This window comes from Periplaneta americana, chromosome 5 (assembly GCF_040183065.1).
Source record: "Periplaneta americana isolate PAMFEO1 chromosome 5, P.americana_PAMFEO1_priV1, whole genome shotgun sequence".
NCBI lineage: Eukaryota > Metazoa > Arthropoda > Insecta > Blattodea > Blattidae > Periplaneta > Periplaneta americana.
In genome coordinates this window covers 4,864,387-5,008,565 of record NC_091121.1, presented here as the reverse complement: position 1 = coordinate 5,008,565, position 144,179 = coordinate 4,864,387, and the positions used below count along the sequence as shown (strand labels likewise).

Below are 144,179 nucleotides of genomic sequence, written 5' to 3'. Positions count from 1 at the left end.
AATAGTATATTCTTTATCTGTTCTGTTTAGAATATTGTTCACTTCTACTCCAAAATATGTGAGAACTCGCTTTGAATACCTTGCAACGGTACGGAATCAACATCAGGCCTTACTATCCATTCCTCGTCACCGCACCTCTTTCTATTATCCTCTTTCACAGTGGCAATTTGTCGCCTATGGAACTCCTTACCTCGTCATGTCAGGGATTGCCGAACGGTTAATCAATATAAATTAAAAATTAAAAATTACGTACTTTTACATGAAATTGGTTTGTGAGCGTTAGCTGATTTTTATAGGTTATTCTGTGTCTATGTATAAATTGTCATTTAGGCCTGTTATAAAGTAGAATTAGGATATGAACTGTAAATAACTTAATTATGTATCATGTTCAGTTAATATTTCATTATAGCCCGAGTAAGCTTGCTAATGTGTATGAAAATTATTTTTATGCTCGACCATGCCGAAATGTAGTAATTATACACCTGGTAGCAGTCCTTTAATGCATGTCATTAAAGTACACCTACTCATTAAAGATCAGGTCTTTCAGCCAATGACAACTCAGATTACAACTGTTCAGCCAATGACAGGTCAGCTTTCTACCGTTATAAAACCGCAAGTATCGATTATTCTCGGATATGCAATCGAAAGAGAATTAGCGAAAAGTCACGGAGGCTGGAAATCCAATACTGTCGCAGAAGGTTATGTTCTGTTACTATAATAATTAGCGTTAATTGTAAATAATATTCAAATAAATTCAATTTGTCATCTCTTTTTTCAATGTCTAATTTAATTTCAGTGTTATCTCTGTAGGTTCTTATGGCCTAGCAAGGTCAATGTGGACATCTGTTCCTCGGAAAAAATCAATACTTTCGCGTCTGCGCACATCTCACAACATACGGGACATTGCTCCAGGTCAGATACAATAAAATTAATAATATCAAGTTAGAAATATGGTCGAGCATAAAAAGTCGTATGGAACTCGCCTATAATGGTAATTAAGAAGCTCGTATGAAAATTATGAAACTCGCTTGCGCTCGTTTCATAAATATCCATACTCACTTCTTAATTACCTTCATTATAGGCTCGTTGCATAATGTACTATTATATTTACGTATCACTTTTCTATTTTTGTCATTGTTTCAATATGTATTTTACTTCTGGTAGTGTGGAAGAGAAGGCCTTATGGCCTTAACTCTGCCAGAATAAATAAATAAATAAATAAATAAGTAGACAAATAAATAAATGAACAAATAAACAAACAAATAAATAAATAAATCAGTAGACAGATAAATATGTAAATAAATAAATAAATAAAGAATTAAACAAACAAATAAATAAATAAGTAAATAAATAAATAAATAAATAAATAAACAAACAAATAAATAAATAAGTAAATAAATAAAGAAGTAGACAAATAAATAAGTAAATAAATAAATAAAGAATTAAACAAACAAGTAAATAAATAAGTAGACAAATAAATAAATAAGTAAATAAATAAATAAGTAAACAAATAAATAAATAAACAAATAAATAAAGAAGTCAGTAAATAAATAAATAAGTAAATAAGTAAATAAATAAAAAATAGACAAATAAGGAAATAAATAAATAAACAAATAAATCAATAAATATATAAGTAAATAAATACATAAATAAATAAACAAGTAAATAAATAAATAAGTAAATAAAAAATAAACAAACAAATAAATAAGTGAACAAATAAATAAATAAGTAAATAAATAAATAAATAAGTAAATAAATAAGTAGACAAATAAATAAGTAAATAAATAAATAAATAAATAAGTAAATAAATAAGTAGACAGATAAATAAGTAAATAAATAAATAAACAAATAAACAAACAAATAAATAAATAAATAAGTAGACAAATAAATAAATAAGTAAATAAATAAAGAAGTAAACAAATAAATAAATAAACAAATAAATAAAGAAGTCAGTAAATAAATAAATAAGTAAATAAATAAAAAATAGACAAATAAGTAAATAAGTAAATAAATAAATAAACAAATAAATCAATAAATATATAAGTAAATAAATACATAAATAAATAAAGAAGTAAATAAATACATAAATAAATAAAGAAGTAAATAAATAAATAAGTAAATAAAAAATAAACAAACAAATAAATAAATAAGTAAACAAATAAATAAGTAAATAAACAAATAAATAAGTAGACAAATAAATAAGTAAATAAATAAATAAATAAATAAATAAGGAAATAAATAAGTAGACAAATAAATAAGTAAATAAATAAATAAACAAATAAATAAGTAAATAAATAAATAAGTAGACAAATAAATAACTAAGTAAGTAAATAAATAAGTAAACAAATAAATAAATAAAGAAATAAATAAATAAGTCAGTAAATAAATAAATAAGTAAATAAATAAAAAATAGACAAATAAGTAAATAAGTGAATAAATAAATAAACAAATAAATCAATAAATATATAAGTAAATAAATACATAAATAAATAAACAAGTAAATAAATAAATAAGTAAATAAAAATAAACAAACAAATAAATAAATAAGTAACCAAATAAATAAATAAGTGAATTAGTAAATAAACAAAGAAATAAATAAATAAACATATAAATAATTAAGCAAATAAATACATACTACAGGCCTGAGACTACAACGTGACGCAGAAAGAGGACTGTAAAGATAAATTATCGGTCTGGCGTAAAGGACGGACTTGTTTATCAAGTTGTCAAGAGTAATATTAGCACTGTCGGGAATGACACATTGTTGCAAACGCGCTGTCGCAAATGTCGCCGACTTGCACGAACTGCATTGATCAATATTTTCAATAAATGATTACAGTGGAGTCCGATTAATCGGGATAAGAAAACATCCGGATAATACGAAGTGTGAGGGCGGTATGTGGTTTTTGATCCTGTAATCTTAAAGGAACAAAGGTCGGACCCAATAATGTAGAAAGACATTACTCTCTCTCTCTCTCTCTCTCTCTCGTGGCTCAATGCGAAAACGCAAGTAACTATGTCAAGGTGATCAGGGGCTTTTTCATGTGGGTATAAAGTGGTAGCTATTTCAGGTCATTGTGGATTGTTGGCAAGAACAAGACATTTTGGAGTGTATTAGATACCAGTAAATGCTGGACATCGTTAAAACGTTAGCATATGTTCAATCAATGACGTATACTGGGTGTTCAGTTCAAAATGTGTCTTGGCTCGCTGTATGCCGTCATGTGGCTAGCTGATGAGCCTAGAAAATTCAATCTTCCTACACTTCCGCAGCTCAGGTGTATAATCTAAGAGGCAGAGAAGTTGGCTAGCAAGTACGGCGTTCATTCTGAAGAGTACGTGCCGATACGTACGGTAACGCCGGTAGTGGCAGGAATGTGAACTGTTTGGAAATACGTACTGTCGGGATATGGGGAGAGGGTTAAGACGATTACTTACGTATTTGTTGACATTAACTTCGACGGTCAACATGGACACGGAGCATTTGATTTGTGTTGTGGAATGTTACCGTACGCAACCGACGATAACAAATACCCTGCGTACGACTTGCCGGCGCAAAACACAGTTCGAAAGAGGTTATGGTAGCACACAGACCGTACAGACCGCCATTGTTGCTACGACGTTCAAGTTATACCGTACACGTTCTCAAGTTCAGATTGAAGAACGCCTTAAATAATAGGCAACTTCTCTAACATATAAACTGAAACTCGCTTCAAATCGGTGACCCAACAACAGTGACGTCATGACACACTTTGAAATGAACACCCAGTATATTGACCATAAGCTCGTAATGAGTTTTATTGTGACTCGCTGAAGATCAGAGGTGTAAATTATTTATGTATTATCTCACATACTTTCAATAGTAAAGGCTGTTGTGAGAAATCCATTGTTGAGATACTGAAAATAAGGCGAATGCTGTAGCAGAGTTATAGAATCGTATAATATACATCCTAAGTAAAATTATTGATAGAAAATCATTAGCTGTTTCAGCGTTTTATTCATTGCTGGTTGCGGAAAATGAACTATCTCATCATGTCAGCAAGAAATGAAATGGCCTGATATTCTTCGTACAGTAAAATGATGTACTTGGCAGTGATCACGAATCTGATCGATTAAAAAAAAAACGAATATGAACCAATTTTGATGTAGTTTTAAAGACGCAATTAAAATAGAAAGAATGACTAAGTTATTAATAGCCAGGCATACCTCTTCCATTGTACTGCATTACTACCTAGGATAATTAGAGAATCACACATAAATATCTACACCGCACCGTCACTAATATCTGAAAAAGACTTACGACACTTGATCTATAACTATAAAAGTATTTAATTTTTTAATAATAATAGGCCTATGTATGTTTTACGTAAGTTTTGTAGCTTTTAAGGACATACAGTGGATACAAAAAGTAGTTGCACACTCTTGTTTTTTTTAATGTTCAAAGAAATAATAACGATGATTTTCTGAATACAAGTCTAGTAAGTAGCAACATGGAAAGAACAACTTATACAGGGACATCATTTTATTTTTACTAACATTTTTAATATTAACCTGTCTATACCTCTAGAGAACCGGAAACACCGCTTGCTCCCCCCTCCAAGACTGGAGTTCGATGATACTGGCTTAAAACACAAATCACTCTACTAGGTATAGGAAGGAAGAAAAGTAGTTCATCCATTTACGTAAACTAGGAAATATCGCGATTTTGAGTTTGATAATTTTCATTAGGTTTTTCTTTAATCAAAGTACAGTACTGTATTAAGAATAAGTGTTTTTACTCACGAAGTGGGTTATCCATGCGAACGTATTCATTATGCAGTGTATATTATACTGTCTACAGCACATTAGCGTACAATATAGAGAAAGAAGTTAAATTGAAAAATAATCATAATATGAATATTTAAACACAATTTTGAAAATGGTGGCCGTCCATTTCGATACAGGCTTCAGTTCTTTTGTGCATTTTATCGCACTATAGAATATTGCATCTAATTCCAATTGCCAGTTTCGTCCTTCGTACTAGTAACTCATGTTGAAATAATTCTGTACCTACTCTACGATCTGTAAATTCAATCTTCACTTCTGCCCGACCCGAAAATATAAAATTACTCAGACATGCTATCTACTGTCCGTCCAAGTGGTTATGCCGCAGGATTGTAGAAAGGGAGGAAATCACGTGACAGTTAATTACTTAACGAGGCCCTTTTATTTAAGTTAAATTAAACAGCTGTATAATATTACGTAAACTTCCAATTCCTAAGAGAAATTAATGTTTTCAGAAAAGAGCTAAGACAGCCCAGCTATTACAGAGGGGCGAGCAGAAGCAGGTGGGGGAAATCGGGATGCGACATAGGCAAACGGACAGTACCTGTGCGAAAATATGATTCAATATTGAAAGCTCTTTCGTCACTGGAAAACGCGAACATATTTCTGGAACGTACTATACTCAGTAACTCAGTACTGCTTACTATCTGCGGTCTTGGTTCTGTGTGGAGTTGGGACTTCCTTAGTAGAAGGGGTGGGAGTGAAGTACATTCAAAAACTCAGGTACAATAAAAATTGAAGTAAAAATAAAATGATGTCCCTGTATAATCAATAAAAATTGAATATAGTTACAAAATAAAATTACAAACTAAAAACTGCATTTTTAGATGTCAAAAAAAGTATTTGCACAGCCAGTAAATTAAATAATAAACTCAAGCAAACTCGAGAAGTCTCTCCCAGTACTTTGTGTGCAATCCATTGGCTTCAACCACGGCTCCTAGTCCTCGTGGCATGGAGTGCACTAACTTTCTTGTTGTATCGGCAGGAATTTTAGTCCATTCTTCCATAAGAGCATTATGAAGATGTCTTGTTTGATATGCGGTGTTTTCTGATTTCTTTGCCCAATAAGTGCCACAAATTCCCAATTGTATTCAGACCAGGTGATTGAGGTGGGGTCACAAGCCTTCTGGGTGTGCTATACAACAACCACATCTTTGTTATTTGAGCAGTGTGGTTGGGGTCGTTGTCTTGTTGGAAATAATAATTTTCAATTTTTCTGCGCTAAGTAAATTATGACGCAACAGCTCGATATGCATTCTGTAATTCATTATTCCATTAATTATTGCTAAATTTCCCACCCCAGAGGATTCCATGCATCCCCAAACCAAGATATAACCGTCACCGTGTTTTACTGTGACTAAGATTTTTCTTCTTCAGTTCCTGATTAGGTCTCCGCCACACTGACGTTCTTTCATCAGAACCAAATAGATTGTACTTGCCCTCGTCGGAAAAAATAAACTTGTCCCAAAATTCCAGGGGCTTATCTTTGTATTCTTTAGCGAAATCCAACCGTTTCTTCCTATTGGTTTCACTAAAGTCGTTTTTTTTTCTCGGAGTTCGGCCATGGAATTTAATTTAATTTAATAATTTATTTAATCTGACAGGATTAAGGCCATAAGGCCTTCTCTTCCATCCTACCAGATAGCACATATAAATACAAAAAAGAAATACAAACACTGATGAAAATGATACAAATTAAGTTAAAGCCCTATAGAGGATCAACAGAGTAAAAGTACATTATAGAGCTCTCATCGAGCTAATACAACGAAAAGAAAGAAAACAGAGATAGCAATGATGATATTGATAACTGACAATAATAATAATAATAATAATAATAATAATAATAATAATAATAATAATAATAATAATAATTATTATTATTATTATTATTATTATTATTTATTTATTTATTTATTTATTATTAATATTTGTGTCCTGAACAACAGCCAGAGGCCAATATTAGTTCAGCACAATACACAAACAGAAGATACAATGGTGCAAAAACAAATAAATAATATTTTAAATAAACATAAACAAACATAAATAAAATTGATAAAATAATAATAATAATAGCAATAATAATAATAATAATAAATTCATTACATATTAATTTTCAATTCTACAACAGCATAGTTACAATATTTACTATATGTCATGGGTTAAGGTGAAGTTGCGCAACCTGACATGTGTTCAACAAACAATTCCACGAACTAGAATGTGACTTTTTAATTTAAATTTGAAATTTGATATTGTCCGACAGTCTCTGACGTGGTCAGGGAGAGAATTCCAGAGGCGTGGAATAGATATGCTGAAAGATGATGAGTAGAAGGATGTTCTGTGCAGAGGAATAGAGAGAAGGTACATGTTCCGGGTTCGAGGTAGTGAAAGGTAAACAAAACGAGATGCTACGTAAGAGGGTGTGGAGGTGTGGATGATTTTAAATAGTAATAAGAGAGAGTTGAAGAATCTTCTTTCTTTAAGTGGACAGTACATGCAAAACATTCCTGATAGTCTGAAGACTAACCTGTTTGACCGACGTTGTAGAAATGTCAGTAGCTAAGGTTACAGCGCTTCGGAATGGATCTTTGATGACAGTGTGAATTATTTGACGTCTCTCCCTAAGTGTAAGAATTTTTGGTCTTCCTGTTCGCGGTTTATTGATTGTTGTTCCAGTATCCTCGTACTTCTTGCACAAATAACACATAGTAGAAAAAGGCAGGGACAGATCTTTTCCAATTTTACTGCAATTATGGCCTTGCCAAAGTTGAAAAACAGTTCTACCCCGCATGGACTGTGGTAGCTCTTATGCTTTCGGACTCATGTCCTTATTGGTGTTCTGTCCTTCAATACACATACTAATCTCCACTATAACATCAAATATTTCATTTGATGTGATTTAGCCAATAAAATAGGACTTATACATTGAGAGCTTTAATGTGCAAATACTTTTTTTACTACAAGAAATTAAAGTTTTCTGACCCTTATTCCAATTTGTAGCTGTACGCAGTTCTTATCAAGTACATAGCTCTTAATATTACTACTATTACCTGTTACAATTGCATTTATAAAATTTTCCTTGATATGTATTTAAATATTAAGAAAAACAAGGGTGTGCAAATACTTTTTGTATCCACTGTATGTAAAGCCGTTACACAGAAAAGTTTAGAAATGAAGATCAAATGTAAGGTATCTTTACGTTTACTTACATAAACCCAAAAGGTTTCACTTTTGTATCATCAATAATAATATTAATGTGTACCATTAATGACAAAATACACCATTGAATTACCTGTAATATTTCATTTTTAATGGTGATAATTTCAACAAACCTTCTTGAGTTTTTTAGTTTTTAATAACCTATACACAGCTGTACTAACAAGGAAAGGATACAGAAAAGAATTTTACGTTATTTATATTTAGAAAACATCACGTGTCATCTTATGAAAACCAAATTTCATATAATCAGTTACTTTTAGGATTTAATTATAAAACTTTAAAATCTCGACGATTAAGAAATAGTCAAATTTTACTCTATAAGACAGTTAACGGTATATTGAATAACTGTGATTTTCTTAAATTCCTTCAGTTCAATGTAAAAAGAACAGAATTACGTCATAGGCAACCTTTTGTTATTCCAATTCTTAGAACTGTTTTCTTCAAGATCTCTCCGTTGTTTGTTATGTGTAATACTTACAACTTTCTGTCTTTAAACTGTGATTCTCAATTAGATTTCAGTTTAACAGTTGAAAAATTTCATAGAATATTAAAAAGAATTGTATTTTCTTAGATATTTAAATTATGAAGATGTGTATTGTAATGTTTTTACTCTAGTTTTTAAAATAATTTTGCATCATTATCTTGACATTTGGCACTATATTAACTGCAATACTACTGTATATTCTAGCATCTACAGTATTACCGTTATGTATTTTCTTTCTTTCCGTTTGTGTTGTTTGTTTTGTTTTTTTCTTATTATGTATTTTGTATATGTATCCATGTAAGCCACCTGTAATTGGTTGCTTGCTTGCTTATGTTGGTGGTGGATTTAAAAAAAATAATAATAATAAATAAAAAATAAAAAAATTACACAATAGAGAATCATATGTGTAAATTCATGATAATATAACCTTCGTAATAAGTTTCGGAATTCTCAGTAAATTACATAAATGAAGATCGACATGTTGGCAATATGATGTCAGAGAATCTGTTGGCAATCCTGGAGGCATGACCTCCTTGATAATGTTTATTTTATTGTTTTGTTTTATTCTGGAAATTGACGACAGATCGATTTTGGAAAATATGAAAATTATGTAGGATAGTTGACATTTCACTGAAAGCTACTATTTTTCCGCAAATTCAAATTTCAAAATGAGAGGTCATTCATTATAATCAGTTCAGCCATTTTCTCGTAATTTTCATTACCAGTTCAAAATATGTATAAACCTACTCGTCCGAAGGCATGTTTGGTAGAGCACGCATGGGCATAATTCTATGAAGCTACTCACCACTAACATTCCAGGCACCTTCAATTTGATATGCAGATGTAGCCGCCCCGAACATAAACCCCTCAGGAAAAGTGTAGTTTAGATTTTCCTCGCTCTGGTCCCCCAGAACACGCCCAGAACATGTCCCCCAGAACAAAATCATGATGGTGATTAAACCATACAGTGCCATGGTTACGACTTTGGCCCAGCCTGGAGTGAAGTTCAGCTTAAGGCGGGCAAGTATTATGTAGGAAACAAAGTCCGAATGATATTGTGAAGCAGTATGGCTGATGACGTAATTAAAGGAAGATAATATAAATAAGTTATGAGCTTAATAAATTGCTCAGGCTGTCATAAACACTTATGAGGTGGTTATGCACTGTATCGTTAAAAATCTCTTTCTCATATAACCTTGAATACGGGTTACATAATAGTGAGAATGTAAATATAATAATAATTAATAATAATATGTTTATTGTAATTAATGAATGTATCCATGATTTCTTTATTTATATAAAGGGTGTCCACATGAAATCTTCACAAATTCAGATGTAAATAACAAATTATTGAGAGACAATATCTGAATGCGGTTTCTGCGTATTAATCAGAAAACTGTCAAAGTTTCTATGGAAATTTTGTTGGTTTGTTGATAAGCGTTTTGTGGTTGCAGGTGTGAATTTTTGTGAAATCTGAAATCTGACATGGAGATGTGGACACCTCAGGAGATGGAGCAATGTATATCCTGGTTTATCGAGACAGGATCAGATTACACAGGGTGTAATGTAACGTCACATCCGGACCCAATATGGAACAGAACCGCCATCACGGCCAACAATCTGAGAGTGGTATCAAACATTTATGGAGATTGGGAGTGTGTTGCGGTAAAAGCCAGTGGGCATCTAAGCAGAAATATGGAGGACATTGAGCGTGTGCAAGGGCATTTGTCTGAAGGAATCCTTCCTTTACCTCAATTCTAGCCAGCATGTCGACAACAAATGTTGTGCTGCCTGGATGATCATCTGGCTGAAGAGCTTGCACTAACTGAACTTTGTACTCCTACAGCCTCAAATTCTTGCGAAGGACTTTACGAACAGTCGAATGCGACAAGTTCAGTTCTCTGGCGGCACTGCGAATGGACTTACTAGGCCTTCGGACAAATGCGCCTTGCACACGTTCGATGTCCTCCACACTTTTATTTCGCCGCCCACTGTCCTTTTGCCTCAGCACACTCCAAGCCTCAATAAACTTTCGGTGTCATTCCCGGATTTTTGGCTGTAATCGCGGTTCTCTTCCATATTGGGTCCGGACGTGACGTTGCACCTGTATAGTTATTGCGTCATTTATTTTGAATCCATAGAAATGTATGTATAGTTGAGAGTCTTCTACGCAGAGATGGTGTCGACGGTATTTTAAAGGTTCTGATATACCGTTTATATAGATGGAAACCAGTAGCGACCATATACTGACCCTTGTGGAATTCTGCCCTCACGGTCCGCCAAGAGGAACGAAAAATTATTAGCAGATCAATTGTTGCCAGTTTCATCAGGTCTTAGAGTATTAAATATAGGATACTTTATAGGACTATTAACAAACTCTTCTGTATGATTTTTCTTTTTTTTTATATGTATTTATAGTCGCTTTAATTTCTTGACACTATTGTATTGTTCACAGTACTTTTTGCTTTAATTTCTAGACCCTATTGTATTGTTCACAGTACTTTTTGCTTTAATTTCTAGACCCTATTGTATTGTTCACAGTACTTTTTGCTTTAATTTCTAGACCCTATTGTATTGTTCACAGTACTTTTTGCTTTAATTTCTAGACCCTATTGTATTGTTCACAGTACTTTTTGCTTTAATTTCTAGACCCTATTGTATTGTTCACAGTACTTTTTGCTTTAATTGCTAGACACGATTGTATTGTTCACAGTACTTTTTGCTTTAATTTCTAGACCCTATTGTATTGTTCACAGTACTTTTTGCTTTAATTTCTAGACCCTATTGTATTGTTCACAGTACTTTTTGCTTTAATTTCTAGACCCTATTGTATTGGTCACAGTACTTTTTGCTTTAATTTCTAGACTCTATTGTATTGTTCACAGTACTTTTTGCTTTAATTTCTAGACCCTATTATATTGTTCACAGTACTTTTGCTTTAATTTCTAGACCCTATTGTATTGTTCACAGTACTTTTTGCTTTAATTTCTAGACCCTATTGTATTGGTCACAGTACTTTTTGCTTTAATTTCCAGACCCTATTGTATTGTTCACAGTACTTTTTGCTTTAATTTCTAGACCCTATTGTATTGTTAACAGTACTTTTTGCTTTAGTTTCTAGACCCTATTGTAATGTTCACAGTACTTTTTGCTTTAATTTCTAGACCCTATTGTATTGTTCACATTACTTTTTGCTTTAATTTCTAGACCCTATTGTATTGTTCACAGTACTTTTTGCTTTAATTTCTAGACCCTATTGTATTGTTCACAGTACTTCTTGCTTTAATTTCTAGATCCTATTGTATTGTTCACAGTACTTCTTGCTTTAATTTCTAGATCCTATTGTATTGTTCACATTACTTTTTGCTTTAATTTCTAGACCCTATTGTATTGTTCACAGTACTTCTTGCTTTAATTTCTAGATCCTATTGTATTGTTCACAGTACTTTTTGGTTTAATTTCTAGACCCTATTGTATTGTTCACAGTACTTTTTGCTGTAAGTACTAGTAACACTAAACTAGAAACTGTTATTGGTTTGTTTCATCTTCTTTTAAAACCAGAAGAAAAATTCACTTAAGAATTTCGTCATATGTCCATTTCGTCATGAATTGACTTAGTACCTTCCAGCAATTACCGATTCAATTCATACGTCATCTAGTGATGAAGAAAGTATTATTTGGACACCTAGAATAGATTATATTCTTATTGAAGAGACGTGGATAGTGAAACGCTCCGCCTAACTTCTGATAAATCTTGAACAATGAATGCAATCAACTGTTGATTGCTATTGAACCATTTTAGACAGCAATACTTGAAGGAACCGTGCTTTTCATATGGATGTTAATATTCATTGTAATTCCTTCGTGCATTAATTTTAGCAGTCATGAAAGCAGTTGATATTTTGCATTCTTCATCATAGAGTTAGTTTCCAATATCCACATGCTCCTATGGACTATTTTATTAAAATTAACATCGAAATATAACACTACATGTTGTACATTTAATTTCCTATTTGTATCATCTTATGTTGTGTAAATGTTTAGTGCAATATAGCATTCTGTTCTATTGGGATATTTTCATTTCAAATAAATTTCCTGCCTGCGAACCATATGCTATAGCTGACATAACAAAATATACCGAATGATATAAATGAAATGTGCTCGTGTTCTTGCTTGCAGTAACTATTTTCTCTTTTTTTCTTAATTTCCTTGTACGCGCAAATATATATAAATTTAGTAGCATGCATTCTCTGCACTATTGCAATTTGTTTCATGAACATTTTCAGCATTTTCATTCACATTCAATCGGAAAGAAAAATAATACTTGCATACATGCACGTTTATCATTCTTATATATATATATATATATATATATATATATATATATCAATTTGGCGCAAAGTAATGCCAAGTCAAACATTTGTGGAACGAGAGATTCTATCGTTGCTTAGTGCGTCAAACGTGTCTGACTCCGTATGAATAAAAATATGCTTCAAAGAATTTTCGCGCTCTACCCGTATGCAATTCGTTATATTATTGGCTCTGCGATTAGTGACGTCACGGTAGCGTTAACGAATTTCGGACGGATGGCGAGCGAAAACTTTCTATTGAATAACTACTTCAGTATTGCCACTAAATTATTGTTAAAATATGAATTTATACATAGGCTATATAATATACAGGGTGATTCAATAAAAGAATGCAAAAATTAAATAGGAAATATTGGATGCACAACAGAACATTTTGAGATAGGGAACTTGGGGTCTTCGAAGTCAGATTAAGGAGATATGAACTTAAACATGTCTATCGCTATCACTTTACTATTTATATTTATTATAATTATTATTTTTTTATTTATTTTGTTGAGTTATTTTACAACGCTGTATCAACATCTAAGTTATTTAACGTCTGAATGAGATCAAGGTGATAATGCCGGTGAAATGAGTCCGGGGTCCAGCACCGAAAGTTACCCAGCATTTGTTCGTATTGGATTGAGGGAAAACCTCGGAAAAAACCTCAACCAGGTAACTTGCCCCGACCGGGATTCGAACCCGGGCCACCTGGTTTCGCGATCAGACGCGCTGACCATTACTCCACAGGTGTGAACTATTATAATTATAATTTATATCTATTTATACATAATATTTAATTCGTTTATATTTTTTAATTATTTTCGAACAATTTTTACCTCCGAGTTAACAACGCACTATTTTTTTACCTCACATCTGGTGCTCGAAATAAGTGAATTTATAATTATATTTATATTTAAGTGTTTAAATTTAATATTTTTATATTTATTTACACTAAATTAATTATACAAAGCATAAAAAATCATGAACACCCGTATGGGCAAAGCTCCTCTCCGGGTGTAGTTCCATTCTAATACAGAAATACAAAAAATAATGCGCAAAAATATTATATATACAGGTTGAACAATAAGTAATGATATTAATTTCAAGGGGTTATTCTTTGAGATATTTCACACAATTAAATCTAATAAAATTTTGCCCACTCTTGCATCCATTTCGAGAAAAAATGGTTTTATATTAAAGATTATATAGCGTATTTTACGAAAGTTACTGAATTAATTTGCAATATGGTCAGTAAATTTAAGAGAGCAGTGTATTTTAATAATAAGTGATTAAAGAATTTTAGTTTTGTCCTTTAAGTGTGTAGAAATTTGATCTAAACAAATGTAACTTTTCGTTTTGAAAAATAATTTTTAAATTTTACATTTGTTGCGATCAATTTTTATATATTTTTTTTATGCTCGACCATGCCGAAATGTAGTAATTATACACCAGGTAGCAGCCCTTTAATAGACTTCATTAAACTACACCTATTCATTAAAGTTCAGGTGTTCCATCCAATCAGAAAACACCATTGTAGCAATATGAAAGCGCAAGTATCGATTATTCTCGGATATGCAATCAAAAGACAACTAGCGAAACGTCATGGAGGCTGGAAATCCAATACTGTCGTAGAAGGTTATGTTCTGTTACTATAATAATTAGCGTTAATTGTAAATAATATTCAAATAAATTCAATTTGTCATCTCGTTTTTCAAAGTCTAAATCAATTTCAAGGTTATATCAAGGTTAATGTTTATTTTACTGTCTAGATTATACCAAGGTCAATGTCGACATTTATTTCTCTGAAAAAATCAATACTTTCGCGTCTGCGCACATCTCACAATTTACGAGATATTGCACAAGGTCAGTTCCGCTCCCCAGTCAGATAAGAATAACATGAATAGTTATGAATAATTTCAAGTCAAAAATATGGTCGAGCATAAAAAGTCGTATGGAACTTACCTATAATGGTAATTAAGATGCTCGTATGAAAATTATGAAACGAGCGCAAGCGAGTTTCATAAACATACTCGCGTCTTAATTACTACCATTATAGGCTCGTTGCATAATGTACTATTCAGTAATTTTGCTACCATAACCCACTGCTCTTTTAAACTGACTGAACATATTGAGAATTAAATCAATGGCTTTCACAAAACATGCTATGAAATGTTTCATATAAAATAATTTTTATCTTGAAAAGGAAGAAACGAGCAAAATTTTATTAGGGGAGAGTCGGGTAGTATCGGACATCAGGTAATATCGGACAGTGAGCTTCTTTCATCTACCACACGATGATAGTACCTGATTGACATGGGTACGTATCTGTGATGTCGCATAGAGAAACATAACCATGTCATTCAGGTACTACCATATGGTGGTAGATGAAAGAAACGCCCTGTCCGATATTACCCGATGTCCGATACTACCCGACTCTCCCCTAATTTTTTTTTTCATATCTCAAAGAATGACACCCTAAAATTAACGATCTTATTTAAATATATATTTATATAGAAAGAAAGAAAAAAAACATAAAAAACTTTTAAAATATTAGCAATTTAAGAATTGTTGATAAGTATGGGACGTATTCATAGACATTTTTAGCGCGGGTTTCCGGCGGATGATCAGCGTTTTTCGTATTCATAAACCAGTGTTAGCGATAGGATATGATTTGAATTCTGTACTAGTAACCAGTGGATAGCCGGGGCTAGCTTAGTACGCTCGTAGCGCTTGCTGCGAAATGTCTATGAATAGCACCCTAAATGTTTAATTTCTTCTACTGAAATAAAAAAGAGAAAATGTTGACGGTCAGGTTTCCATAACTCACTCTGTACATTAATTCGATAAAGAACCTAGCCTTCCAACTTAGACAAGACAGAACATCGCACAAAATCAATTTGTTTTTGTCCTCGGCGGTATTAGAGTACAGAACCTTGATTTCCACCCGATGGTTAAGTTTCATCTTACGACTTTCATACATTGATGACGACAATAAAGAAAAATAATCCAATTGAAGCTGTTGATATTTTTTACTCTTCAACATACGGAGTGTGTTCCAATGTACACATACTCCTGTGGCCCTGTTAATTAAAATTACTATTCCATGTTGTATGTTTAATTTCCTTTCTGATATCTTATTCATTTTGTGTTAAAATTTAATAATATAGAAAATTCTATTGTTTCGCGAAATTTTCATTTCAAATAAATTTCCTGCTTCAAATATATTGTAGCTTCTGTAACAAATATTGAATAATGTAAATAAAATATACTTCTACTATCGTTTGTTGTAACTACATTCTCTTTCCTTAATTTCCTTTTTATACACATATATAAATGCAATAGTGTGCATTCTCTGTATTATTTGCCATCTGATAAATAAACAATTTTAGCCTTTCCATTTACATTCAATCGAAAGGGAAAATATCTCTTGCATATATATGGCTCTCATTTCAATTGACGAATTCTTTGTAAAGGAATAATTCAAAACATTCTCGCATGGAGTGTCAAACTCTCTGACTTTTTATTGTATGTAAAAAAATAGTCTTCATTGCATAAACTAATATCTTATTATCATTATGTTAATTTACTTACCTTTAAAACGGTCACTTACATAATAATAGGCCTATGTGATCAGTTTCTGTCAGATTCGTTTCCAATTCACTGCGGGCTAAAGCAAGGAGATGCACTGTCACCTTCACTTTTTAACTTTGCTCTAGAGTATGCCTTTAGGAAAGTCCAGGATAACAGAGAGGGTTTGGAATTGAACGGGTTACATCAGCTGCTTGTCTATGCGGATGACGTGAATATGTTAGGAGAAAATGCACAAACGATTAGGGAAAACGCGAGAATTTTACTGGAAGCAAGTAAAGAGATAGGTTTGGAAGTAAATCCCGAAAAGACAAAGTATATGATTATGTCTCGTGATGAGAATATTGTACAAAATGGAAATATAAAAATTGGAAATTTATCTTTTGAAGAGGTGGAGAAGTTCAAATATCTTGGAGCAACAGTAACAAATATAAATGATACTCAGGAGGAAATTAAACACAGAATAAATATGGAAAATGCCTGTTATTATTCGGTTGATAAGCTTTTATCATCCAGTCTGCTGTTGAAAAAAATTAAAGTTAGAATTTATAAAACAGTTATATTACCGGTTGTTCTATATGGTCTCTCACGTTGAGAGAGGAACAGAGATTAAGGGTGTTGAGAATGAAGTGCTTAGGAAAATATTTGGGGCTAAGAGGGATGAAGTTACAGGAGGATGGAGAAAGTTACACAATACAGAACTGCACGCATTGTATTCTTCACCTGACATGATTAGGAACATTAAATCCAGACGTTTGAGATGGGCAGGGCATGTAGCACGTATGGACGAATCCAGAAATGCATATAGAGTGTTAGTTGGGAGGCCGGAGGGAAAAAGACCTTTAGGGAGGCCGAGACGTAGATGGGAAGGTAATATTAAAATGGATTTGAGGGAGGTGGGATATGATGATAGAGAATGGATTAATCTTGCTCAGGATAGGGACCTATGGCGGTCTTATGTGAGGGCGGCAATGAACCTCCGGGTTCCTTAAAAGCCAGTAAGTAAGTACACCGTGTTCCGCTTATAAGTATAATAAAAGAAATAGTTATAATTTCATAACAATGCATGCAAATGGGTTAAGATTGGTACCATTGTAAAGAGGAAATTGGGAAGTTTTAATCCATTGTTGTTACTTATTTTTAGAAGACTCACGCATGCGCAGATCATTAAATAAGAGAATTCGTATCGTATCTTTAGTCAGTCAGCATGTGGACGCCACAGCAGAAAGCCTTTTGTGTGCTGTCATTAGCAGAACATAGATCCATAATTCGTGTACAGCGCTTGTTTCGCCGTCAGTACAATCTTAGACCGAGGGAAGCTGTACCGACGTACGTCTCAATAATGAAATGGGATAGGCAGCTCAGAGAAACAGGAAGTTTGTTGTCTAATGCAGGTAAACATTCCAAGCGTAAAGTGTCTGACGAAAATGTCGAACGCATTCGCGAGGCATTTCAGAGAAGCCCGCGGAAATCCATTCGACAGGCTAGTGTGCAGTTGAACATCCCACCAACAACAGTGCATACAGTGCTCCATAAAAGATTGCGTTTGCGAGCGTACAAGCTGCAACTTCATCAGATGATTACGCCGAATGATAAACTGGAATGAAAACGCTTTGCAGAAACAATGTTGGATAAAGTGGACGATGACGACACATTTCTAACTCGAGTCTGTTTCTCAGATGAGGCAACCTTCCACGTCAGTGGAAAAGTAAACCGACACAATTGTCGCATCTGGGGGTCGGAAAATCCAAGTGTCGTAATTGAACACCAACGGGATTCCCCTAAATGGAATGTTTGGTGTGGGATCATGCGTGACAGAATCATTGGTCCCTATTTCTTTGCTGAAAAGACAGTCACTGCAAACACGTACCTGGATATGTTGCAACTGTATGCTGTGCCACAACTCCCAGATGGAGCAATTTTCCAGCAAGATGGGGCTCCACCACACTTTGCCAACATGGTTCGCACATTCTTAGACGAACAATTCCCTGCAAGATGGATCGGAAGAGGATCACCGTACATCACATGGCCTGCCAGATCACCAGATCTAACACCACCTGATTTTTTCCTGTGGGGGTTTGTTAAGGACCAGGTCTACAGGACGCCAGTACGTGATTTGGCAGACTTACAAGAAAGAATTTATGCTGCTGTCAACAATGTTACAACACAGATGCTTCATAACACTTGGGTCGAGGTTGAATACCGGTTGGATATTTCCCGTGCCACCAATGGAAGCCATGTTGAGGTTTATGGAACATAAAGTAACAAAAATTCCCAGTTTTCATTCTTTGTAGCAGTTGGTTTCAACTATATACTTGTATTAATTCAGAAGTTATAGCTATTTCTTTTGTTATACTTATAAGCGGAACACTCTGTATATAATTTATTTCAAACATAAACAAATATTGCGGTTTCTAGTGCATTAGCAGGAAATTAACATTTACTCTGTGAACTAGTTTAATTTTCTTGTGATACAGTTCACACTAGTGAGCTGGTCGAACATCTAAACTGAGTTCATTTCCTAAGTATAAGTATTCATTCGGAACTTTGTGGGTAGAGATGATTTCCTTCATTAGTTTCGCAGAATCCTTCGGCGTTCGCGGTCTTCTAGGATCGGAGAAGTTCACGGAGTACAAGCCAAATTTCGTTCTGAAAGACAAAATACAAGGCAGAAATTAAATTAGCTGTGTAATATTATGAAACATGTGAATTCACACGTAAACAGTGAGTAGAATTTTTGTTAAATTATTGAATTTATATTTAACGAATTATAATAGAATCCATAATATTGTTAATTCTCATTATCTGAAAAATGTAACAAACCTCCTACATCTATATTAAGTATTAAATTACATAATTCTGATTGTTGTCTCATACAGTGTTAATATCCTATTATTAAAGAGTCCTCTGAAGTTAAGTATTTAGGCATAATTTTCGATAATCATTTCAAATGGAACCAACACATTAATTACCTTTGTAATAAATTACGTAAAATAGTATATTATTTTATTTTATAGAGGAATTACTTGTCAATAAGTTTATTACGCACAATATATTTAACTTTATTTCAGTCGGTAATTATGTTTGGAATTATAGGATGGGGTAGTTAATTTAAATCCAATTTTAATCCACTTTATTTATTACAGAAGAAAATAATAAAAATATGTCTTCATAAACCTATTGATTTTCCATCTCAAAATTTGTTTCTAGACTTTAATGTACTTAACGTAAGACAAATTTATTATATTGTATTAATAAAATTCATACATAGAAATCGAAATAATTTTGAATTGTATTCTCATAGTTATGAAACAAAAAGGTATGAATTCTTTAAAATTGTTTGAACCAAAATGCAACACTGTTACAGTATTTAATCATAGTAGTAATTTAATCCCAAGAATATATAATAAATTTATATTTAAATATCCTAATCTTGTCAATTCTAATAGTTCTAGTATTAAATTAAAAAAGTTATGTATGGATTTTATAAAAATTGAAAAATTGTAAATTTAAATTTATATACTATAATTGCACAGTTGACATAAGACAAATTGTATTGTGTAATTATTAATTTCAATTCAGGAATCCGCCCCTGAGCACGAGTTCTACTCTTTCAGGGGCGAGCTAAAGTTTCTCTGTATATTTTATATTTTATGTTACAATTATTAGCAAAATAATAAATAAATAATATAAAAATAAAATTTGACTGAATGATGTTAGCACAGCTGAAAGACTATTTTCACATACCAGTGGAAGAAAGTTACCACTAAAATATTTTAACTGAACCGATGAACTTTATTATACACAGTCATTGATCGAGCCGCAAGCTCAACAATTTATCAGTATTTTCAGGTTCTCTCGTGGCATTACCAATGATAAATGTTACTATTTCCGACAGGGATCATAGCTACATTAGGCTACCAGTATTTTATACTTACGTGTACCCCTTGTTCCATTCAAAATTATCGATGATGCTCCAAATTGCGTAACCGAAAACTTTGACTCCATCGATATGTATTGCCTTTAAGATCTCAGCCAGATAGGTCTATAAATAATATAACGTGATTTACATATAATATGAGCAAATTTAAACACAGTACATTTAAGACCCTTAAACGTGGCAATGTATTCTTTCAACAGAAACGTATTATTCTCTGATTTCATACAGAAGGAAAATTTACGCTGAAATTTCAAACGATCTGATTACTTCCACTTCAAAGCGGGACATTCCAAAACTAAGTTGACAAAAACAAATTCAAGTAAAGGAATATATGAATGAAAAATTCAGAACTACAGTAAAATAATTTCATCTAATATTTATAGGTATTCTTAACTCGTTGCGACGGATAACAATGTCGCCACGTTCCCTTAACTATTTGAAGAGTCCACTGCAAGAATGATGGATGTCACTTTCTTGTCGAAAATGAACCAAGACTGTCAGTGCATAGCTTAACACATATAGAATGTACATAGAGAGTTATATGGCATTAACACTGATAGTCATTGTCCAGTAATGATCGGAAAATCACAGTTAAGCTTTGAACGCTAAGCATTTCAAACTTTCAATTGCTTCTCCTGCAAAATGTATTCCAAATGACATCCATCATTCTTGCAGTGGACTTTTCATTTCTTATTATCAGCAGAAACACAATATACAATACATATACATATGTAGTCCTGTCGCTCTAATTTCCGGCAGCCAATCGCGTTGCAGGTCGGCTACATTTAAACGTGTGCGTCTTGTGATTCGCTGATGAAGACGTTATTCATTTCTTAAGGCTCGATAAATACTTAATATAATCGCCCGCCATTTTGGCTCTTTCGTTGGCGTTCGCAGAAAGCACACGAAGACGTTATTTGCCGCTGAATTATTTGCTGAATTACGTTGCGTTTGATTTATTATCATAGGAGCTACGACATGATAATGTTTAACGGTGTGGCAAATAGATTCCTCGTATGGTAGCTCGGCAACGAAAGAACAAAAATGACGAACGATACTATCTACCTAGACTTTATAGAGCCTTGACTTCCTAAGACGTAAGCAAAGAGGAGGAGTCACGCCGGGAATAACAGCGTCGCGACTATAATTATGTGAAAGAAAAAAATATATAAAGAAGAGAGTATGAGGAAATGACGGAAGTTGTTTTTCTCTTACACCAATATACAGCTGTCTCATTGGATCGTTTAATCCCCCGGCGTCTGGAAATCCGTTTTCAGTTATCAGTATTTCCCAGTCTCCGAAGTTCTGTTTTATGTAGTTCAACACTCGTCTTATACCTTCAGGAGCAACCTAGAACAAGGGGGAAGATTTTTCTGTTAATAGGCCTAATATGTGACTATAATATTCTTTTACTCCTACAACTAGAGAAGAAAGGTATTTTACAAACAGCTTCAATTTAGTGTAACTCTAACAATATTGAGAATAGGACTCAAGTTTTATATGACTTTCTTTTTCAAAATGTCTTCTGAAACATGCTCTGTAAGTGACGGTAACTCCTCGTGAATCATCCTGTATATTGGTTTCTTATGGTAGGCCAGTGATGTCAAAGCAAGCGCATTTTTCTGACCTTGACGTCGTGCGCGGGCAGCAAGCGCTAATTATAGAAAGAGGAGGGGTTGTGTATATGAATAAGCAGCCTGTTTGATTAAGAAAACAGTGGTGCACAAACTTCAAACGGAACGTGAAATTTTATGTCGTTATTTTTATATGGCTTCTTTCTGTTTAATATTATCTATATTGTCTGTAAAACAAAAGTACTAACACTGATTTCTTAATATTGTACTTGTGTTTTAAATCTTAATAACATAATAGAGAGTTAAGAAGGAATATTCACTTAAATTCCATAGTAGTATAATATTATACTGTATTAAGTGGATGAAACACATCATTCATAAAGAAAGTGATATTCCAAAGAAAGAGATTCAGTATGACATGATAAGTTGGAATTGATATTGATGGTATCTTTAGCCTTACAAAAGTAATCAATAAACTAATCAAAACAATATTACAGTACAAAGCAAAGTTACCTAGGTACTGTATCTGTTTTAAGTGTAAATAATATTACATAACAAAGCTTTTATCGCATTACGCTTTTAAGGTGATATTTGTGAGCAACTTCCTGTCATCAGAATATTAAATTATTTTCTCGAAATCTGCTGAAGCTATAGAGCTGACATTTTTACAACACATGGGCACGTATCTTTTGCTTATGATGTAACAGTAGTTGCTTTGTTAATTCATTTCCTTACAAACAATTTCGATGCGAATATTTTCAAAAATTTCAATACACTATCTTCAGTAATACGTAGGCTATATACTGTATATTAGATTTACGGAAACATTCAGTTAGGCTACTAAATAAATAGGCCTATAAGCTTACCTGAAAATTTCACTTTTCTATACGAAAAGTTGAGAAAATATTTCTTTTGAATAAAAAAATCAAACTTGTGAAATATGAGCATTAAAATTAAAACTTACATTCTTACAATGCACTTATACTTCCCAGGCAAATCTAAAAATTACCATGGATACAGTTTTAATAAGTTCTCTTCCCTTTATCTATTGACTCAGTGCTGGCCATCCATGAATATAGCTCGACCAAGTGGCATATACCACCTCTTTCGTCTGTCTCTTTCCTTTCCGTTGTAAAGCGCTCAGGCTCTCTTGGGCTCTAAAGCGCGCGCTTGCTCCTATGGGCATCAATTGACATGCCTGTGGTAGGCCCTAGTATTAAATTCCTATGTCCATTGTCTAGAACAACACACGGCATCATAATAACAATTATTTAATAATAATAATAATAATAATAATAATAATTATTATTATTATTATTATTATTATTATTGTTATTATTATTATTAGGAACATTAAATCCAGACGTTTGAGATGGGCGGGGCATGTAGCACGTATGGGCGAATCCAGAAATGCATATAGAGTGTTAGTTCGGAGACCGGAGGGAAAAAGACCTTTAGGGAGGCCGAGACGTAGATGGGAGGATAATATTAAAATGGATTTGAGGGAGGTGGGATATGATGATAGAGACTGGATTAATCTTGCGCAGGATAGGGACCAATGGCGGGCTTATGTGAGGGCGGCAATGAACCTTCGGGTTCCTTAAAAGCCATTTGTATGTATGTATTATTATTATTATTATTATTATTATTATTATTATAAAGAAGAATAAATAATATTTGTTTTTTTTTCGTATCCTCTACTATATTCAGGTACTAATTAATATTAATAACGTTGAAGATAATTAATTCATGATAATTATTTTGTTATTTATATTGAAAATTATGCAAAACATATTGCTTAATCCTTGCCTAAAATAGTAACAAATTAACTTTCACTGGTATGAAATGCATTTCAGCCAGTCTTCACATACTAGTCTATAGAACACTGCGGTATTACCTTACCGATATTTCAGGGAATAATGGTTGCGATGGCAACCACCATAATGCGGATGTGTTAGTTCCAATATCACGACTCAGTGACGGGCCGGACCAATCCTTGCATGACGTCACAAGAAATGTCGCATAATGATTGAGTGCAAAAAAGTCTGCGGTCCCTGTGCCAGGATAGAAATATATTTCAGGGATTGTAACATGATTGCGAAAGAAAACATATTATTATAGAAGCATATTTACAGAGAAACTGCAAACAAAACTGAAATTCTTTATTGAAGTATTTATGTTAGCATTAAAACCCTAAATCCGTCAAAACCAGTTTGAACTAGTGAAAACTAGTCTAAGAAAATGTAGAACATTATGAATGAATGAATGAATGTTTGGACTGTATGCTTATTTTTTTTAAATAATTCTAAATTAAACCGTTTGCAATTTTTATTTTAGAACCTTTTTGTTTACCTCTTACAAATTTAATTTCTTCAGGAGTAAAATATTGCAATCTTGAAGAAGGGAAGCCTTCTTTCTTGCTGTTAGCTGCTACCCTGTCCTTCAGAAGTTGAGGATAATCGCCATCTGTACTGTAGACTGGATGAGCGAACCAGCCCAACTGAAATGTAATAATGATAATAATAATAATAATAATAATAATAATAATAATAATAATAATAATAATAATAATAATAATAATAAAATGTAAATCTGTAGACACTGCATTTATATGTAAAATTTAACTTCTTTGTATATTTTAAGAACGTTTGATTCATCTTGTTTCATTGAATTATTGATTGTCTTCAAAACCAAGAAACAAATTTGCCTCAGTTGCAGTTTTGCTTAAAATGCATTTTTGTGTCGAAAACTTGATCAATATAATGATTTTTGTAAGTAATGTGTCGCAATATTCTTCCCTACAGATGCAGTAGACTGATGTTCGATTTCTGACACGGAACTCAACATTCACCTCTTTTCTGTATAAATTGGATGTCTCCTGTTACATTTGTCTCCTCTTGTCTTAAGGGTACTGGGTTGAGCTGTTTGCAGTATTTTTCCTTATAAATATTAATACATAAATTATTTTTTTCTGTTTCTATCAAACACAAACTAATGTTCTTTTTACCATGTGATAAATTATATATATATATATATATTTATTTATTTATTCGATTATTTGTTTATTTATTTGTTTGTTTCTTTCTTTATTTATTTGTTTATTTATTTGTTTGTTTGTTTATTTATTTCTTTGTTTATTTATTTAGTCATTTATTTATTTATTTATTTATTTTTATGTAGTTACTTATGTATTTATTTTTGTACTTATTTATTTATGTATTTATTTATTTATCAGTTATTTATTTATTTAGTCATTTATGTATTTATTTACTTATTTATTATTTATTTATTTATTTAGTTTTATTTATTTAGTTATTTAATTAATTATTTATTTATTTATTTATTTATTTATTTATTTATTTATTTATTTATTTATTTATTTATTTATTTATTTATTTATTTATTTATTTATTTATTTATTTATTTATTCATTCATTCAATCATCTATCCATCCATCCATCCATCTATTTATTTATTTCTTTATTTATTCATTTATTTATTTATTTATTTATTTATTTATTTATTCTGAGAGAGTTAAGGCCATGAGGCCTTCTCCCCCACATAAACGAATTTTACTGAGTTTGAGCTGCCCATAGGAACAAATTATCTTTCATTGTTTTAATATAGGCATGTCAGAAAGAAGAATCTATTGAAAAAATAGTTTTGCGGTTGTCAGCAGTTAGGAATACCTATTACAGAAAGTTTTGATCTCACACTTTTCAAACTTTCCCTCCATGTCAAAAACACATTATTTCAGAAAATGAATGCGAAAAAATAGTACTTTTTCAAATAGACAAGAACAATGTGACAAATCCCTATTCGTTTATTTTGTCTTATAAAAATATGAAATGTCTCTCCACATTTTCACTATTCGAATTAAATGTTTTAAAATAGTAGTACTTTTCTTGAAGAAGAAGAATTCCCTGGGTGTCTAGAGTCTGGAAATTTTCATGAATGTGAGTGTGATTGTTTGTGTGCCGGGTTAATATTAATTAACCAATCATCACAAATTTAAAAATACATCAGGACTGTCGCTGGGCAGTAACCTGAACACACGTTTCAGCGTCACATTGTTGGCAAGTAACTCCATCTGTTAGCACAACCATAAAACATCTAATAGATGCTACAGAGTTACCAAAAACGAAAAAAGAAAAATATTAGTACATTCATTTTGAATGACTGTATATTTTACATTAGCATACAAAATTTCAGCCCTTTATCTTACGTAGTTTCTGAGTAAATGTTTCCTGAATTTAGAACAATATTTTTTTTTCAATCCTCTTTTTTTCTGTCATTCCTATATTAAAAAAATGAAGAGAATTTGTTTCTGTGGCCAGCTGACAACTCACCAACATCTGTTTATCACATTATGCAAGGAATATTTGTCTGTGATTGATAGAAACAAAGTGGCAAAATATTTTATATATTCATATTTATAAATGAAAATATTGCGAACAGCTTTACCCAGCACCCAAAGGGAAGTTTCTCACGCCATGATCGTCACATAACAAAACAGCATCAGTACAATGTAATGATAATATAAATATTCAGTGTTCGCTTAGTGAGATCTGAACCTACAAACCGCCAACCGTATTTGAAGTATGCGATCTGGTGTATTACGCAGACACATCCGACTGTCATTTGAGGGCGAAGGAGCTTCTTTCAATTGTTATTGTTGTTGCAGATAACAGCGAATGATTAAGAAACATGTGATGAACACTAGCGCAAGTTGTGTTCAATAATAAAATCTTGTGAAGTGAAGGAAAAAGTATGACGATATGGATAGCACGTAGTAGAATAAAATGTGTGACGTTGAGGGATATTGATTGTTGTAATCTAATAGTAACTGTTAGGTGAATTATCCATACAATTAATAGTTCTTACATCTATTTGCCTCTGCCTGATTACTGCTTCCTGATCCTCAGTGGATTTCGGGTTTAAAGGCTCGTACCAAAATAAATTTATTATGATAGATATCCGTCCTGGAAGCAGATAGAATATGACATTAATATACAAACATTTGGATTTCGTAATTACAACTATTGTATTATACTTTATTGCATTGTATTGTATTGCACATTAGGTAATGCATTATATTGTTTTGTATTGCTTTGTATTGTATATTATTGTACAGTAGGTATTACATTATATTGTATTGTATTGTATTGCATAGTAGGTATTGCTTTTTATTGTCTTGTATTGCATATTATTGCACAGTAGTAAGCCAGTCGCATTATATTATATTGTACTGTAATAGTGTATTGCATTATATTGCATATTATTGCACATTAGGTATTCCATTATATTGTATTGTATTGCTTTGTATTTTATATTATTGCACATTAGGTACGGTATTCTATTATACTGTATTGCTTTGTATTGTATATTATTGCACAGTAGGTATTGCATTATATTGTATTTTATTATATCGTATTGCATAGTAGGTATTGCCTTTTATTGTCTTGCATTGCATATTATTGCTTAGTAGGTAGGCCTAAGGCATTATATTGTATTGTACTGTAACCGTGTATTGTATTATATTGTATATTATTGCACATTAGGTATTGCATTATATTCTACTGTATTGCTTTGTATTGTATATTATGGCACATTAGGTACGGTATTGCATTATATTGTATTGTATTGCTTTGTATTGTATGTTATTGCACAGTAGGTATTGCATTATATTGTATTGCATAGTACGTATTACTTTTTATTGTCTTGTATTGCATATTATTGCTTAGTAGGTAGGCCTATCGCATTATATTATATTGTACTGTAATAGTGTATTGTATTATATTATATATTATTACACATTAGGTATTGCATTATATTGTACTGTATTGCTTTGTATTATATATTATAGCACGTTAGGTCGGTATTCTATTATATTGTATTGCTTTGTATTGTATATTATTGCACAGTAGGTATTGCATTATATTATAATAATAATAATAATAATAATAATGATTTATTTTAGCTGGCAGAGTTAAGGCCGTAAGGCCTTCTCTTCCACACAACCAGCAAAAAGTGTATATACATATGCATGAACTTACAAAGAATTCAACAATTTGATTTAGATGAGAGTTACATGTATACAAGAGTTATTTACGAATTAAACAACAAAATACTATGAACTATTAATTAAACACTGAAATAAACTGGGTAGCAGAATTAAACTAATATACATAGAATGTTAATATATTTCAAATTATGTTAGATAATAGAAAGAGATTATTATGAGACAATTTTGAAAATGCAGCACAATCAGGATGATGTCTAAAGAAAAAAAGCAACAGTGTAGTCAGTAATATTTTAAATCAGTATGATTGGAGTGAAATGCTAATAAGGTTATCTTTTAAGCTGTTCTTAAAGGTGTTTGTTGTCTTGCAGCCCCTAATACTTTGTGACAAGGAATTCCATTGACGCGAGGTGGATATTGTAAAAGATGAGGAATAACAAGATGTTCTATGAAGAGGTATATTTAGCGTGCCACAGATAAGTGATCTGGTATTTACGTCGTGGTTATAGTATAGATAAGAGAAACGAGACGAAAGGTAATTTGGTGTTGAGGTGTGCAGAATTCGAAAGAGTAAAGACAAAGAGTGTAAAGTTCTGCGTTCTTTAAGTCGGAGCCACGAGAGACTTGCGAAGGACGGTGATATGTGATCATATCGTCGGATGTTGCACACGTATCTGATGCACATATTCTGAGCTCGCTGTAACTTGATTGACAGTTCAGAACTTAGATCACTTAACAAAACGTCACAATAATCGAAGTGCGGCATTACTAGGGTTTGTACTAGGGTAAGTTTTAGTTGCTGGGGCAAGAAGTTTCTCAAGCGACTCAAAGAGTGAAAGGAGGAACAGATTTTCTTTATCGTTTCTTTAACTTGAAAATTCCAACTTAGATTATTATCAAAAAAGAAGCCAAGATTTTTTACGACAGATGAATAAGGGATTAGCGTGTTGTTAAGGGTAACAACTGAAAGATTACTGTTATTAAGGGAGTTAACTACACGCTTATGTCCAATAATTATGGCTTGAGTCTTACTTGGGTTAAGTGCGAGTCCGAAATTGGCCGCCCAAGTGGAGACAGTGGCTAGGTCACAATTTAACTTGTCAATCGATTCATTGATCGTATTGGGTCTGGAATGTATGTAAAGTTGTAGGTCGTCGGCATAGAGGTGATATCGGCAATACTGTAAGTTCTTTGATACGTCATTAATGTAGATAGAGAAAAGTAGTGGTCCTAATACGGAGCCCTGCGGCACTCCCGCCTTTGTGTATCGCCATTGGGAGAATTGATTATCAAGTGAAACACACTGTTGGCGGTCCCGTAGGTAGGAGTCCATCCAGCTCAAGGTATTGTCTGATAGGTGCAAAGTTTTCATCTTTGCAAGAAGCAAGTCGATATCAACAGAACCAAAGGCATTGCTGAAATCGAGAAGAGTTAGTGCCGTTACTTCACCCCTATCCATAGCTTCACGGATGTCCTCGGTCACTTTAAGTAGGGCTGTAGTAGTGCTGTGTCCATGCCTAAAACCCGATTGATAGTCATCGAGGAGTTTGTGTTCGTCGAGATAGTTCGTAAGTTGTCCGTGTACAATATGTTCTAATGCTTTTGAAAGAGTGGGAAGAATTGATATCGGTCTGTATTGGTTTACTGTAGAAGGTGTGTTAGATTTAGGTAAAGGTTTCACTAATGCCATTTTCCAGAGTGAGGGGTAGGACCCAGTCATAATAGATGCATTGAATATATGGGTGACGGTCGGCAGAATCACATCTATTATTTTATACAGGAGAGTGATATTTATATTGTCTACACCTTGGGCTTTAGATTTCATACATCGCAGCGTCTTCATTACGTCAGTCGGGTTAATGTATTTAAAGAAGAATTTATATTGTATTTTATTATATTGTATTGCATAGTGGGTATTGCTTTTTTATTGTCTTGTATTATATATTATTGCTTAGTAGGTAGGCCTATCGCATTATATTATATTGTACTGTAATAGTGTATTGCATAGTGTTGCATAGTGCATATTGCATTATATTGTATTGTATCCCGTTATATTGCATTTTATTGTATTGTATATTATTGCACAGTAGGTATTGCATTATATTGTATTGTATTGTATATTATTGCATAGTAGATATTGCATTATATTGTATTGTGTTGTATCATATTTTATTATGTTGTATTGTATATTATAGCATAGTAGGTATTGCATCATATTGTATATTATTACATAGTAGGCATTGCTTTATATTATATATTATTGCATAGTAGGCATTGGATTGTATTCTATAGTATTGTATTACTAATTTTGTTTCTATCGTGGAGCATTTTTCTGCGTACCACTCCGGATGAATTGTAACAACAATTACAACACTGCCCCTCATGGGAGTTGTATGGATGCCACTAACAAAGCATTCGTTCAAGAATTTGAGCACAAAAAGACATCATATTTTAAAATTACAAAAATTGACCATTTTTGGCCACAGCAAGTTTCAAGCCATAACTTAATGAAAGTGTTACCATTCTGTGAGGGACGGAATTCCTTGTCGTACAGGTGATAGACCTCGGCGTGGGCCAGCAGCATGTTGCGTAGTGCCAGGTAGCATCCGACGCCTGGCGCGGAGAAGTTCAGCACCTTTATGAACTGCGATGCCTCGTATTCCAGGCACTCCATGTTAGGTTCGTTCATAGTGGCCCAGTATTGTACCTGGCGTATATATTTTTTTATTTTATTAGGTTATTTTACGACGCTGTATCAACATCTCAGGTTATTTAGCATCTGAATGAGATGAAGGTGATAATGACGGTGAAATCAGTCCGGGGTCCAACACCAAAAGTTACCCAGCATTTGCTCGTATTGGGTTGAGGGAAAACCCCGGCAAAACCCTCAACCAGGTAACTTGCCCCGACCGGGAATCGAACCCGGGCACCTGGCGTAGAGGGAACAACAATTCAACAGCACTAAATAAGTCCAACTCGCTGGCATAGTGCTTTTCTATGGGACCAAAGCAAGCCTATTAAATACATACCGAGGACAATTCAATTCAATTCAATTTATTAAGCCATTAAACATACAGTGATAGGCTTCGTCACAATACACATATAATTGAAAACAGTAGAATTTAATTAGAATGAAAACACAAAATATTTAAAAACTCTAAAATTAATGAAAACGCTTCACTCTTAATGTAATATTTGTAACTAAATGTAAATAACTTTATTTATTTATTTATTTCGTTGTTGGTAACTCAATAGCATCTATTAGTGCTTTATGGTTGTGCTAACAGATGGAGATACTTATCAACAATGTGACGCTGAAACGTGTGTTCAGGTTACTGTCCAGCGACAGTCCTGATGTATTTTTATATTTGTGATGATTGGTTAATTAATATTAACCCGGCACACTCACAATCACACTCACATTCATACAAATTTCCAGACTCTAGACACCCAGGGAATTTTTCTTCTTCAAGAAAAATTCATCGAGAGCCGAGCCCGGGAATCGAACCCGGGACCTCCTGATCTGGAAGCCAGCATGCTGACCAACAGACTACGGTGGCAATAACTTTATTTATTGAAATAACAATTTCGTATGAATTTATGTTAAGAAACTCATCTACAGAGTAGAAAGGATTAATGGAGCTGTTTGGAAAGTAAAGAGCTGGGAATATTTCCTCATGCCGTCTTCGGACATCATGCCGAATTTTAAAGAAAATTATCGTATTTATCATCATCATCATCATCATCATCATCATCATCATCATCGTCCTTGCAGGTATTAGGCCTAGTGGCCTGTTACGGTCTCCGTCCATCTTTTCAGGGGGCGTCCCAAAGATCGTCTTCCATGTGGTATATAGCGGAGAATTTGTCTTGGGAGTCTGGAATGGTCCATCCTATTGACATGGTTAAGCCATTTTTCTCTATAGTGGTTGAGATGTTCATAAATAGGTGTAATTTTCAATTCTTTTGTAATTAGTTCATTCCTTTTGTGGTCAAGCAAGCTGTAGCCGGCAGTCCTCCTTAGAAATCTCATTTCCGCAGTTGTTAGGGTTGAACATCTGAGTTTCGGACAGTCCAGGCCTCACTACCATACATGAGGACAGGTCTTGCTAGAACTTTATATGCTTTTAACCTGGTATGTTTTTGGGTTTTCGTGGTTGTGAAAACCTGGTTGATGGTTCGTAAGGCTCCATTAAAATGTTGAATATTTTCAGATATATCAGTAACAGGTAAATATATCAAATTATAACCTAAATATTTAAATGAGTTTACCTGGTGTAACGTATGGGTTCCAATGCAAATTTTACTCCTAACTGGCTGTTTACCTTGGAACGCCATAATTTTTGTTTTGTTTGGAGAAATTTCATATTGAAATTTTGTGCTGTTATATTCAGGTGATATATTGAGTATTGCAGCTCGTCTTCATTTGTAGTAAAAAGAACCTGATCGTCTGCATACAATAATGTATCTAGAGTACAATTTCGGAAGAGCTACAAAATATAATAAAATATACTACTACTACTACTACTAATACTACTACAAAGTATAATAAAACTAAAATTATATTACTACTCGTAACAAAGAAATAAGTTAACATAATATTTCAGAATAGAAATATATCAATACTGGAGTTCAAGATTTATCCTGTACGACCGACTCTATTTAATATTTAATAACATTTAAATGCTACACTAGGTCTACTCATGAGGCATTGTCCTAAAAAATTGGACAAAATTAAACATCCTGCTTTTTACAGACTATCAAGTAATCACTGCTAATTCAGAACATAATTATTAACAAGGAGGAATATGTAGGTTAACCCAAGCTGCATTATCCTGAAGAATTTTACATTCCTCTTGAGACACCCTGTATATCTAGGTATAAATCTTATCTCTGAAAATATTACCCCATAATACTTAACTCTGTCTCCGAAATTCTTAAAAAGAATGCGAGCGTATTCTTTGAAAGCTCCGATAATGTATGGGTTGGTCCATCCTCCCAGATTTTGCAGATACTGTGGCATATCGAAATGATACATCTTCACCTGAAAGTTTTGGTAACAGAATTAGATTATATAGGCTAATGTTGAAAAAACACTGTTATTTTCAAAACACTGTTTGTCAGGAAATGTTCAGTTACGTACGGACATGTTTCGAAATCAAAATTTTGGAATTTGTGACGTTTTCACTTACATCTGTGTATATACGTAAGTTCCTATATGTACGTCGACAAGTATTTATCTGTGTATGTGCATAATATGTATTGTAAGGTTAAGTACGAAATGTATTAAGTTATAAAGTACTAAGAATACTTTTGGCATCTGCATTAAAACAATTCTGTTCTTTCATATACTTCAGGTGAATATTTAGAAATTAGGAAGCTATCGAAGTCAATACATGGGATTGGTTATATTTTTATGCGCTTATCAAAGTAAGAATATGAAATTGTGTATCACTTGAATCGTAGAAGATATTTATTTATTTATTTATTTATTTATTTGTTTATATATTTATTTATTTATTTACTTATTTATTTTTTGTTTTTTTTGCTTGTTTGCTTGTTTGCTTGTTTGCTTGTTTGTTTATTTATCTAATAATTGTAACATAAGATACAATATATACAGAAAAAACTTTAGCTCACCCCTGAAAAAGTATAACTCGTGCTCAGGGGCGGATTTCTGAGTTGTTATTAATAAATATATAATACAGTTTGTTTCATGTCTACTACACAATAAGAATAAATTTACAATTTATCAATTTTTATAAAATCCATACATAACTTTTTTAATTTAATACTAGAACTATTAGAATTGACAAGATTAGGATATTTAAACATAAATTTGTTATATATTCTTGGGCCTAAATTACTACTATGATTAAATATTGTAGCAGTGTTGCATTTTGGTTCAAACAATCTTAAAAAATTCATGCCTTTTTTTCATAACTATGAGAATATAATTCAAAGTTATTTCGATTTTTATGTATGAATTTTATTAATGCAATATAATAAACTTGTCTTATGTTAAGAACATTAAAGTCTAAAAACAATTTTTGAAATGGAAAATCAATAGGTTTATGAAGACATATTTTAATTATTTTCTTCTGTCATAAATAAAGTGGATTAAAATTAGATTTAAATAAGCTACCCCATCCTATTATTTCATACATAATTACCGATTTAAATAAAGTTAAGTATATTTTGCGTAATAAACTTATTGACAAGTAATTCCTCAATAAAACAAAATAATAATTCATTCCTGAATATATCTCAGTATTAATGTTGAAATGTATATAAGTCTTCCATTTTACAACATTCTATTTTTTAAACAGGGAATATAATTATATTATTATTATTATTATTATTATTATTATTATTATTATTATTATTATTATCTCAATACGATCACATGGCAAGTGATTTTAGAAACATTCGCTAACATGCATTTATTACTAGTGACGTAATGTATAGTTTAAATTCACTTGAAATGCACGTGACTTCACCGAAAGCCAGTTTTCTTCAGAACTTCAACCAACATATTATATTACCGAAAGATATGCCTCATTCTTCCCTGTCTGATGGAGTTTTTCCACCGCTATGACGCCTTCTTACGCACTGTCACATTGCTCAAAAGGGAATTATAAAAATGTTTAGTGTAAAATATTCAACTTTTAAATTTCACAGATAATGAAACAATTAAATTCGTAAGCGAGGGCCTCAGTTTCTTACTATTGGTGTAATTCCTTTCTCCAAGAGGTCATCTATGACTTTGTTGTAGTGCTCCAATCCCTTGACGTTGATGCTATTGGCAAGTCCAGTCGGCATGATGCGAGTCCAAGAAATGGAAAAGGAGTAGAAATGCATCTAAGAGAAACAAAAGAGAAATGAACTGAAGTTGTGACCATAGGAATAAATATGCACTTTATCTTTTATTTAGCCAGACTTTGCAATCATAATTAAATATGTTAATATTCATTACTATAGATGAAGTAATTTGTCCGCAAATGATGCACATGAGATGTATTCCTGTTTACACAAACCTTATCGGTCCTTTGGCCTATTTGAGAAAATAATACAAATCACGATATAGCCTACTCCATTATTTCAAATATTTATTTTCCGAATTTCTGTTTCTTGTCTAAGTAAAATATTAATTTGAATAAATTATCATCATCTTATTACTTTCGAGAGGAATTGATTACTATTTACTTACCTAATTATAGTTGCCTCCAGTCCAAAATAAATTGTCTATTGGCGTTCCTTTAAAAATTAGTATAACTTCTCTCAATGTACAGAAAGTAGGCCTAATAAATTAAATGCAAAATAAATTTTAAGCCCACATAAGTAAGAAATTGTAAGGAAAAATTCACCCCCATATCTTTGACCAGGTGGCTGTCTTCTTTGAACTTATAGTAGGAAAGGTCAGCGTCATCGGCATTTGAGTGGTCCGCTATCACATCTGGGTACGCGTGAATTGTTGTATCCCAGATGGTCGGTCCTCTTCCTGCAACATCACATCACACAGTGGTATTCAAGCCCTGGTCACATATAACAGATTGACCATCCTAATGGACTATTAAGGCAACCACTTTTATCAATTTCACTATGCTACCATCTAGCCACTGCAAAAGAAATCACGTTATAACCTTTATGGAATTGCATGGAGCAATTACTGCAGTTCAAAAATTCCTTTTCGACGGTGAATACTGTGGTGTTTGTTCTCATTTCATAACACAGATTGGCCGACCTGATATATATGGGATCAGGTATGCAAGGCACAATAGAATAATTATTAATTAGGCGGTACAGTCATTTATACAGGGTGATTCACGAGGATTTATCGTCACGGAGCTTATTTCCAAGACATTCTGAGCAAAAAATGTCACATAAACGTTTGTCCTAATCTCAATTTTTCAGAGGAACACTGATTTTAAATTGTTTGTAAAATATAATATCTTGAGTTTGAAGGGTAAAAGAATATTACAGATAAAGAATAAACTATTCAGGAGTATCATTTCTTTAATTAGCTAGTATTGTCAAGCTAAAAATGTCTTGTGAATTCCATAGTTGTTTCGTACAGAATTTTTTTCCAATTTTTAACTAGAAAATTACATTTTCTTAAGCATTTATCAAACAATTGTTATAAATTATGCCGCTCTTATAAATTCTTCAACACTGTACATTAGGATGCATAATTAAACTGTAAAATCTGTGGGAGAATACCTCACATACAAACAGATGGAAGAACTAGAGCGGGTGAAAGCTAGGTATTTGAAGAGAGCACTAGGACTACCACAGAACGCAAGATCGAGACTAGTGTACGAACTAACCAGAGAGACCTTTTTGATAGAGGAACTAAGGTTCGAAATAATGCTCCCAGCGAACGACGCCTACAAAAGGCTCCTACAAGATCTGCACGAGAAGAAAACCAGCATACCGGAGGAATTCTACGCAACGTGTGCGATGCAAGATAGGACATGGACGGAAGCTAATCATGAAATGAGACACGTGACGACAAGATTGGCTTCCACCACAAGGTGTGCGGCAACAAGACTTACCACGAACCAAATGATAAGTGTGTGTGTGTGTTTTATACTCAGAACTATGTGACAGATATATTATCAAGTGTAAGAAGAGACAGAAATCCATCGCAGCTTATAGTAAAGACAAGTAATGTTTCTTACCCCATGCACGGTGTGTGCGCATTTCAACTTATATTATTAAACTGTAAAGAATCAAATTCCTAAAGTTGTATGATTTGTAATAGTTTTTGTGAAAAGTGCATAAGAATGATGTAATTTTTAGTTAAAAATTGAAAAACAAAATCTGTACAAAGCAATTAACAACACATTTTTAGCTTGAGAACACTACGATGAAAAAGTAATGGAACGGAGAAGAACTCTCTCCGGCGCCGGGATTTTAACCCGGGTTTTCAGCTCTACGTGCTGATGCTTTATCCACTAAGCCACACCGGATACCCACCCCGGCGTCGGACAGAATCGTCTCAGTTTAAGTTCCAACTCTTGGGTTCCCTCTAGTGGCCGCCCTCTGCACTACGTCATAGATGTCTATGAACATAGGACCGAAGTCCACACATGTGCTGAGGTGCACTCGTTATGAGTGACTAGTTGGCCGGGATCCGACGGAATAAGCGCCGTCTGAAATCACGAAGTGATTTACGCATATCATATATATTATTTTAATGTACCGAAGTACATATGATATTTCCATGCAGATATTCTGCGTCATCATACGATGATCATCTTTCATCGTATGATGACGCAGAATATCTGCATGGAAATATCATATGTACTTCGGTACATTAAAATAATATATATTCAGAACACTAGCTAATTAAAGAAGTAGTATTTATGAATAGTTTATTCTCTATTTGTAATATTTTTTACACTTAAATCTAAAGAAAAAAATATATTTTATTAAAAAATTCAAATTGGTGTAACTCTGAAAATATTTAGATTAGGACACATGTTTATATACATTTTTTGCTCAGATTGTCTTCGGAAATAAGATTCGTACGTGACGGTGAATCCTTATGAATCACCCTGTATATTGCGTAATTTTTTATCTTTGGAGCGCGCGGAGCATTCAAACCTCAACATAAAAATTAGAGATTGCTGATTCATTTTTAGAAGAAAATGAAAACACGATTTTTGAATGAAAATGAGCAAAATTTCACCGTCATCCTCTTAATTAAATCGTATTTTTTTTAAATAAGTAGTGTCCAAACCTTTATTTTTTAAGTTAGATTTTTCTAGAAAATTTGATCATTTAACGACTCACCGTCTACATTCCAAGCTCCTTCAGTTTGGTAGGCTGAGGTAGAAGCGCCGAACATGAACCCATCTGGAAATGTATAGCCCAGACCCGTAGCTTGCATGTTCAGGAGCATGAGTAGGGCTGGGAGCATATCACAAGTCATCTCTGAAGATTCGCAATGTCGGTAGATGAGATGCTAAACAAAAGCAAGTGTAGCAATATATTGATACATGCTTGAGCTTTTATAAGTTGTGCAAATTATGTTCATGATTGTAAATTTGCCACTCGTGAGCGGTGTGTCAGCTCACCTGCACGTTTCGTCCATTTATTATGCACGTTGTGAGATGTTTGTGGACTTGGAATGATCTCTCATGTCATACATACGGATTTATGATGAAATCATCTCAGGATTATTCTCGAAAATGTTTAAGGAGGCAGAATTGTAGCTTCACATGAGTGTTCCAGGATGAATGTAAGTTAATCTGCATCGATTTAAATTCATACATTCATGCCCGAATTGCAACGGTTGAGAAGTCATTCATTGGAGAACTTTTAAATGGAGAGAGGCTTTATAGACGTATTTCTACCTTTTAGAACATTGTGATGTGGTTCATTATTGAAAATGCTCCATCTTGTGTTGTTCCAATAAGTTTATTTTGTAATTAAGTACAAATCTGAAAAAGAAAATAAAATAATTACACAAGACAAACTACTAAGTTACTCTTATGGATTTCATGAATTGTAAATTCATATCAGGTATGGGTACCGGAACCGGTTCTCTTTCTGACCTCAATGAAATAATTGGTAACTTATCAGTTTCAGATAACATCCGGTAAATATGGGAAAACACAGCTAGATGAAATCCTTCCATCGGGAAAACGTCATCTGTATTCCTCAACAGCACAATGCATTTATTTATTTATTTATTTATTTATTTATTTATTTATTTATTTATTTATTTATTTATTTATTCACTCATTCATTCACTCACTCACTCACTCACTTACTCACTCACTCACTCACTTACTCACTCATTCACTCACCCACTTACTCACTCACTCACTTACTCACTCACTCACTTACTCACTCACTCACTTACTCACTCACTCACTTACTCTCTCACTTACTCACTCACTCACTCACTTACTTACTCACTTATTTACTTATTTATTTATTTATTTATTCATTCACTCACTCACTTACTCACTCACTCACTTACTCACTCACTCACTCACTTACTCACTCACTTACTCACTTACTCACTCACTCACTCACTTACTCACTTACTCACTCACTCACTCACTTACTCACTCACTTACTCACTCACTCACTTACTCACCCACTCACTTAATCACTCACTCACTCACTCACTCACTCACTCACTCACTCACTTACTCACTCACTCACTTACTCACTCACCCACTTACTCACTCACTCACTCAATCACTTACTTACTCACTTATTTACTTATTTATTTATTTATTTATTTATTTATTTATTTATTTATTTATTTATTTATTTATTTATTTATTTATTTATTTATTTATTTATTTATTTATTTATTTATTTATGTATTTATTTATTTACAGTAAGTTTGAAATGAATACAAGTTAATAAATACAATAAGAGATAAACTAGTCCACTCCTGAATGAGTAAGACTCGTGCTCAGGAGGGGATTCTAATACAGACAAAAATAAAATTAAAATTGAGAGTGAATACAGATTAAATAACAAAAACCATGTCTGCATATTCACTATGCGAATACACGAATTAAATGTCTAGCTAGTTAAGGTGTATTCAATGTGTGTGTTGAGCTGGCATTGTGATGCTCAGATGCTGCCGTGTGCATAAGATCTGGCTTAACATGTCAAGTACTGGGTATTCATTTCAAAGTGTGTCATGACGTCACTGTTGTTGGGTCACCGATTTGAAGCGAGTTTCAGCTTATATGTTAGAGAAGTTGCCTATTATTTAAGGCGTTCTTCAATCTGAACTTGAGAACGTGTACGGTATAACTTGAACGTCGTAGCAACAATGGCGGTCTGTACGGTCTGTGTGCTACCATAACCTCTTTCGAACTGTGTTTTGCGCCGGCAAGTCGTACGCAGGGTATTTGTTATCGTCGGTTGCGTACGGTAACATTCCACAACACAAATCAAATGCTCCGTGTCCATGTTGACCGTCGAAGTTAATGTCAACAAATACGTAAGTAATCGTCTTAACCCTCTCCCCATATCCCGACAGTACGTATTTCCAAACAGTTCACATTCCTGCCACTACCGGCGTTACCGTACGTATCGGCACGTACTCTTCAGAATGAACGCCGTACTTGCTAGGCAGCTTCTCTGCCTCTTAGGTTATACACCTCTGCGGAAGTGTAGGAAGATTGAATTCTCTAGGCTCATCGGCTAGCCACATGACGGCATACAGCGAGCCATGACTCATTTTGAACTGAACACCCAGTATAGTATACGGAAGCGCAAGACGTTCCAGTATTTCTCCCCAACCGTTAGACTTCGGACATAGGTATTTCAGATTAAATCTCCGCGGTTTTGAAAAATGAAGTATTGACTGTTAACCATTTGCGTAGGCTACATTAAAAATACCTTCGGGAAAGTTTGAAAAATAGAATTCCTGCTTTTGATGTCCTCCCTACAAGAAAAGGAGAATGATTATGAATAAAAACTGTATTTATTTTGACTATTACACTTTTATTACGTTATACTACTTTTGACCAATAAAACGGTACGAAAGGACGTCCTTCAACCAATCATGGCTGCTTATCGCACAGTTTTATCGCGTCCCTAGCATTTGTTTAATTTTATCGCTTCCCTAGCATTTGTTTCTTTGTTTGCCAACATTTCAAACTGCACTGGTCTGGACGTCAAAAAACAGAAAATTACAAACCACTCCAGTCGATGCATAGCACTTTCAAATATGACTCGCATTGGCATTCAAGAACGAGATTTAATAAAGATCACTGGTCATAGCTATGCATCTTCCCTGAAATCCTATTTACAAATAAATGAAGAGCACCATTCGGAAATCCTGAATAAGTTGAGGAATACACCGTGTACATCAACGAGTTCCACTTATTTTTCGCACACGTCCAATATAACATCAACTGAACAACCAATCACTAAAACATTCAAATTTGAAAATTGTACTTTCAATAATTGTTCCTTTTAAAATTATTCATGTATATTTTTTATTTCATCATCCCTAATTGAAAATTTTCTAACACTCGTTTATATTATTTAGGTTATGTTATAGCTTCTGCTATATGATATTATGGATAGTCACGTATTAGAGATTGTTTAATACTAAGATTTATTGAAAATCATCTGTCAAGTGACGTTGATTACTGGGATCCGGATAATTGAAGTGGAATGCAACTGTTTTAATAAAAATGAAACTGAATCAACAAAGCCTTCTTGACTAGTAACCGTCCACAGAGTTCAATGAAGATTCCATAGTTGGCACAACTGATAACAAGAAAACAGCTAATCATAACACACTACTGCTATCTAGCGTAATGTTGAGATGGTACAATAATACATTTGAAGGCAGTTAGTTGTATTTTCGTAAGTCAATTAATATTTTATTGTATTGGAGTACTTCGTTACTTCTAATCTTTATATACTTTCTTCTAATCGTGGAATAGTCAATTAAATCCACTCGAGTTTTGATTTTCTGTAGATAAATCAAAACCTCTAGTGAGATTACTGTTGAATAAATTATTTACAAAGCATGGTAAAAATTAGCTTATTTTACATTATTCTACAAAAAAAACGTACTTTTGAACAATATTCTGTAATTTACAAACAAAAAATGCCATTCTTATCAAAACCCGCCCGCAAAAGATCAATATATTGTTAATAAGCTTTTTGTTCTCCATATTTTTAGGAATAATATCTGAGAAGAAATGTAATATGATTTCTTCCAATCTCTACTTAGCAGTTAGTAAAAGATCTCTGTCCCTGAAGGACCTTGAGGTCAAATTTGTCGAACAGTCTTACCAATGTTAAATTCGAGCCAAATAGCCTCCTAAATTTAAAATGTCATTGAATAATACACCATGACTAGTCTACTACTAGTCTTTATTCATTTTTTTTACTTTTAAGGACTTTTCTTGTAAGTTGAAATAAGTAATATCTAATATAAATACTCTGTTTCTGTTTTCATTTTGAATTTCGTGACCTACTTTATCTTTAATAAAACTTTATTAAGCATAATTTAGTTGCTTAAAATTAATTTGTAGAAGTGTAGAAGTCCGCAGTGTACTCATTAGCGTCTGTCCATTATCATTCCCAACTTTATTATTATATTTTTAAGACTTCCGTTACTAATTTGCTGTGCACGTTCCTAGAAGTTAATTTTGCAGTTACGAGCGCCTCAGATACACCGCGTGACTCCCCGGACGTGAGCATTTCCATGCGTGTCCTCCACAACACAAAACTCTTGTCGTTATTATTCTTCTAGTTGATTTGCAGAATACAGAAGACGGAGGCTTCGATGGAACTTAGAGTAACATGCTCAGAAATATCTCAGTCAGCTGACTGCTTGTATTACGAACAGTAGAGTTCTAAGACCACACCGTACACGAGCCTGGCTCTTACGGTAGTGGCTAGAAACATACAACTTTTGTTATCACACATAATAATACTGCTGACTTAGATTTTATGAAGCAAGCTGATTTGCTGAAATAAGAAAGTGGTTTTCAATTAATGGATTTATTGTTAATGATGAAAAAACTCATGTGTTAACTCTAAGTTTGAAACAAACCCAAAATAATGTGATAAATGAATCTGTAAAGATGCTGGGTATGTATTAGGATCCTAAACTAAGGTGGAACATCCATGTCAGTTATGCATGTAAAAGAATTTCTAGAGTAATTTATCTCTTGAGAAGTATCATGTACAACATTCCCAAACATTATTTAAAACAAGTTTACTATGCACTATTTGAAAGTGTTATTAGATATGGATTACTTTTATATGGAAATAGTTCTGACCTTCCGAACATTCTGTTACTGCAGAAAAAGGCAGTTCGTATTTTAACAATGTCACCACTCAGACTATCATGTAGATCTCTTTTCAAAAATGAAAAGATTATGACAGTCTACAATCTATATATTTTTGAACTTTCAATGTATGTAAACAAGAATATTACTAATTATACAAGTGTAGTAGATCTGCATCGCTATGAAACCAGAAATAATGATCAATTAAATGTACCACACGTCAGGTTGCAAAAAACACAATCAAGCTATGTAATTACTGCAATAAAAGTATATTATAAGATACCTACAAATATAAAGGCACTTAATGAAACACAATTTAAATTTCAGATTAAGAGATGGCTACAAAATAATCCCTTTTAAAATATGAATGAATTTTTTAGTTAAATTTTATTATTTTTTACTCTTTTAATTATTATCACATTGACGAGGCCTCTTGTATTCTTGTACCTTCAGGCAAATAAAGAATATGAATATGAATATGAATATGAATATGAATATGAATATGTTTTATGAATTTGATTTGTACTCACTAGCTAGATAAATAAATAATAAATAAATAAATCAATCAATCAATCAATAAATCAATAAGTCAATAAATCAATAAATAAATAAATTCCCTATATATTTCTTGTGTTTTTATGCTATTTATTTCCCCCCCCCCTGTAGTTATATTCCACCATTCTTCATTACAATCAGTTTTTTTTCTTTGTGTCTAAAAACTACTTTTTTTTATTTGTTCTCCACTAATTTTTCATTCATATAAATATGCACTTAGGTTTTTATCGGATGCTGTAGGCAGGCATAAGGTGGAGGTTGCATATGTGAGGTCAATACAGGTTCTTACTTAAAAAAATTCTATGTACCTTGACTGTTTTCAACAATTCTTTAACATAAAAAATTACTAAGTTACTACAATACAGGAAGACAAGGAAAATAGAAATATTTTCAGCTAACAGATTCTCAGGTCTTGCTTTAAAAATGGTATGAACGAACGACAATTGACTACGCTGGCTACCTTTGACTACGTAGAAAGAAATAGTAAGTGTCCCTCTTCTGAGGATAGCGCTGTTCGTAATGGCTGTAGACAAATAGCGCTGTTTATAGTTCCCTTGTTATAAGCAGACATCGAGATTTTGGACCCGATAGAATAAGTTTACTACGTCCATACTATAGGCAGCTTTTTCATTGTGTTAGAGGGGGATGGGAGTCGGCAGAAGAAGAGACATGTATACATGAAACCAAGTTCAGTCTAGTCTGCTGGTGCTGTACAGTGACGTTCTAAAAAAAAAGGCAACTAATGTATCAAACATTAAAATAAAATGATTGTTAGAGGAGAAAAATTCTATAGGATCAAAAAATTAATCTTTACATAGATTAAAATAAAAAACCTATCATGCGAAATTTTCAAAATTAATTAATATGCATTTTCTTTCGGCTTCTGTCATAAGCACAAGTGCAATACTTACTCAACATAATAATTCTACACAATATACACAACTTATGATGTACAATACATGGTACTGTTACAATGTAGCCTACTACAACACACATTCTGAAGGTCTCAAAACTAAACTTTCTTCGGAAGTCGGCAAGACAAAGTTTTTATTGGTAGAAGCTCCGCTCTACATCACATGATGTAATGGATTTATTTTAGTAGGTTATTTTACGACGCTTTATCAACACCTTAGGTGATTAAGCGTGTGAGTGAGATGAAGATGATAATGCCAGTGAAATGAGTCCGGGGTCCAGCACCGAAAGTTATCCAGCATTTGTTCATATTGGGTTGAGGGGAAAAGCCCGGAAAAAACCGCAGCCAGGTAACTTGCCCTGACAGGCAATCGAACCCGGGCCACCTGGTTTCGCGGCCAGACGCGCTAACCGTTACTCCACAGGTGTGGATGATGTAATGAATGCAAAACGAAAAAACACTAAGTCATTGAAATCTATCTTCGCTACCCCAGTAGTGTCCGTAGACTTCTTCCCTGCTAGCATGTCTTTTATGTCACAGAATATCGCATATATTCTTGGACTAATCACATAGATCACCACATGCACAGATCAAAACTAGACTACTAGCTATCTTCTGTCTCTCTTCTGATAAAGTGAACTAGGTGCACGGGACTGTTTTTATTGTCAGAACAGTACCTCCTCTCCCTGCCTTATGCCTATGACTGAGTAAATAAAGCACATGGGACGACAGGTAGGTCGCTACCATCACTGCCCCAACCACTACAGTCCTGCTATCCAACTTGAAATCGCACTGTTTTCATCTATCGGGTCTAAAGTCTCTAAGCCTGTTTATAAGGATCGGCAAGTTTGAAAACATGACAGACACATTGTACCCAATATTTCAGCCCTCACGTAACACATCATCTAAATGTCAAATTCTTAGAACGATGTAGGTTAACACTATAGTCCAAATTCACAGCAGGATTTATTGCATTCCCATACTGTTGTACTGTTGAATAATATTGGACGACTTCAAGCCGACACTCGCACGGCTGCATAGGGACTGTACTGATGAAAAATTGCCAAATTCATGCCACGGCTTATATAACTCTCAGAGTACCTTTGTCTTGTGATTTCACATAATAATTGAATTAATCTACTACAGATAGAGCTGCATTACCGACTGAACTATTGTATAAATGTTAAACAATAGAACAATTAGAATATTAGGCTATTGTAACACTCCCATAGGTTTGTGGTGTTGTTTTGAATGGTAATTGGCGACTTCATTCTGATAGTTCAACCTGGTGCAATAGGGACTCTAGTCTTGCATAATGATTGCTAAATTCATGCCATAACTTATACAACTCTGACATTACTTTCGTTTAGTGATTTTGCATAATAATTGAATTTATATTAATAGTTATAGCGTAGTTATAGGGACTGAAATTGAGGTTAAATATTTTCAAAATTCACAGCAAGATTTATTACATTTCCATGCTTCTTTAGGTATTGTAATGTTCAATAATATTGGACGACTTCTTACTGACATTTTGGGCGACTACAATAGGGAATCTACTGCTGAACAATTTTATTATTGCCAAGTTCATCACAAGACTTATGTACATCCCAGACTATCTCTGTTTTAGCTTTTACATAATTGACTTAATCTACTACAGATCGTAGAACTGCATTACCTACTGATCTGATGCTTAAATGTTTACAAATACAACAATTGAGGGGCTTAGAACAAAAAGCAGGTAAGTGACAGAAACATAGTTTTGAGGAAATTACAGTTAAAGTTCGACATGCAATGGAATATTATACACTAGTTTGGTGAAATGATGCCCATATAGCAGCACTGCACAGTGTGATCTCTTACCTGATTTTATCCCAAAGAAACATCCTTTTGGGCTATCACAACACGCACTTACCTCATTTTTTTTTTAATAATGTCACTTACCTGCTTTTTGTTCTTAGTCCCTCAATTAGATTTGTAGCAATATCATACTTTTTGTGGTCTTGTTGTTGTGAATAGTATTTGACGACTTCATACTGATACTTGTACTGGTGAAATAGGGACTCTATTCTTGCATAATGATTGCTAAATTCATACCAGAATTTGTACAACTCTGACTGGACATTTATTTAGTGCTTTTGCATAATAATTGACATTTCACTAATAGTTGTAGAGCAGTTATAGCGACTGGAATGTTGGTTAAGTATTTTCTTACTGCACAATAAGATTTATTGCATTCCTATGTTTCTTCATGTGTTGTAGTGTTCAGTAATATAGGAGGAGTTCATAGTGACACAGAGACAGCAACAATGGGTAATCTACTGCTGAGTAATTATAGTCAAATTCTTTGCCAGGACTTTTACAACTCTCGGAGTACCTTTGTTTTTCGGTTTTACATAATAATTCACTGAAGTTATAACATATAGAGCTGCATTACCGACTGAGTTCTGCATGAATATTTACAAATTAAAAAAATTAGAGTTGTAGCACACTCATGCTTCTTGAATACTAATTGACGACTTTATACTGATACTTTGACTGATTCAATAGGAATTGTAGTCTTTATAATGATTGCTAAATTCATACCAGAACCTATAGAACTCTAACAGTTCTTTTGTTCAGTACTTTTACATAATAAATTATTTTTCTACTGATACTAATAGAGCTGTAATAACAGCTGAGTTCTTGGATAAATATTTTTCAAATTCATAGCGAGATTTTTTTATATTTATATTCTTCTTGTGGTGTTGTTGGTTTGAATAGTCATTGACGACTTGATTCTGATACTTTGACAACTGCAATAGAGATTCAGTGTTGCATAATGTACGATAAATTCATACCAGGCCTTATACAACTCTCACAGTAGTTTCTTTTAGTGCTTTTACATAATAAATGTCTTTACACTGATGCATATAGAGCAGTAATAGCGTCTGAACTGTTGGATAAATATTTTCTGTCAATTGTGCCGGATCTGCTGCTGAATCCGCTTATCATGCTAAACGACGCAAATATGAATATTTAACATCAAATTACATCTTCGTCGCTTTTGCAGTTGAGACCTTTGGTCCGTGGTGTAGAGACGCTAAAGATCTACTCACCCAAATTGGTACACACCTACTGTCCCGTACCGGCGATCCTAGATGTATCAATTTCCTTCGTCAACGCATTGGAATAGCGGTTCAGCGAGGGAATGCTGCCTCCATCCTGGGATCATTTCCTAACTCTATTTCGTTAGAAGAGATCTTTCTCATTTAATGTGTAGCGTACCTGCTTGAGCACGGGTAGAAAATTCACAAGAACAAAACTTCCACGAAGAAAGGAGAGAGGATGTCCGATCTTTAATGAAGCCATGGTCGAGAATATCCACAAGGCGAGGTGCTCCCCATCGGCAACATGAAGATCAACTCTATGTCTGAGTTACGACGGCTGGCCGGCGTCAAGAGCATGGGCGATGCGGAATGCCCCACGCTGCTGGACATCGAAATCTGCAGCGAGCAGGACGACCCCAGGCAGCGCCCCAACTTCGGCGTCAAGTGCAAGATCTTCGAACTGGACGCTTGCCAAGGCATTGGAAAGGTGTGTCTGGTGTACCTTCACAAGAGCGAGTGCGAATCCGATCTAAAACGAGAGGACCCCAAGATCTGGCTGCTGGACAGAAGTTTCGAGTGGCACTACCTGGCTGCAGACTTCACGCAGTACTTCCGCATGATGCTGGTACACCAGGGTCTCCCCCAGTGGCAGTTCAAATTCACGCCCATGGACCATTATTATGAAATTAGTTTACAATGTTATACTTATCGCATGAGCTAATATATGAAGAAACAGTAAAATAAAAACTGTTAAATAAAAAAAAAAATAGTGGTTAAATAGGGACTTCCGCTTAGAGACAAAATGTATTTTTCGAAATTCATAATAAAGGCTATTTTCCAAATTAATAGCAAGCTTTATTAGATTCCCATGCATCTTTTTGTCTTGTTATGAATAGTAATTAATTACTGTATTTGAAACTTGAACAACTGAGTAGGGACTGTATTCTTGCATAATGATTGCTAAATTCATACCAGGATTTATACAACACTGACTGTACTTTAATTTAGTGCTTTTTCATAATAATTAACATTGCACTAATAATTTTAGAGCAGTTATAGTTACTGAAGCGTTGGTTAAGTATTTTCACAATTCACAGTAAGATTTATTGTATTCCTATGCTTCTTTATGTGTTGTAGTGTTCAATAATGTAGGATAAGTTCATAGTGACATGTAGACAGCAACAATGGGTAATCTACTTTTGAGTAATTATAGGCAAATTCTTTGCCAGGACTTTTACAACCCTCGGAGTACCTTTGTTTTTCGGCTTTACATAATAATTGACTGAAGCTACAACATATAGAGCTGCATTACCGACTGAGCTATCCCTGAACATTTACAAATTAAAAAAAAATTACAGTTGTAGCACACTCATGCTTTTGTGGTGTTGTTGTTTTGAATACTAATTCACGACTTCATAAGGATACGTTGACTGATTAAATAGGAACTGTAGTCTTTATAATGATTGCTAAATTCATGCCAGAACCTATAGAACTCTGACAGTTCTTTTGTTCAGTGCTTTTACATGATAAATGATATTCTACTGATACTAATAGAGCTGTAATAACAGCTGAGTTCTTGGATAAATATTTTTCAAATTCATAGCGAGATTATTGATATTTATATTCTTCTTGTGGTGTTGTTGGTTTGAATAGTCATTGATGACTTGATTCTGATACTTTGACAACTGCAATAGAGATTTAGTCTTGCAGAATGTATGATAGTGTAAAAAAATTGCACAAAATGGTAAAAATTGTAGAAAATTACTAAATTGTAAAATATTGTAAAAATTTGTAAAAATTGTAATTGTAATATTGTAAAATTTTGACTTGTTCCACATTTTAAAGCTTCATTGCTCATGTAAGATCTATGGAATAAAATGAATGAATGAATGAATGAATGAATGAATGAATGAATGAATGAATGAATGAATGAATGAATGAATGGATGAATGAATGAATGAATGAATGAATGAATGAATGAATGAATGAATGAATGAATGAATGAATGAATTCATACCAGGTCTTATACAACTCTCACAGTAGTTTCTTTTAGTGCTTTTACATAATAAATGTCTTTACACTGATACTTATAGAGCAGTAATAGCGTCTGAACTGTTGGATAAATATTTTCCAAATTAATAGAAAGATTTGTTAGATTCCTATGCTTCTTGTTGTCTTGTTATAAATAGTAATTAATTACTGTATTTGAAACTTGAACAACTGAGTAGAGACTCTAGTCTTGCATAATGATTGTTAACTTCATGACAGTATTTTTATTCAGTGATTTTGCACAAAAATAGACATTATGTTAACAGTTCTAGAGCTGTTATAGCTACAGAAGTGTAGGTTAATTATTTTTAAATTCACAGCAAGTCTTATTACAGTCTCATGTTTCTGTATGTGTTGTAGTGTTCAATAATTTTAGCTGACTTCTTTCTGACAGTTGGGTAGCTGCTATAGAGAATCTACTGTTGATTATAGCCAAATTCATACCACGAGTTACATAACTCTCAGAGTACTTTTTTTTGTGAATTTACATGATAGAGAGAGAGAAATAACTCGTCCGGATTTAATTAAGGATGACCACGAAGATCCGGAAATTAATAGCAAACAAATATAATCAATTAAATATGAATATTGTTATAAAAATAAAATGTGATAATTAAGCACCATTGATTATCAATTATAAAATAAAATCTTAGAAGATGACTATAAAATGATACTTATAAATAAAAGATTTTATTTAAAATTAGCATATCCTTAATTAAGGCCTTGTGAGTGGTATAAATGAAACTGTATAATCTGCAGGGAATCTTTAAGAATTTGCGAGATGATTTCTTGAATTTCAAAAGATGATATAGATAATTGTTTTAAAAAATTATATGTAAATTTTGATAAAGAACTCCGAGCACCAAAAAATAAACCTGTCACTGACCAATTGAAGAGAGGGATGTTATACTTGGCACTAAGGTAGGGAATACCAGGTTCATAAATGGCCCTCTTTTCATGATCAACCTGATGAGCTTGGTTTAGATCTCTCTCCATGCGTATAGTTGGATCTATGATAATAGCCTTTTGTTGTTGAATCTACTACAAATAGAGCTGCATTACCGACAGATCTATGCATAAATTTTAACAAATTAAAAAAATTATAATTGTAGCACACACATGGTTTTCGTGGTGTTGTCTTGAATAGTAATTGATGGCTTCATACTGATACATGGACTGGTGCAATAGAGACTCTAGTCTTGTATAATGTTTGTTAAATTCATGGCAGGATTTACACAACACTAACAGTTCTTTTGTTCTGTGCTTTTACATAATAAATCCATTTAAACTGATAATAATTTAGCAATAACGACTGAACTGTTGGATACTGTACTGTAATTATTCTGGTGATGTTGAAGCTTCAGATGATGATAATGATGATGGTGATGATGATCGAGAATATTTTTTAATTCAATCTAATGTAATAAATATAGATTAGTGTGTAAATATCTGCATCTGCCTTTCTATTACAAGGAATATCAATTGCCTCTCTTGTTAATGGTTTATAATTGTTTAATATTAAAAACAATAACTATCAAACACAACTATGCGGTTCCATTGCGTGTAGTTGGCTAATTAAATGTCAGCGTAATGCATTTGTAGACCTTATTAGTTTGGAATGTAAACTGCGGCATGGAAGCAAACCATATAATTGTTCATTACATTGATGACCTTTATAATACCAGGCCGAATTAGTTGTTGGGCTAGACCTCGCTGTTACATTACTACATAAATAGAGCAATGTTAGTATTCCATGTAGAGCAACGTACGAAATGTGAAACCGTTATATTATGATGCTGTTTTGATTATCTAGGAAGAGCTGAAAGTCTATAGCAGTGCTTAAAATTATCCGTTGTAGAAACCGCTTAGAAACGACGAAAATACTCCCGCATTCTTGAGAAAAAAAGGTCCTATCTTTATTTCGAAGAAATTCGATCAATTTGACTCAAATGTAAGAATAAAATAATAGACTGAACTCAGCAGAGGTGGCATTTTGAATAAAATATCCTGTAATATAGCGATATTCAATCCTTTTTAATAGCGTACCCTCAAAATACATTTTTTCTTATCTTCGTAACCCCAAACTGCATTGCAATTATAATAGTTCATTATGCAACGAGCCTATAATGAAGGTAATTAAGAAGTGAGTATGGATATTTATGAAACGAGCGCAAGCGAGTTTCATAATTTTCATACGAGCTTCTTAATTACCTTCATTATAAGCGAGTTTCATACGACTTTTTATGCTCGACCATATTTCTAACTTGATATTATTAATTTTTTAGCAATGTCCCGTATGTTGTGAGATGTGCGCAGACGCGAAAGTATTGATTTTTTCCGAGGAACAGATGTTCACAATGACCTTGCTAGGCCATAAGAACCTACAGAGATAACATTAAAAATAAATTAGACATTGAAAAACGACATGACAAATTGAATTTATTTGAATATTATTTACAATTAACGCTAATTATTATAGTAACAGAACATAACCTTCTGCGACAGTATTGGATTTCCAGCCTCCGTGACTTTTCGCTAATTCTCTTTCGATTGCATATCCGAGAATAATCGATACTTGCGGTTTTATAACGGTAGAAAGCTGACCTGTCATTGGCTGAACAGTTGTAACATGAGTCGTCATTGGCTGAAAAACCTGACCTTTAATGAGTAGGTGTACTTTAATGAGGTCCATTAAAGGTTTGCTACCAGGTGTATAATTACTACATTTCGGCATGGTCGAGCATAAAATAAATATCAAAAGACTATGATTGATATTCCATACAAAATACATTATTATTATTATTATTATTATTATTATTATTATTATTATTATTATTATTACTACTACTACTACTACTACTACTACTACTATTATTTACTTACAAATGGCTTTAACAGAACTCACATAAGCCCGCCATCGGTCCCAATCCTGAGCAAGATTAATCCATCATATCCCACCTCCCTTAAATCCATTTTAATACTATCCTCCCATCTACGTTTCGGCCTCCCTAAAGGTCCTTTCCCTCAGGTCTTCTAACTAACACTCCATACTCTGGATTCACCCATACGTGCTACATGTCCTGCCCATCTCAAACGTATGGATTTAATGTCTCTGTTTATGTCAGGTGAAGAATACAATGCGTGCAGTTCTACATTGTGTAACTTTCTCCATTCTCCTGTAATTTCATCGTTCTTAGCCCTAAATATTTTCCTAAACATCTTATTCTCAAACACCCTTATATTCTGTTCCTCTCTCAAAGTGAGAATCCAAGTTTCACAACCATAAAGAACAATCGGTAATAGAAATCTTTTATAATTTCTTATTTTCAGCTATTTCCTGTATTGACTATCATCATTATTATTATTATTATTATTATTATTATTATTATTATTATTATTATTATTATTTACTTACTTACTGGCTTTTAAGGAACACGAAGGTTCATTGCCGCCCTCACATAAGCCCGCCATTGGTCCCTATCCTGAGCAAGATTAATCCATTCTCTATCATAATATCCCACCTCCCTCAAATCCATTTTAATATTATCCTCCCATCTACGTCTCGGCCTCCCTAAAGGTCTTTTTCCCTCCGGCCTCCCAACTAACACTCCATATGCATTTCTGGATTCGCCCATACGTGCTACATGCCCTATCCATCTCAAACGTCTGGATTTAATGTTCCTAATTATGTCAGGTGAAGAATACAATGCGTGCAGCTCTGCGTTGTGTAACTTTCTCCATTTTCCTGTAACTTCATCTCTCTTAGCTCCAAATATTTTCCTAAGAACCTTATTCTCAAAAACCCTTAGTCTCTGTTCTTCTCTCAAAGTGAGAGTCCAAGTTTCACAGCCATGCATAACAACCGGTAATATAACTGTTTTATAAATTCTAACTTTCAGATTTTTTGACAGCAGACTAGATGACAAAAGCTTCTCAACCGAATAATAACAGGCATTTCCCATATTTATTCTACGTTTAATTTCCTCCCGAGTGTCATTTATATTTGTTACTGTTGCTCCAAGATATTTGAATTTTTCCACCTCTTCGAAGGATAAATCTCCAATTTTTATATTTCCATTTCGTACAATATTCTGGTCACGAGACATAATCATATACTTTGTCTTTCCGGGATTTACTTCCAAACCTATTGCTTTACTTGCTCCCAGTAAAATTCCCGTGTTTTCCCTAATCGTTTGTGTATTTTCTCCTAACATATTCACGTCATCCGCATGGACAAGCAGCTGATGTAACCCGTTCAATTCCAAACCCTCTCTGTTATCCTGGACTTTCCTAATGGCATACTCTAGAGCAAACTTAAAAAGTAAAGGTGATAGTGCATCTCCTTGCTTTAGCCCGCAGTGAATTGGAAAAGCATCAGATAGAAACTGGCCTATACGTACTCTGCTGTATGTTTCACTGAGACACATTTTAATTAATCGAACTAGTTTCTTGGGAATAGCAAATTCAATAAGAATATCATATAGAACTTCTCTCTTAACCGAGTCATATGCCTTTTTGAAATCTATGAATAACTGATGCACTGTACCCTGATACTCCCATTTTTTCTCCATAACTCTCGAATACAAAATATCTGGTCAATAGTTGATCTATTACGCCTAAAACCACACTGATGATCCCCAATAATTTCATCTACATTTGGAGTTAATCTTCTCAAAAGAATATTGGACAAAATTTTGTACGATTTCGAACAATTCTGTGGCATAATATTGATGTGTTGATGAAGAAGCATGAAGTGGAAATGAATAAAAATATCAAAATTGTATTTAAAATCCCAAACAGTATTAGAATATCAACCACACACACAATAGCAATAAGAGGGGGATTTTGTTTTATCTTAAACACCGAATGTTGTCAGATGTTTGACGACAGATGTAGCTTCTTTGTGCCACAATGCGAGTACTGTATTGCTACAAACACTTAACTCTAAGTTCACTCGGAGATTTACGTAGGAAATGACTCCCGCTAAGACATTTCATACAAACGAATAGACTTCACGTGGCGCTTAACGAGCACATGTAGATACAATCAGTACTCGTCACCTGTTACCACATTACCTGTCAGCACGCTGGAGGGAACAAATACTTCACGCAACACACCTCAAGAAAAATTGAAGCGGTAATGCAGGCCATGTCGGACAATAAATCTTCTCCACGTCTAGAGAAAACATGCCAACTTATATCTGGACTACCACTATCGACGATGTTACCACAGTCTACTATATACAGTCACGAAGCTTGAGTTTTGAGGGTGCTAGAAACAATAGATTGTGACGGTACTATTTTGCATTGCCAGTAATGAGGCGATATTAGCGATCCTAGTGGTGAGCAACTGTCTAATGTTTACATATTTACTACGTATTGAGCTTAGCGAGTGTATATACTAGACTGTGACGATATGCTAAAGCGCCCCGATCTTTCACGTCGGTGCACATAGCGCTGATCATGTCGGAGACCATCCTCACGATAGACACGGACAGGACTTTCGTAATCACTCGAGATGGTTGTTTCGTTGGAGAAAATTACATTTCTCCAATCGAAATCCACTCGATTGATAGCGAAGGCAAGACGGTCGACAACTTGTGCTTCCCCCAATATTTCCATTTGCGCAGCCCTGCGGCTCCTAATACCGCGGTTCGTCAACCTGCTGATCACAGTCTGTGAAGAACCGGGAAAGCTAGATGCTGCTCTTATTTCGTTAGCAGTCCGAAAGGATCCAGTCGAACTGTCTCGAATAAGAGAGCATCCTGTTCCAATGAAGAAATCCGGGGACGCCCAGGAATAGGGCAACTTTCGACCTCCTCTGAATTTTGGTAACGATGAACCCACCTCTCGGCTGTACTTCCAGGAACACCGACCAAACGGCCAGCAGATCTAGCCCCATATCCAGCCTCAACTAGAGCTATAACTCGCTGTCTCATATCACATCGTTTCGCTATTAAGATGAGAAAAGAGTGATGATGATAATACTTTAGCGTACACAAAGACTATTTAACGTGATAAAGATCCTACGGTACATAGCACTACCAGCAGCAACTAATGACCACATATCATGTAATCTAAATTCTACATCTGGGAAGAAACGGAGATAATCGTGAAGGAGTGGAAGGGTAATTATGATTGCCAACGCCGAAAAAAGTTACCCAGCAATTCTGCTCGAATTGGATGAAGGAAAACATCGGAAAAATCCCCATCCAGGTAGCTTGTCCAAACAAGAATTTGAATCCGCATCCGCTCGTTCCACGGTCAGAAATGCTAACCGTTAGCCACAACAGTAGTTGTAGTGGTAGTGGTAGTGATAGATTCGTCAAGAAAATGGACGAATTTAAAATATACGGTGCATGAGTATAGTAGCAAATAGAAGGTGCTGCTATCTTTCGTTATATCGCCAAAGCTATGCAATTTACGCTACACTAAACGATTAGTCACCATGGACCAGTGGAACGATGCGCAGCGTGCATTTCAAATCAGGCGTTAAAAATAATAACATTTACGAGGCTGTTAGGAAAGAATTTCGTAGGCATTTCAATCTCGGATCTCATGATTGTGTGCCAAGTGTTCATGCCATCAAAGTGTGGATTACAAACTTTGAGGTCATAGGTTTATCTATGGAAAGAAAGCCATAGCACCGGACAAAGAAAAACTGTTTTTCAATTGATTGCAATATATATTTAAGATTGATGGAGTATTACTATATTTATTCATTAATTCATTCAAAGGCAGATCTTTCACTGCAAACCCAGCATTCTCAAATATTTCACCTTTCCTCTTAATCTCCACATATGATCCATATATCTTAATGTCGTCTATCATCTGATACCTTCTTCTACACCGAACTTTTCTCACGCTCACCATTTCTTCCAGTGAATCCTTCAGTGGACAGTTTCTTCTCAGCTAGTGATCCAGTCAATTCCTTTTTCTCCTGATCAGTTTCAGAATTATTCTTTCTTCACTCACTCTTTCTAGCACACCTTAATATCTTATTCTATTTTCATTTCACGTGCTCCATTCTCCTCCATATCTACATTGTAAGTGGTTCTAGTCGTTTGTTTTCACTTCGTCGTAATGTCCACGTTTCCGTCCAATACAATGCCACACCACAGTCTATGGCGAGTCCTCGGCATCAACCCCTTTGATTTGATTACCTTGTTGGATTTTTCCGAGGTTTTCCCCAACCAAAAGGCAAATGCCGGGTAATCTTTTGGCGAATCCTCGGACCTCACCTCATCTCACTACATCTCGCCAAAATATTGTAAAAAATTGCACAAAATTGTAGAAAATTACTAAATTGTAAAACTGTAAAAATTTGTAAAAATTGTAATTGTAATATTGTAAAATTTTGACTTGTTCCACATTTTAAAGCATCATTGCTCATGTAAGATCTATGGAATAAAATGAATGAATGAATGAATGAATGAATGAATGAATGAATGAATGAATGAATAGTATATACAGTCACGAAGATTGAGTTGTGAGGGTGCTAGGAACAATAGACTGTGCATTGTCTGTAATGAGGCGATAGTAGCGATCCTAGTGGTTAGCAACTATCTATGGATGCATATTTACTACGTATTGAGCTTCGTGACTGTATACTGTATACTAGACTGTGGCCACACTGTACACAAAGCACTTCACTAGTCTCTTCCTTAGTTATTTTCCCAGAGAACAGCAGAAGATGCTCCTTTTTCTATTAAAAGCTTCCTTTGCCATTGCTATCCTCCTTTTGACTTCCTGGCTGCAACTCATATTACTGTTTATAGTACACCCCAAGTATTTGAGGCTGTCCACTTGCTCTACTGCCTCGATTAGAATTCGCAGGTTAACCTTTTTTTCATTTTGTTTCGATAACAATGGTCTTCGTCTTGTTTGCATTTATCTTCATCCCACAGTTATCATTTAACTCCAGTAGCATATCTCTTAATATCATCTCCTCTTCAACGCCATATCATCAGCAAATCTTGTGCACTTTTTTATTTTTCTTCCTATTATAACCCCTCCAATGTTGCTGTATTTTATATTGTATTATTTATATTACTGTATTTTGTGTTACTATTACTGTATTGTGTTTTTTGTCATTTAATTATATTATATATATTTATATTTGTATCGTAATAAACTTATATCAACTTAAAAATATATCCAATATTGTATCGACAAGATATCTCACCAACTTATCGACCCCTCATATTACGAGTCCCACCGGGTGTTCATCTGTTTTAGGTCTACATAAAGAAAAAGTCTAAATATGGATTCATCCTTGCCTGTGAGGCCTTTTATTTTATATTTGTGACACGGTTACAATTCATTAATAGAATAATTTGAATTCGGCACACTGTAGCTATTGTGTTATTTTACTGCATTGTGTTTTGTGTTATCTTTTATTATAATTATATTAGTATTTTTATTTATTTGTATCGTAAATAGTCTTAAATAAACTTTAAAAAATTCTCACCAACTTATGGACAACACATTTCACGAGTCCCACCGAGTGTTCCTCTGCTTTTATGTCAAGAAAAAGCCTAATATGGACCCACAATGAAAACTATTCTAGACTATGAATTCAGGAAAGAAAAGTAATGCACTTTATACCATGCAGTGAAGTCATCTATGCTTACGATTTATGTAATCCCTTAATGGGTCGAGTGTAATATCTTTCGAATATGATCTTTGACATAGCCCTGCAGCGAATGACTCTGTTTAGTCTTTCTGTCACCGCGTGACAGATAACATGGTTACAGTTTTCTTTGCGTTCAAATCGATCAAGCATTTGTTGTATTTGTTTAATAACTTGTGATATTAGTTTAAAACAACTGAAATATCGTGTTTATGGACATTAATATACTTAGTAATTTTATTATGTCTTGGTATAGTTTGTGTTTTGTTGAACAATTACATTTTTTTTTTGTGTTGTGTTTAAAAATCGAACATTGAAGAACAGTGGAATATTTTTTATTATTTCTAAGGATTAAGATTAAGGATGTGGAACACCGCTTTCAAGTAGGTGAATAAATATAACAATTATTATTCTGTAGAATATAATATAAGGTTAAAGGTATATTAATTTATTGAAAGAATATCGGCAGCATCGCGTCCAATATGTCTATCCCTCTTGCGTCAAAACGGATCGCAAACTTTAATAAATTCAGAAACGAATTCACGATAGCCCGTTTTGGTAATATTTTCAGAGCTCCGTATTATTGGTAATAAAACAATTAATATATTCTGAGGTAAATGAATTACTTTCCTATACATAAAACTGCATACCACGTTCTCATGGTATTTATCCCGTGTGTGTGTTATTTAAGAAGACTTTTTATGAAGTAAACTTCACGATATTTATAATCATAGTGTTCTTTTATAGAAGTTAAGAAGATCCAATTTTGTACCTTGCAATTATCCTAAATTAATTACAAATTGAAGTAGTTTTTTTTTATTAATTCACGAACGACGATTTTAAAATTTTTAACTTGAAAATAAAATAAATATAAGGTTAAATCAGAAGTGCAACAATAACTATACCTAAAGAAAACAACTGATTGCTGATAGTAATTAATTATAGATTATGTTTGTCATAAACAGTGAACTTCTTTCGGAAATTAAGATGCCTACATAGCCATATATATATATATATATATATATATATATATAGAGATGAGAGAGAGAGAGAGAGAGAGAGAGAGAGAGAGAGAGAGAGAGAGAGAGAGAGAGAGAGAGGGAGAGAGAGAGAGAGAGAGAGAGAGAGAGAGAAGAGAGAGAGAGAGAGGAGAGAGAGAGAGAGAGAGAGAGAGAGAGAGAGAGAGAGAGAGAAGAGAGAGAGAGAGAGAGAGAGAGAGAGAGAGAGAGAGAGAGAGAGAGAGAGAGAGAGGAGATCGAGAGAAGAGAAGGAGAGAGAGGAACTGAGAGAGAGAGAGAGAGAGAGAGAAGAGAGATGAGAGAGAGAGAGAGAGTGTTTTTTATTGCAAATTAATCTTTGAATGTAATATTTAGTATATGATTTAATCGTAATTGCTTTGTGATATGGTTGAAAAATGAGCAATGTTTACCAGTGATAGATATGTGCTGGTATGTCTTATTTGTCCATATCGTCAGAAGAAACCTCGTCCTTAGCGAAAAGGAGTTTTGCGAACCCAAAATTGATATGTAAGCAAAATTTATACTGGGTGTACTGAACTTTAATCTTATCAGACGTCACAAATAATTATTGGCAACACTGAACATAAGTTTATTAGAATAAAAAATACGCTAATCTGGAGAATTAGCTACGGTAGCTTTCAACCGTGCCGTTAGGGTTACAACCAAATGGAACTAAATACACAATATTCACATGACGTTGGACTGTGGCGTCGTTAGATGGAGACATTTATTTTTTTCTTCTCTGCTACTTTCGTTCTGAACATTGTGAGAGATAACATCACTGTTAGCGACAAGGTCGGGGAGAATTTGATGAGGAGATACATAAATAACTAAATTAGACACACGGACAGTGTTAGGGCTTATTAATATTTTGAAATAGGCCTATACTTCCGTTAGGATTATTTTGTTCTTTAATAGTAATATGCGTTATAGGAGCGGTATGTTGAAGTTTTCATGTCCGAGGAAAAGTTTGAAAAAGCGAGAATTCTGCGAAGATCGTTTATTACATACCTGAAAGAGGAATTTCTAATTAGTTGCATTGAAATCTCCATCTTGGTTTCTGTTCAATGACGGCAATTTTGAAAAACAAAAATATCTATCTTCAATATTGTTGCTTTATAGTACATTATGCAACGAGCCTATAATGATAGTAATTAAGAAGCGAGTATGGATGTTTATGAAACGAGCTCGACCATATTTCTAACTTGAAATTATTCAGATGTATACATTTTATTTGTATCTGACAAGATCGGAAGTGACCTTGTTCTAGGTCGTGAATTGTGAGATGTGCGCAGACGAAAAAGGATTGATTTTTTCCGAGGAACAATAATGTCATTGACCTTTATGTATCCCGTTAAACTTGATATAACCTTGATTATTGAATTCGACATTGAAAAACGAAATGACAAATTGAATTTATTTGAATATTATTTACAATTAACGCTAATTATTATAGTAACAGAACTTAACCTTCTGCGACAGTATTGGATTTCCAGCCTCCGTGACTTTTCGCTAATTCTCTTTCGATTGCATATCCGAGAATAATCGATACTTGCGGTTTTATAACGGTAGAAAGCTGACCTGTCATTGGCTGAACAGTTGTAACATGAGTCGTCATTGGCTGAAAAACCTGACCTTTAATGAGTAGGTGTACTTTAATGACATACATTAAAGGACTGCTACCAGGTGTATAATTACTACATTTCGGCATGGTCGAGCATAAAAATATTTTCTGTGTTTACTGTACTCCAGCAGGCCGTGATATATGTCTGTCTTTTTTTTCCCCCTAGTCTATAAATGCGAACTTGAAACAAACGGCTTCCTTAATGTTACTTGCATCACGAAATGCAGTAACTTTAGTGGAGTCGTAGAGTTTACTTAAATTTTACAAATATTTAAAAACAATAATTAACAGTGCAATTTAGATGAAAGCAGTGGTAAGTTTCCAATTTATAAATGTTACTATTTTGAACGTCTCTAAAAATAATATGTTAAAAGCCTAAAGCAGTAAAATGAATGTCACTTAAGCGGTAAGAAGAGGGAAATTGTTATGTGTGTTCGGTTGGGAATACTGAATGTAGAATTTTAGACTTACCGCAAGCAAATACGCACTATCTCGCACAAAATTATTTTGAAGTATATTCTCATTAGAATTATGTTGTTCGTTATCAGTATTTTCAAATATATTGACGTTAATGTTAGATAGTTATTTTTCTTATTTACAAAGAATCGTGTATTAGACTGTTTTCTCTCCCCGGCGTGTAGATTACGTGGCTTAGATGCTTGGGTAGCTAAATGACATGAGATTGTGGAATGTGTTAGGTTAGTTCAGGGGATAGCCAAGTGAAACTAAAACTTCTGTGCCAAAGCGAGTTAAAGAATAAATTTGAAATTCTCTGTTGTTATATTAATTTCGTCCTTAAGAAATATTTTTAAAAAGTAAATGGTGTTTGGTTTAGTAACAGCGATGACATTTATATTTTGCTTTTAATACACATCTACATTCATTTTTCGATAAAACAAAAGAAGAAAACACCCTGTCAACAACAGACATAGCCTACATCATTTTTCTATGCCTTTAGGTTTAAATTCGCTTCGTCATGATGACCTCATGCATATAAACAAGTGCCGGGAGCTTCTATTGAAAATTGAACACGGTGTAGTGATTTTAAGTATAGTTTTGTAGTTTTTGTCAGGATATTTACACAGAATTCGAAATAGAAGTTATTGCCTGTCTTTCTGAATTGTACGCTTTTCGTCTATTACACCACATTAAGTATCTGTAATATATTTCTTTTTCTGAACTGTTGTAAAAAGGGTTATACAGGGACATCATTTTATTTTTACTTCAATTTTTATTGTATCTGAGTTTTTTAATGTACTTCACTCCCACCCCTTCTACTAATGAAGTTCAACCGTCCTCCATACAGATCCAAGACCGCATATACAGTCATAGTAGCCTTACGGTCATAGTAAACAGTACGTTCCAAAAATATGTTCGCGTTTTCCAGTGACGAAAGAGCTTTCAGTATTGAATCATTTTCGCACAGGTACTGTCGTCCATTTGCCTACGTCATATCCCGGTTTCCCTCACCAGCTTTTATTCGCCAGCTAATGGCTGGGCTGTCTCAGCTCTTTTCTGAGAACATTAATTTCTGTTAGGAATTGGACGTCTACGTAAAATTATAAAACTGTTTAAAATAACTTAAATAAAAGGGCATCGTTAAGTAATTAACTGTCATGTGATTTCCTCCTTTTCTACGATCCTACGACATAACCACTACGACAGTAGATAGCACGTCTGAGTAATTTTATCAGGCAGAAATGAAGATTGAATTTACAGTACGTAAGGCACTCTTTTATAGAGTAGGTACAGCATTATTTCAACATGAGTTACTAGTACGAAGAGCGAAACTGGTAATTGGGATTAGGTACAATAGTCTATAGTGCGATAATATGCACATTAAAACTGAAGTCTGTATCGAAATGAACGGCAATCATTTTAAATAATGTGTTTAAATATCCATATTACGATTATTTTTCAATTTAACTTCATTCTCTATATTGTACGCTAATGTGCTGTAGACAGTATAATATACACTGCATAATGAATACGTCCACATGGAAAGCTCAGTTCGTGAGTAAAAACACTCATTGTTAATACTGTACTGTATTTTGATTAAACGAAAACCTAATGAAAATGATCAAACTCAGAATCGCGATATTTCCTAGTTTACGTAAATTGATGAACTACTTTTCTTCCCTCCTATACCTAGTAAAGTGATTTGTTTGTATATTACGCCATTATCATTGAACTCCAGTCGTGGAAGGGGGTAGCAAACGGCGTTGATCCAGAGGTATAGGCAAGTTAATATTAAAAATGTTAGTAAAAATAAAATTATGTCCCGGTATATAATTTGCAGATTATTCATAAGGCAAAAAAATGTTGCTGACCTTGTTTCTTGACTGGAATAGGGTATGCATTATAAACCGAGGGTAGAATGAGGCTTAGAATAGACAGAGATGAGCTGATGTTGAGGCAGTTCCAGAGCAAAAGGCATGGTCCGTGAAGGAATAAAGCACATTTAACAAAATAAACTGTGGATTGGATATCCGTAATGGTACTTCAAATCTCCACCGATTCCACTATTCCATATTTTTAAACTTCATACTGTTGGATTAATCATAGACCTAATTTTGAAACAAATTTTTCACCCTTCAAAAATAACCATTTAGGCAGAATAAATATAAAACAATGATACAGTAGTAACAAAAAAATGGCATGCATCAAAATTGCCTGTTATTGTTCGATGAGAAATTTTATCATCCAGTCTGCTCTCGAAAAGGCTGAAAGTTAGAATTTATAAAACAGTTATATTACCGGTTGTTTTGTATGGTTGTGAAACTTGGACTCTCACTTTGAGAGAGGAACAGAGGTAAAGGGTGTTCGAGAATAAGTTGCTTAAGAAAATATTTGGGGCTAAGAGGGATGAAGTTCTTGGAGCAATAGTAACAAATATAAATGACACTCGGGAGGAAATTAAATGCAGAATAAATATGGGAAATGCCTGTTATTATTCGATTGAGAATCTTTGTCATCCACTCTGCTCTCAAAAAAGCTGCGAGTTAGAATTTATAAAACAGTTATATTACCGGTTGTTCTTTATGGTTGTGAAACTTGGACTCTTACTTTGAGAGAGGAACAGAGGTTAAGGGTGTTCGAGAATAAGGTGCTTAGAAAAATATTTGTGGCTAACAAGTAAACCTTCAGGTGGGGTAAAAAAAACAAAGACTTACCTTTATTACCATTCGATTAAGCATTAAAAGCAATGCAAAATACGTAAATTTTACAACTCGAACGCAATGAGCACTAGAGATCGCGACCAATCAAGATGAAGTTGACATGGGCTACTTAGATTGCAAACAACTATACCACGCTGCAATGCTAGACGCGAGAGCCAAGACAGTACTGCTGTAGACGCGCTGTCAGCTATATTGTACCTTGCAGTTTATTGTAAGGTATAATTCAAAGAGTTGCGGAACGCATTTTCCAGAGTGACAACATTGTAGTAAAATGGTTTTCGTCGGGAAAAATGACCAAAAAATGTGGATACAATTCTTACGAGAAATATTCGTTCCTAATTCTGCAACTTGCAATCTTTTGCTGTTAGACTCGTATGGTGTCCACTGCGACGAACATACAATTAAGCAACTGTTAGAAGAAGGGGACTATGGTCTTGAAAAACTAGTAGTTAAAATCATACCACCAAATACGACTTATGAGTTGCAATCTTTCGACAGGTACTTTTTTCATATGTATCAGCATATGATTTGACACATTTCTCAAAATGTGGATTTTAGATGATTCATCTGATACATTACAACAACGCAACAATATACTGAAACTACAGTCGCTTGTTTACCAGCAGTTTCCTTCTCCACGATTCCAACAGGCGCATGGGTATGGTTGGGTGTTAGCTGGATTGGGATCCAGAAGGGGACAACGTTTTCAAAACACTACAGAGTACTGCAACCGAAATGTACAAGGAATATGTACGACATGTGCAAAATCAGCCTGTATAAAGTGCGGGTGGTGTACTGACAATTTGTGTTTCCAACATTTTGCATTAGCTATCACTGTTGTGCGACATATGTTTCTGGATAAAAGCAAATCAGATTCTGGAATACAATGCGTTAAGTAACATGATGACCACACCATCGTTTTCCTTCTTATGCATTAATCGCTAGTTGAAGGTGTGTTTTCTTGCTGCTGGAAGCCTCGTGCTCTGCTCTGTGTATCGCACTTGATAATTGCAGTTGAGTTACGAAATTTTAGGATTATTCATATTTTATTACGTTGATTCCAAAAATATAAGTTTCACTTTCATTGTTTTTTACCTCAGGTGAAGGTTTACTTGTAAGAGGGATGAAGTTACAGAAGAATGGAGAAAGTTACGCAAAGCAGAACTTATTGGATTGTATTCACCTTCACCTGAATAATTATAAACATTAAATCCAGACGTTTGAGATGGACAGGGCATGTAGCACGTATGGGCGAGTCCAGAAATGCAAATAGAGTGTTAGTTGAGAGACCGGAGAGGAAAATACCTTTGGAGAGGCCGAAGCATAGATGGGAGGATAATATTAAAATTGATTTGAGGGAGGTGGGATATGATAGGGACTGGATTAAGCTTGCTCAGGATAGGGACAGATGGCGGGCTTATGTGAGGGCGGCAATGAACCTTTGGATTTTTTAGATGCCATTTGTAAGTAAATTATTATCTGAATTATATTTTCTACGTTTTCTGTATGATTGCAAGTAGGATGTACGAAGAAAGTAAGTAAAAGTAAACCTTTTGTACGTTGGTAGTACTGAAAGCTACAGGACATTATGATATCGACTGATACTTAAGTCTGGTACCAACCGAACACATCCTAATTTTACATATTATGTTTCCTGTGTTTGTTGTATCGTACCTAACCAAATCCTCAACATCAGCCCATATAATGGTAAATTTAATTTCGCAAAAACGTATCAAAATGCCACCAAATAATACTCACTGGGAAATGGACGCTAAAATTATATTTGGAATAGGGCATATGCTATAGAATATAGTTACGAAATATGGTTGGTAACTGTCACAAATTAACAGACTTACAAATATCAAATAAAATGACGTATCATCACACGCAGCCTCGTGGTGAAATGCCAGCCCTATCTGTGCGCTTGTATTTTATTTACCCCCCCCCCCGACAAAAATAAATAAGTTACTTTATAAAACAGGTAATAAAAGACAGGTTCAAGATACTATAATGTCGTTATTAAAACACACCCTGAATTTCTTACACTTTCTCTTTTTTATTTGTATAAAGAATTAAACCTACTTCGACAGGCTCATGTCAGTAGATTTACTGGCATGTAAAAGAACTCCTGCGGGACAAAATTCCGGCACATCCGGCGACGCTGATATAACCTCTGCAGTTGCGAGCGCCGTTAAATAAACCATAATTTCATTTCCATTTCATTTTTAAACCTACTTATCAATGTCACTTAAATGGATATTATATGTATAATGTTGTGTGCATTAAATTTAATATTTCTATATTATAATGTAACTAGGCTACACCCGAACACGAGCTTTGCTCATATAGATGTTCCTGGTTTTTTATGTTTTGTATAATTAATTTGTTATAAATTAATAAATATCAAATAAATCTTTGAGGATATTAAAATGCTGAATAAAGCAGAAGGAATATAATGTTACTTCGGGACAAGGAAATTGTTAGGGGGTAACATAAGTAATTTGTAATAAATTGATTCTAAATTTTCTTGGGGGTGTTATTATCGTCAGCCATTACGTGCAAATATCAAAAACAAGTTGGTTCATTTTGTTGAGCAATTAAATATCGTCCAAGAGGGATTTAAGCATTTTAATAAAAGATAAATTCAATAACAAACGATAAATAATACATACATATCTCACAGAATTTATCCGTTTACGTAGTCACTTGTCACTGAGCTATTTTTGACACTAGAATATACATTATATTTATTTAGCCTATACAGAAAGTTAACGTATTGTGCAAGTTCGAAGTAGTAATAGTGAATGTCTTTGTGATTGATCTCTTTGCAACCCTAATACGCTACGTAAAAAATATGTTTGTGAAAAAAAGATAGAACTGTAGTTTAGAGAAGAACTGTGTTGGTTGTTTCAGAGGAGAGGGGGGTTGTAAAACCGGTTCTGTGCTTTCTCCAGTGGGTGAAGTTGTAGTACCATCTCCTGCATTCATATCCATTTTCAGTTTCCGTATCTTTCAGCTGTTTTACACAGTACATGTTTGTTCATGTTATAAAAGCGGACCTCAGTCGTATGCAAGTCACTTAAACTGGCATTAATACCCGCGTTGACTTACTACTGTACTTCTTGGCGATAAACGAGTTAGATTCTTCATGTAAACATTCAGTGGCGTAATATGAAGTATTCTTGAAGTATGAGTAGTTTCATAATTTATCATTAATAACATGAAGTGAATGTTACCCAGCATTTACTGTTAATGAGTTAAGGGAAAAACCTCGGAAAAACTTCAGCGATGTAATTTGTCTCAAACTGGGTGTGTTTACTTATTACAGAATTTCCGGAAGGGAATAATTGTTAAAAAATAGAAATTTAGAAATCTTCTCACTATTCGTGAGCTGCCACAAGGGACAAAGAGTACTTAACCATATAAATGTTTACAAGTTCAGTGAACCATTAATTTTGAATTAGCTGCAAATACATTTTGTGATTGGTGGAAATATACCTAGTTTTAGAGAGGCAAGTGTTACAAAAAAATTAAGGAATGCTAATGAACTTGGTTTCATTTCGAATATAGGTGATGCTTCAGGAGAGCAATTGATCCTTTCAATGCAGCTAAAGTTACAACCGGAATAATAGATGTATGTATTCCAAGCCTCTTAAACACATCTTTCATGAAGAGAGTAGCGGTACCTCTTGCTCCAACCAGAAGTCCGATTACTTTAAGCTCTTCTAGCTGGTACTTTTGGAGGTAATATGGAATGGTAGGATTGTAGATATTCTTTTTTTCATTATCCACTTCTGCTGGCTGTTCCTCATTCGTTTCGAAACGCACAATGGGATCACTTATGAATCCAGATCTTGTAGATTCCTTGAAAGCTATTATATCTATGCGCCGTGTACTGCCAATGACGGAGAGACCAGCGAATAGGGATTATAAAGAATGGACACTGAGCGAATTTTCCTGTGTTTTGTTTCTCTGTGCGCCGGCGTTTAGTTCCACTTTCAAGCGCTAGAGGTTAGTGTAATCGAGCATACGCTAAGATAATAATTGAGAATAGAATTAAGATACAGGATCCAAACATCGCCTACCTTATTGCATAATCCAGTAACCCTTTGCTTCAAATAAATTCAAGTTAACAGCTTTTCCTTATTTCTCAGTAACAAACCAGTTGTAATAATAATATTTTATATTTCAGATATAATAAATTATATTATAAAATAATATAATACATTATAAAATTAAGTACCGAATTCGTTTAATATTTGTATAATAATATAATATAGGTATATGGTTTTACTTCTCATAAGAGTTTTGTTTTTCCATTTTCAGCGCTATCAAATCATTACATATTTTAATTGTTGTTGGGGTCAACGTTTCAACTCTCATTATAAAGGAACTCTAGAGTCTAGACATTGCAGTTAATGAAGGATTTATTATTTTATGGATCCAATTTATTTTATTTGAGTACATAATGTACCTAGATGTATTAATTATATGTGTTATATTTCCGCCGTGTCGACTGCTAGCTGGTGTGATGTCAGCGCCAACTCTAGGGAGAAAGCAGAATCTGACGCTGTAGCTGGCTTGAAGGTCATTGAAATCAGTCCAGCTACATCAAAGGTACCGACGCGAAGTGTCCATTCTTTATAATCCCTATTCGCTGGAGAGACCATGTACTTCTTCAAAGGTTTGTAATCGGCATCTTTAAGGGTCGTATTCATAGACGAGACTTTGAGGATAGTAAACTTCAATTTTGACTTTACTTCGAAGTCGCCGAAAATCTAGACTTTGACTTTGACTTTCGTTCGTGGACAAAACGAAAATTATTGATATTTGGGAAATTGTTGAATTTGCCGAGAATATTGAAGACATCCAGGAGATTATTAAAACTACTCATATTCCTTAGCGTATTGTTATAGATTATAAATTCAAATCAAGGTACAGATTTGATAGACAGATAGTATTAAATATCCTCGTCATGTTTCAACTTTCACTGATGAATAATCAAATAGGATTATCTGTTCCACCAATAAATAATACAACTTACTTCATCGCGATTTTAAGCTATAGGTAAGGATTAATAGCTTAATATTGATTCTTACTATTTAATTCTATAGAGGATAGGTTATACAGTTGGAAACGCAGTTAATTTGTGATCCATACAGTCGTCATAATTGATGTTACCTGCATATTGATTTCAGATAATTTTAAGTAGTTTCTGCAGACATGCAGGGAATAACTCTGCAGGATAATACGTCTCTATCATAGTCTATCATTGGTGGAATCTTATCTTCCATATCTTCACAACAAAATTATTTTACAATGAAATAATTTCAGGGCTTAATGTGAAACTAACGTAACTAGAATAGATGTTTTACTCACAACAAAATTCTTAACAGGCAATACTATTTCAGATAAACTATACCATCATGTTTTTTAGTTATGAATATACAGGGACATCATTTTATTTTTACTAACATTTTTAATATTTACCTGGCTATACCTTTAGAGAACCGGAAACACCGTTCGTTACCTCCTTCCACGACTGGAGTTCGATGATACTGGCGTAAAACACAAACAAATCACTTTACTAGGTATAGGAGGGAAGAAAAATAGTTCATCCATTTACGTCAACTAGGAAATATCGCGATTTTGAGTTCGATAATTTTCATTAGGTTTTTGTTTAATCAAAATGCAGTACTGTATTAAGAATAAGTGTTTTTACTCACGAACTGAGCTATTCATGCGAACGTATTCATTATGCAGTGTATATTATACTGTCTACAGCACATTAGCGTACAATATAGAGAAAGAAGTTAAATTGAAAAATAATCATAATATGGATATTTAAACACATTTTTTAAAATAGTGGCCGTTCATTTCGATACAGGCTTCAGTTCTTTTGTGCATAATATCGCACTATAGACTATTGCATCTAATTCCAATTGCCAGTTTCGTCCTTCGTACTAGTAACTCATGTTGAAATAATTCTGTACCTACTCTATAAAAGAGTACCTTATGTACTGTAAATTCCATCTTCACTTCTGCCCGACCCGCACAGATAAAATTACTCAGACATGCTATCTACTGTCCGTCCAAGTGGTTATGCCGCAGGATCGTAGAAAGGGGGAACTCACGTGACAGTTAATTACTTAACGAGGTCCTTTTATTTAAGTTATTTTAAACTGTTGTATAATATTACGTAAACGTCCAATTCCTAACAGAAATTAATGTTTTCAGAAAAGAGTTAAGACAGCCCTGCTTTTACAGAGGGGCGTGCAGAAGCAGGTGGGGGAAATCGGGATGCGACGTAGGCAAACGGACAGTACCTGTGCGAAAATATGATTCAATATTGAAAGTTCTTTCGTCACTGGAAAACGCGAACATATTTCTGGAACGTACTATACTCAATAACTCAGTGCTGTTTACTATATGCGGCCTTGATTCTGTCTGGAGAACAGTTGAAACTTCATTAGTAGCAGGGGTGGGAGTGAAGTACATTCAAAAACTCAGGTACAATAAAAATTGAAGTAAAAATAAAATGATGTCCCTGTACAAGACTGTTCGAACTGAGTTACGATTTTTTGTGGCCAGGTACAAGAACAAATTTTTATCGATTGGTGTAAAGACCTAAAAAGTCCATTTCTGTACTTACATTAGTTTCACAATAAGCCCTCGGATAATATTATTATGTAAAGCTGCAAGAATGGGAACAATTGCTCAACATGTACCGATGTTCAATTGTTTAATTGATTTGTGACTCAAAAGATGGCTTTGATTGTGGCAATGCCTAGGCTGTTTAAACTATCTATTAATTTAATTCGTTTAGAAGGCAATGATTTTGATTGCCAACATTAGAACAAGATCGTCAAATCTCGACTTACCAAAGTCAAAGTCTCAGAAGTATCGTCTATGAATAGGACTTTTGACAAAGTTAAACTTTACTACGAAAGTCGACTTTGGGAAGTCTTCATCCAAAGTCTCGTTTATGAATACGGCCCTAAGGGCAGTGGCTATAATTGATCGTACTTGGTGGTGTCTAGCGTTTCGCAGACCTTCGCCATGCGGACAGGATCCCAGGACGTAATGACCCAATAAATTGTTCTTAAAATAATTCTAATCGGAAGATAATTATCTCGGATAAAATTCGTTCCGTTTCTGATGAAATAAGAAATATTAATACTTACAAGTTTGCGCAATTATTTTATTTTAAATAACAAATTACATTGCATTACCATAACCTTAATTTAATTGATGCTAGAGATTAGAATCTCATTCTATAATGCTACGTCTTGAATTATTATATTACATTCTTCTATGCGTTAGCATGACGATTACCCATGCCTAAATCCGTAAAATTCAAGAGCTTCACTCTGGACCGAGGGGTCGCTTCAACATCGTCAATGCGACGAGCAATTTTCCCATATTTTTTTGGAATTTGTTTGGTTTTTGTGATATTGGCCATGAAAAATGATGATTTCTTTGGTGTACGCTTCCTTTCAGGGTCGTTGAAATCCACGTGGTACAAACCGAATTTGGACCTGAAAAATCGCATAAAAATAATGTACAGCACATCTACAAGATGTTAAAGAGTGAAAACAATAGGCTTACTTACTTACTTACTTACAAATGGCTTTTAAGGAACCCGAAGGTTCATTGCCGCCCTCACATAAGCCCGCCATCGGTCCCTATCCTGGGCAAGATTAAGCCAGTCTCTATCATCATACCCCACCTCCCTCAAATCCATTTTAATATTATCCTCCCATCTACGTCTCGGCCTCCCTAAAGGTCTTTTTCCCTCCGGTCTCCCAACTAACACTCTATATGCATTTCTGGATTCGCCCATACGTGCTACATGCCCTGCCCATCTCAAACGTCTGGATTTCAAGTTCCTAATTATGTCAGGTGAAGAATACAATGCGTGCAGTTCTGTGTTGTGTAACTTTCTCCATTCTCCTGTAACTTCATCCCTCTTAGCCCCAAATATTTTCCTAAGCACCTTATTCTCAAACACCCTTAACCTATGTTCCTCTCTCAGAGTGAGAGTCCAAGTTTCACAGCCATATAGAAGAACCGGTAATATAACTGTTTTATAAATTCTAACTTTCAGGAAAACAATAGGGTAGCTAATAATTATTATTTATTTATTTATTTATTATTAATATTTGTGTGCTGAACAACAGCCAGAGGCCAATTATAGTTCAGCACAATACACAAACAGAAGATACAAAGGTGCGAAACAAAAATAAATAATATCTTAAATAACAAAAACATACATAAATAAAATTGAGTACAAACAGTAAAAACTAATAATCAAAACAAAACTAAAACTTAAAAGGATCTAAATTGTGCCTATGCAAATTGGCATATTTTATGCATCTACAGACTAGAGAAAGTGATTTTGAATTTCGGTTATAAAAATTTTTTTGAAACAAACCTTTTGTAGGAATACGAAGGCTGATATTGTTTATGATAGACTCACAATCAATATCACCCTTGATCACTTTGCAAAAAAATTGATAATCAAGATTTAGACGTCTAGCATAAAGGCTACAACAGTTAAAATATTTACAGGTAATCTCATAGTTAAAGTCAGTGGAATTGGGTATAAATCGAAAAGCACATAAGGAAATAAATTTTCTTTGAATATTTTCCAATTTAACCGAATCTGTTGAAGTAATGGAATTCCAGGCTACAGATGCATATTCAAGTTTAGAGCGAACCAAAGTAAAGTATAGAATTAATAGTGACTCAGGAGTAGAAAAAGAATACGTTATAGACCTTATTAAACCAAGCATTCTTATTGAATGATAATAATGATAATAATAATAATAATAATAATAATAATAATAATAATAATAATAATTGGTGTAAGACAAGGATGTGGATTATCACCCATTCTCTTTATTATTTATATGAACCGAATAATTAAAGAGTGAAAGCAAACTCGCCATGGATATATACAAATTAACAGACACCTTAAATTGGATTCAATTCTCTTTGCAGACGATTTGTATTATTAGCACTTTCAGAAGACGACCTCCAATATATAATTTGTAGCAAGTAGCAGCCACATACAATACGGAAATTTCAACAGATAAAACAAAAATTATGGCATTCTGTGGGAAATACCCAATACAAAGTAAAATTTTTCTCGATAATAAAATATTAGAAAGATGTAATAGTTTCCCATATTTAGGTTACAATCTTTCCATTTTTGAAGAATTGGACATATCACAGAAAATTAATAAATACACAAGAGCTGTGGGCATTATAAATAGTGTGATGAAACCATCCTTGGTTCAGAAACACACCGCATACGTCTCTACAACACATTGGCACGACCGATGCTCAGCTATGGCAGCGAAGCATGGACACTGAGGAAAGCAGATGAAAGCAGAATAACGGCTTGTGAAATGCGATTCATGCGAAGAACAGCGGGCTATACTAAATAGGATCTGAAAAGAAGTTGTGAAATTTCAAAGGAACTAAAAACTCAACCAGTTTTAGATTACATTGTTCAATATCAGTCTAATTGGAAACATCATTTGGAAAGAATGAGTAATAGTAGACTCCCAAATGCCAAAGATATGTGGGTCGTCCTGCTAAAAGATAGTGTTAAAATTTTATGTGAGACCATAACAGGCCTTGTGGCCTAACACTTGTCAGGCAGAAGAAAAAGAAGATAATAATAATAATAATAATAATAATAATAATAATAATAATAATAATAATAATAATAATAATTGAATATTCTTTCTGCCATAGCAGACCGTCTAAATGACAAAGAATACTATACAAATTTAATTTATTATTATTATTATTATTATTATTATTATTATTATTATTATTATTATTATTATTATTATTTTCAGAGTCATTTTATGCAATATATTATTTGTGTAATTTTGATAGAACACAAGAGTAATATTCATCCAAACGTGTAAACTTTTTCAGCTTAATTTGAAGAACTTTAAAAATCAATAATCTAGTACACTTCGTTGTGCAGGAAATTAGATTCAGAGATCATTCTATTTGCTTGTCCTCATTTACATTGTAATAGTAAGCTATTTAGCAATCCCAGTAAAAAAAAAATGTTCATTTCTTACAATACAAACCTATATGTTTTCTTCAGGTACTTTCTTTTTTATATTTCTTCTTAACCTATCAAATCTTAACACTGTTTTTTTGTAACTTCTGAAATAACTTCATTTTAGGAGTTTACAGTATATTTAATGGGCCTACAGGGTGAAATGTACTGGAAGCAATTAAAAAGATAGGTTTGGAAGTAAATCCCGAAAAGAAAAAGTATATGATTATGTCTCGTGACCAGAATATTGTACGAAATGGAAATATAAAAATTAAAAAATTTATCTTTTGAAGAGGTGGAGAAGTTCAAATATCTTGGAGCAACAGTAACAAATATAAATGATACTCGGGAGGAAATTAAACACAGACTAAATATGGAAATGCCTGTTATTATTCGGTTGAGAAGCTTTTATCATCCAGTCTGCTACCCAAAAATCTGAAATTTATATTTATAAAACAGTTATATTACCTGTTGTTCTTTATGGTTGTGAAACTTGGACTCTCACTTTGAGAGAGGAACATAGGTTAAGGGTGTCTGAGAATAAGGTGCTTAGGAAAATATTTGGGGCTAAAAGAGATGAAGTTACAGGAGAATGGAGAAAGTTACACAACACAGAACTGCACGCATTGTATTCTTCATCTGACATAATTAGGAACATTAAATCCAGACGTTTGAGATGGGCAGGGCATGTAGCACGTATGGGCGAATCCAGAAAGGCATATAGAGTGTTAGTTCGGAGCCCGGGGGAAAAAACCTTTGGGGAGGCCGAGACGTAGGTGGGAAGATAATATTAAAATGGATTTGAGGGAGGTGGGATATGATGGTAGAGAATGGATTAATGTTGCTCAGGATAGGGACCAATGGCGGGCTTATGTGAGGGCGGCAATGAACCTTCGGGTTCCTTAAAAGCCAGTAAGTAATAGGGTGAAATGTATGTAATATCATTAATTTCAAGGGATTATTTTTTTCAGACATTTCAGACACATAAGTTTAACACAATTTTGCTCGTTTTTGTTTTCTCTTCGGGATAAAAATTGTTTTATAGTAATAATTTCATAGCGAGTTTTGGGAAAGCCATTGATTTAATTCCAAATATGATCAGTCAGTTTCAGAGAGCAGTGTATTATGATAATATATCACAGAAAGAATTTTAGTTTTGATCTTCAAAAATACGTAAATCTGATCGGAACCAATGGAACTTTTCATTCTACAACGGAATTTTACATCTTGATTACACAACTTTCAACACTACATATCACTTCGGAATATTTATGTCCTTCTGGTGTTAAATTTTACTGTACCTGGTTTACATGTTTTGGCCTGCTATTGGTCTTCTTCAGAACTGGTTGTTGCTGGTCAAGATGCCAAGACCAGCTACAACCAGTTCTGAAGAAGACCGAAACATGTTAACCAGGGACAGTAAAATTTAAAACAAGAAAAACATATAGGCCTAATACATATTCCAAAGGAATTTTATCATGTTACATTTGTACCGATCAAATTTCTGCATATTTATAGGACAATACTAAGATTCTTTTAATCATTTATTATCATAATACACTGCGCTCTTAAATTTACTGAGCATATAAATTACGTAAAACATTATGTTACTTTGTTATTCTAAGAAATATTTTGTCAATTAACTGTTTACGTGTAATTTATTTAGCATTATTCAATCTATATTTATGTATGGTATTATAGGTTGGGGTGGAACTTATAAATCCAGCCTTTATCCGTTAATTTTACTACAGAAAAGAGTATTAACAATTTGTTAAAAAAAAAACAGAAATATTACCCAACTGAATTGTTGTTTGAACATTTCAAAGTTTTCAACATTAAACAAATGTATTTTTATTTATTTTGGTAAAATATTTTCATAGAAATTTTAATAACTTTGAAAAGTATATACATAAATATAGAACTAGAAATATGAATTCTCTGAATCAAAATGTAAAACCAATGCAGCTTTTTATAATAGCATGAGTCAAGTTCCCAGATTATTAAACAAATTTTATTCTAATATTATTTTAACCACGAATCCTCTCGAAATTAATAAAAAAAAATGAAAAATTGTATTGGATTTATAGTTTGGATTTAAACATATTAAACAATATTTGATTTGTATTCACTCTCAATTTTAATTTTATTTTTGTCTGTATTGGAATCCCCTCCTGAGCACGAGTCTTACTCATTCAGGAGTGGGCTAGTTTATCTTTCATTGTATTTATTAATTTGTATTCATTTCAAACTTACTAGCAATAAAAATAAATAAATAAATAAATGAATAAATAAATGAATGAATGAATGAGTGAATAAATTAATAAATGAATAAATAAATAAATAAATATTGAAAATTAAATCAATGGCTTTCCCAAAACACTTTATGAAATGTTTCATATGAAACAATTTTTATCTCGGAAAGTAAGTAAAGACGAGCAAAATTGTATTAAACCTTTTTGTTTGTAATATCTCAAAGAATAACCCCCTGAAATTAATGACATTACTTTCGGTTCACCCTGTATATTAACACTATACTTACGTGTAACCAGATGACCACTCGAAGTTATCTATGAGACTCCACACTGTATGGCCGATAACTTTAGAATGATCCATGTACATAGCTTGCAGCATTTCTGTCAAGTAAGTCTGGAGGACACAGTAAAAATTAATTCAGTTTACATTTTAAAATATGGTACAGTATATGCAATAGTTAATCAGATCCTTATTGTAAAGTATCATGTTATATCTATATGAAATTGCGACTGTTATCTATATAACAAGATTAATGTAAATTGACGTGAATATAAGAAAATAAGATTGAATAGGAGAAATTAAGTACAGGTTGTTCGAATAATCTTGTTACAAACTTCCAGGGATCGTAAACTACTATGTTATAGCTACATGGAAATGCGACTATTATCTATATAACAAGATTAATGTAAATTGACGTGAATATAAGAAAATAAGATTGATTAGGAGAAATTAAATACAGGGTGTTTGAATAATCTTGTTACAAACTTCCAGAGGTCGTAAACTACCACGTTATAGCTACATGAAAATGCGACTATTACCTATATAACAAGATTAATGTAAATTGACGTGAATATAAGAAAATAAGATTGAATAGGAGTAATTAAGTACAGGGTGTTCGAATAAACTTGTTACAAACTTCCAGGGATCGTAAATGGTTGATATAGACATCCATAATCGAAAACTTTCCGTTTGGCTACAAGTTATTGCCTACTTGAATAAAAGTGAAAGATATGTTTCTCAAGTTTTGTTGAAAGTTATTTGTTTCTGCAAATATTATATGAGCTAGTTGGCATTGTAAATTATATTTTGACTCATAAAGCCTTACAGCTTTTCTTCCATTTCAGATTATTCTTCCATAAATAAAATCAAGATCACCAAATTCTCTCAATTTGACTCTATAAATTATAGCAAGGAACTAGAGAAAATTCACAATAAATTCTTCGTAGCAACACTTAATGCAAATAAGCCTAATGCCATACAAGAAATATTACTACAGTATAACTTCTGTCAGATTGTGAGTTTTAACATACGCTGAAAAGAAAGTCTGTACCTTTTGGGATGAACTTTATATTATGCAAAAATATTGCCATGGCAACATCGTAACATAAATGAAACTTAAGAAAATGGTTCTTCAATTATTTCACTTCAACCGGTTAGAACACACATCGCAACTACCAAATACCTAACAGAACATTTGTGAACATGGGTTCATATCTCTACTACCCCTAAAAGTTTTTAATAAAGTCACCTAAACACCCTGTGTATAAAGGAAGTATTCCTATGTAAATGTATGTATATCAAAGATGTTATAGCGATTACAGTCATAAGCCATAGCAATACTGTTTCATTGAGCGACGTTTTTCAACTGCAGAAGTTGTTCAATGTGGGGGAGGGGGCAAATATCAGACAAATTTAGCCTGACACCTTCTGTCAAGAATAGTGTGCGTATTCTTGTCGTAAAGAATCATGTAATTTTATACTATTACTTTTAATCAAACTTTCATAAGTTTTGACCTCATAATTTTGGAATGCTGCCTTATTGTTGAGAACGATGTATTGGAGAAATTCTACAGTATGTTGTTATATTTAACTCAAAATGCATTTCAAAAACAAATGAATTGTTGAAATGACGGATTGTTAAATACCAATTCATGAAATACGTAACATATTAACGATACATTTTAAAATGTAAATTTATTAATTTTAAGTCCGTCAAACAAAATAAGATGACAGTTTTTTAAGTATGTATTTATGATTAAAAATTAACCACCAGAGATCTAGAAACGAAAATGTTGCCCCTTCGTTTTCTTTGTACTTAAATACAAATGAAGGACTTACTCCTAAGTACGTGATCCTTGTATTGTCATCTAAATGCCCATCGTCGGCGAATCCATTTTCTGTTACGAGAATTTCCCAATCTGGTCCATATTGCTTCTTGAACCAATCAAGAATGCGCCTGATGGATTTCGGAGCTACCTGCAATATGCATTATAAATATTATTATATATTATAATTCAAATTCAAATTTATTCACAATTTACAATTGAATAATAATAATAATAATAATAATAATAATAATAATAATAATAATAATAATAACAAAACAAAATATTAACAATAATAAAATAAGTACTAAGACTGATAAAATAAAACATAAAACCACTCAGCGAGAGTTAATGCAACTTAAATAAGCATATAATAATGAGAAAAAAAATGACGATCTCGAAAATCAACAGAAAAGTTTGTTGTATCGCAGACGACAGCAACCGCCGTATTGACATTGTGTTATGCATTATTGGTAGTAGGGGGGAGCTGAAGGTTTACATCCTGACGTTCTCTTCGAATCTTCTCATACAATCATGGGAAGTTAATGCTGAAAAACAAAGTGTCTACGAGTCAAACTGTTCATTATTCCCAGGATAAATGCAAATAATCTATACTAATAATAAATCTGTAGCCGAAATTTTTCTGGTAATTTTCGATTTTCCAAAAATAATTGGTCCTAACATATATAATTAACCACCCTGAAACCGAAAATCGCATTTTTGAAATTTTTGTTTGTATGTCTGTCTGTATGTTTGTTACCTTTTCACGCGATAATGGCTGAACCGATTTATATGAAAATTGGAATATAAATTAAGTTCGTTGTAACTTAGATTATAGGCTATATGGCATTCAAAATACGTTATTTAAAAGGGGGGTTATAAGGGGGCCTGAATTAAATAAATCGAAATATCTCGCTTATTATTGATTTTTGTGAAATATGTTACATAACAAAGGTTTCTTTAAAAATGATTTCAGATAAGCTTTATTCTTTGAACAATTTTGATAGGGCTGATATTTAACGAGATAAATGAGTTTTAAAATTAAAATAACTGCCATCTAAGGCGGTGTATTGAAATAAAAAACAAATGACTTCGTCTATAAGGGGCCTTGGACACAACAATCGAAAGCTATGAAACATACCCTACAGACAATGTTTCTGTGTTTGTATGAAGTAATATCGGAAGCTAAATTAACCGATTTGTATAATTAATTATTATTTCATCATTGGAAAGTGTAGTTTCTCTGGATGGACAAAATGCTATAATGTTATTACAGTAACTTGTGAGTGAATTGAGGACAGGTAAGGTTAAAATAGATTCTTATGCACAGAAAACTTGATAGGTTATTCTGTATATTCATTTCCTGTATTTCTTAAAATAATGTTTATGAACATATTCATTTGTATCTCAGAGAATTAACGAACAACGAGAGTGTATTGATTTAGTATGCAGTAATAGTACGTTAGCTTAGCAATCCATTATTTTATAATTCAAATTTTAACTATGCTCAATTGAATCGTGTTAAAATACATAAAATACATATGCAATAAATACAATGCAAAAAAATTGGGTAATGAGCCAAGCAGATTATGTTGCGCTGTTGTAAAAGTTGTTCCTCCTGAGATTGAAGAGCTCCCACAACAAATTAAAAACTTTCTAATTCGAGTACATCCGTTATCAACACACTTTTTCATAATATAATATAATATAAACATAATAATAAATCTGTAGCCAAAATTATTCTGTTAATTTTCGCTTTTCCAAAAATAATTGGTAATAACAATTAAGAAACATGTTAAAGGAATTGTCATTGCACCAAATGAGTGTTCTCTGGATCAAAATTATCGCATTTTAATATTTTAAATACAATTTAAATTAAGTAACATATTAAACGATTTATCCTTCTATCAAACACGAATGTTCCCTGGATCAAACGTCCTATTTTAATTATGTAATTACTTTATATTTATTTCTAACGGGTGCAGCGGAGCGCACGGGTACGGCTAGTACTGAAATATATTAATCAAGTTTCGGTTATAGATCTGCCCTTTTGTGCAAGAGGTATCGTATAAAAATATTTTATGAATGGTGGGGAAGATATAAATTTCAAGCACTATCTAGAATTAACTTTGGCCTTTTATGCCAGTTACCGTGTTTAATAGCTTATACTTTGCTCTAGTTCTATGTTACAATATGGAATGGATGTAATTACGAAAGCCACTCTTAACCCACTAATACTACTTCAACAATTTCAACTTTGTAGAATTTATCTATACTAATAATAAATCTATAGCCAAACTTTTTCTGGTAATTTTCGATTTTCCAAAAATAATTGGTGTTAACATGTATAATTAACCATCCTGAAACCGAAAATCGCTTTTTTGAAATTTTTGTTTGTATGTCTGTCTGTCTGGATGTTTGTTACTTTTTCACGCGATAATGGCTGAACCGATTTATACGAAAATTGGAATATAAATTAAGTTCGTTGTAACTTAGATTTTAGGCTATATGGCATTCAAAATACTCTATTTAAAAGAGGGGTTATAAGGGGGTCTGAATTAAATAAATCGAAATATCTCCCTTATTATTGATTATCGTGAAAAATGTTACATTACAAAAGTTTATTTAAAAATGATTTCCGATAAGTTTTATTCTATGCAACATTTTGATAGGACTGATATTTAATGAGATAAATGAGTTTCAAAATAACAATGCGTTTATTATTGCCACCTATCGGGCTGTAATGAAATAAAACAAATGACTTCGTCTATAAGGGGCCTTGGAGGACAACAACACACGGAAGCTATTAATATACAGAGAATGTTTCTGTGTTTCCATGAAGTAATCTCGGAAGCTATTTAACCGATTTATAGGCCTATAATTATTATTTCACCATTGGAAAGTGTAGTTTCTCTAGATGGACATAATGCTATAATGTTATTACAGTAACTTCTGAGTGATTCGAGGACAGGTAAGATTAAAATAGATTCTTACTCACAGAAAACTTGATATTCTTTCGAAATATTGTGTAACTTGATTATTGCAACTTTATTTGGCCCACATAAAATACTCTGATTTTATACACTTAAGTTTCTTTTTGTTCACAGAACATAATAGTTAAGAGTTTTGTCGTAAAGATGAGTATTTTACTGGATCAAAAATACAGCCCATAATAGTCCTAAATAAGCATTTTACCATAGACCTCACTGGAGCTGAGATATTTTAAAAGGTGTCCCGAAATGGCGTTCCTGCGCTCATAATTTACCCATATTCGTTTCCTGTGTTTCTTAAAATAATATTTATGTAGGGTACCTCATTTCTTTATTTGCATAAACAACAACGAGTTGGCTCAGACGGTAGACACGCATTCAGGAGGTTCCGGGTTCAAACCCCGTGGTCGACCAATCTGACTGGGATTTTTCATGATTTCCCTTAGTCATAAAGGCAAATGCCGGATTGGAAAGATACATGCCATGATTCATTATTGCCTCTATTACCAGTATCAAAAACATTAAACTCGACCTGGTTGGCGAGTTGGTATAGCGCTGGCCTTCTATGCCCAATGTTGTGGGTTCGATCCCGGGCCAGGTCGATGGCATTTAAGTGTGCTTAAATGCGACAGGCTCATATCAGTAGATTTACTGGCATTTAAAAGAACTCCTGCGGGGCAATATTCCGGCACATCCTGCGACGCTGATATAACCTCTGCAGTTGCGAGCGTCGTTAAATAAAACATAACATTTTTTTAACAAAAACATTAATCAAACTCTATAATCAGTTACACGAAAACAAGCCATCTGCAACACACAATAGAAACAGTAATTCAATAAGAGTAAAAACGGCCTACTGATATACCCACATATTCTAAACTCGCGACATGACCACAGGTTAATGCGTGAATAAAATAAAGTTAACAAACAAAAAGAAAAAGATGCACAGTAAGATTAACATAAAAATTATCTCCGTACACAGTCAACTCTTTTAACTTGGAGTGATTTATTAAAGGATGCATTCAAGACTAATAAGAAAAACGTTAAACGAATTATCCTTGCACCAAAAACGGATGTTCTCTGAATCAAATGATTATATTTTCATTGTATGCATGTAATAACAATTAAGAAACATGTTAAATTAGTTATCATGGCACCAAATGAGTGGTCTCTGGACTAAAAGATCACATTTTAATTATTTGAATACAATTTAAATTAAGTAACATATTAAACGAGTTATCCTTCTATCAAACACTAATGTCCCCTGAACCAAATGTCCTATTTTAATTATGTAATTATTTTATATTTATTTCTAACAAGTGCAGCGGAGCACACAGGTACAGCTAGTTTATAATAAACTAATTATATAAATTGATGTTATTAACTTATTTTCATAAAAACCGGGAACGTTTTGTAACAACATATCGTTACAATTATTTTACTAGATGTTAAAAGAACAAAGGTGTAAAACTAGTACAGAAATGAAACAGGGTGCAAATTTAGGCACAAAACATTAGAAAAAATACAAAAATGTAAAAAGATAATAATAAATCACATCCAATTAATAATGCTAATAATAAGAATTTTAAGAGAAAAAATAATATTCATCTTTTGTTTCAATCTAACAGAAATTTATTTCTAACGCCCTGTTTTAACTTGCAAATAGTTGTGGACAATGGTTCTTCATTTTGATACTACGCATCGTTTTACAGTTTTTTCCCTTTTCCTTTCCACTGTATCTCCGAGCACGAGCTATGCTCAATCGGAAGATTAGATACTTTGCCTTTTTATATTTTTATTATTCAGTTAGATTAGATAGTCGTTATAAGTTAATTTCTTAAGTTAATTATTTATCTATGTTCACGTTTAAGTGCTTGTAATTGTGTGCTTGTGTTCTATATCAATGACTTTTTGTATAATAATTTACTTGTGTTAGTATCTTTATTTAAATATAGTGGGGAATTCCATCAGCACTTTACAACGTAGGCCTACCCTACGGTACTTATCTTTAACTGACGTCATCTACCATGAAATACACTCGTTTTAGGACATATGTTCATATTATGACCTCTTTTGTTCCCACTCCTGTCAGAAATCATCTCCTAAAGTTTGTCCATACATTTTAAGTTCACCCTGTATAGGACACTCAAAGGTCCAAGGAAAGCCTAAGTGTGAGCCAAGCCAGAACACTGGACTTACCGTTAGCCAAGCTGATGTATTTGATTCGATCCACTGAACCGGAATGGATATTTCCGCATCAAAGTCATTGAAGAATGAGAGTTCGAGACTGGGTTCCTTAGCAGAAACCAGAAAAGTCGAGTACTCGTTTAGTCCCAAGAAATCAGCGCTTCCTGGAACATAATTTTGTACCTTTATCGCGTGTTCATTTTCTAGTTTCGTGATAACTCATCCACTACTCTTATCATGCATTTCTTCGTTTTAATATTTGAAAAACACATTTTGTACTTCTGTTACAATGGGGCTGAGTAATCTGAGTCCAGAGTAGTTGCTTCCTTACTCCCATATAGGTAAACTGAGTCCCCAGGTCATAAGGATCCGAATCGCTAGGATCATAAGGGTATGGGTAAACTGAGTCCTCAAGATCATAAGGGTATGGGTAAACTGAGTCCCCAGGATCATAAGGGTATAGGTAAACTGAGTCCCTAGGATCATGAGGATATAGGTAAACTCAGTCCCTAGGATCATAAGGGTATGGATAAACTGAGTCCACAGGATCATAAGGGTATAGATAAACTGAGTCCCTAGGATCATAAGGGTATGGGTAAACTGAGTCCCCAGGATCATAAGGTTATAAGTAAACTGAGTCCCCAGGATGATAAGGGTATAGATAAACTGAGTCCCTAGGATCATAAGGGTATGGGTAAACTCAGTCCCCAGGATCATAAGGTTATAAGTAAACTGAGTCCCCAGGATCATAAGGGTATGGGTAAACTGAGTCCTCAAGATCATAAGGGTATAGGTAAACTGAGTCCCCAGGATCATAAGGGTATGGGTAAACTGAGTCCTCAAGATCATAAGGGTATGGATAAACTGAGTCCTCAAGATCATAAGGGTATGGGTAAACTGAGTCCTCAAGATCATAAGGGTATGGGTAAACTGAGTCCTCAAGATCATAAGGGTATGGGTAAACTGAGTCCCCAGGATCATAAGGGTATGGGTAAACAGAGTCCTCAAGATCATAAGGGTATGGGTAAACAGAGTCCTCAAGATCATAAGGATATGGGTAAACTGAGTCCTCAAGATCATAAGGGTATGGGTAAACTGAGTCCTCAAGATCATAATGGTATGGATGAACAGAGTCCTCAAGATCATAAGGATATGGGTAAACTGAGTCCTCAAGATCATAAGGGTATGGGTAAACTGAGTCCTCAAGATCATAAGGGTATGGGTAAACTGAGTCCTCAAGATCATAAGGGTATGGGTAAACTGAGTCCTCAAGATCATAAGGGTATGGGTAAACTGAGTCCTCAAGATCATAATGGTATGGATGAACAGAGTCCTCAAGATCATAAGGATATGGGTAAACTGAGTCCTCAAGATCATAAGGGTATGGGTAAACTGAGTCCTCAAGATCATAAGGGTATGGGTAAACTGAGTCCTCAAGATCATAAGGGTATGGGTAAACTGAGTCCTCAAGATCATAAGGGTATGGGTAAACTGAGTCCTCAAGATCATAATGGTATGGATGAACAGAGTCCTCAAGATCATAAGGGTATGGATGAACGGAGTCCTCAAGATCATAAGGGTATGGGTAAACTGAGTCCCTAGGATCATAAGGATATAGGTAAACTGAGTCCCCAGGATCATAATGTTATAGGTATACTGAGTCCCTAAGATCATAAAGGTAGAGGTAAACTGAGTCCCTAGGATCATAACGGTATGGGTAAACTGAGTCCCCAGGATCATAAGGGTATGGGTAAACTGAGTCCTCAAGATCATAAGGGTATGGATAAACTGAGTCCTCAAGATCATAAGGGTATAGATAAACTGAGTCCTCAAGATCATAAGGGTATGGATAAACTGAGTCCTCAAGATCATAAAGGTATGGGTAATCTGAGTTCCCAGGATCATAAGGGTATGGGTAAACTGAGTCCCCAGGATCATAAGGTTATAGGTAAACTGAGTTCCTAAGATCATAAAGATAGAGGTAAACCGAGTCCTTAAATTCATAAGGGTATGGGTAAACTGAGTCCCCAGGATCATAAGGGTATAGGTAAACTGAGTCCCTAAGATCATAAGGGTAGAGGTAAACCGAGTCCTTAAATTCATAAGGGTATGGGTAAATTGAGTCCCGGTATATTTGATTTATTATGCCGTTAGGTATCGAAGAGAAGGAAGATTTTTTGTGTGATAAAATGGCACAGCGAATCAAGATTCGCAAGATTTCAATTCGTGAAATCAGTTTCAAGTTCCTTCCTACACCTTAAAATAATGTAAAGGTTTGGCACTTTCCTAGACGATCTTAAAGCGAAGAGACAAAACCATGTCTTTAACCATAACATGTAACAATTTTTAATCACACCAATCTACTACTAGTTGGTTACCAGTTCCAAGTCTGGAAAAAGATTTTGTCATTAGGGAATTTAGTCGTGACTGAGTTTTGCCCTTTTTTGTAAGGGACACAGATTACCTACACTCCTTTTTGACAGAGACTCAGTTTACTGCATTTCTCACGGTACGGACTGACTTTACGAACTCCTGTTACAATCCACTGATTTTCCAGTATTCCAGTCATCTTACTCACTCCCTCACTCAAAGATTAGGCACTGATTTTCTGTGTTAGACCACAAAAGTGATAACCTTGTGGTTAATACAGACGTGGACAAATTATTGGACTAAAACGTTTTTCTTAGTAACATAATATAATTCATCATATCAACTATCAAATAATTCATAGAGTCTCTATTGTTGTAAATATGATTGTTTACATCTTCTGGTATATTTTCCCAATGGTTAAGTATATTTTGTCTGGCTGTGTTGGTACTACTGGTGTTTTAGTTATATACTGCAGAAGATATTCAACAGTCTGTTCTCCCATGGCCTGCAAGAAGACCGGACATGAACAAAATTGAAAATGTGTGATCTATACTGAAGAAGAAAGTGAACAAAAAGAGGCTTACAACAAAACATGGACTCATTTAAGCACTGTCTGATATCTGGCTAAATGATGCTGATATTCAAAGGAAGCGTCAAACTTTGGTTTCCAGCATCCCTTACAAAATCAACGTGTTAATAAAGAATAAGGGAAAGTTCACAAAATTTTAGTAACCTCCAGACTAAATTTTCTGTTCATTATTTCTGTGCAAAATACATTTTTGTTCATTATTTCTGCCCTTAAATACAGCTTTGTTGCACATATAATTAATTTAGTCTAATAATTTGTCTACGTCTGTATTGTGATTGAAAATGTATTTTTAATTTAAGAGAATAGTTTATTTTAAATATTAATTTCGGGGATCAATGAAACGATATAACATTTCTTCTCTGAATTTTTAAGAAGTGTGCCTTATTTTATATTTTTAAGACCAGTATTTTTATTACATTAGGCTTATCAAATAATAGAATTAACATGAACTAGATCATGAAATTAGTACACCAAAAGGTATACTAAAAACTATAGACTTTTGTGACGTCACGCTCTTGAAGTAAACAGTTTAAAACAGAAGACGATAGCATTACGATAGTCGTTACTCAGTGACTCGATAACTGTTACGAGAGTGAGAACCAAGTTATAAGTATTATACCGGGTGTCTAAAACTATTTTGTCAAAATAATACAGATGGTAGAGAAGACTGAGTATTTTGAGGTAGGCAACCAACGGCCGGAAATGACTCTTTCAGGTGCCACAAAATCGTGAATAAGAAATAAGTCAGAGAAAAGTTTCTGTGAGCTGCTTTGCTTTTCATAGCAAACAATTACTTACGGCCTTTGTCGAGATGTAGTGAAGCTAGTTTGCAAAACAATAAAATAAACGCCAAAGATAACGTGAACCCTGATCCCTAGTTACGTCTACTTTCCTGCTTGATATCACATTAACAATTATATTCTTCACCTGACATAATTAGGAACATAAAATCCAGACGTTTGAGATGGGCAGGACATGTAGCACGTATGGGCGAATCCAGAAATACGTATAGAGTGTTAGTTGGGAGGCCGGAGGGAAAAAGACCTTTCGGGAGGCCGAGACGTAGGTGGGAAGATAATATTAAAATGGACTTGAGGGAGGTGGGATATGATGGTAGAGACTGGATTAATCTTGCTCAGGATAGGGACCGATGGAGGGCTTATGTGAGGGCGGCAATGAACCTCCGGGTTCCTTAAAAGCCAGTAAGTAAGTAATTATGTTACCTCGAATGTATTCAATTTCCTCTGGTGTGAACTGTGGGAGACGAGACTTCAGAAATCCTTGAGCGAGACTCTTGTCGCCAACATTGTCTTTGAGCACTTGTGGATAGTCGCCTTCTTTGCTGAAGATAGGATGGCAGTACAGTCCGGCCTGGAAGTGTATTTACAATATATAGCAGTAATAAGTCACAATAAGTTAACTGAAGGTAACACTACTAGCTGGCCTTCGTGGGCCTTATCCTTACCGAAGGATAAAGAACGCAGGTCCAATTGTCTGTATCTCCAGTTTTTTTCCTTTATTATTATTATATTCAGAAGGAATGCATGGAAATGGGAATTACCATCTGGGAGGAACTAGCAAATTACAGAACAGAGTGGAAGCGTTTTGTGAAATCGACATGGAGTCGATATTTATTTATTTATTTATTTATTTATTTATTTATTTATTTATTTATTTATTTATTTATTTATGTATTTGTTTATTTATTTCCTTTCTTTCTTTCTTTCTTTCTTTCTTTCTTTCTTTCCTTCCTTCTTTACTTATTTATTTATTTATTTATTTATTTATTTATTTATTTATTTTCTTTCTTTCTTTCTTTCCTTCCTTCTTTACTTATTTATTTATTTATTTATTTATTTGTTTGTTTATGTATTTGTTTATTTATTTTCTTTCTTTCTTTCTTTCCTTCTTTATTTATTTATTTGTTTATTTATTTATTTATTTTCCTTCTTTCTTTCTTTTTTTCCTTCTTTCTTTCCTTCTTTACTTATTTACTTATTTATTTATTTATTTATGTATTTATTTATTTTCTTTCTTTCTTTCTTTCTTTCTTTCTTTCTTTCTTTCCTTCCTTCTTTACTTACTTATTTACTTATTTATTTGTTTATGTGTTTGTTTATTTATTTCCTTTCTTTCTTTCTTTCCTTCTTTATTTATTTATTTATTTATTTTCTCTCTTTCTTTCTTTCTTTCTTTTTTTCTTCCTTTCTTTCTTTCCTTCCTTCCTTCTTTACTTATTTATTTATTTATTTATTTATTTATTTATTTATTTATTTATGTATTTGTTTATTTATTTTCTTTCTTTCTTTCCTTCTCTATTTATTTATTTACTTTCTTTCTTTCTTTCCTTCTTTTTTTCCTTCTTTACTTACTTATTTACTTACTTATTTATTTATGTATTTATTTATTTATGTATTTATTTATTTATTTTCTTTCTTTCTTTCTTTCTTTCTTTCTTTCTTTCCTTCTTTCTTTCCTTCTTTACTTACTTATTTACTTATTTATGTAGGCTATGTATTTATTTATTTATTTTATTGCTAGTAAGTTTGAAATGAATACAAGTTAATACAATGTAAATGCTCATTCACAAAGAAAATTAAACATAACGTAAGCGTTAACTTAACGTTACAGTAAAATCAAGAAGTCATACCATCATTCACGATGGGAACATTAACATAACAGCAAACATACTTGGTAACCGTGGAAACATAACAACGACGCCATTTCCTCATATTCTGTCGCATACTTCAGCGCTCCACGATTGTGTTCTGTTTGTAAATCACATAAGCATAAGCATGAAAGTTTGGAGTTTGCAAACTTTCATGTTAACGTCTTACGTTAATGTTTAAGTCAATGCTTATGTGAATAATTGTGAATGATCCCATTTGGTAGCCTGGGCGCAAACTTCTACTGGGTGTTCATTTCAAAGTGTGTCATGACGTCACTGTTGTTGGGTCACCGATTTGAAGCGAGTTTCAGTTTATATGTTAGAGAAGTTGCCTATTATTTAAGGCGTTCTTCAATCTGAACTTGAGAACGTGTACGGTATAACTTGAACGTCGTAGCAACAGATGGCGGTCTGTACGGTCTGTGTGCTACCATAACCTCTTTCGAACTGTGTTTTGCGCGGCCAAGTCGTACGCAGGGTATTTGTTATCATCGGTTGCGTACGGTAACATTCCACAACACAAATCAAACGCTCCGTGTCCATGTTGACCGTCGAAGTTAATGTCAACAAATACGTAAGTAATCGTCTTAACCCTCTCCCCATATCCCGACAGTACGTATTTCCAAACAGTTCACATTCCTGCCACTACCGGCGTTACCGTACGTATCGGCACGTACTCTTCAGAATGAACACCGTACTTGCTAGCCAACTTCTCTGCCTCTTAGATTATACACCTGAGCTGCGGAAGTGTAGGAAGATTGAATTCTCTAGGCTCATCAGCTAGCCACATGACGGCATACAGCGAGCCAAGACACATTTTGAACTGAACACCCAGTATGTTTATGTTACGGTTATGTTTAATTTTCATTGTGAATGGGCCTTGAGATAAACTAGCCAACTACTGAATGAGCAAGACTCGTGCTCAGGAGGTGATTCATTATCTGTTCTCTAACACAGTTTAAACACGAAAATTGAACGGTATACCATCTGTATTCCTTCTTAAGAACAATGTAATGGCAATGACCTTCAACAAACCAGGTGAAGGGACTGTTCAGAGCAACACAACTTAATGTGTACTGCTTGCTGATTGCAGCGCTGCACGATTCCATAATTAATGTATTTCAAAATTCATGTTTTCTGGAAAACTGTTCAAAACACAGGAAAATGACATTCGATTTTTTTTGTTGCTCTTTACTGAAGGAATCATGGACCAGAATTAATGGCATTACTTACTCTGTATATATGTTTTGCTCATACGTTACTCATAACTTGGTAATTTCGAGAAATTTATTTTTATTTATTTATTCATTTATTTATTTATTTATCTATTTATTTAACCTGGTAGAGATAAGGCCATTAGGCCTTCTCTTCCCCTCTACCAGTGGATTACAATTACAGTATTAAGAATAGAATTACAATTATAATTACAATTAATATTAAATTTACAAATACAATAAAAATCAAAGTACTAAAAGATTAACTGATTAATAAAAGCTAGACAGTTTATTGTAAAAGTTAAGAAGAGAGAAGCATTTCTTATATTGATTAAGTACAAATTAAACCTACTCTACGCAGTAAGAAAATGCTTAATTAGTTTGCTTTTGAACGCTACTAAATTCCGACAGTCTCTGATGTCACTGGGTAGGGTATTCCGCGAGAGCGAGATTGTGTATGATGATGAATACGATGATGTCTTATGTGTTGGTATGGCTAGTATGCGGCTATTTTGCGTGCGTGTGAAGAGATTATGATATGATGACAGGTAACTGAAACGGGAGGCAAGGTAGGTAGGTGTAGAGGTGTGAAGGACTTGGAAAAGGAGAACAAGAGAATGAAAATTTCTACGTTCGTTAAGCCGTAGCCAGTTTAGAGTTTGGAAGGATGGGGGTAATGTGGTCAGCGCGACGGACATCGCAGACGAAGCGAACACAAGAATTATGAACACGTTGTAATTTTTGCGACGGGTTGACATTGAGGTCAGTCAGTAGAAAATCACAATAATCGAAGTGGGGCATTACTAGTGTTTCCACTAGTATTTTCTTGAGTGATAGCGGAAGGAATTTTCGAATGCTGTTAAAGGAATGTAGTTTAGAAAGCATTTTTTGGTAATATGGGTTACTTGGTTATTCCAGTTTAAATGCGTATCAAAGTAAACTCCAAGGTTTTTAACACAGGAACCAAAAGGGATTATTGTGTCGTTTAACTTGACTGGAAGAGCAGGAGTAATGTTGCATAATAGACGTTGATGTCCCACTAGGATTGCTTGTGATTTTCTTGCATTGAGAGGCAAACCAAACTTTCTGGCCCATGCAGATATAGATTCAAGGTCCTCGTTAAGATTTTGTATTGCGTCATTGAGTGAGAAATGTGTTCAGCATGAATGAAATTCAATAATGAGTTTCAAATAATAATTCTCAAATGAGTCACAAATAGAAAATAATAAACTGTGTTTCGAATCAAAGACCTTATGCATAGTAAACTAAATTACCGTTCGTTCTATTCTTCTGACCGGGGAAAGGCCTGTTGGGCAGTCATAAAAGCTGATGAGAGCTCCTTTATGAAATTACAGTTTAAAAAATTGACTGACTTTCTACGCTTATAAGTTACTGTCTTTGAATCTACTCTCCAAAAACCTAGAAATTAGTATGGATTTAAATAACACGAGTGGCTTGTGCATCAAATGCTGCAAACTAAGTTCATTAGATGTTCAAATAAACGCTTTTCAGATTTATTTTCAATGAAGAATACCAGACACTATGAAAGTTATTTGCTTCCATAATAATGAAACATACTCCCTCTGAATGGTTTTTATGTCAAATACTTTATCTTGAACCTATGCATCCTATGTATCTTGAGTTTCAACGCGAAAACGCAAGTAAAAATGTCAGAGCGATCAGTGGGTTTTTCATGTGGGAGTAAAGCAATAGCTATTTCAGGTCATTGTGGATTGTAAAAGTCAGGTTTGCTATGCTTTCGAACAATAGACATAGCATTTTGGTATAGCTGCTGCATGTAGAGCTTGAAATGTAGAGGGTAAAATCATTTTATCCCGCTAAGAGATTTTGCTGAAATGATCGGGAGACTACAAAATTTTGTTGGCTTCTTATTTTATCAGTAAGCAATACCTTTCGGTCTTTCTTTAGGAACTGTAATTTTTGCGCTCTCTCGAGCCAATACCGAAGAGAATGACGCATAGAAGTATCTACACCACACCGCCATTAAGTATATGAAAAAGACTCAACCCCACTTGATTAATAACTATAAAAATATTTGATTTTTAATAACAATATTATTATCTTACTTAAGTTTTGTAGTTATATATATGTAATAGCTGCCACTCAGTAAATTATAGAAATGAAGATCTAATTTAACTCATTCTCTATATTTACTTATATAATCCCAAAACGTTTCACTTTAATATCATCAGTATAGCATTAATATGTATAATTAATGAAAAATAGTCACATCATGGCATTAACTGTAATGAAATTTCATTTCTAATGGTAATAATGTCATCAAACCACCTCAAGTTGTGTAGATTTCAATATCCAATACACAGCTGTACTCAGAAAATTATACACCGCAGAATCAGACCTGTAAATTACTTTTACTAAGTCTTGAAGTTTTTAATAACCAATTTAATTTGAACTCTAAATGTGTCAGCAATCCTGCAGGTCATGGCCTTCGTGTAATAGCTATTGTTTATTGTAGTGTGTGTTTTGTTTTATTCTGAAATCACGGCCGTGCTGAAATGTGTATTAGTTCTCAAAACTGAAGAAAGATGGATTTTAGAAAATAGGAAAATAATGTAGGAAAATTGATATTTCACTGAAAACTACTATTTTTCTGAAAAACTTTGGGTTCCAAGCTTCAAAATGAGGGGTCGTTTATTAAAATCCGTTCAGCAGTTTTCCCGTCATTTTCATTGCCAGTTCTAATTATATATATAGATATTAATTTCCCTTTGGCAACCTTCTTTTGTCAGTTTCAAGAAATCGCGTAGGCCTATATAAGATATGATTGTCACTTATTTCACATACTGTATGTTGTAAAGCCAATTCTGCTGCTTTTCTATCTGCACTGGAATTTAGATTCAGTGCCTCACTCCACATGATCGGAATAGTCAGGCTCACTTTCCCTGAAATGCAGGAAACGTTAAAAATTAACACACAAACAAAATTAATAATAATAATAATAATAATAATAATAATAATAATAGTCCGGGAAGGGGACACTAGAAAAGGACACATTACGACGCTACCCAAACAATAGAAGAAATAGTACATTATGCAACGAGCCTATAATGGTAGTAATTAAGACGCGAGTATGTTTGTTTATAATTTTCATACGAGCGTCTTAATTACCATTATAGGCAAATTTCACACGACCTTTTATGCTCGACCATATTTCTAACTTGAAATTATTCATAAGTATTCATGTTATGGTTATGTGAGGAGCGGAACTAACCTGGATTGTGAGATGTGCGCAGACGCGAAAGTATTGATTTTTTCCGAGGCACGAATGTCTTTGGCCTTGATATAATCTAGAGAATAACATGAACATTAGTCTTGATATAACCTGGAAATTGATTTAGAATTGAAAAACGAGATGACAAATTGAATTTATTTGAATATTAGTTATAATTAACGCTAATTATTATAGTAACAGAACATAACCTTCTGCGACAGTATTGGATTTCCAGCCTCCGTGACTTTTCGCTAATTGTCTTTCGATTGCATATCCGAGAATAATCGACACTTGCGGTTTTATAATAGTACAATGGTGATTTCTCATTGGCTGAACAATTGAAGTATAATGAATAGGTGTACTTTAATGAGGTGCAATAAAGGGCTACTACCAGGTGTATAATTACTACATTTCGGCATGGTCGAGCATAAAATAATAATGTTAATTCCTCTGAAATACTGAAACTGATTCAATTTTTATTTCTCTTATATTCCTCTAGTTAAATCTAGAAGAAATTAGTTATTCTATTTAGTGTCCCAATATGCAAAAACCTATTTAAGGGGAGAGGATGGTATTTTTTTAAACTTTTTCCGTATTTGTTGTAAAATATATATTTGTTTTGTATGTATAAGGATATACATAAATATACTTGGACTTCTCCAGATGGATTGACACACAACCAAATAGATCACATCTTGATAGATAAACGGAGACATACTAGTATAGTAGATATTCGAACTTTCAGGGGTGCAGACTGTAATTCTGACCATTATTTGGTGATTGGAGAATTAAGAGAAAGATTATCAGTAGCCAAGCGAGTAGAGCAACAAGTTAATATTACTAAATTCAATGTTTTGAAATTAAAGGACGAGGAAGCTAAGCAAAATTATCAGGTCGAAATTTCGAATAGGTTTGCCACTTTAGAAAGTTCCGACGAAGTTGAGAAAGAATTAGATGTTAATAGCGTGTGGGAAAATATCAGAGATAGTATCAAAATTGCAGCTGAGCAGAGCATAGGTTATTATGAAACTAAGAAAAAGAAACCGTGGTTTGATGAAGATTGTTGCATGGTAGTAGAAAGAAGGAAACAGGCAAAATTGAAATTCTTACAGGATCCAGTTGAGGAGAAGAGAGATAATTATTTCAATGAAAGACGGGAAGCAAGTCGTACACTTAGGAATAAAAAGAGAGGTTACTTGAAGGAAAAACTGAATGAGGTAGAAACAAATAGTAAGAATAAAAACATTCGAGATTTATATAAGGGTATAAAGGAATTTAAGAACGGATATCAGCCAAGGGTAAACGTGATCAAGGATGAGAATGGTGACTTGCTTGCAGACTCTCCATCAATCCTAAACAGATGGAAAAACTATTTTGCGCAACTACTAAATGTACATAGGGCAAATAGAAATGATCGGGACGAAATTGAAATACAAACTGCTGAGCCATTTATACCCGAACCCACGCTTTCAGAAGTCGAAATTGCGATAGAAAATCTGAAAAAGTACAAGTCTCCAGGTATCGATCAAATTCCAGCAGAATTAATACAAGAGGGTGGAAGTGCATTATATAGCGAAATTTATAAACTTGTACTTGCTATTTGGGAAAAGGAAATTGTACCAGAACAATGGAAGGAGTCCATAATTGTACCTATTTTTAAAAAGGGGGACAAAACCAACTGTGGTAACTTTCGAGGAATATCACTTTTGTTGACGTCGTACAAAATTTTGTCCAATATTCTTTTGAGGAGATTAACTCCGTACGTAGATGAAATTATTGGGGATCATCAGTGCGGTTTTCGGCGTAATAGATCGACTATTGATCAGATTTTTTGTATTCGGCAGATAATGGAGAAAAAATGGGAGTATAAGGGTACAGTACATTAGTTATTCATAGATTTCAAAAAGGCTTATGACTCGGTTAAGAGGGAAGTATTATATGATATTCTTATTGAATTTGGTATTCCCAAGAAACTAGTTCGATTAATTAAAATGTGTCTCAGTGAAACATACAGCAGAGTCCGTATAGGTCAGTTTCTATCTGATGCTTTTCCAATTCACTGCGGGCTAAAGCAGGGAGATGCACTATCACCTTTACTTTTTAACTTCGCTTTAGAATATGCCATTAGGAAAGTTCAGGATAACAGGCAGGGTTTGGAATTGAACGGGCTACATCAGCTTCTTGTCTATGCAGATGACGTGAATATGTTAGGAGAAAATACACAAACGGTTAGGGAAAACACGGAAATTTTACTTGAAGCAAGTAAAGCGATCGGTTTGGAAGTAAATCCCGAAAAGACAAAGTATATGATTATGTCTCGTGACGGGAATATTGTACGAAATGGAAATATAAATATTGGAGATTTATCCTTCGAAGAGGTGGAAAAATTCAAATATCTTGGAGCAACAGTAACAAATATAAATGACACTCGGGAGGAAATTAAACGCAGAATAAATATGGGAAATGCGTGTTATTATTCGGTTGAGAAGCTCTTATCATCCAGTCTGCTGTCCAAAAATCTGAAAGTTAGAATTTATAAAACAGTTATATTACCGGTTCTTCTATATGGCTGTGAAACTTGGACTCTCACTCTGAGAGAGGAACATAGGTTAAGGGTGTTTGAGAATAAGGTGCTTAGGAAAATATTTGGGGCTAAGCGGGATGAAGTTACAGGAGAATGGAGAAAGTTACACAACACAGAACTGCACGCATTGTATTCTTCACCTGACATAATTAGGAACATTAAATCCAGACGTTTGAGATGGGCAGGGCATGTAGCACGTATGGGCGAATCCAGAAATGCATATAGAGTGTTAGTTGGGAGACCGGAGGGAAAAAGACCTTTAGGGAGGCCGAGACGTAGATGGGAGGATAATATTAAAATGGATTTGAGGGAGGTGGGGTATGATGATAGAGACTGGCTTAATCTTGCACAGGATAGGGACCGATGGCGGGCTTATGTGAGGGCGGCAATGAACCTTCGGGTTCCTTAAAAGCCATTTGTAAGTAAGTAAGTAAGTATGTAGAGAGCTCATAGCTGTAGCAACTCAACCAAATATAAATATTTTAATACAAACAAACATTAATAATATAATAATAATTGTCCCAAAAGGGAACACTAGAAAAGACACATTATGACGCTACCCAAACGAGAGAACAAAAGAATATTAAGGATTGGACATGGGAGGAGTGATAGTAGGAGAAAGAAGAAAAAACTCCGTAAGATTTGCAGCTGATATGTCGTTGTTACTAGAAGAAGGAACGATACTAAGGGATATGCTACTGGATCTAAATGACAGCTGTGAGCAGTATGGGGTAAATATTTTTTAAAAATAATTTATTGATCGATCAGCGCATTTAGCGCTATACAGATCATTTCTAAAAAATATAAATACAATATATGACACTGAATTGAGGGCAGCCTAGATTGGGCTCCTCAATGAACAAAAATAATTGTTAATACATAATTATTTACGTAGGTTGGTGTGATGATAAATTTTGATTATAATATAAGGTCCATTGGAAGTCGGCTCTTGATTCTGGTGGGAAATGTGGACTTCCTTCCGAGAGAGTAGTGGATGGCGCCTGGAACATTTTCTAGGTTGTCATAGAACTTCTTAGCTTGTGAATGAATAAACTGTTTGATTGTGTCAATACCAGCTTCTCTGTGTAGTTGGTTGTTACGGACAAACCAAGGAGAATTGAGTGAAATTCGTAGGACTTTATTTTGAAATGACAGGATGTGTTTAATTTCACTTATTGCAGCTCCTCCCCAGACAGGACAGGCATAAAGCAGTAGAGGTCGTAATGGGGATGTGTAAAGTAGCATGCAATTTTGTAGCTTTAGAGATGATTTCTTGTTGAGGAGCGGATATAATTCAGCGAGTCTTGAGTAGGCCAATATAAGTTTGTTGTTGATGTGATGTTTCCATGATGGGATAAAGATAAATGCCAACAAGACGAAGACCATGGCTATCGGAAGAAAAATAAAGAAGGTAAACGTACAAATTCTAAATGAGGCAGTAGAGCAAGTGGACAGCTTCAAATACTTGGGGTGTACTGTAAGCAGTAACATGAGCTGCTGCCAGGAAGTCAAAAGAAGGATAGCAATGACAAAGGAAGCTTTTAATAGAAAAAAAAGAGCATCTTCTGCGGACCTCTGGAAAAAGAACTAAGGAAGACACTAGTGAAGTGATTTGTGTGGAGTGTAGTATTATATGGGACAGAAACATGGACATTACGATGAAGTGAAGAGAAACGACTAGAAGCATTTGAAAAATGTGGATATGAAAGGGAATGGAGCGTGTGAAATGGACAGACGGTATAAGAAATGAAGCTGTGTTGGAAAGAAGGGTGAAGAAAAAATGATGCTGAAACTGATTAGGAAGAGAATAAGGATTGGTAGGGTCACTGACTGAGAAGAAACTGTCTACTGAAGAATGCACTGTAAGGAACGGGGAACAGGGCGTTATACCTGAAAGCTTGATTTGAATAATACACGTCACTGTTCGTTAACAGAAAACCATAATTTAAGTCACACAGAATTAGCGTGTACTTAATGTTGGTTGCTTGACGGTTGTCAGCCCACTTTGAGGTCTGTGGATATAGAGCGAAAAATTGGATCGGTGTCTGGTAGAGTTCCCGGGTAGCTCAGTTGGTAGAGCGTTGGTACGTTAAACCAAAGGTCCCGGGTTCGATACCCGGCCCCGGAACAATTTTTCTCTAGAGATTATTCATATAAACTTTGCAGGGAGTTATACCTGAGAGCTTGACTTGCTTGATTTGTAACAGAAGAAGTGTTCGAGGCGGAAGATATCAGATAAACGACATTATGTACGGATCATTAGATGATTTGCGGAGACAAATACGAAGGCAGAAAATAGGAAATATTGGACAATGTTAAGTTTACAGTGAATGACTTGCACTTTGGCAGAAAACTAGGAGTAATAATAATAATAATAATAATAATAATAATAATAATAATAACTTACTGGCTTTTAAGGAACCCGGAGGTTCATTGCCGCCCTCACATAAGCCCGTCATTGGTCTCTATCCTGAGGAAGATTGATCCAGTCTCTATCATCATATCCCACCTCCCTCAAAACCATTTTAATATTATCTTCCCATCTACGTCTCGGCCTCCCCAAAGGTCTTTTTCCCTCCGGCCACCCAACTAACACTCTATATGCATTTCTGGATTCGCCCATACGTGCTACATGTCCTGCCCATCTCAAACGTCTGGATTTTATGTTCCTAATTATGTCAGGTGAGGAATACAATGCGTGCAGTTCTGCGTTGTGTAACTTTCTCCATTCTCCTGTAACTTCATCCCTCTTAGCCCCAAATATTTTCCTAAGCACCTTATTCTCAAACACCTTTAACCTTTCACAACCATATAAAACAACTGGGAAAATAACTGTTTTATAAATTCTAACTTTAAGATTTCTTGACAACAGACTGGATGATAAAAGCTTCTCAACCGAATAATAACACGCATTTCCCATATTTATTCTGTGTTTAATTTCCTCCCGAGTATAATTTATAGGCTATTTGTTACTGTTGCTCCCAGGTATTTCAATTTTTCCACCTCTTCAAAAGATAAATTTCCAATTTTTTATTCCTATTTCGTACAATATTCTGGTCACGAGGCATAATCATATGCTTTGTCTTTTCGGGATTTACTTCCAAACCGATCGCTTTACTTGCTTTAAGTAAAATTTCCGTGTTTTCTCTAATCGTTTGTGGATTTTCTCCTAGCATATTCACGTCATCCGCATAGACAAGAAGCTGATGTAACCCGTTTAATTCCAAACCCTCTGTGTTATCCTGAACTTTCCTAATGGCATATTCTAGAGCGAAGTTAAAAAGTAAAGGTGATAGTGCATCTCCTTGCTTTGGCCCACAGTGAATTGGAAAAGCATCTGACAGAAACTGACCTACAAGGACTCAGCTGTACGTTTTACTGAGACACATTTTAATTAATCGAACTAGTTTCTTGGGAATACCAAATTCAATAAGAATATCATATAAAACTTCTCTCTTAACCGAGTCATATGCCTTTTTTAAATATATGAATAATTGATGTACTGTACCCTTATACTCCCATTTTTTCTCCATTATCTGTGGAATACAAAATACCTGATCAATAGTTGATCTATTACGCCTAAAACCACACTGATGATCCCCAATAATTTCATCTACATATGGAGTTAATCTTCCCAAAATAATATTGGGACAAAATTTTGTACGACGTCAACAAAAGTGATATAATAATAATAATAATAATAATAATAATAATAATAATAATAATAATAATAATAATAATCCAGAACTGAACTTTTAATTTCGCTATGAATTACACGGAATATAGGTCATCTCCCCATTTATTGCCCGTACGACAGAGTAACTATGACATATGGTTCGAGTGTTTTGAGAATCAGCACCGACTACCCATATCCATAACGTTCAGACGACTTCGTGAATTTTCTTGAGAGCCGAAGCTTAGCTATGAAATCTACACCGCTGACACTCACTCATTGCTTAACTGCAGAACTAAAATGGGGTAACTCACCCTTCTGCACGGAGCGATACTTCTTGTCGTACAGTCTGTAAGCTCGCCCATGCGCTTTAATCATGTTGTGTGATGACATATAAACTCCAATTCCTGAAAGATTTGTTGCTGGAGCCATTATTGCATATTCATACCCATTCGCCAGTGTATATGGCTCATTTATAGTTAACCACCATTTCACCTGGTAAAATATAAAGAAGTATTAACATACTCTAATAAAACAGCACAGCAGTTGTTTAACAGAGTTATACAGAGTGAGCCAAATAAACTTTTACAATTTTAATGAGTTGTAATTTCCCTCTGGAAGCTAGTATAAAATTGAAATTGAGTTTAATGATCTCTATAACCTACATCCATTGTTATTTATGATGACTATTGTTGGCTATTAGTAATTAGTTTTTGTCTATGGCAAGAGAGCTGGAGACAACTGGCTCGCTCCTCAGGGAGAGTACAAGAAACAGACCTGCAAAGTATCAAGATTGTGTTGATGTTCGAGAATCGTATAGTGAACTCACCAAAGAAATCATGTAACTTATAGCCAACGCATTTGGTGATCGCCTAATCTAAAAAAAAATCGGTGGCCCCCCAGGTCACCGGACTTCTTTTTAGGAGGCTAAATTAAGGACAAACTATACAAGAATAGACCGTGGTCACTTGCTGAACTCCGTGACATTTCCAGCATTTATTTTGAGTAATCCCCCATAATTACTCTGTAATTCGGAAAATATTGCACACGTTTTCTATTAATTGTTGGTTCGGAAGTTATAAGTCATTTAAATGTTAAAGATTTATGTGGATCGTTCTCTATATTTAGTAATTATTACTTTCTCGTTATAGATAGAAAGACGAAGCAATATAATGGTTGCGGAAGAATCTATTTTAAACTTTACATGAAGAAAAATTTATAACATGCAATGAAAGTGGTTTCTGAAATATCATCTATCTATTTGCCGTCCCTTAAAGTAATGCAGACTTTCTTACGTTCAGTATAAGATTCACCTCGTTTGGGAATGTCGAACTTAAGATGTAACAGTAAGTTTTCAGAAAAATAAGCTTAGTTTTTATTTAAATATTTATTTTTTTCCCAAAAGTGTCCCCTAATCTTTGTTCCCAGCAGTGTGAAATTTTCTCTAAATGATGGACACTCGCATTTGTATTTCTCGTACTTAAAACAACCTTATGACGGTGTGCCTCAAACATTTTCAGAAATATATAGTCTACTCTTTCTAGTCAGTAGAAATGTGACGAAAGAGCTTTCAATAGCGAATCATATTTTCGCACATGTACTGTCGTCCGTTCGCCTACGTCGCATCCCGGTTTCCCCTACTCGCCCCTCTGTAAAGGCTAGTGGCTGGACTGTCTTAGCTCTTTTCTGAAAATATTAATTTCTGTTAGGAATTGGATGTCTACGTAATATTATACAACTGTTTAAAATAATATAAATAAAAGAGCCTCTTTAAGCAATCAACTGTCACGTGAAAAAATCCCAATTATTATTCTATATCTTCAATATTTACAAAATATTTCATACAGTATACACTGAAAATAGCACAAATATCTAATGATTTTGTATTGATAAGTTTAAAGCCGTAAAAGTTTGAAAGTTCAATCATAAAAAACTCTGTGACGTTTAATTATTTCCAGGGAAAATAAAAACAAGGAATCAACAAAAAAATATTTCTTGTTACAGGAGCGAAACCAAGGTGTGTGTTTTGAAGACTGATCGTTGACAGTTTGAAGGTAAGAATAAAAATACGATTACAACTTTATTGACTTCTTTGATTCTTCAGTGAGAGATATTATTTTATGTTAAATTACAAAAGCTTAAATACCCTGTCTCCAAAGTTCTTGAAAAGACAATCCGCATATTCTTCGAAGTAGGGTACTATAGCGTCACTCGTCCATCCACCAAATCTCTGCAGCTCAGACGGAAGGTCCCAATGAAACATTGTTACCTGTAACAAGAGAAAATAATATGTTTCATCTCAAAATGCATTGTATTCGTTCTTAAATTAACTAGAGGTTTTACATATGCATATCTCTCAAAATTCATTGCTTTACAAAATCTTCGTCTTCTTGGGAAACTTCCATATCCCAAACCTACAGTAGGTTGGAAATGTTCTCTTTCCTCATTAATCCCTTAATGACACTACTGGTTGTTTTCCGGAGTATATAAATAAAAATTATAAAAAATATTTACTTATGTAACTACAAAAATAAATAAATAAATAAATAAGAAATTAATAAAGAAATATAGAAAGAAAGAGAAATAAATAAATAAGTAAATAAATAAATAAATAAGAAAGAAATTAATAAAGAAATAAAGAAAGAAAGAGAAATAAATAAATAAATAAGAAAGAAATTAATAAAGAAATAAAGAAAGAAAGAGAAATAAATAAATAAATAAATAAGAAAGAAATTAATAAAGAAATAAAGAAAGAAAGAGAAATAAATAAATAAATAAGAAAGAAATTAATAAAGAAATAAAGAAAGAAAGAGAAATAAATAAATAAATAAATAAATAAGAAAGAAATTAATAAAGAAATAAAGAAAGAAAGAGAAATAAATAAATAAATAAATAAATAAGAAAGAAATTAATAAAGAAATAAAGAAAGAAAGAGAAATAAATAAATAAATAAATAAGAAAGAAATTAATAAAGAAATAAAGAAAGAAAGAGAAATAAATAAATAAATAAATAAATAAATAAGAAAGAAATTAATAAAGAAATAAATAAAGAAAGATAAATAAATAAATAAATAAATAAGAAAGAAATTAATAAAGAAATAAAGAAAGAAAGAGAAATAAATAAATAAATAAATAAATAAAGCTGGTAACTTCATGCGTGAATTTTCAACAGAATTATTATAATAATTGACAAAATTTCGGAGGAAATTAATAAAAAAAATTCCATGTTGGAGGAATTTTCTGTGATTTATCCAAAGCATTTGACTGCATAAATGAAAAAATGCTGCTAGACAAATTAGATTATTGTGTAATTAAATGCGTTGCACTCCAATGGTTTCACTCATAATCTCATAGATAGAAAACAATTATGAAACTTCTTCGATATGGGGAACTATTAATGGAATTCCATAAGAATTAATATTAAGTCCTGTACTATGTCTAGTGTTCTTGCCCTATAATAAAATACGTATACAGGTTATCCCATATTGTTTACAAATGACACAAGTATAGTAATTACAAGCAATAACTTCAACCTTCCAATCTTCAACAGAGACAAATTCTCCTCAAAATATGTGATTTGTTCTCAGCCAATAAATTAATATTAAATTTAATAAAACTACCATAATCCAAATACTTCCCAAATTAAACCTTGCAAATTTCAAGTCCAATAATTAACAACAGGTCCCTAATAGTGTATTCTTTACCTGACATAATTAGGAACATTAAATCCAGACGTTTGCGATGGGGAGGGCATGTAGCACGTATGGGCGAATACAGAAATGCATATAGAGTGTTAGTTGGGAGACCGGAGGGAAAAAGACCTTTAGGGAGCCGAGACGTAGATGGGAGGATAATATTAAAATGGATTTGAGGGAGGTGGGATGTGATGATAGAGAATGGATTAATCTTTCTCAGGATAGGGACCGATGGCGGGCTTATGTGAAGGCGGCAATGAACCTTCGGGTTCCTTAAAAGCCATTTGTAAGTAAGTAAGTATGCTTAGAATAATAATAGGTAACAAATCTAGGGAATCGTGTAGGATCATTTTCAAAGACCTACAGTTAATGCCCATGGCTTGTCAGTATATTCTTTTATTAATAAACTTGCTCGTATGTACTCGTGAAAACTTTGTAATTAATTCAACAGTTTACGGCATAATTCGAGTCAATAAAATAAATGACTTTCATACTCCATCGGCAAGTCTATCGTCCTATCAAAAAGGAGTGCGTGTATGATAGTAAAAATTTTTTAACAGTGTTCCTATGGATATAAAAAATCAAAATCAAAACATAAGATTATTTAGGCCCAAATTAAAGAAGTGCCTAATTTCTCACGCCTTCTTTTCTGTAAGAGAATTTATGACATTGAACAACGCTTTATGAATATTTCTGTGATGTATTAAATAATGATACTAACTCTTTGTGTTGTACTAGTAGACTATATTGTCAAGTATTTTGTATTTATTTGAACTAGACTGTGACTATAAGTAAGACTTCCTTGTATTATTGAGATTTTTTTTCAATATTCCATATTCTAGCTGTGAAGCGATGTACGAATACCATGGAATGTTAATAAATACAATACAATCACATAGCAAAAGGAAAAATATGATATACTCAACATCGTTTTATTATACATCTTGATTACACAACTTTTAACACTGTATCACTCCGTTATATGTATGATAAGACCTTCCTGTGTTAAACTTCAACGAGGCCTATCTCTTTACATTCGACCTATTTACGGGTCATCTTCAGAACTGGTCGTTGTTGGTCTTGGCGCCTCTCAACACACAACTCAACTTCAGAACACACACACTCTTTGACTCTACACTATACCACACGAACGCACTCTCACAGGAAACAGAACAAGAGGCGCCAAGACCAACAACGACCAGTTCTGAAGATGACCCATAAATAGGTCGAAACATGTAAACGAGGTACGTTGAAGTTTAACTCATATTCCGAATTGTTTTATTACTAGGAATTGAAATTTCTCTATAGGGTGTTAATTTATTCCCTTTTTGTACAAAGTTAAATTTCTTTATATATTCTAGATAAATCTCACTAGTTTTTTTTCGACTTAATATGTTCAGAATATAAATTCCTGGAATCGGCTGTTTTCTATATTATGTCGTTCATTTGAAGTGTGTTTACATGACGTTATCACATTTTCATAAAAGTATTACCTGTCTAGTTCCGTAACATTGGCTATAGACCTGAACCGGTATCGCAAGGTAGAAAGTTGTAATAAATATTGTTTTATGTAAAACATTTTGACATCAGAAGCAATATATCATTTTGGAATAATTGCGTGACTTTCTTACAACGTTTATTTTCTACTTTTATACATGCAGAATGATAAAGAAATATGGTCTGCGTTTTAGGAATTACTTCTATAGATAATTTTGAACAAAACATTTCCTGTGGACGGGGATCCAATTATCATTCATCATCATCATCCATAGCGCTACAGCCCGGATCGGGCCACGGCTTCCTTAAGAATTCTTCTCCATCGGTCTCGATCTTTAGCCACCGTCCACCAGTTCTTCATTCCAAGCCTCTTAATGTCATCCATAACACAGTCTATCCATCGTAGCTTTGGCCTTCCAACTCTTCTTCCTCCAGCAATCCCATGTTCCATCACCTACCTAGGTATTTCACATTCATCCATTCACTTAACATGCCCTGCCCATCTCAGACGAGCAATCTTAATGGATGTTATTATATCGGGAGACTCATAAAGCTGGTATAATTCGTTGTTATATCTTATTCTCCAAGTTTCACCATCCCTTACAGGTCCAAAAATCCTTCGCAATATCTTCCTTTCGAATGCGGCCAATCTAAATTTATCCCTTTCGCTAAGAGGCCACGTCTCTGATGCATAGGTCAACACTGGTTTTATTAGGGTCTTATATAGTCTACATTTTGTGCCACGAGATAGCAATCTTGATTTAACTTGTTTTTGCAGCCCATAATAACACCTATTGGCGCTTTGTATTCTTCTACTTACTTCCTGTGAGATATCATTGTTACTATTAACTAGTGATCCAAGATATACAAAGCTCTGGACTGTCTCAAATTTGGCATCATCAATCTCAATGTACTTAGAAGTTTTATTATTATTTTTGTTATTGACTGCCATGTATTTTGTTTTGTTTCCATTAATTTTTAATCACATATTTCCAGCTGCATCTCTTAGATTTCTGAAGGTTTTCATTAGATCTCTTTCTGACCTCGCTATTATGTCAGTATCATCCGCAAAGGCTAATATTTGTACAGACTTATAAAAGATGGTACCTCTTGTTTGTATTTTTGCTTCCCGCACTATCTTTTCTAATGATATATTAAACAATAGGCATGCAAGAGAATCACCTTGTCTGAGTCCATCCTTGGTAGTAAACTTATTAGAGAGGTTCCAATTATCATTAATTCTTTATTAATTTGTATAAAATTCCATACGTCATATTGTGATATATCAACTCTGTTTATATCAGCTGTCGATGAGTAGGCCAAATATCAGCATTTCGTAATCTTACTTTGGAAAATGTCCCTATAAAGTCCAGATGACGAACCGAGCTTGGAATTCGAGTGTGCAAGTCTCCTTTGGTATAAAAATGTCTGTAACTAGCCACCTCTTTCCATTTTATTTCCTGATGTCATCTCCTTGTATCATGTTTATAAGGCTTATAAGTGTATTTCTAAACAGGCGACCAGACGAAACGAGTATTGACTGTTGTTGTAATTGGACAATAATTTGTGTTGTCCTTATAGTCCTCTCCAGTGTACGAATGTACGGGTGCGAATTAAAATTTGGAGCGACTCTAAGCGACAATTTCGCACGACTGTCCACAAGTAGTATTTATACAGAGGCTTTTGTTTGCTGCACTACAGTGTTGCCAACTCAGAATTCCATTTACCGCTACACAATCTTAAAAAACCGCTAAACTGTAGTTGAAAAACTCCAGATTTTTCTTAACACATCACTTCCAAATTTGAAATACAAACTACAGTAAGCAGTTTTAGGAACTGGATAATTTTATAAAAAATTTAGACTGAATTATGGAAAGTATGTATCACTTTGTAGGCTGTGTGGTCTATGCAAACTCGTATGGACAAATAAATCTGGATATTTTGCATTCAATATCACCTTACACCATTTACATCGGGCTTTTAAAATATCACCGGCAACTTCTTCCACCCAATCCTTCAATACATTACTGTAGGTTTTTTTTTTCACAACTTCAAACTTTAGTACGTATGAAGTTTTAAGCGGCATATTTCTTCAAAATTGACTGAAGTAGGTCAAGAATATACTGGACACTTCGGAAACAATCACATTCACAATCACACCAGTCGGTTAGAAATCTGATTTCACACTGAGCTGGAGACGTGCCTGCCAACAGTGAGTTTGGTTTAAAGTTTTAAGTATGTCTGTGTTACATAAACTATAATGCGGAATGATAAATTAAATAATATATCATATATTTTTGTCCGCAAGTACATATAAAAACAATTATATCTTTACAGAAAAAAACTTAAAAGTATCGTCTCCTTCTGCCGGAATCGTCAAAATCGCCAAATAAATAGCTAGCTGCTGACGGTAAAATTCTGTAGCTGACCATAGTCTTGAAAACACCAGATTTAGCTAAAAAAAAAAAAACCGCTGACTTGGCAACACTGGCTGCACATGCGTTTCAAAAGCGGAAGTCAATACTTTTCGCATTATATTATTCATTCACGTAAATAGCAGTGATGTTTAATTGGAATTATATTACCACTAAAAACAAAGCATTGTTGAGAATAAGTCACGATTTGTGCAACGAAATGGTATTTCTCTTACGAAGTTTTTCCTGAAGTTAGAAATAATTAATAAATTCAGGCTAATAGAGATGTAATTTAGTTGCAAATGTAAAATCAGACGGAAGGTAGCCTGTAATTGTTGAAGACACATGTGGTTTGTGACGCTCTTAGTTATGTAATTGCAACTTTTTAAACTTTATGCTCGACCATGCCGAAATGTAGTAATTATACACCTGGTAGCAGTCCTTTATTGCATGTCATTAAAGTACACCTACTCATTAAAGTACAGGTGTTCAGCCAATGACAAGTCAGTTTTGTACCGTTATAAAACCGCAAGTATCGATTATTCTCGGATATGCAATCGAAAGAGAATTAGCGAGAAGTCACGGAGGCTGGAAATCCAATACTGTCGCAGAAGGTTATGTTCTGTTACTATAATAATTAGCGTTAATTGTAAATAATATTCAAATAAATTCAATTTGTCATCTCGTTTTTCAATGTCGAATTCAATAATCAAGGTTATACCAAGTTTAACGGGATTACATCAAGGTCAATGACATTATTGTTCCTTGGAAAAAAATCAATACTTTCGCGTCTGCGCACATCTGACAATTCACGACCTAGAACAAGGTCACTTCCGATCTTGTCAGATACAAATAACATGTATACATCTGAATAATTTCAAGTTAGAAATGTGGTAGAGCATAAAAAGTCGTATGAAACTCGCCTATAATGGTAATTAAGATGCTCGTATGATAATTATTATACTCGCTTGCGCTCGTTTCATAAACATCCATACTCGCTTCTTAATTACTATCATTATAGGCTCGTTGCATAATGTACTATTACACCATATTTAAGCAACAATACCAGAGGAAACAAGCCGTTGCTAAGAAGTTCGTTGATGAGGTTATTGTAGTAGTCGATTCCTTTCTGATTGATATAGTTGGGCAGCCCTGTAGGCATGATACGGGCCCAGGATATAGAGAATCGGTAGAACTGCATCTGCAAGAAAACAATCCGTATTAGCCTTCACATGAAGTAATTCAAATTTCATTAAGAGATATTCAAATTGCTTAAGACAATGTCGCCATTTAAGAACGCGGGATTGGACATATAAAATTTATATGTAAATTATTTAAAACATGACAGTATTTTATGTAGTTTGCTTGCTTCTTTGGTGCTGTGTTCGGATAATCATATTTCGGAACCAAACCCGAAGGTCCACCTCATGAAAAAAACACATCATAAATTAGTTTTGTTAGTAAACGTCATAAATCAGACAAATCCTTTTCCTTAAACCTTATCGCACACTTGTACTTTATTACCTGACATTTTTTAGTTTACAGTGACATTTACATCGTTTCGTTGCATACAAATTACACTATTAGTGACTTACCTGTACCTTATTTATAGCCTTTTATATACATTGTCTACAGTATTTCACTTTTGACTAGTGAATGGATATCTAGCCTGAAAATGACAGCAAATTTAGCAGCTGTTCGTTCCGTTCCCGGCAGATCTCTCGACGGTACCCGGTGCAGACATGGCTGCCCGGAGATTGAAACTTTAGCACACGTCTTGGGATTCTGTGAACAGGGATTGCTCTTGAGGAACTCTAGACATCATCTTATAAGATCCAAAATTGCTGCCGCATTAAGAAATAAGGGCTGGATAGTAGAAGAAGAAATCTCCTGTCTAGCTGAAAATGGGTCAACGAGACGAGTAGATATTTTAGCGTACAATGCTGACACTAAACAGGGCATCATTGTGGACCCCACGATACGTTTTGAAGTAGAATGTCATCAGTCAGCCGAGGTCCACCTTGAGAAGAAATCGATCTATGAGCCTACAGTCAACTATTTCAAGCTGAAATATGCCTTAATCCACGTTGAGGTATTCGGCTTGCTCATAGGTGCTCGAGGGACTATACCAGCTTTTTTCGAAGAATTTCGACGGCAGTTTGCTGTGCCAACATCTCTGAGGGAAGACATTGTGATGACTGTGTTTAAAAAATCCTGCCAAATCCCAATTAATTACATTAATAGAAATTGTAATTTTTCAAGCCCTTTTCTTTGTTTCCCTTCTTTAACATTTAATATCTATGTTTACATATGTATATTTATTTTTTTGAGGATATACTGAGTCCGTAAGGGCTACCCTCAATGGGGGGCAGTTCAATATTATTATTATTATTATTATTATTATTATTATTATTATTATTATTATTATTATATCATCATCTTGCTCAGGATAGGGCTGTCTAAAAGCCATTTCTAAGTAATAATAATAATAATAATAATAATAATTATAATAATGATAATGATTTATTTAACCTGGCAGAGTTAAGGCCATACGGCCTTCTCTAACACTCAACCAGGGGTAAAACTGCGTTACAAAAAACACTACAAATTTATAAAGTACACTACAATTTTACACACAAAACTGAATAAGATAATAATAATAAAATGTAACAACAAATAAGTAGAAATCAGACATAACATATAACATACAGAAAGAAAGAAAAAAAGGATAATAAAATGTGAACAGCAGGTCAAAATAAATGAGACATAAAAAGTATAAAAAATAAAACAATTATTGATAATAATAATAATAATAATAATAATTATTATTATTATTATTATTAATATTTAAAAATTAGAATAGTGATAATAATAATGATAATAATAACAATAATAACAGTAATAATAATGATAAAAAATAAGAATAGTAATAATAATATTAATGATAATAATAATAATAATAATAATAATAATAATAATAATAATAATAATAATAATAATAATAATAATAATAATTATGGTAAGTAGTAATAAGGTGGTGCAGTACAAAGCATACAATGAATACAATATTTTTAGGTACACACAGTAAGGAAAATTATGATTATGTATAGCTCAACTTACCACATTATAGATATACCATTATCGGGAAATATGAAAACAAAAATATAAAATAAGTTAAATATCACTAGAACATAAAAAAATGTGAATACGTGGAAATATGCAATACAACACTTGTCATAACAGTAAGTTAGTTTGGCAACTCGTCATAAGATAATTTTCTAACTTGGATTTGAAAGATTTCAATGTTCGGCAGCCCTTGACTTCAGGCGGCAGAGAGTTCCAGTGACGAGAGGTAGCAACAGTGAAAGATGAGGAATACAGAGATGATGTGTGAAGTGGAATTTCTAGCGTGTTATCGCGTTGTGATCGAGTATTAATATTATGATAGCGAGAGAGAGTATGAAAACGAGCGAATAAATAATAGGGGGATGAAGTGTGTATAATTCGATATAAGAGAGAAAGTGAGTGCAGATTTCTCCTCTCATGTAACCTAAGCCATGATAACTTCTCGAAAGAAGGTGAGATATGATCATAGTATCGAACATTACAAATGAAGCGGACGCACGCGTTATGAACACGCTGTAGTTTCTGGGCGGAATCAATCCTGAGATCACTGAACAAAACGTCGCAATAATCGAAGTAAGTAACTTTATATACCATCATTTAAAGCAAGCGTTGTTAGCAGGGACACACTTGTCCCATCATGGACGGATTTTAGGTTGGTTGTTGCTTGCCTATATTTACGTCACGGAGACCATGGGTTCGAAGATACTGCATTGTGACAGGAAAGGGGAACCTGTTTGTGCTGCGCCGGAGAACGAAAGTACGTTTGATTTGTTTAGGATTCGAACCTATGCTTCTCTTTGCCGCTGCCTTCTTGTTTTGCATTGTAGTGGCTTATCTACAGTTCCTACAGCACTATTGGTGCTGTTATCATTTAATGGCAAGATGGTTGTGATTGTGTAAACATAATACAATGCAGTCAGACAAGAGTCTAAACTGAATGCAATTGCAACTGCGTTTAGAAGCGAGTATTTTAGTGTCGAGGGCGACTACATAAGCTGTAAAGTATGCAACACGGAACTAAAATGTTCGTAAAGATTTGGAAAAACATTGTGAAACGGAAAAGAATAGTGAAGGTTTGCCGTTATCTCATCCGCACGGTTGTCGTATGTGCTGTAAATAATGTTGTAAACATGTAACTAATGAAGGCATATGCTATGCCAGTGATGTCAAAGCAAGCGCATTTTTCTGACCTTGACGTCGTGCGCGGGCATCAAGCGCTAGGTATGCTAGGAGGAATAAGCAGCCTGTTGGATTAAGAAAACAGTGGTGCACAAACTTCAAACGGAACGTGAAATTTTATGTCGTTATTTTATATGGCTTCTTTCTGTTTGTTATTTTCTATATTGCCTGTAAAACAAAGTACTAACACCTATTTCTTAGCCTAATATTGCAGTTGTGTTTTAAACGTTAATAACATAATAAAGAGTAAAGAAGGAATATTCACACAAATTCCATAATAACTACAACTATACTGTACTAAGTGAATTAAACACATCATTCATAAAGAAAGTGTTATCCCAAAAAAGACGCTGAATATGACATAAGTTGAAATTGATATTGATGGTATCTTTAGCCTTATAAAAATAATAATCAAAACAATACTATAGTACAAAGCAAAGTATTGGATGTGCTTGAAACGTGCGTGATAAATCCGAATTATCATGTGACAAATTAGAAATATATGAGATATTTTTAAGATATTACATTAAAGTAGGATTGGCTCCATTTTTTAGGTTAGCCAGATATTAACAACCCATCATAGTGGTGCCTCATTTTCTCTTACCATTGTTCTGGAACATGTGCATTAAGTTCTTACGAAACGTTGCAGATATGAAATAAATGATTGGTGTAAAATACGAAACTTTGGTTTTTTTTGATAATGTAGGCTATGTTCAAATTATAACATATGGAATATAACTGTAAATCATTTTCCTGAAAAAAAAAAATACAACTGCATATTTTGTATTTATTGTTGTCTTTAAATTGCAAAGTATTACATCACTCCTTTTTTTAATTTTCTGATAATTTCTCAAAAATACGTATTCCTCAATCACTTATTTTCTCTGATTACTGAAATAATTTCCATTTTTTTGTTCATCACGTAAGGGTATTACAGAAAATGTTAGTATTTTTACAGCTTTTATTAATTTCAAAACAAATATCGTAACTGCATTTCATACAAGAAACAAAATATCTTTTATCAATTCACATATGCAGTAGTAACAAATATACCAACATAAACGCCTGTACTGAAAAATTTACCTGCTTCTAAATAGAATCTCTATTCAATTCAATTCAATTTATTTGGCCATTAGACTTCGTCAGAATACATTGAAAAAAAATATATAAATACATTTAAAAAAAACATTAATAACAGAAACAGTAAAATTTAAATAATACAATGAAAACATGAAATAATTTGAAACTTTTAAATTGAAGAAAACTAACTAAATTGCAATTAAACTTATTTATTAAAATACAATTTCATACAAATTTGTGTTGAAAAACTCAGCAACAGAATAAAAAGGATTATTTAATAACCAATTGTAAAATCTAGTTTTTAAAGCTATTGATTGGTAATTTATAATATTGACTGGGGAGCTTATTATATAATTTCATCCCCATAATTAAAAAGTTTGTGTTGCTCTTGTGGAATCTACAATATGGAATATTAATTTGTTCACTATTTCTAATTTCATGATCATGTATATTGGCCACTAATGAGTAATTGTCGATATTTTGTCGAGTGTAAAGTACTAGATCATATATATACAAATTTATGATTGTTAAAATCCGTGATTGTCTGAAAAGTAGCCGACAATGTTCCAGATAGTTTGATTTACATAAAATTCTAATGGCCTTCTTTTGTAAAATCAACACGCTTCCAATTTTGGTTCCATTTCCCTAGAAATTTAGGGCATATCGAATTATCGACTGAAAGAAAGAAAAGTAGGCGCATCTTAAATAATTTTGAGAAACGCAAGTAGTTAATTTCTTTAGTAAATATAAAACTCTTGATAGCTTTGTGCATATGCATTCGATGTGCTTATCCCATGTTAAACTGGAGTCTATAAAAAGTCCCAGAAATTTTGTGTAGTTGAGTCTGTTGTCCTTATTTATTAGATATTAGATATTGACATTAATGCACTCGGCGATTAATTTGGTGAAGTAAATTTGACCCTATTGTGAAAAATCTAATTAAATCTGTGCAAGTGACGTCATAACATAGACCTATGCAGAGTGTCTCAGGAGAAATGTAAAATAATTCAGGATAATGTAGTTTGGATTAATCTAAATCGATTTAACGTCATATAGGCTGCCTTCGTCCAAAATGTAACAGTTGGGAAGATATTGATGGGAGAACTTTTAAATGGAAATAGGCATTATGGACGTATTTCTACGTTTTAGAACAGACTTGGGCATCAGTAGTACATGTCGAACGGAGTCGAACGCAAGGACGTGATCTCCCTCCCTCCACACCCCTAGCTGGGATACCTGTCCGACCGGTTGAAGTAGGCCTACTGGCGGACAGCGGTGGATTTCACTAAAAAAGGAAGCTCCTGAAGTGAAAAAGTCCAAAAATATTATTTCCACAAAGAATGGGAAAATGAATTCTTTTGTTGCGAAGAAGGGGAAAGCGTTAGGCGCTTATTATGCTACAAAATTTTACTAGCACGTTGAGCGACATTATGAAAACATTTGGAACATTTTTTTTATTTTATTTTTTATAATAATAGTAGTCCACACGTGTGGAGTAACGGTTAGCGCGTCTGGCCGCGAAACCCCAAGTGCAAGTGCACAAATATGGCTGGTTTAGATGTATATAAGCTTAAAAAACTTTTCAAAGTAAAATATTCACATCTTTGGAGTTTTGTTATGAAAATTGCTTCTATGTTTGGCTCATCCTTTATTTGTGAACATTTTTTTTCTCAGTTGGCCATTGTAAAATCCAAATCAAGATCACTCATTTCAGACGAAAATTTATTCTATCAGCTCACAATGGCAATGTCTGACATAACTCCAAATTCTGAAACACTTGCTGATTTACGTGACGAAGAAGAATAAACGAATTGACGTAAATTGACAAAAAAAAACAACAAAGAACTACAGTAAGAAGTTTAAAAAATAGCCTAATTGTAATGTGCTTGATATTTTGTTAAGAATCTATTTTTCCTTAGTTTCTTAATTTTGTTTTCAAAGGATGCAAATTATTGACTGATGCCCTTTCAAAACAAATAGGTTCAGATTATGGCATTACTTTTTAACTGTTGTGGAATTGTACGTTTTATATCATTTTATGAGGATTTTACAGTAATTGTTTAAATTAGAAATACAGTTATGTTTCAGATTTTTGTAAAATAGTTTGTACTTGTTTTGGAAAATTTCTTTCCTTTCATTGTCATTACTTACTTACTTACTTACAAATGGCTTTTAAGGAACCCGAAGGTTCATTGCCGCCCTCACATAAGCCCGCCAGCGGTCCCTATCCTGTGCAAGATTAATCCAGTCTCTATCATCACACCCCACCTCCCTCAAATCCATTTTAATATTATCCTCCCATCTACGTCTCGGCCTCCCTAAAGGTCTTTTTCCCTCCGGTCTCCCAACTAACACTCTATATGCATTTCTGGATTCGCCCATAATGCTACATGCCCTGCCCATCTCAAACGTCTGGATTTAATGTTCCTAATTATGTCAGGTGAAGAATACAATGCGTGCAGTTCTGTGTTGTGTAACTTTCTCCATTCTCCTGTAACTTCATCCCGCTTAGCCCCAAATATTTTCCTTAGCACCTTATTCTCAAACACCCTGAACCTATGTTCCTCTCTCAGAGTGAGAGTCCAAGTTTCACAACCATACAGAACAACCGGTAATATAACTGTTTTATAAATTCTAACTTTCAGATTTTTTGACAGCAGACTGGATGATAAGAGCTTCTCAACCGAATAATAACACGCATTTCCCATATTTATTCTGCGTTTAATTTCCTCCCGAGTGTCATTTATATTTGTTACTGTTGCTCCAAGCTATTTGAATTTTTCCACCTCTTCGTAATATTCTGGTCACGAGACATAACCATATACTTTGTCTTTTCGGGATTTACTTCCAAACCGATCGCTCTACTTGCTTCAAGTAAAATTTCCGTGTTTTCCCTAATCGTTTGTGTATTTTCTCCTAACATATTCACGTCATCCGCATAGACAAGCAGCTGATGTAACCCGTTCAATTCCAAACCCTGCCTGTTATCCTGGACTTTCCTAATGGCATATTCTAGAGCGAAGTTAAAAAGTAAAGGTGATAGTGCATCTCCCTCTTTCATTGTCATTATTCATAAAAATAACATTTGTAGAAAACTGTGTATCTTCTTGTCCTGCGTAATTACTTAACGTTTCGTGTTTCAATACTTCACGCGATCCACATGATACATGATGATACATGATTGAAAATACTGCATCTTTTGTTGTTCCATAAGTGTAGTTTATAATTAAGTACAAACTGAATAGGAAAATAAAATAGACCCTACATCTTGATTACACAACTTTTAACACTGTATCACTTCGGAATAAGTATGATAAGACTTTCCTATGTTAAACTTCAACGTACCTCGTTTACATGTTTCGACCTATTTATGGGCCATCTTCTGAAGATGATCCATAAATAGGTCGAAACAGGTAAACGAAGTACGTTGAAGTTTAACACAGGAAAGTCTTATCATACATATTCCAAAATAAAATAATTACACAAGACAAATTACTAAGGTTTTCCTTCTTATGACTTCCATGAATTGTAGATTCTTATCGGCTACCGATACCGCTTCTCTTTCCGACCTCATTGAAACGCTTGGTAGTTTGCCAGTTTCAAATAACATCCGGTAAACACGGGAAAACACACAGCTAGAGGAACCCTTCAATTGGGAAAACGTCGTCTGTATTCCTCTACAACAGCCAATGCAGTGCCATCACAAAATCCATAAACAAAAACCATGTCTGCACATTCACTATGCTAATGGACGAATTAAATATCAAGTGAGTGTGTGTCCAGTTGTGTGTGTTGCGCTGGTGTTGTGGTGCTCAGATGCTGCCTTGTGCCAAAGATCTAGCGTAACACTTCAAGTATAGTACACGGAACCGCAAGACGTTCCAGTATTTCTCCCCAACTGTTAGACTTCGGACATAGGTATTTCAGGTTACATCGATGAAGGTTAACCCAAACTACATTATCCTGAAGTATTTTACATTCCTCCTCAGAGACTTTGCATATTCGGTGAAAATGTATAAAATGAATGATATATGAACATGAAACCACAATTTAAGTCACACAGAGTTAGTGTGCACTCAACGTTGGTTCCTTGACGGTTGTCAGCCCACTTTGAGGTCTGTGGATATACTGGGTGTTCATTTCAAAGTGTGTCATGACGTCACTGTTGTTGGGTCACCGATTTGAAGCGAGTTTCAGTTTATATGTTAGAGAAGTTGCCTATTATTTAAGGCGTTCTTCAATCTGAACTTGAGAACGTGTACGGTATAACTTGAACGTCGTAGCGACAGATGGCGGTCTGTACGGTCTGTGTGCTACCATAACCTCTTTCGAACTGTTTTGCGCCGGCAAGTCGTACGCAGGGTATTTGTTATCATCGGTTGCGTACGGTAACATTCCACAACACAAATCAAATGCTCCGTGTCCATGTTGACCGTCGAAGTTAATGTCAACAAATACGTAAGTAATCGTCTTAAACCTCTCCCCATATCCCGACAGTACGTATTTCCAAACAGTTCACATTCCTGCCACTACCGGCGTTATCGTACGTATCGGCACGTACTCTTCAGAATGAACGCCGTACTTGCTAGCCAACTTCTCTGCCTCTTAGATTATACACCTGAGCTGCGGAAGTGTAGGAAGATTGAATTCTCTAGGCTCATCAGCTAGCCACATGACGGCATACAGCGAGCCAAGACATATTTTGAACTGAACAACCAGTAGAGGGAAAAATTGAATCGGTGTCTGGTAGAGTTTCCGGGTAGCTCAGTTGGTAGAGCGTTGGTACGTTAAACCAAAGGTCCCGGGTTCGATACCTGGCCCCGGAACAATTTTTCCCTCGAAATTATTCGATATATGAACATTATTGCTACGTCGTACTTTTCCAGTTTCAGTATTTTCTGAGGTGAGAATGATATTTGTAAAGAGTAAATAAATAATTTTAAAATAACGACTGGAAAAAATTGGAGAGATCATTAGAGAACATTTTCCAGTTTTATTCTTGTTAATGTCATTTAACACCAATCCCAGTACTAGGAACAGAGAAAGAACACGTGGACGATTACATCTACCTAGGGCAGACTGTCTCAATTAACCAAGGGATGGAGAAAGAAATACAAAGGAGAATAACACAATCCTGGAAAGCCTTCTGGGCGCTAAAGTTTATACTCCTCGACAGGCCATAAACCGCGGACTCACACTAGAGGCTCTTAACTCCTGTGTATTCCCGGTGCTAACATACGGATGCCAAACCTGGGCCCTCACAGAGAGGCAAAAGACGAACATCGAAATATGCCAAAGGAAAATGGGAGAAGAAGATAGTTGGCGTTTCACTGAAAGACAAGGTCTCCAACACGGCACTGCAGACAATTACAGCTTCTGAGAACATCACAGAAAAAGCCCTCATAACGAAGTGGAAGTGGGGTGGTCATGTAGCAAGGCAGCAACCAGGCAGATGGGCGCGAGAAACCCCTATGTGGGACCCGCACATAGGAAGGAGGACACAAGGCAGATGGGCAGATACATTCAAGCAGCAGCTAGGAGGGAACTGGTCAACCATCGTCCGCAATAGGAACGAATGGAGACAGTGAACAAACTCATCTATACTAATAATAAATCTGTAGCCGAAATTTTTCTGGTAATTTTCCATTTTCCAAAAATAATTGGTCCTTACATATATAATTAACCACCCTGAAACCGAAAATAGCATGTTTTAAATTTTTGTCTGTCTGTCTGTATGTTTGTTACCTTTTCACGCGATAATGGCTGAACCGATTTATATGAAAATTGGAATATAAATTAAGTTCGTTGTAACTTAGATTTTAGGCTATATGGCATTCAAAATACTTTATTTAAAAGGGGGGTTATAAGGGGGCCTGAATTAAATAAATCGAAATATCTCGGTTATTAATGATTTTTGTGAAACATGTTACATAACAAAAGTTTCTTTAAAATGATTTCCGATAAGTTTTATTCTTTACAAAATTTTGATAGGACTGATATTTAATGAGATAAATGAGTTTGAAATTAAAATAACGCCATCTAAGACGGTGCAATGAATTAAGAACAAATAACTTCGTCTATAAGGGGCCTTGGACAACAACAATCGAAACAGGGGCCTTGGACAACAACAATCGAAACAGGGGCCTTGGACAACAACAATCGAAACAGGGGCCTTGGACAACAACAATCGAAACAGGGGCCTTGGACAACAACAATCGAAACAGGGGCCTTGGACATTAACAATCGAAAACTATTAAACATAGCCTACAGAGAATGTTTCTGTATGAAGTAATATCAGAAGTTAAATTAACCGATTTGTATAATTAATTATTATTTCACCATTGGGAAGTGTAGTTTCTCTAGATGGACATAATGCTATAATGTTATTACAGTAACGTCTGAGTAAATCGAGGACAGGTAAGATTAAAATAGCTTCTTATGCACAGAAAACTTGATAGGCTATTTTGTACATTCGTTTTCTGTATTTCTTAAAATAATATTTATGTACACTCATTTTAATCTCAGAGAATTAACGAACAACGAGAGTGTACATTGATTTAGTATGCAGTAATAGTATGTTAGCTTAGCAATCCATTTTTTTATAATTCAAATTTTGACTATACTCAATTGAATCGTGTTAAAATACATAAAATATATATGCAATAATTGCAATTAAAAAAAATGGGTAATGAGCGAAGCAGATTATCTTGCGCTGTTGTAAAAGTTGTTCCCTGGATCAAACGTCCTATTTTAATTATGTAATTACTTTATATTTATTTCTATAACAGGTGCAGCGGAGCGCACGGGTACAGCTAGTATAGAACTAAAATTTTACAAAATCTAGTGTATCTCACATAGTGAATGTGAATGTAAATATTGTTCACGTGAGATAGCTCATCATGTGAACCACACCAACCGAGCTTCCCCTCCTGTAGGAGGCCCTAGCCCTTAATGGGACACAGTGGCTTCATTCATTCATTCATTCATTCATTCATTCATTCATTCATTCATTCTTAATGTCATTTACATTTATCGGAAATTAGACTTCAATCTCCTTCGTCAGAATTCAACGATTTGGACGCTGTGCTTTGTCAAAATAAAATAGACATAGAGTAATGCTATGTTTTTAATCAACAATGTTCAGACTATACTAAATATAAACAATATATTGTATTCATTCAGTCGATAGTCTTCTACTTACCCCCATGTCCTTGACTGCTTTTATATCTTCATTGTATTTGTAATATGACTTCGCTGCATCATCTCCATTGCTGTGGTCAAGAATACGGTCAGGATACATGTGTGTGAAGTCATCCCATGTGTGTGATCCTTTTCCTGAAAAAAAAACAACAAATGTTACTTTATTAGTGCATTTGGTACTGCAGTAACATCAAAAACTTTTTCCTTACATTTTTATTGTACCTTGCTTTTTATTGTATCTCCTGAGAAATTCACGCCATCATAACATCCGAAAACTAATAGCACAAGCCTTTAGAAACAAATCCTTCGAGGTCCATGAAGAGGTGCACTGCGTTGCGTCTGAAGGCGGCGGAATTAGAAGAGCGGACATCGTGGCTCTAGACAAGACTAATAGTAAAGGCTTTATACTGGACCCAACTGTTAGATTTGAGATGAGCCAGACCCAACCATCCGAGGTCAACAAAGAAAAACAACAAATTTATGAGCCTACTATTCCGTATTTTCGAGAAAAATATCAGATGGAAGGCACCTGGGAAGTACATGGTTTAATGATCGGAGCGAGGGGCATCATCCCACGATCAACTGTAAACACTATCATAACATTTGGAATCCATGACATCATTCCAAAATTAATTACTTCAACCATTAAAGGGTCTGTGGCAATTCTGAAAAATCATTTATACGGAATATCATAATCCCCCCCTTTCCTATTCGTTAGTGTGTGATTGTTACAAATATATGTACAAATTTATTATTTCTTAAACTTAAGCTCCTAGTTCACATTTCCATTTGACTCATCTATCTTACTGTAATCATTACTATTCTTATATGTGTGTTATTCTGTGTTTTTGGCAACCCAGGATGCCTGGGCAGACTATTTCTTGAAATAAATTATATATCATGCAGGCTTTGCTTAATGGTAAGTTTTAGTTGCCATGGTAATATTTTGCACTGCAAAGGTACAATCAGAACAAAGTTAAAAAAGCAAGGAAAAAGTGTTTGTGCGAGATCGTGCGTATTTACTTGCTTTCTGCACAAAACCAATACGCGGTAAGTGTGAAATACCACATTCACTATTCCCAACATAACACACATAACAATTTCCCTATTCTTACCGCTTAAGCGCGACATTCATTTTACTGCTTTAGGCTTTTAACATATTATTTTTAGAGACGTTCAATATAGTAATAATTATAAATTGGAAACTTACCACTGCAATTTCACCTAAATTGCACTGTTAATTATTGTTTTTAAATATTTGCAAAAATTAAGTAAACTCTACAACACCACAAAAGTTACTGCATTTGTAATGCAAGTAACATCAAGGAAGCCGTGAAAAAATCAACAAGATTCCAGACTCATCATAGACTGGGGGGGGGGAAAGACACGTATATCACGGCCTGCTGGAGTATAGTAAACACAGAAAACATTTTATAGGAACAATGTTGAAGATAGATATATTTGAATAATATCAAAGAAAAAATTGTTCTGGGGCCGGGTATCGATCCCGGGACCTCTGGTTGAACGTACCAGCGCTCTACCACTGAGCTACTCGGGAACTCAACCAGAGGTCCCGGGATCGATACCGGGCCCCGGAACAATTTTTCCCTTGACATTATTCAAATCTGCTTTACAGGGAGCTTCACCTGAAAGACTAGATTTGCATAGAAATATTTGTTTTCCAAAGTTGCCGTCATTGAACAGAAACCAAGATGGAGATTTCATTGCAACTAATTAGAAATTCCTCTTTCAGATATGTAATAAACGATCTTCGCACAAAATAATGTACGATACATGAGCGGTATGTTTTTTTTCATGTTTTCGGAAATTAAAAAAGCTCAACTACGTTTCGCTTTTTCAATCTTTTCCTCGAACATGAAAACGTCAACATACCGCTCTTGTAACGCATATTACTATTTCGTTACATTTTTATTGTACCTATCTTGTTTTTTTTACTATACATGCAGGCTTTGCTTAATGATAAGTTTTAGTTGCCATGGTAATATTTTACACTGCAATCAGGACATAGTTAAAAATGCAAGGAAGAAGTGTTTTATGTCACTATATTTTTCGACTCAGGAAAATACTTCGTGTAGTTGCTAGTCTTCAAATTCATCAAAACATTAATTCATCACCGTGTTCCAGTTGTGAAAAAGTATTTTTTTTTAATTTATTTATATTATGTCGCTTTAACTTAGGAATTCATATCGCGACAATACATAAACAATTCTTACAGTTTACATAGAGTTTACTGTATTATCATTTTAGATACATTTGTAAATGTTGATAAATTTCAGAAATTTAATTAAGTTTGAACTGAATGATGGGTTGTTTAGAACTGTTGATAAATCTGTTGGTATATGGAATTGATCTCGATGAAGATGATATAGTGGACATTCAGAAATTAAATGGCGTACAGAGATCCTACTGTGGCAATTGGTGCATTTTGGAGGAGTAGTTCTGTTTAGAAGATAAGAATGTGTAATTTTGGTGTGGCCAACTCGCAATCTGGTGATTATTACTTGATCTTGACGTTTAAAATTCTGTAGTGGATATTTCATTCTGGAATGCTGTACTATTTCGTCAAGTTTGCTGGATGATGACTCTGTCCATGATGTTTGCCAATGGTTGTGCAGTTTTCTGGATATGTATTTAATGGCGTCTATATGAGGAATAGACGTTAAGTTATGCAATGGAAGTCTTGTAGCTTCTTTTGCTGCGGCATCTACAGTTTCATTTCCAGGAATGCCCTGATGAGAAGGGATCCATATTAGAGTTATTTTTCGTCTTTGTTTCATCAAGTCAGTAAGGAGCTGGTGTATTTCTTGAATTAGTGCGTTGGTGGAGAATATATTTGAAGAGCTTGTAAACTTGATTGAGAATCAGTGTGAAGAAGATAAGATTTATCAGTCTCTGTTTCCAGAATATATTCTAAAGCTTTTTTGATGGCGTACAACTCACAAGTGAAGACTGAATAAAGAGATGGCAATGTGTACAACATCGTGTGATCAGGGTAAACTACAGCACATCCACATCCTTGGTTAGTCTGCGATCCATCTGTGTATATGTGACGGGAATTACGGTATTGATCCCATTGTTCTCTGCAAAATTGTTGATACGTAATATTGTTCGTTTCGGTTTTAATATGATATGTTAGATCCAGATTTATTTCAGGTAACATGATTCTCCGGATGGGCAGAAAAAGTAATTTGAATTTCAATGAGTGCTATCTATCTGGGTGAATGCGTGGGTGGATGGGTTGGTAGGTAGATAGATATGTAGACAGAAGACATGGATGGATGGATGGATGGATGGATGGATGGATGGATGGATGGATGGATGGATGGATGGATGAATGGATGGATACTAAAGCTAGGTACATAGTAGATTGATGGGTTTCTTTCTATAGTCGCGTCGCTGTTATTTCCGGAGTGACTCCTCCTCTTTGCTTACGCCTTAGGAAGTGAAGCCTCTATAAAGTCTAGGTAGGCATTATCGTTCGCTATATTTGTTCTTTCGTTGCCGAACTACCAGACGAGGAATCTATTTGCCGCATCTTACTTACTTACAAATGGCTTTTAAAGAACTCACAGGTTCATTGCCGCCCGCACATAAGCCCGTCATTGGTCCCTATCCTGTGCAAGATTAATTCAGTCTCTGCCATCTTATCCCACATCCCTCAAATCCATTTTAATATTATCCTTCCATCTACGTCTCGGCCTCTCCAAAGGTCTTTTTTCCTCCGGCCTCCCAACTAACATTCTATATGCATTTCTGGATTCGCTCATACCTGCTACATGCCCTGTCCATCTCAAACGTCTGGATTTAATGTTCCTAATTATGTCAGGTGAAGAATACAATGCGTGCAGTTCTGTGTTGTGTAACTTTCTCCATTATCCTGTAATATCATCCCCCTTAGCCCCAAATATTTTTCTGAGAAACTTACTCTCGAACGCCCTTGATCTCTGTTCCTTTCTCAAAGTGAGAGTCCAGGTTTCACAACCATACAGAACAACCGGTAATATAATGTTTTATAAATTCCAACTTTAAGACTAGATGACAAAAGCTTCTCAACCGAATAATAAGAGGCACTTCCCATATTTATTCTGCGTTTAATTTCCTCCCGAGTGTCATTTATATATTTGTTACTGTTACAAGACATTTGAATTTTTGCACCTCTTCGAATGATAAATCTCCAATTTCTATATTTCCATTTCGTACAATATTCTGGTCACGAGGCATAATCATAAACTTTGTCTTTTCGGGATTTACTTCCAAACCTATCGCTTTACTTGCTTCGAGTAAAATTTCCGTGTTTTCACTAATTGTTTGTGAATTTTGTCCTAACATATTCACGTCATCCGTATAGGCAAGAAGCTGATGTAACCCGTTCAATTACAAACCCTCTCTGTTATTTTGAACTTTCCTAATTGCATATTCTAGAGCGAATTCGTTAAACATTATCATGTCGTAGCTCCTATGATAATAAATCAAACGCACTGTAATTCAGGAAATAATTGAGCGGCGAATAACGTCCTCGTGTGCTTTCTATGAACGTCGATGAAAGAACCAAAATGCCGGGCGATTATATTAAGTATTTATCGAGCCTTAGGAAGTACATTACGTCATCAGCTGCGAATGATAAGACGCACACGTTTAAATGTAGCCGACCTGCAACGTGATTGGCTGCCGGAAATATGAGCGACAGGACTGTAAGTAGGTGGGAGAAAAGTTTTTTCTGGCTATCAGTCCGTGGTCCGTTGATAGCACGGAAAACTTTTCTCCTATTGACGCCGTCCGTGAAAGCCTACACTGGAATGTAGGTAGATGGTTAGGAAAAAGAATAGAGGAAAGTGATAAGTAACTGAGTAATCAATAGTGATACGTGCGAAATTTTCCTCAATTATTTCCTTTTACATTAACACTTCTAGATAACGTAAAATACCCGGACTTCAATAACACAGATATGCTAAACAAGGCATAAACATGCTCGGTAAAGATAAATTTTTTATATTGATGTACAGTTTCCCTAGAAAAGGATGAGACGATTGAATATTCCTAAGTCTCAGATGTAAGACACTGCGCATGATCAGAGACCAGAGCACTGATACACAAGATAACGAATATTGAGTTACTTAAATTCAGGCTATTTGGTTTCTTACTAGCATCGTTCCGAAATTCACTTCAAAAACTGCAAAAAATATGATAATATTACGTAAATAAAAGATAAATATATACATAAATCGTGTAGTTAAATCGACAATGGACCTTCATGACTAGATAGACACTCCGCACAGAAAGGAAAGCTTTCGTGTCGTTTCAATAGCTCAGACGCTAAGACTTCTGCGTCTCGTGTAGAAGAGTGCGAGTTCGATTCCTAGTCTACACAACGATTTTTGTTTGTTTGTTTAAATAACTTTGAAATAGCTAAATAACGTTGAAATAGAGTTTTACAAAGTCCTCAGATTAAGTGTTAATGATCACAGACAATACAAAATTACAAGTTATAATATTGTAAACGTTAATCTAATGAATGCATTTATACATACACACACATACAATGCAAATGAATGTATATTAAAAACTAACAATTAAAATGAAATTAAAAAATATTCCTAAGCCATACAGACAAACTTTTACAAAGGTTTAGAGTCCTTAGGCTATGTCATTTGTAGAGTAGTTATTACAATATTTTATTAATAACTTTCCCATATGTGTAAGAAATGCACTCGCACAAAACAATTTTTGTTAAAAGTGTGGCTTTGGATTATTTCATTCTCACCCCTTCAGTTGATTTTAACTATTTTATCTACGTGTTTGCAATAGTGTTTAATTTAATCTTCATTCAGTTTTATTCATGTTATGATTGAATGAAAAAGCACTGTTGCAGTTATTGACTGATTACATATATTAATACTAATTATTAAATGCATCTCTTAAATAACCAATTGCAGTATCTTTTGCAAAATCTTGAATATTTAAGTTGTCAATAATATTTCTGTACTATATACTATAAGACATTAAAAGAATTTGCAATAGATTAGGGGTCCTCTAGTTTATAATCACTGGTTTTAATGAAAAAATATTTTCTTTCTTAGAATATCTACAAGTTTAACTTCAATAATATTCCAAATAGCTTTAATTGCATTATCTGAATGTTGTACTTTTCTATTCGAATATATTATATTTCCCTCTTTCATAATTTTTGATAAATTACACCGCACTTCTTGTACTATTTTAGAACACGAGGATCATTACATTGCAACTCATTACATATAGATTCTTCTTTTTAATACATGAGATTTTTAAGTCCCTGCGTTATCTACATGTTTTTACTTTTGAATTTTTTCACAACATTGAGTGGAGAACATCCAGTAAAGTGATTCTGAAATTAAAGTGAAAAATACAATACATTTACTCTTAATATCAGTAGTACCAGTATCATATACGTTTTTCCAAGATTCATTTTGTAGACATAAATGTAAATAGTCACTAGATACAGCATTTACGACCCTTTTTTAGTTTTTAAATTAATATTTTGAAATTGTTCAGTGACATTGGAAACACTTAGGATTTGTTTATCATGTTCAGACAAGCCATTGATTATAGGTTCTGTCGAATAGAAATTCAGTCTAATTCTGTGTACAAAACCTTTATCAATGGCTGTGCTACTTCAGCTTGTATGCTGGTGGGAAAATGGCTCTACGACTAAGGTTTCCAGTTTCAAGGAGTGAATTTAATTTACTTTTACGGAGAAGTTCCGAGAGATAATCTATGTTTATGTCACTACAGATCACAAATTCCATATGAGATTTCTAAAGTCATTTCTTTACAAATTCAATGTTGGCTATAAGTATTAATAAATAATGTAAGAAATATGAATGATTGTAGTTAGAAGTCTGATTTACATTATAAAAAGCAAGAAGTTACATTCCGCGGCAACATTCGAACTTACGATGTTTGGTTTTGTCGTCCAACGCATAAGCACGGACCAATTCAATGCTTATGTTAATAACATAGAATTTAGCTGTAGCAATGTGGTGTCATAACTTGGGATTTGTTTACTTAACGTAATTAGATTTAATTTGATTAGTTTCGCAACAATAATTGGACTTCCTGTTATATCCTGTTATTTAAATATTTAATTTAGGGTTGATTTAATAACTCTTACTATGCAAGATGCCCCTTATTTCAATAATTCTATATCACGCTAAATAGTCATTGTCTACACTAAAGTATTATCGTCATCCCTCATTTCTCATCGTAATGACGTACCGACGTGACATGAGACAGCGAGTTATAGCTCTAGGTGAGGCTGGATATGGGGCTAGATCTGCTGGCCGTTTGGTCGTGTTCCTGGAAGTATAGCCGCGAGGGGGTTCATTGTTACAAAATTCAGGGGAGGTCGAAAGTCGCCCTATTCCTGGGCGTCCGCGGATTTCTTCATTGGAAGAGGATGCTATCTTATTCGAGACAGTTCGACTGGACCCCTTTCGGACTGCTAACGAAATAAGAGCAGCATCTAACTTTCCTGGTTCTTCACAGACTGTGATCAGCAGGTTGAGGAACCGCGGTATTAGGAGCCGGAGGGCTGCGCAAATGGAAATATTGGGGGAAGCACAAGCTGTCAACCATCTTGCTTTCGCTACCAATCGAGTGGATTTCGATTGGAGAAATGTATGATGGTATATGGACAAGATTTTAAGTTAACGGGTCTCTTTTTGTTTTTTATGATTTTTGTTTCAGGAAGAATACTTTTAACTTCCAAGTAAGATTTATTTATTTCTTGACGAGGTTCAGCCCACTTGTAGACCAAAAAATTGGGCATAAATTATTCCATATTTTTCGACAAATTATACAGTCGAGGAACTCTGAACAAATTAATTACACCTCAGTAAAAAAAAGAGTTTTACCCGGGATCGAACACGAAACATTTCGGTTATACGGTGGAACCGACACGCTACTATATGAGCTACCGAGACAAGACAGTGACAGCAGCAGTCCAGAATGTAGATCCCATAGCAGGCATTTGCCATTCGGTACAGAGAAGCAATGATATTTTATTACCCGAGCTATGTTGTGAAATCGTGGCCTTAAATGGCTCTCTGGTTCGTGATCCTTATTCTGATCCTTGTCCTTGTTGTGGTCCTTGTAACAATTCTTGTTCTATTTGTCATGGTACTTATCGTTATAAGTCGATATCGAGTGAACTGCGCTGTAGAACTTTAACTTCCGACAACCAAGAATCGTCTCATTCTTTTTAAGGGTAACTGTACGTGGGCGATTTAATAAGTAATGCACATAATTTCTTTTCGGTTACCTTTCATTGGAAAATAACAAAATAATTCAAATAGGCTATCAGATTTCTTACCATTAAACGAGACACTTTGTTTGCGATCTGATAAGTAAGATTAAAAAATCATCAATTCACTTTCTATGATATCCAAATAACTTAATTTAGTCAATAGAATACTATGATCAATACAATCAAAAGCCTTGCTTAAGTCACAAAAGTTTGCATGAAAATAAACATTCAAGACCTTCAAGACTAGTGTACGAGATGGCCAGAGAAACTTTCTACGTAGAAGACATCAGACTCCAAATACTACTGCAATTGACACAACCCTACAAAGACCTCCTAGAGAGAAGAGAAGATAAACGCCATACGATAGACCCCGATTTCTACGCCACAGGTGCTATGGTAGATAGGAACTGGACTAAAGAAAATCAGACTCAAAGACATGCAATAACCCGCTTCGCGATACATGGTTTTCATCATAAGTTGTGCAAGACAAAAAGTTACCACGAACCGTGTGAAAGTTGTGTATGTGAATTGTGCAATTTAAAATGTGAAAGATACCAACCAACCAACCAATTACATGACGTGACGCATAACTTTAGTTATGCAATTTGTTTCAAGTAACACACCTTCTTTAGGTGTTCGCCTTGTCTGGATTTCATAAGAAACATGAGGTGGCCAGCTATTATATTATTACTTATTTACTTACAAATGGCTTTTAAGGAACCCGAAGGTTCATTGCCGCCCTCACATAAGCCCGCCATCGGTCCCTATCCTGTGCAAGATTAAGCCAGTCTCTATCATCATACACCACCTCCATCAAATCCATTTTAATATTATCCTCCCATCTACGTCTCGGCCTCCCTAAAGGTCTTTTTCCCTCCGGTCTCCCAACTAACACTCTATATGCATTTCTGGATTCGCCCATACGTGCTACATGCCCTACCCATCTCAAACGTCTGGATTTCAAGTTCCTAATTATGTCACGTGAAGAATACAATGCGTGCAGTTCTGTGTTGTGTAACTTTCTCCATTCTCCTGTAACTTCATCCCGCTTAACCCCAAATATTTTCCTAAGCACCTTATTCTCAAACACCCTTAACCTATGTTCCTCTCTGAGTGAGAGTTTTTATAACTATGATGTCGCACCATCTACCCTTAAGTACTAAATATGATAACCTGTCACTGATAAATTCGACCTTTTTTACTGCTGATTTTATTCTTTTATGTACAAAGAATCCTGTTCCTAATTGGTGATTATTGTTTCCTTCCCCATAATACAACAAGTAATCTCCTATTTGTGATATGCCATTCCCATCTAACCTAACCTCTTGTACTCCCACGAAGTCTATTCTATATCTAGCTAGTTCTTTTGCTACTAATGTTACCCCTCCTGTTCTATAAAGACTAGTTACGTTCCAAGTGCCAAATCTCAAATCCTTATTCCTTTGCTGTGGTCGTGCCAGAGAATCAGTCCTATTCCGAGGCTTACTGTAGGAATTCGTAACAAGCTGTTTTTTACGGTGATGGGTTGTTAGCCCTTCGCCCAACCCCCAAGCTGGAGGACCACCCCTTATCGGCTGTCCACGACTGCTTATTCAATATATTCGCAGCTACCCTCCATATCTGGAGGCCGTCTCCTCTATCCGCAACCTGAGGACGCGCCATGCCGTGGTGATAGGGAATTATATTATTATTATTATTATTATTATTATTATTAAAATAAACATTATTTTCAAAAGCCTCCAATGCTTGCTTTAGGTTAGATTAGTTGTAGACTACTGGACTGTACCCGAGCACGAGCATATGCTCATTTAGGGTATCTATTCACATGTATTCATTTCAAATGTAAATTGTAAATAAATTTGAATTTGAATTTGCTTTACAAGACAACTAGCTGCACCTATGGTATTATGTTTAGACTTGAAACTATATTGCTGATAACATAACAACTTGTTAGATTCTAAATACTATACTAGTTGTTTCTTAATTACCTCTTCAAAGAGTTTTGCAAAAACAGGAATATTATAAATTGGTTATAATTACTGGGACCATCTTTACAGCCTTGTTTAAAAATAGGAGTCACTCTTGAAACTTTGAAAGATTCAGGAAAAATACCCTTGTTTAGTGAATCATTAATACATATAGTCAGCAGCTTTAGTGTGTATAGGTTAATTTCTTTAACAAAAATATTTGAAATTCCATAAAAGTCTTTTGTTTTACAACTCTTCATTTTGTTAATACACAATAATATTTCATCACATGTAACTTCTTTCCATCTAAAGATCGTTACAGGTTTTCGTGATTTCATAAGTAATTCGTTATAAGAAACATTAGAGCTAGAAAATTTAAAAAATGTCATGTTTTATTTAACGACGCTCGCAACTGCAGACGTTATATCAGCGTCGCCGGATGTGCCGGAATTTTGTCCCGCAGGAGTTTTTTTACACGCCAGTAAATCTACTGACATGAGCCTGTCGCATTTAAGCACACTTAAATTCCATCGCCCTGGCCCGGAATCGAACCCGCAACCTAGGGCATAGAAGTCCAGCGCTATACCAACTCGCCAACCAGATCGACTTAGAGCTAGATATATTATATTTTATTTTATTTGGTTGTTCCACACAATATTCATTAAATTGATTAGCGGAAATATTAATCTCATTTGTACAGAGACATCATTTTATTTTCACTAACATTTCTGATATTAACCTGGCTATACCTTTGCTACCCCCTTCCACGACTGGAGTTCGGTAATATTGCCGTAAAATACAAACAAATCACTTTACTAGGTATAGGAGGGAAGAAAAGTAGTTCATCCATTTACGTAAACTAGGAATTATCGCAATTTTGAGTTTGATAATTTTCATTAGCTTTTTGTTTAATCAAAATACGCTATAGTATTAACAATAAGTATTTTTACTCATGAACTGAGCTATCCATTCGGACATATTCACTATGCGGTGTATATTATACTATCGACAGCACATCAGCGTACAATTTAGAGAATGAAGTTAAATTGAAAAATAATCATAGTATGGATATTTAAACACATTTTTGAAAATGGTGGCCGTTCATTTCGATACAGGCTTCAGTTCTTTTTTGCATATTATCGCGCTATAGACTATTGTACCTAAGTCCAATTACCAGTTTCGTCCTTCGTACTAGTAACTCAAAAGGAAATAATTCTGTACTTAATCTAGAAAAGATTACCTGACGTACTGTAAATTCAATCTTCACTTCTGCCCTATCCGAAAAGATAAAATTACTTAGATGTGCTATCTTCTTTCCATCCAAGTAGTTATGTCGCAGGGTCGTAGAAAGGAGGGAGGTTTTTTATTTAAGTTATTTTAAACAGTTGTATAATATTACTTAGACGCCAAATTCCTAACGGAAATTAATGTTTTCAGAAAAGAGCTAAGACAGCCCAGCCATTAGCCTTTACAGAGGGCGAGCAGAAGTAGGTGGGGAAAATCGGAATGCGACGTAGGCAAAAGGACGACAGTACCTGTACGAGAATATGATTCAATATTGAAAACTCTTTCGTCACTGAAAAACACGAATATATTTATGGAACGTAGTATAATCACTAACTCAGTATTGTTCAGTATCACCGTAAGGCACTTTGACTGCATACGCGGCCTTGGTTCTGTGTGGAGGACGATTGGAAGTTTACTAGTAGAAGGGGTAGGAGTGAAGTACATTTAAAAACTCAGGTACAATAAAAATTGAAGTAAAAATAAAATGATGTCCCTGTATAATTCCAACCATGCTGACAACAAAGACGAAAGGCATAAACTTTTCATGTAATTATAGGAGTAGAATGAATCACCTGTCAGTTTTTTCTCCGAAGGATTCACCATGATTAATCTTCGAATTCATCGCACCAAATACAACTTCTCTGTCACCAATTCCTTCCACACTAAGTACAGGGACATCATCTTATTTTTACTTCAATTTTTATTGTACCTGAGTTTTTGAATGTACTTCACTCTCACCCCTTCTACTAAGGAAGTTCCAACTCCACACAGAACCAAGACCGCAGATAGTAAGCAGTACTGAGTTACTGAGTATAGTACGTTCCAGAAATATGTTCGCGTTTTCCAGTGACGAAAGAGCTTTCAATATTGAATCATATTTTCGCACAGGTACTGTCCGTTTGCCTACGTCGCATCCCGATTTCCCCCACCTGCTTCTGCTCGCCCCTCTGTAATAGCTGGGCTGTCTTAGCTCTTTTCTGAAAACATTAATTTCTCTTAGGAATTGGAAGTTTACGTAATATTATACAGCTGTTTAATTTAACTTAAATAAAAGGGCCTCGTTAAGTAATTAACTTTCACGTGATTTCCTCCTTTTCTACAATCCTGCGGCATAACCACTTGGACGGACAGTAGATAGCATGTCTGAGTAATTTTATATTTTCAGGTCGGGCAGAAGTGAAGATTGAATTCACAGTACGTAGATTAGGTACAGAATTATTTCAACATGAGTTACTAGTACGAATGACGAAACTGGCAATTGGAATTACAGACGTGGACAAATTATTAACAAAATTGACGATTATGATAATTCTGTTTACAAAATTTGACTTTTCAATTTAGACTACAGTTGACAATCTTGCATATTTCTATCATTATAGTAGACAGAAATATTCAAAAATGTCAACTATAGTTTAAACTGAAGAGCCAAATTTTGTAAAAAATACTCTATATAATAAAAATCTTTAATTTTGCTAAAAATTTGTAAATATGCAAAAATGTCAACTGCAGTCTAAATTGAAGAGTCAAATTTTGTAAGAATATAAAATAAAGATCTTTGCTAATCATTTGGAAATAACCAAAATGTGAACTGTAGTCTGAATTAAAGAGACAAATTTGGTAAAAATAAATAGTAAAAATCTTCAGTTATGCTAATAATTTGTAAATATGTAAAAATATCAAATGTAGTCCAAATTGAAGAGTCAAATTTTCTAAATATATACACAACAAATCTTCAATTTTGCTAATAATTGGAAATACGCAAAAATGTCAACTGTAGTCTGAATTGAAGAATCATATTTTGTAAAAATATATAATAAAAATCTTCAATTTTGCTAATAATTTGTCCACGTCTGTAGATGCAATAGTCTATAGTGCGATAATATGCACAAAAGAACTGAAGCCTGTATCGAAATGAACGGCCACCATTTTGAAAATTGTGTTTAAATATTCATATTATGATTATTTTTCAATTTAACTTCTTTCTCTATATTGTACGCTAATGTGCTGTAGACAGTATAATATACACTGCATAATGAATACGTTCGCATGGATAACTCACTTCGTGAGTAAAAACACTTATTGTTAATACTGTACTGTACTTTGATTAAAGAAAAACCTAATGAAAATTATCAATCTCAAAATCGCGATATTTTCTAGTTTACATAAATGGATGAACTAATTTTCTTCCATCCAATACCTGGTAGAGTGATTTGTGTTTTACGCCAGTATCATCGAACTCCAGTCTTGGAGGGGGCAGCAAGCGGTTCTCTAAAGGTAGAGACAGGTTAATATTAAAAATGCTAGTAAAAATAAAATGATGTCCCTGTAGTAGCTTAATATGACGTCGTTAAATATGACATTGAAAATAAATTAACATTAAGTTTCGTGTTATTGCATGCTAACAGAACTCTACTGGCTTCCGAGTGTGAGAATAAGAGGAATATAAAACTCACCGTCAACGTTCCAGGCTCCTTCAACTTGATAGGATGCAGTTGCAGCTCCAAACATGAAATCGTGAGGGAACGTGTAGTTAAACGAAGAAGCGCATTCCACAGCCTTACTGACGACGATTAGACACAGAATTGTCAATGGCCAAGCCATGTTACTGACGTCAGAGATGTTCCAGTTTTCAGTGCGACTGCATAATGCTTCCTTGGCCTTATATACTGGACGGTTGTATCGCGGTGTTTTATTGTCACGATAAGTTTACAAATAAAAATTAGAAGCAAAAATAAACACACAAATACTACTTCTTCTTTTTTTTGTTACACAACTGAAGGCCAATATTAATGCTGTACTTTAAACTAGCAGGTGTAAAATATTAACTTTCTACTAATGTCAAATTATCATTTTCTCTTGTACAGTATAGTATCACGATCATGTGTCTGTAATATTTATTTATTTCAAGTTTTATGATAGTTCTAAACTATATGTTTACAAATTTATTTCTCTTTAAGTATAGGCTATTAATTTAAGAGTAAATTACTTTAATTTGATACTAATCAAAACGTTACTTTAAACAAATTTTAATTCCTTTTTTTTGTAATAAATTAAAAGGATTAATCATTATGTTTACAACCCAGCCTCAGTCAGTAAACTTCGTGTTATTTTGTTATGACGTCATAAATTAGTCATGCTTTATTAGTAACTAGCCGTACCCGTGCGCTCCGCTGCACCTGTTAGAAACAAGTATAAAGTAATTACATAATTAAAATAGGACGTTTGATTCAGGGAACATTCGTGTTTGATAGAAGGATAAATCGTTTAATATGTTACTTAATTTAAATTGTATTTAAATAATTAAAATGCGATCATTTTTGTCCAGAGAGCAATCATTTGGTGCAATGACAATTCCTTTAACATGTTTCTTAATTGTTATTACATGCAACCCTAGTTTAATGAAGATTGACATATCATTTAGTTTTAATGTGTATACTTTATATTACTTGCTATATGTTTCAGAAGTTACTGTAATAACATTGTAGAATTATGTGCATTTAGAGAAACTACACTTTCCAATGGTGAAATAATAGTTAAACAATTAATTAGCTTCCGATATTACTTCATACAAACACAAAAACATTCTCTTAGGTTATGTTTAATAGCTTTCGATTGTTATTTTCCAAGGCCCCTTATAGATGAAGTCATTTGTTTTCATTTGAGTACAGCGTCTTAGATGGCGTTGTTATTGTAATTTTAAAACTCATTTATCTCATTAAATATCAGTCCTATCAAAATTTTGTATAGAATAAAACGTATCGGAAATCATTTTCGAAAAAAAACTTTTGTTATGTACTATTATTCATGAAAATCAATAATAAACGAGATATTTCGATTTATTTAATTCAAGCCCCCTTATAACCCCCCTTTTAAATAAAGTATTTTGAATACCATATAGCCTAAAATCTAAGTTACAACGAACTTAATTTATATTCTAATTTTCATATAAATCGGTTCAGCCATTATCGCGTGAAAAGGTAACAAACATCCAGACAGACAGAAAGACGGACAGACAGACAGACATACAAACAAAAATTTCAAAAAAGCGATTTTCGGTTTCAGGATGGTTAATTATACATGTTAACACCAATTATTTTTGGAAAATCGAAAATTACCAGAAAAATATTGGCTACAGATTTATTATTAATATAGATTACTGTACTAACAAACATGACTATTTAATATTTTTAATAAAACATGAGTATCAATTCATAACAAATATAAGACAAGTTACCAAACTGTAAACGTACTCATATTCCGTAACTCAGCGTTTCTCAAACTATGGTCCGCGGACCATCTGTGGTCCTCGATGTCTGTCCACATTACACTATACAAACACACCCCCACATGAAAGAAAACAAAAGGCACCAAGACCAGCAACAACCAGTTCTGATGATGGCCAATAGCAGGCCGAAACATGTTAACAAAGTAACATAAAATTTAATACATGGAAGACACACAATACGTTTTCCAAAATTTATTTTGAATTGAGCCTGCACGGATATAAAACGTATTGTTATTTTATGCTCGACCATTCCGAAATGTAGTAATTATACACCTGGTAGCAGTCCTTTAATGCATGTCATTAAAGTACACCTATTCATTAAAGTTCAGGTTTTCGTTTATTCTCTGATATGCAATCGAAAGACAACTAGCAAAACGTCACGCAGGCTGGAAATCCAATACTGTCGCAGAAGGTTATGTTCTGTTACTATAATAATTAGTGTTAATTGTAAATAATATTCAATTCAAATTCAATTTGTCACCTCGTTTTTCAATGTCGAATTCAATTTCAAGGTTATATCAAGTTTAACGTTTATCTTACTCTCTAGATCAAGGTCGTCGACATTCGTTGCCCGGAAAAAATCAATACTTTCGCGTCTGCGCACATCTCACAATTTACGAGATTGCACTAGGTCAGTTCGCTCCCCAGTCACATAAGAATAACATGAATACTTATGAATAATTTAAAGTTAGAAATATGGTCGAGCATAAAAAGTCGTATGAAACTTGTCTATAATGGTAATGAAGACGCTCGTATGAAAATTATGAAACTCGCTTGCGCTCGTTTCATAAACAATCATACTTGCGTCTTAATTACTATCATTATAGGCTCGTTGCATAATGTACTATTAAAACTCATATATCTCGTTAAATATCAGTCCTATAAAAATTTTTCTCAGGATAAAACTTGTCGGAAAGTTCTTTCACTACAACTTGTCATGTAATATTATCCTAAGAATTGAATGGGAAGCGAGATATTTCGATTTATCTACTTCAGTCACCATTATAACCTCACTTTTAAAGAAAATACACTCAGGGACAAAAAAACCCGGACACTTTAATATTTGCTGGTATTTTGCAAAACATTATCTTCTCATACAATATTATGGTAGCCATCTGTTGTTATGGAGACGTGTATACAATGTTGATTGTTTTTTTGTTTTATAAACAAGCCATTACAACCAAATATTCCAATTTTGCTTTCGGAGTCTCAGCTGTAACAATTTTGTCTCAACCATTTTGTGCTTCATTTTCGTTATCATTCGTTATTTCTTTATTTTTACATTTTCTGAGTTTAAGTGGGATTGTAACATTTATCTTAAAACAAGATGCGACGTGAAGATGAGGCTCGAGCTGTAGCCCTTTACGTTGATGGACGCAGTGTACGTCACATTGCAAATGTTATGAATATGGCTTCAAACATAACCCATGATGCCATAAAATGGTATAGAGAGACCCTAAAATATACCAGAAGACCAGGTTCGGGTCGTCCAAGAGCTACAAATCCAAATGAAGACAGGTATATGGTGTTGAGAGTTCTTAGGGAGCGCAACCTGCCAGCTACTAGTGTAGCCCAGCAATTTTTTAACATGCATGGACGCCCAATTTCGGCCAAAACAGTTAGAAGGAGGTTGAAAGCAAGTGGACTGATATCAAGTAGACCTGCAACTGGTCCCAGACTTCTCAGGATGCATCGAGTTGAACGACTGCGTTTTGCAAATGATCACAGGGATTGGAGAAATGGACGTGGAGCTGTGTTCTGTTCACCAGTGAGTCCCGTTTCAATCTGTGCTCACTTGATGGACGTGAAGGAGTTTGGAGAAGGAGGGGAGAACGATTTTCACAGTGTTGCATTTCCGAAAATGTGCCGTATGGAGATGGTGGAGTGATGGTTTGGGCAGAAGTGTGTACGGATGCTCGTACAGAGTTGGTTTTTGTTGAAAATGGAAGACTAACAGCTGATAGGTATATAAATGAATGTTTGGCTGATCATGTTGTGCCATTTGGCCAATTTGTAGGCCATAATTTTGTTTTAATGCATGATAATGCACAGCCGCATATTGCCCATGCGGTCGGAGATTATCTCCAAGAAGTGGGAATCCAGGTTCTTCCATGGCCAGCAAGGAGTCCAGACATGAACCCAATTGAACAAGTGTGGGACATGCTGGGACGGCGTGTTAAGAATAGACGACCGAGACCAGAATCGTTACAAGAGTTGAGGCGAGCACTTGGCGAAGAATGGGAACTTATTCCTCAAAAAGACATTGCTAACCAAATTGAGAGCATGCCAAGACGTATGGATGCAGTTATTCAAGCCAGAGGGGGTAATACCCGTTACTAAAAAGAGTTTTTAATATTTAAGGCACCATAAAATGAAAAAACAGTTAGACCAAACGATGCCATAATTATACGCCCTTTGTAATTTTTTGTAAATTTTCTCATCAGAGGTTTTTTTTTCAAATGTTGTCGTATAAGGTGCTAAATGAAACATTATTTTGTTTAAATGGGTTTTGTTTCATTTTGAAATAATTGGCAACAAAATACAAGCAAATATAGAAGTGTCCGTTTTTTTTTTTTTTTTTTTTTTGTCCATGAGTGTATTTTGATTGACATATTGCCTAAAATCTAAGTGGGACCTAACGTGTTTTACATACTAGTTTTTGTAGAAATCTATTCAGTCATCGCGTGAATCCCTAAAAATAATAAGGAAGAATAAGAAGAATTTGATGGCTCACGCGTTTCACCACACGAAAAATGAGCTCGATGAGATAAACTGATGTCACGGACTGGAGTAGCCTGTAAATGTCACCTTCCTGTCACTTGTTGATGTAAATAGGCTGTTACAGAAATTTAAATTACATACCACCCGAGATACTTTTCCAGTTTATGTCACTGTGTAATCATTACGTTGTTATACGTAAACATAATGTGGTGAAATATGACTGACATTAGATAAGTTAGACTGGAAAGTGGCTGTCCTTGCACTTTCAAAACACTTGCAGGAGACAGGTGTTGGTAATTGTGTATTTCAGAATATTCCTCCTTTGGCTTTTCCCTCTTTCACAATTTCTACATCGAGTTTTACATTTCTTTCTTGCACACATCAGACGGGCACAACCTCTCGAGTCAGCAGGATAAAGGGGCATCACAGAGACATCAGAGGGTGGCAAATACCCTGACGCTTGGATAAATCTCTTCCGTTGCCCAGGCAGGGTTTCGAACCACGGACAACTTTGACGGGAAGCGCATACAGATGAGGCGAGACCTAAGAGCTATGCGAGAGGAGAAACAACGTGCTAACAGAAAGAGAGTTTGGTCCACACCTGTGGAGTAACGATTAGCGCGAAACCAGGTGGCCCGGGTTCGATTCCCGGTCGGGGAAAGTTACCTGGTTAAGGTTTTTTTCCGGGGTTTTCCCTCAATCCAATATTAGAAAAATGCTGGGTAACTTTCGGTGCTGGACCCCGGGCTCATTTCACCGGCATTATCACCTTCATCTCATTCAGACGCTAAATAACCTGAGCTGTTGATAAATCGTCGTAAAATAACCTACTAAAAAAAAAAAGAGAGTTTGTTTCATGACGGTTAATATTTTATGAATACATGGAAGTTCATTTCAGACTGAAACCTATCTTCCCCTTCCATTCTCATTGATGATCAGCAGGGGTGTGATTTTATGGTAATTATTTTACCCTGTTTTCAGTGACTAAAATGGCTTAATTTCGTGAATATTTTTTGGAAAAAAAAAGCAGTTTCACACCATAAAGAAACTTAAAAATAATAAAATAGCATTTGTTTTAATTATTATTAAAACAACTCCTTTGAAACTAGCAGCAAATTGTTCGCATCATTAATTAAATTCATAATTCTATTTCATTCGACTGTGAGGAGGTGACGACACTGCCTTCTTGATCTCACGAAGGCAGTTGTTGCGGGAAAAGAGAAATAACCGTTGTCTGCTTGCGTGCTCCCTGGAAGTAAGCCCTGAAACTATATTAAAAGTATTTATTTCGGTCACTGACTTCACAACATATGTTTAAGGTGTTAAACCTTTACATTACATGTTTAAATGATGTATAAACGTTTTCGTTGGTCAGGGCCAACATCATCAGATACGAAGTACATTTCCGTAATATCAATAATCTCTACATAATTTCTACAAATACAAAACATATTTACTGAACCTTCTCAAAATGAACATGGTTATGATACATTTTGACATTCTTATATGACAGCTCTTATTGTCAATTATTTAAAATACACGTGTAAGTTGCAAAGTATATATGTTTGCAAGTCTTCACACATGGAATAATGAAGTAACTTGATGTAAAAGAATAAAAAATAAAAATAATAAAATATAAAACTAAGGTAGAAATGTTGTGAATGTGAAGAGTTGCAAATTACAGTATTTGAATACATTTATTGTGTTCATGTTTTCCATTAATGCACATATTTCAACCATTCAAACGTATGTACCATAAATATAACCACTGTTAAAATCAATAGGGTTATGATACATTTTGACATTCTTATATGACAGCCCTTATTGTCAATTATTTAAAATACACGTGTAAGTTGCAAAGTATATATGTTTGCAAGTCTTCACACATGGAATAATGAAGTAACTTGATGTAAAAGAATAAAAAATAAAAATAATGAAATATAAAACTAAGGTAGAAATGTTGTGAATGTGAAGAGTTGCAAATTACAGTATTTGAATACATTTATTGTGTTCATGTTTTCCATTAATGCACATATTTCAACCATTCAAACGTATGTATCATAAATATAACCACTATTAAAATCAATATGATACATTTTGACATTCTGATATGACAGCCCTTATTGTCAGTTATTTAAAATACACGTGTAAGTTGCAAAGTATATATGTTTGCAAGTCTTCACACATGGAATAATGAAGTAACTTGATGTAAAAGAATAAAAAATAAAAATAATGAAATATAAAACTAAGGTAGTAATGTTGTGAATGCGAAGAGTTGTAAATTACAGTATTTGAATACATTTATTGTGTTCACATTTCTGTTTCCCGTTAATGCACATATTTTAACCATTCAAACGTATGTATCATGGTGTGTGTCTCATATTTTATCTTGATTGTTATTTCAAATTAATATGACTGTCTTATAAATGCTAATATTATAAATTGGGTTGTTTAATGTTGATAGTAATATACAGTAGCGTGAAATTAATCCGAACACGACATATTTTTACATTTTCTGTTATTGTTGGCCTCACAGCTGCTCATATCGCTTTAATTGACATCTGTAGTACGTGTAATTTCATTGTTGAAGATCTGTCATTATTTTTTTATAATATGTGAATTTTGCCTGTCGTTTTGTACTTATAAGCATTTCAGTTGTGTTGAAGACTTAATACTGCAATCTTGTGTACATTCTGTCGTCTCACAAATGGATACAACTCCACGAAAACGGTCTAAAATTATAACATTAGCAAAGCATTCTTCTATGACACAGAGGCAAATTGCTGCAGAATGTCACATCGGTTTGGCTACTGTTAATTCGATCATAAAACGATACAGGGAGACTGGATCCATCACAACCCAGAAAAAAGGAAACTGTGGCCGGAAAAGGAGGACTTCATCTGCAGATGATCGTGTAATTGTCAGGAAAAGTAAATTAAACCCTAGACTAACTGCTGTTGACCTAACCCGCGAGTTAATGGCTACCACTGGGGCGAATATTCACGTCACAACAGTGCGGCGTAGGCTTTTGGAAGCTGGACGAAGGGCTCGTAAGCCTATTAAGAAGCAACTGCTAACCCCTGTTATGTACAAAAAACGCTTAATATGGGCAAAATTACATCAACACTGGACAGTGAATGACTGGAAGAATGTACTTTTTTCCGATGAGTCACATTTCGAGGTCCACGGCCACCGTGTTTCTTACGTACGGAAAGGATCCGAAAAAGTAACAGCAGCTCATCTCCAACAAGCACCCAAATACCCCCCTAAAGTAATGTTTTGGGGTTGTTTTACACATGAAGGGCCTGGAGCATTAATACCTATCAAGGGAATGATGAATTCTGACAAATATATTGACTTATTGGAAACCAGAATCGTACCCCAGCTGCAAAAATCATTTCCGGATGGCAGAGGTGTGTTCCAACAAGACCTGGCACCATGCCATACGTCTCGAAAAACTACAGAATTCTTCAACAAGAAGAATATTCAGGTACTCCCAGGCAACTCACCCAACATCAACCCCATTGAGAACTTGTGGTCAATTTGCAAAAGAAGAATGCAAAAAATGGATTGTTCTACAAAGGAAAAGATGATTTCTGCCCTCATTGGTGTATGGTTTCGCAATGAAGAAATTTAATGAAGAATATTTGTGGGAAATTAGAGGAATCCATGCCAAATCGTCTCAGAGCTGTTATTAGGAACAAGGGAGGCCACATAGATTACTGAGGTATGTCTTAGATCCTTTTTTTTTATCCCGTTTGAGTGTTTTTGCATAAGTAATTACGTTGTTCGGATTGATTTGCACGCTACTGTACATTTAATTTGACGATGATGCTGTTCTTCCAATACGGTGATGTGGGATCAGTATTCAATACTATAATCGTAATAAACTGTATAATAAGGCTCAAGTCAGGTGTCAGAATTAATTAATGCCGATGTTAGTTGTGTGATGGCTGTGTGAAGACTATGCTTACATGTTGCCAGGTAGGTACCAACGTATTTAATGCTGATCGATCATATATGTAGAAATGTTCATGTATGTTTTATATCAAAGGAAATTTTTACGTTTTATTTGGAAGAAAGGGTCATTTTTCGTGTGAATTCTCCATAAAAATCTGTTTTTTTTTTTTATAATATCGTGATTATGAAGTAAGTAGTTTCGTGGATTTCTATAACCCCCCGAATATTCGCGGATATTATTTAGTTAATTTTCGCCTTTCATAATGGGATTTGCATTTTCCATGCATAAAATTACACTCTTAACATATTTCGCGTATATTTTTAATAACAAAACAATCAGCGAAATTTTCCTAGAAAAAATAAAGAAGTGTGTAGTGTTTGTGGATTTGAAAAAGGCTTTCGACAGAAAGGATTATAATCAACTTACGAAAATCCTAAAGATAATTTGTGTGAAATGGAAAGAGAGGATGCTATTAAATAATACTCACACGAAACAAGGAGTCAAAGACAGGTTATGAGAATAAATATCAGAGGGAGGTGGAATAGGGAGATGAGTATGACAAGGATGCCCTTTATCACCTACCCATTCTACATCTGCTTGGAGGATTTAATGAAGAACTAATTTTCAGAATATGGGAGGGGTGATAGTAGGTGAAATAAGAACAAAGTGCATAAAATTTGTGATGATGTGATGTTGTTAGGAGAAGAGGACACGATACTAAGGAATATGCTACTAGAGCTAAATGACAGCTGTGAGCAGTATGGGATGAAAATAAATGCAAACAAGACGAAGACCGTGGTTATCGGAAGAAAAACAAAGAAAGTAAACGTGCGAATTCAAAATGAGGCAATAGAACAATTTGACAGCTTCAAATACTTGGATTGTACTGTATGTAGTAACATGAGTTGCTGTGAGGAAGTCAAAAGGAGGATAGAAATGGCCAAGGAAGCTTTTAATAGGAAAAGGATCATCTTCTGCGGACCTCTGGAAAAAGAACTAAAGAAGAGACTAGTGGAGTGCTTTGTGTGGAGTGTGGTGTTGTATGTGGTAGAAACATGGACATTATGACAAAGTGAAGAGAAATGACTAGAAGTATATGATATGTGGATAGGGAGAAGGGTGGAGCGTGTGAAATGGACAGACAAAATAAGAAATGAAGCTGTGTTGGAAAGAGTGAGTGAAGAAAAAATAATGCTGAAACTGATCAGGAAGAGAAAAAGGAATGGGTTGGGTCACTGGCTGAGAAGAAACTGCCTACTGAAGGATGCACTGGAAGGAATTGTGAACGGGGTAAAAGTTCGGGACAGAAGATAGTATTAGATGATAGAAACATTAAGATATATGGATCATATGCGGAGAGAAAGAAGAAAGCGGAAGATAGGATAGATTGGAGAATGAATGAAATGAAACGGAGCACAAATTTGTATATCTTGAATTTTTGTAAATGACTCCAATACTATTACAGATATAGTCGGTTTGAGAATAGAAGTTCCTAGGAAAAAGTCATTATGGAGATTTAAAAGAGAAACATTTGGAATGTAGATTTTCTCCTGTGATACGAAATGTAATATCTATAAATCATTGATAAACAAATGATGGTGTGTGCATGTGAAATACGTACCTTGTGGCACC

The 144,179-nt window shown here is 34.2% G+C and overlaps 3 protein-coding genes and 1 non-coding gene across 4 annotated transcripts in view; 1 reads left to right on the top strand and 3 right to left on the bottom strand.

Moving 5' to 3' along the window:
- LOC138699429 (myrosinase 1-like) overlaps positions 1-9,508 on the bottom strand; it is a 12,450-nt gene extending 2,942 nt beyond the window's left edge. Inside the window, exon 1 of the mRNA XM_069825289.1 lies at positions 9,330-9,508. Coding sequence (XP_069681390.1) covers positions 9,330-9,498 — 169 coding nt within the window. The 5' untranslated portion in view covers positions 9,499-9,508. The remainder of the gene's footprint in view (positions 1-9,329) is intronic.
- A 9,330-nt stretch (positions 9,509-18,838) lies between these two features.
- On the bottom strand, positions 18,839-37,963 carry LOC138699423 (myrosinase 1-like). Its single transcript, XM_069825283.1, has 11 exons — positions 37,799-37,963; positions 35,368-35,501; positions 34,727-34,861; positions 32,922-33,044; positions 30,521-30,707; positions 26,863-26,960; positions 24,331-24,478; positions 23,881-24,032; positions 21,620-21,754; positions 20,403-20,509; positions 18,839-19,113 (listed from the first exon to the last, which is right to left on the bottom strand). Exons 1-11 carry the CDS (start codon positions 37,935-37,937, stop codon positions 18,948-18,950), a joined length of 1,524 nt encoding a protein of 507 aa, XP_069681384.1. The 5' UTR covers positions 37,938-37,963; the 3' UTR covers positions 18,839-18,947.
- A 33,074-nt stretch (positions 37,964-71,037) lies between these two features.
- Positions 71,038-134,234, bottom strand: LOC138699421 (myrosinase 1-like). Its single transcript, XM_069825282.1, has 11 exons — positions 134,034-134,234; positions 120,023-120,156; positions 108,503-108,637; positions 101,977-102,099; positions 100,145-100,325; positions 93,147-93,244; positions 87,662-87,809; positions 83,492-83,643; positions 78,316-78,453; positions 76,484-76,590; positions 71,038-71,395 (listed from the first exon to the last, which is right to left on the bottom strand). The coding sequence occupies exons 1-11, from the start codon at positions 134,179-134,181 to the stop codon at positions 71,170-71,172; spliced, it is 1,590 nt and encodes a 529-aa protein (XP_069681383.1). The 5' UTR covers positions 134,182-134,234; the 3' UTR covers positions 71,038-71,169.
- TRNAN-GUU (transfer RNA asparagine (anticodon GUU)) lies at positions 98,213-98,285 on the top strand. Its single transcript has one exon. It is a non-coding gene; the product is annotated as a tRNA-Asn (tRNA).
- Positions 134,235-144,179: the final 9,945 nt, after the last annotated feature.

Bases quoted from the DNA above. Each gene is read 5' to 3' on its own strand.
- LOC138699421 (XM_069825282.1), bottom strand. From the start codon at position 134,181: ATGGCTTGGCCATTGACAATTCTGTGTCTAATCGTCGTCAGTAAGGCT. The intron at 102,100-108,502 runs GTATTGTTGCTT...CTCTTGTTACAG, and splicing joins GCAACGGCTTGTTTCCTCTG to GTAACAATGTTTCATTGGGA. The intron at 93,245-100,144 runs GTGAGTTACCCC...CCTGCATTTCAG, and splicing joins GTATCGCTCCGTGCAGAAGG to GGAAAGTGAGCCTGACTATT.
- LOC138699423 (XM_069825283.1), bottom strand. From the start codon at position 37,937: ATGACTTGTGATATGCTCCCAGCCCTACTCATGCTCCTGAACATGCAA. The intron at 34,862-35,367 runs GTGAATTTTTCC...TGTTTCTCTTAG, and splicing joins ACCTGGTCAAAGATATGGGG to ATGCATTTCTACTCCTTTTC. The intron at 24,479-26,862 runs GTAAGAACTATT...ATTACATTTCAG, and splicing joins TCAGGCAGAGGCAAATAGAT to TTGGGCTGGTTCGCTCATCC.